The 144,179-nt window shown below is 41.0% G+C and overlaps 1 protein-coding gene across 1 annotated transcript; it reads right to left on the reverse strand.

The window, feature by feature from the left end:
- Positions 1 to 14,209: 14,209 nt before the first annotated feature.
- LOC149238316 (uncharacterized) lies at positions 14,210 to 99,998 on the reverse strand. Its single transcript, XM_089369528.1, has 7 exons — positions 99,964 to 99,998; positions 99,691 to 99,824; positions 99,424 to 99,560; positions 99,232 to 99,333; positions 22,648 to 22,944; positions 14,916 to 15,038; positions 14,210 to 14,717 (listed from the first exon to the last, which is right to left on the reverse strand). The coding sequence occupies exons 1-7, from the start codon at positions 99,996 to 99,998 to the stop codon at positions 14,298 to 14,300; spliced, it is 1,248 nt and encodes a 415-aa protein (XP_089225654.1). The 3' UTR covers positions 14,210 to 14,297.
- Between the last annotated feature and the right edge of the window lie 44,181 nt (positions 99,999 to 144,179).

Below are 144,179 nucleotides of genomic sequence, written 5' to 3' on the forward strand. Positions count from 1 at the left end.
CGAGGGTGAAGTTAAAGCAGAGAATATTATCAGAATAGTGTAGTGGAAGTTTCTGATGGCCTACCTAAAGATCACTTCATTGGGAAGTTCGAATCGAAGGGTGGAAGGAAAGGCGAATGCCTAGCAATAAGTTCGGCCATTATGCGGAGGAGTGTCTGAATGGCAAAGACACATCTCTTGATGAAGATAAAAATCATTCTTGGGACATCTTCAAATTATCATAGGAATGATAGGTAATGCAGGTCATCAAAAAAATTGTCGACTCTTCAAAGAAAGCAAGGAACCCCAGTGCCTCAAGGGACTTCATCAAATAGATGGGTGCACTCTATAATTTGGTAGAGATGGAAACAATCATGGGATTATACTTGGAGCCAATGCCACCTATACCGAAAAGGGTGTAGGGAATGTTACCCCTAAATTGAATGATGGTAACTCGATTCATATACAGAATCTCTTTCATGTACCTGATCACAAAAAGAACCTGGTACCCATTTTGGCAATGAAAGACAAAGGTTATAGGGTGGCACTCATCAATGGAAAGGTATGTGTTTAAAAATAGAATTTTCAAATATGTTTTTTTGAGTTCAGGATTGTATCAAGTTGCAGAAAGTCCACTGGGGACCATGTCTATTGATACATAGCACCGAAGGTTTGTGAATCAGATGGTAATAGGGATGCCTGAATTCAAAAGAAGCATGAAAGTACATGTCTGAGATGTACTGAAGGAAAATCTTACAAGGGGACTATTCCCCTCATGTAGCAGGTCCTTAGGTTTGGAACAACCTGAGGAGTTTGAGATTCATGATCAGGAATCTCATGTATATAGGTGGAAGAAATCCCTCTATGGCTTGAAGCAAAACTCCCCGGGCATAGTATGAGAGGATTAATAGCTGTCGGATGAAGCTGAGATTCACTAGGAGTGAAACTGATCCAAACCATTACCCGAAGGTTGTGGATGATAGACCTCTCATACGGGCACCTTATGAGGATGACCTATTTCTGATAGGTACAGACCCTCTCATTTGCAGAAGTAAGAGGGAGTTGGATTCCAGATGTAGAATGATAAACTGCAAGCCTGTAACTACCTCAAGGATATTAACTTTCAGAAATTATATGGTAGTAATGTCAGACCAGATTTAAGAAATGCCTCTGAGTTTCATAAGCTCATCCGTGTTGATGTTGTTGGTGAACTTTCGTCCGGACATATGTTCTGTAGTTAGCATGGTGAGCTCATATTTGGTTTAGCCTCACTGAATTGGTGTCAAGAATCTTCAAAGATATCTTCGGGGCACAATCTCTCATGGATTGAGATACACTGCCGGAAATTGCATGATTATTCAAATGCTTACTGGACAGGTAGTGTGGAGGAACACTAGAGCACTTCTCAGTGCTAGTTCTCTTTGGATTTTGCTTCGATATCATGAATGATCAGGAAGCATAAGTCAGTCGAGTATGATCTCGTATGAAGCTACCTGGTTGAGGAAGCTCTTTAGTGAGCCGTTTGCACACATGATGAATACCACTGTGATTCTCTGTGACAACCAGAGGTGGGAAACGATTAATGAGGAATCCCATATTAGATGATTTCTCCAGCAGATAGACATCAGATACTGCCTTATCTGGGATATGGTAAGTCGATGAGCAAGGAGGCTCCATCGCATTGAGATGATGTACAGATCACTACACTTTGTCAGAGCCCCGGGGAAAGATCAAATTTGTGATTTTCCCGAACGACTTGGAGTTGTCGAGAGACCCTTGTAAAAGGGTCCTGCATGTTGCATACAATGAGCTCTGGGAGCTCTGGGGGCTTGTGGTTCTTACTGGAGCAACATATGGCCACAGGGTGACTCACCCTCCCCTGGTGGTGCGCACTAGACAAGATGATTCGCTCTCCTGTGGACAAGATGATTCGCTCCCTTGTGTAGCAGGATGATTAGTTCTCCTGTGAGGTCTGAATGATGTGTTCTCCATGATGATTGTGTAGCAAGATGATTAGTTCTCCTGTGAGGTCTGGATGATGTGTTCTCCATGACGATTGTGTAGCAGGATGATTAGTTCTCATGTGAGGCCTGGATGATGTGTTCTCCATGGCGATTGTGGAACAGGATGATTCGCTCTCCTGTGGGCCAGGATGATTAGTTCTCTGTGGCATCCACTAGACAGGATGATTCGCTCTCCTGTGAACAGGATGATTAGTTCTCCTGTCAAGGCATCCTACCCATGCAGTCCGGGACTCATGGGAAGTACCTATCATCTGATCAATGAGCAGGAAAATGAGGATAGGGACAATAGTAGTACTAATGGACACATCGTTTTATCTACCATACTCCCTATGCTAGGATGACCTTCATTGATCTGGGATCAATGAGTACTGGTCTGGGACCAGTGGTAGGAGTTGTATCTACTATGACACTGACTTCGGGTCGGTTGAGGATTGGTCTGGGACCAGTGGTACATACTCTAAGACTGACTTTGAGTTAGTAGAGTACTGATCTGGGACCAGTGATAGGAGTTGTACCTACTATGACATTGACTTCGGGTGGTTGAGGACTGGTCCGGGACCAGTGGTACACACTCTGAGACTAACTTCGGGTCAGTGGAGAATGGTATGACACATTCTCGATCAATTCTTCTTCTTCATGGTTCAGCAGAGCTAAGCAAAGCAGAGCAGAACCAGCAGAGCTAAGTAGAGCAGAGCAGAGCCATCAGAGCTGAGTTGAGCAGAGCAGAGCAGAGTCGAGCCAGTAGAGCTGAGCAACGCTGAGCAGAGCAGAGTAGAGCCAACAGAGCAGAGCAGAGCCAGCAGAGCTGAGCAGAGTAGAGAAGAGCCAGCATAGTTGAGCTTAGCAGAGCAGAGCCAACAGAGTTGAGCAAAGCCAGCAGAGCTAGCAAAGCTAAGCAGAGCTGAGAAGAGTTGTGCAGAGCAGTGCAGGGCACTGATGGCAGAGATAGTACAGTCGGACATATGGATCAGCAGATGGAGTTCTCCCTAGTTGAGAGGGAGTGTTAAAATTGGCAACTAGGGCCAAACTCCATGTGGGTCATCTTATTTATGGTAGTTGATATTTTTATTGGATCCCTCTCATCGAAAGGTGTAAGATTGATCTAAAGATCATCCAATTCTGATAAGTATTCATGGAGTTATGAATTTATTTATGTTATAAAACAAATTGTCAAGTCGGCCAGCAACTTGAGTAGGCTCAGAAGCCCAATAGTCATGTCTATTCATCATCTACGTTTTTAGTATAAATATAGAGGACTTGAAATCATTTGGAACACACATACTCTTCAAGTGATCTCCTCCTCTCTACATTTTGGGTTTTTGGTGAAGGAGAGACACAAAAAGAGTAAGCTACGCTAAGTGTATGATGCCCTAGCCGCAGGTCATAAAGATTCTTATACACAGATAATGGAGACCTTATACGTTGTACGAATACGTTGTTCATAGTGGATCATATATGTTGTTCATAGTGGATGATATACGCTGTTATCAGAGGATGTTATACGTTGGTCATAGAAACACTTTAACGCAATCAATGAGAGGAGCAGATACGCAGTCAATGATGACACCTTAACGCAGTCACAAAGACTCTTATACGCTGGTATGAGGGACACTAATATGCATATCATGGAGACGGTAATACGCAATTCATGAATATTCTTATGCACAGGTCATGGAGATCCTTATACGTAGATCATGAAGACTCTAATACGCAGATCGTGGAGACTCTTTATACGCAGTCCATGGAATCATTTATAAGCAGGTCATAACGACATTTAATCACAGTTCATGGAAACATTTAGTCACAGGTCATAAAGACAATAGCAGTCTCAACATAATGACTAGTAGTGGTTTGGAGTAGTAGGGCTACATTCTCAGCATAACTAGAACAGTATAGAAGATCACAACGATTTGATCAATGTGTGATCTCCGTGATATACTTACAGTCTTATGGCATTTATAGGATCATGTTCTTGATCTCAATATAACTCTCATATCTCTGTGAAGGATGGTATAAAAGATGATTTCTCCAACTTGATCTCAACGGCACTAATGTGAATGTACAACAATGATGATCTCAGTGAAAGGAGCAGCATGATGATGAATAGGGTTGCATGATGATGAAAGATGCAGCATAATGGGCATGTTGAGTAAGAAACTGCATGATGATGAATAAGGTTGTATGATGATAGAAGATGCAGCAAAATGAGTAACATGATGATGAGAGCAGATGAGAGCAGCTCAGTAATATAGGTTCAACATTGTGATGGTACAACATGGTGCTACACGGTAAGGTGGAGCAAATGGACGAGATGCAGCACTAAGATAGGTGAATGAGTCACATTAGAGAATCAGTTGAAGCAATATGTCTTCAACTAATCTCATGCGATATCAAAAGTCAAGTATGGGCTTATATTGTAAATGTACTATCTCTCTCACTTTCTCTGTTGAACTATGAAGAACATAAAAGAAGAATTGATCAAGGGTTTCCCCACATTGTGGGGTTTGTCCCTGGGTAGCACCACATCGTGTGTCCTCTTGTCTTGGCTTGTCTTCTGCGATTTATGTTTATGTTCTATTTGCAGTTTACTTTAATGCTGATGTGATTGCTAATCGGGAAAAGATATTGAGCTAACTGTGAAAATTTAAATAAATTACTCTAGCATAGAACATACCTAAATTAACAGCTTGTCATTGTCATATCATCTTGTCCTCAGTAACATGCATGTGCACAAACACAAAAGTCATTTCATGTGTTTCCTCTACATGTCTTGCTTCCTTTTCACTTGTTTGACCAACTGTCATCTTCGACATGTTGATTGTTATGTCATCCTTGCGACCTTGTTTTGGCGATGTTGAAGGTTTGTGTATGAGTTGTGTTTGCTATGTAAACATCTATCGCACTCACACACGATGTTGTAAGCATTGTCACGCAAGTGTCGTCACAGTCGTCCAAAGGTCTATCTGAAGTGTCGCACTTGTCTCTTCATCATTAGACAGTCCCACAATCAGTCACACTGAGCATATGTTGTCTTGTTGGTTCGAGATGTCTTGTTGTCAAGTCATGTTGAGTGTGTGTTCACAAGGTCATGTATACACGATTTCACTCACTCACACACTTAACCATTTTGTCGAAGATCTTTCAACCAGACCACCCTCCATTAGCTAGACCTCCCCTGAGCTGCAATGCGCAGTCTCAACTCTCAATGACCAAGTACTGTTGCCATAATGGCGCAGAGCTTAAGGCTGCCTCCCAAGGAGTATGTACTGCGCAATCTTGGAATCGACCTAGCTGACTGTCACCCAAAACAGCGCAGAAGTTTCCCAAGAAGCAATCTCAATCTGCACTGCCTGCAAGCTAATATATCAAGCCAGAGAATTTGACCGGGCAGTGCCCCGAGCTTCACTCCTCCCAAAAATTGCACAAAAGTTGTCAGTATGCCCACCTCTGCTGACTGAAGAAATTGCACAGACAAGAGGGACAAGCACCTGATGTTTGTCACTGCACTATCTCTAAAAATTGCGCAGTTCTATTAGTCAATGCCCCTGTTAGCCATCCTGCTGCTCCTCCTGAAAATTGCGCAGTTTTCCTGGACTGTCCACCAGCTGCCCGACACCCCGCTCAGCCCGGAAACTATGCAGACATGTTCAGCATGATTGCCTCCCAGTTCTACACAGTTTTGGCCAACAAGCTCCTACAACCCACTCCCAGCCTCCCCTGAGAATCTGTGTAGTTTTCACTGCCAATGTCCTCCCTACTGCCCGCACTGCCTCATTGAAAAAATTGCACAGTTCTGCCTCCCAGCTGAACCAGAACCCGTAGAATGTCATTGTTGTTTCAGACTGCTCATCCCAGACTCCCAATTACCTCTGCGCAATTTTTCTTGACAGTGCCTCGAAGCCTCGCATCCTAGCCTGACATGTGCTTTGCGTTGTTTCAAAGCCTTGTCCTCTCTCCTGGTCACCTGTACAAGGAAACGAAAGACAGTGCATCATGGTAAACTAGGGGATTTCTAAATTTGATGTCGTCACGTCATGAGTGATTGCAGAAACATGTACATGGATGAGACATGGCGCGACGACAATTGGGATGAACAGGGAGCGCATGCTAGAAGACTTGCTCGCAGTTGGATGAACACACAAAGCATACCAAGTAGCAACCGAAGGAGGCACATGTGCATGCATGAACTATCAAGCAAACACCAATACCATTGAAGACTATGCACACTCTGCCATGCAGAGGTGAAGCTATGGTACACCACTGGCACACTCATCACTCAACAACACAGCAACTCGACACAAACAGTACAGCCAGCATGTGCATACCTGCAGTGTCATGTCAAGTTGTGTCATGAGTCGCCTCAGCCACATCACTACTTTAGGTCATAATTGTGTAATCAATGTAATGTAACATTAAAGTCGAAGAGACTCACGAATGAAGTTAAAGAGTCGTGTAAGTCGAAGAGTCATGTATGTCAAACAGACATGAGGGAAGTTGAACAATCACAAGGGTCAGTTTCACCCTTGGTTATATATACCCCTCAATTGTACATGCAACAGACTTTTCACCTTAGCTCCTCCCACGTAACCTTGAGAGTCTGTAATATTTTCTTTGAGGAGCGAATAGTGGCTCCAACGCCCCGCAATCGGAGTTAGTGATGTAATGGTGTACGAATGTGCCTTGGAACTTTCACTTAATTCAGAAACATGTTAACAGGCCAGCACGTTTTCACACATGTATTATATTCGTTTGTAAAACTATTATTTGGATGTTTGTAATGCATGTTACTTTAACCTGTATTAAGATAGTTGAACTATTTCTGTTTTTTTAGTACATATGTTGTTGGAAATGTGTTGTATCAGTTGTTAACGATGTCTCACCTGTGTGGACTATTCCGCCGGACACTCGACAAGTTCATTCTTGTAAACTTGTTATAACGATTGGCGCAATCGTGTAGACTATTCCATCAGGTGTTGTACATGCTATATACCCACCTTGTGTTTGTGACTTCCGCATCTGTGTGGATTACTCTACCAGAAGTTGCGCATGTCCTACTGTGTTGTGTGGCTCTAACAGAGTTGGGAGTTAATATCTCCTGATCTATTTAGAATCTGCCCAAACCCTTTCTCGATATTGGAGATCTCATGTGCCCCAACCTCTCCACCAAATTTCGTGGCTAGAGCACATCCGATGCTACCACAAATCAACATTCCCCCTTAGCGAGGACTGTGCTCTAGCAATACTCCTCACTGAATATTACTCTAATCATATTTTTAATGGAGTCCGTAAGTCTAAAGTTAGGGAAAATAAAATATTAATGTGTATTAATATGAACCTGTGTTAGAATGGTCCAAAAGACATGGATCAAGCCAGATCTAATTTTAAATGTTGATTAGGGACTTAATCTCGGTCGTTGAGATGTCAACATGAAAAGTATAAGAGGAGGCTTGACGATCAATTGGAGGGGACACCAAATGATTAGTCATTCTATTCTCTAAAGTGGGGTTTGCTAAGAGAGATAGAATCAGTGATCGGGAAAGCAGCTGAGGGGCATTGAGTACAGAGAAACAGAGAAGGCAGAGATTGTGTCGAGAGAGCAGCGCAGCAGCCAAGGAGAGTGACGCAGAGCAAGCAAGGGCCCACGCAAAGGTAGCCAAGTGCTGCGCAGAGCACCAGAGAGGCCAACATGTCTGACGTAGAGGCCTAGAAAGCTGACGTAGGGCCTTCTGGGGCTGACGTAAGGCCTCCTGGAACTAACACAGGGCCTCTTGGGGCTGACACAGTCTAAGAAAGGCTGACGCGGGGCCAGCATGAGACAGAGAGGCGCTAACGCAGTCCAGATTGGGCAAACACTGGGGCTGCAAAGCAGTTTTGTGCTAAGGAGCTGCCGAAAGGATTTTCCAAGGTTTCAGCCAAGAGATTTCTCTCAAACTGTGAAGTATAGCTGCTAAGGAAATTCTCTGTTGGGTAGGCCAATTTCGGCACCCAAATTGTACTCTGATATTGCTTAATAAGAAAACCCTCAGATAGTTGCACCGATTTTCCCACATTGGGTTTTTCCGGGGACATTGGTCCAAAAATAATGGTGTCATGTGGTGTGTTTCTTCTTGTTTCTTTTAGTTGCTGATCTGTAATATGTTGAGCATGCACTAGTGTTTTTTTCAATATTTACTTTGTAAATAACTTGTTAAAGAAAAATAACAAGTAGGTAGGAATAAATCAGAAAAAGTGCATGAAGGATTTCTAAACTAAGTAAACTTAGAAACTTCAACATGGTATCAGAGCGTGATTGTAGATCACAAGAGGACTAAAAGACATCAGCCGTGCGGAGCAATAGCAGCAGAAAATAGTTGTCCCAAGGTGACAAAAGTTGTTTCTAGTAGCACAGAAGCCAAAAAGTGTGACGCAGAGCCAGCCAGAGCCACGCAGAAAAAGCTGGGAGCTGCGCAGAGCCTCAAAGAGGCCAGTGTTGCTGACGTAGAGAGCTGACGCAGACCTATCTGGGGTGACGCAGAGCTAGTGTAAAGCAGAGAGGTGCTGACGCAATTCACAGAGAGGCAGTTGTTGGAGTCTAGAACTCTGCGAAACTATTGCAAAATGGAGCTGGTGAGGTACTATAGTCAAAATAGTACCTGACAGAGCAGGGCCAGAGGAGTTGTTATCGAGGGTTTCTAGCCAAGGAACCTAGATCAGGGATGCAGTTGCACAATACGATCAGAGTAGGGGGCATCTCGACAAGCAGTAGAAGGATTTCCAGGAGGGAAATCAAGACTCAGAGGGAATCCAGAAGAGAACTTCTAGACGGGAAGTAGAGACTCAGAGGAATAGAATAAAGAACTTCCATGAGGGAAGTAGAGGAGCATCATGGCACTACACGGGGTAAGAGACCAGGACAGACTAGGCAGAGCATCGAACTTCGCAGTCTAGAAGGCCAGAATCTTATCAATTTTTCACAGGAATCGTGTCAAGAACTTCGCCTTGAAGGTTATAGCTATCCCAGTCGACCCCAATGATAACGACAAGTACAAAGAGGCGATGGCGAGGGCCAAGTGCATTATCCTTGATGGGGTCAAGGATCATGTGGTACCACATATAGCTAAGAAGGAAACGACAGTTGAGATGTGGGAGGCTCTCAAGAACCTAAACCATCATACTTCTGTGCAGAGAAGAATGTTGCTCGAGAACCAGATGAGGTCATATCAAAGGAAGAAGGGTTAATCGATTGACACCTTCCTCGGAGGACTGAATGAGATACAAGACCAGTTGACTGTTATAGGAGCGACATCGGATCAGGAGCTTATGGTGAGGACAACGCTGAATGTTGTCTCAGAAGATTGGGAAGTGTTTGTCCAGAGTATCATTGGTAGAGGGACTCTCCCACCTTGGGACGAGATGTGGGCAGCTCTTTGCCAGGAAGAGATCAGACGCAGTCGAAGACAAGTAGCAGCAGCAAAGGGATCAAGGTCAAGCAGGAGGAGGAGGATGTGGCCCTAGCATTTGAGGGAAAGCAAGAGAAGCAGAAGAAGAAAGATCTCTCCAAGATCAAGTACTTCCACTGTAGGGAGATGGGTCATTATGCAACCCAGTGCCCAAGGAAGAAGAGTATGGGAGAGTCTGTCGAGACTAAGGCAGCGCCAGCACGGGCAGATAAGGAAGTTTTGATAGAAAACGACTGTGCCATGAGTGCACATGCGCCACTTGAGCGGAAGACATCGAGATGTAGTCAAGTGGACTACAGGCAATGAGGGGCAAGATCCTTGAGGTACCCAACCTCTTGGATTAGACCTTGCTACGAGAGCCCAAACGAGGAGTAGCAGGACTGGCTGAGTGGGTAAAGACGGATGTGGATGGAGCGACAGAGAGAGCTATAGTGCAGAAGTCCCGAGACAGCGCAGAGCTAGCAGGCTGCAGCAGTGCGAGAGGCACAGGAGCAGGCTGCAGCAGTGCAAAAGGCACAGGAGTGTTGCACCAGTGCAAGATGGCACAGAGAGGTGTGCAACGGTGCGAGATGCAGGGAGTTGTTGCAGCAGCGTAGAGGTGAGAGAGGGATCACTTGTCAGCGGCAAAGGGTGCTTCAGCATTAGTGGGTGTCTCTAGCCCAACAGGGAGGTCAGTTGGGAGATCAGTTACTTACTTCTTAGTAACTGAGTTGCAGTGCAGCAGTGGGCAGCACGATGCAACATGATGAGAGGAGGTGCAGTGCGGATGTAGTGCTGGGAGAACGGACCAGTAGCGACACGGATGCAGAGGGAATTGTCGTACAGATGCAACAGTGGCAATGGCAAAACCATGGGCAGTAGTATAGGAGGCAGCAGTGCAGAGGATGTTGGGCAAGAAAGCCAAGCATCGGCACAGGTACTGATGCCAGATGATCAGAGTAATACTCAGTGAGTATTACTAGAGCACAGTCCTCGCTAAGAGGGAGAGTTGATTTGGGGTAGCATCGGATGTGCTCTAGCCACGAAATTTGGTAGAGAGGTTGGGGCACATGAGATCTCCAATACCCAGAAAGGGTTTGGGCATATTCTAAACAAATCAGGAGATATTAAAATAATTAATATTTTTAATGGAGTCTCTAAGTCTAAACTTAGGGAAAATAAAATATTAATGTGTATTAATATGAATCTATGTTAGAATGGTCCAAAAGACATGGATCAAGCCAAATCTAATCTTAGCCATTGATTAGAGACTTAATCTCGACCGTTGAGATGTCAACAGGAAAAGTATAAGAGGAGGCTTGAGGATCACTTGGAGGGGACACCAGATGATCAATCATTCTATTCTCTAGAGCGGGGTTTGCTAAGATAGATAGAATCAGTGATTGCGAGAGCAGCTGAGGGGCATTGAGTACAGAGAAACAGAGAAGGCAGAGATTGTGCCGGGAGAGCAGTGTAGCAGCCAAGGAGAGTGACGTAGAGCCAGCAAGGGCTCACACAGGGCCACGCAAAGGCAGCCAACTATTGCGCAGAGCACCAGAGAGGCCAGCGTATCTAATGCAGAGGCCTAGAAAGCTAACGCAAGGCCTCCTGGGACTGATGTAGGGCCAACGTGAGACAGAGAGGGGCTAACACAGTCCAGATTCGGCAAACACTGGGGTTGCAGAGTTGTTTTGTGCTAAAGAGCTGCCGGAAGGTTTTCCGGGGTTTCAGCCAAGAGATTTCTCCCAAACTATGAAGTATAGCTGCTAAGGAAATTCTCTGTTGGGTAGGCCAGTTTTGGCAGCCAGATTGTACTTTGATATTACTTAATAAGAAAACCCTCAAATAGTTGCACCAGTTTTCCCACATTGGGTTTTTCTGGGGACATTGGTCCATAAATAATGGTGTCATGTGGTGTGTTTGTTCTTATTTCTTTTAGTTGCTTATTTGTAATATGTTGAGCATGCACTAGTGTTTATTTTCAGTGTTTACTTTGTAAATAACTTGTTAAAGAAAAATAACAAGTAGGTAGGAATAAATCAGAAAAAGTGCATGAAGGGTTTCTAAACTAACTAAACTTAGAAATTTCAACAATGTTCACCTTGTGTTTGTGACTGCGCATCCGTGTGGATTACTCTGTCGTACGTTGCGCATGTCTTGTTGTGTTGTGTGGCTCTAACAGAGTTGGGACTATTCCCTTTCGACTTGAGACGCACTCTCACCCTCTCCCTCTACAGTGAAATAACCTTGACACAAGCGACACTAAGAACTCACCAGGCACACGAACTTCGTTGTTTGAAGACTAAGTAAACTACTCTCATGCGCTGACAAGCAAGAGCTAAAGCATATCATTAAGATAATGGCAACTAGGTCATCGTACTGGATGGGCCTCCTATAGCAAACATTGTGAAGTCTAGTTGGGACTTCATACCGGGGAGATCCCTTGAATGTTGGAGGGTCCAGCACCGTCAACAAATGGATTGCCCAAATTACTTCTATTGCATATAGGGGATTTCGTTGATTTCAAGTGCTTTAAGTTTTACAATATGCTGAAAATTTGTTTATATATATGAACAAGTTCCATTTACCATTAACATTTCTACAAATACATTCAACTAACTCATTAGGGAAATTTTGAGATCTAAAATAGGTCTCAAGAAAATAATAAAATAATAGTTAAACTAATAAAATAAGATATGAATTTCTAAATGAAAATAAAGAAAAATATTTAGGTTTTACAATCTGTTGAAAATTTGTTTATATTTATGAGCAGGTTTCATTCACCATTAACATTTCTAGACATACATTCAACCCACTCACCAAGAAAATTTTGAGATCTATAACGTGTCTACTTAGGAAAATAATAATTAAATTAATAAAATAATAGATGAATTTTTAAATGAAAATAAAGAAAAAAAAAATTTCTAATTGTACTTTTGACTTGTCTCCTTCTAAGTTTACTCAAATGTTAAGTGTAAACATCCATTGAATGTTGAATTAAATTCTGCACCCAATGAGTGTCCACTCTAAATATTTTTTTAGTAGAGCCACACCAAAAAATTGAAAATACATTACACATTTTTCCATGTATTTTCAATTTTTTTGATGTGGTTCTACTCAAAAATATGCAGAGTGGGCACTTGTGAGATGCTGAATTTAATTCCACATCCAACAAATGCCTACACTTGACATGAGTCTTATAAAGAGATAAGCCAAATATACAATTAAAAAAAATAGTTCTTTTTTTCCCTGCAAAAATATCTACACCGTGGAATGACATCGTCATCTTAAATCTTCACATTATCATCTTGAATCTTATTGAATCCTTTTAAAGTTCATTTTGTTAGTGCGTTTTCTGTTTTGGAGTCCATATTTTACCTCAAAATTCTTTTAATGTGTATTTGTTCATCCTTTCACACTCTCAATTTCAAAACATCAAATTCTCTCAATGTGTATTTGTTCTTCCTTTCACACTGGCAATTTCAAAACATCCAACAAAAATTGGCACATTCCTGGTCTTCACCAGATCTTTGCAGGCAGTGAAATTATAGAGAATTTCAGCTACAGAGCCAGATTTCCAACAATATATAGAGAATAAACCACAACATATTAAACCTGCCCAATTGCCAATAGAATTTTTGTAGACAATAAAGTTATTTCCGAATGCTTGTATTACAAGAAAGACCACAGCGTTTAAGCTTGTTTCTCTTACTACAAGTTACATACATATGCATAGTTTTTTTTGGGGATTAGAACCCCAACAGTCCTAGAAGTTGGATAGCAACCACCAAGGTTATTTGGCTTCCTGTGATGACATTGTGGTTCATGTTCTGCAGTGATCTTCTAGCCTTTATAACATTGGATTTCTCTGACATCAGGATCAGGTTCAAAAAGGATGAAGAACTTTCAAATTATTTGTGAAACGCTTCGGCAACTTTCCTTTCAAAAGGAGATTGCCAGGATACAGGCACTGCAGGTTTGGATGGGGCTGAAGCAGGAATAGAACCATTCAACTATATATTTGCAGAACTCTGATTTCTCAAGGTGTAGTGAATCCAAACCCCTGATCCCCCTACATGTTCAGATGAAGCTCTTGTGATTCCCGTAACATTATACTCACCTCCCCAACACCAGTCATGAACTTACTCTTCCTTATCACTCGATTGTGATCTCAGTCAACTCTACAACATTGCATTGTTGATCATCAACTATTCCCAAAACATTGTCGTGTCCACAACCACACGACCTTGCACTTGCAGCCTCAATCAGCTGCGCAACCTTACATTGTAGACTCCCATCTGCACCACAACTTTATATTCTAATATTTCTTGGCACTGCAATTTGACCTTGTGATCTTTAGTGGCACTGCAGCATCAGAAAAATGTATACTTCCATGGGTCATTGCGGTCATGCAATCAAACTTTAACTCCTCAACCCAAATCAGACAAGGTGGATGAATTTTTAGTAAGATTCGTCTCATTTTAATATACATGGATGTGTTCAGTGAGTGAAAAAAATAAGAATTTATTCGTTACAAAGCCTATTGCAGTTGGAGGACATTATAATTCCCCAATTAGATGCAGTAAGACGCTAGCAAAAAAGCAAGAAGAATTATCAGTCAGAAATGTCAAATAACATTATGCTTTGGTGAAAAACTACACTCTAAATCGTAAGCTTAGTTGCATTATGGAAGAAACAAGCCCAATATTTACGATTTTTCATCTGGCATTCCAGATAATTCAAATAGATTCGCAAAAAATAAAACAAATATGACATGTACATTGCATGTAATATAACAAGCACTGAGCAGTAGTATCTCTCATTCAATAGTTAAGAACAAATTTCCAACCATGCCTGTGCCCAACTAGAGGACAGATCACAGCAGGACACCAGATACATTAGCAAGGGCCTTTTTGACAACCTTAATTTTATTAATAATTAATGTAGTCTCAGTAGCGCCAATCTGAGTACCTGTGAGATCATTTTTTGTTAAATGTTGATGGATAAATAGTTCTAGCCCATTTCGTAAATTCTCCAGCTCAGGAGGACTAGCAATACGTGCAAAAATGTTCCAAATATCATTATCTGAATGCTGCATGAATAAGATTTCAAATAGTATATGAAAGTGCATCATGACTTTGGAGGTCAATACGGCAGAATCAGTGAAATCCACTGCTTTCAGGACAGCAAGAGATAGGGAAAATGACCCAATCAAATCAGCAAGGAACCGGGCAAGATTGGCCAATCTCCGCATTTCCATTGAATCAAGTTGCTTAAAATGGTCCCATAAGCAATACTACAAGAGAGACAATTGAAAAGATCAATCTCTTCCAAAGACACAAACCACAAAACATGTACATCTAAGTAGGGTGCCATTTTAAACCACGGATTTGTAATTTTGTACTAATAAATTTACCTAGGCCAACCAAGCAACTTGAGCACAGATCCACATTACAATACTGTAACTATTAATTTCACACGCAAGTGGACATACCTGTAATGTGAACTTATGGTTCTTGTCATGGTGACAAAGCTTAGCTGCAAGAAGAGAATAGTATTTATTAAAGACCTTCTCTTGCAAGCAGCATTCCACAAGGACTCGCACAATTTCTCTATCCTGCAGCCATCTCAGCATACCAATGAAGTATTTTATTCAATAATAAGTTCGATATAAAAACTACATTTATTCGAATTAGGTTGTTGATGAAAAAGAGGTCTTAGCCTTGGAAGGCGATGGCGAACGGAGCTGCGAGGGCATCTTTAGGGTTTTGACAGAACCCTGCAGGCGGCAGGCCTGTCGAGCCAGGTACCTGTGGTAGCCACAGGAGAGGCAGCGTGCAGTTGGACGGAACATACGGACCGACGCTATGGTTCCCCCCCAGGGGGAGGGCCATGAGCCTCCCCCTTCTCCGGACGCGAGAACACGGCACGCAGAGGATTGGGAAAATCCAAATGGCGACAGCAGCGGTACCATGAACAACCACCAGCAGAAGAATCAGGACTCTGAGACAGAGAACAGGAAAAAAGTAAGCTCCTCAACTTGCAAACCTGTTGCTACTAAAAGACCAAAGGTGTTCTTTCCAAGTGAACGAATCAATGCCCGAATACAGTACATGCGGGATCATGCATTGATCGGCAAGTTTATAGGGATCTGGCCAACAGAACGAGCTCTGAGAGCTTGGATCAGTACTGTATGGCGTCCAAAAGGAGACATATCTCTGCATCTGGGAGCAAAGGGCTTCTTCACCGCTGTTTTCAACTGTCTGGAGGATCGAACCAGAATCCTGGAGGGAGGACCATATTTCTTTAACTCGGCGGGCCTGTTTCTCAAGGGTTGGGTGGAAAGATTCAACCCAGACAAGGAAGATCTGAGCTATGCGCCAGTGTGGATAAGGCTTTACTCATTGCCTTGGGAATATTGGGAAGAAACATCGCTGAAGGAAATAGGAAACGCTATTGGTGAATTTGTAAGGGTAGCAGAGGAAACAAGACTCTGCAAACATACTTCATACGCCCGGCTTTGTGTTTACATGGACCTCAAACAACCATTGCCAGACACGGTAAGCTTCTTTCACGAAGATTCTGAATGGGTTCAAGTCATAGATTATGAACAGGTTCCATTTAGATGCAGGAGATGCCATGACATAGGACATCTTTATAGAGACTGCCCTCTAAATAAGACACCCTCCTCTCCGGACAAACCCAATACTCAGTCCACTGATGGATTCACAAAGGTCGTCAACAGAAGAAGAGGAAACAAAAAAGCTACCAATAATCCCAAGGCAAATCCTAGCAATAAGGCAACAACAAGCAACAGATTCGAAGCTCTAAACAAAACTGATGAGAGGGGTTCGGAAGAAGACCAGGAGAATGACGAAGCAGTCCAGCACCAGCAAACGGGGGAAACATCAATGCAAGGAGGACAAAAAAACACAAATCCAGAGCACCGGATAGCACCAAACAAAAATATGTCAAAGCAAATCGAAAAAATGGATATGGAGTTCTCTCAGCCAAGCGGAAAGGCCTTGATTGAAACTGAGGACATTCTTCAATCACCCCAAGTCATGGATGAAGACCAGGGGCCCCTGGATATAGGGGAGCTGGACATCTTAGGTTTGGAGGAGGCATGTCGCACAAAAAACTTTGAACAAATCCCGGAACAGCAGGTTGACAACCTAGTAGAAGTGCTAGGCAGAGCACAGAAAAAATACTCTCTAGGAGTCCAGATTGGCAGCCCATGGGATGGAAAATTCATCACCAAAGACAGCAAAAAGAGGGGAAGGAAAACCACCCTAGAAAGAACAATCAAGATAGGAGAAATACTGGTGGAGTCAGGGCAATATGCCAAACTGTCTAAGTACTTCGCCAAAAACCCCCACCCTTCTCAATGAAGTTAATATCCTGGAATATTAGAGGGCTTAATAGCCCCAGGAAAGGAAGAATCTTAAAAAACATGTTGAAGCAAGAAAAACCCAGTATCCTCTTTCTGCAGGAGACGAAATGCAGCTCCACAGTTTTGGAAAAAATAGCTACAAAAGCTTGGCCAGGAGGGCTAGTCACAGCAGTAGATGCACAAGGCGCCTCGGGAGGCTTGGCAATTCTTTGGGACGCCCGGATCATCAATCTCAGCAATATTCAAGCCAATAAAAATTTCCTCCAGGCCACATTCCACCTCTCAGGTACGAATGCCCATGGGTTGCTAACAAATGTGTATTTCCCACAGGAAACAGCTCAAAAAAATCAACTCCTAAATACTCTGTCAGACCTCAACAGAGACAGACCTCTTCCCCTATGGATATCTGGTGGAGATTATAACATGATAGCCAATATGGATGAAAAGAGAGGAGGCAGAAGCACTGCAAACACTGATGACGGCCTACTAAAGGACTTCATCAACAGCAACTGGTTAATGGACGTCCCAACGAGCAACGGCATCTTCACCTGGACAAATAAGAGAGTAGGTGTGCATCAAATCGCCTCCCGCCTTGATCGTTTTCTAATCTCAGACAATGCAACCCATGTTGGTGGAGAATTCACGGCCTCCATCCTCCCTTACTCCGGATCGGATCATTGGCCCATAGAACTCCAATGGAACAGGCCAGGTCACAATCTCAGGCGCCCTTTCCGCTTTGAAGAATTTTGGTTTGCTCACCCAGATTTTGAACAGCTGGTCAGATCAAGTTGGACAAACTTCAATGTGACCGAGGGAACCAGAATGGCCAGATTCCAACAAAAACTCAAAAATCTCAAAAAGGCCATCAAACAATGGAACCACAGGACATTTGGCAACATCTTTGCCGATCAAGCTCTTCTTAATACTGAAATGAAGAAAATACAACAATCCATCATCATTGACGGCCGAACAGAGGAACTCTCCAAACAGGAACAAGACATAGAATCAAAAATACTGGAAAGAGCCAAGCAGGAGGAAATCTTATGGAGGCAGAAATCCCGAATACGATGGCTCAAAAGCGGAGAAAAGAACACGAAATTCTTTCATAAAACTACTGTTCAAAGAAGAATGATAAATCAAATAACTCATGTAAACAATGAGCAGGGAGAGAAGATTGAAACGCATGAGGGCATAGAAAAGGAATTTATCAGCTACTTCAAAAAAGCCCTCCAAGAGCCCGATCTCAATAGAATGCCAGCCATCAATCAACTCACACAAAACATACCCAAAGTCATAACGGAGGAACACAACAGTCTACTGATCAAACCCATCACTCTACAGGAAGTGGAAGAGGCAGTGAAGCAAATGAAGGAAGGAAAAGCGCCTGGACCGGACGGCTTTACCGCAAACTTCTTTCACAAATTCTGGGACCTGATAAGAAACGAAGTTTGGCAGGTTGTGGAGGAATCCAGAGAGCTCAGGTGGATGTACCCAGGACTAAATGCTACTTTCATTGCTCTAGTGCCTAAGGGAGAAGACTCCAATACCCCGGACAAATACAGGCCCATAGCACTTTGCAACATGATATACAAAATAACTTCAAAGGTCATTGCTAACAGGCTCAAACCGCTCCTTCCTCTCATCATCTCACCTGAACAATCAGGATATGTTGAAGGACGCCAAATAACAGATGGCATTATTCTCACTCATGAGCTGATTCACTCCCTAAAGGTGACCAAAAAACCAGGTATGTTGCTTAAACTGGATCTATCCAAAGCTTTTGACAGCCTCAGTTGGGCCTACATACATAAAATTCTAACTGCTTTTGGCTTTGCTCCCTCCTGGGTTAGATGGATCTACAGTTTAATATCCTCTGCTTTCTTCTCAGTATTAATCAATGGCATCCCTTCAGCCACTTTTCGACCCTCTAGAGGTATTAGGCAGGGGGACCCCTTATCCCCCTTTCTTTTCGTCATCATGGCTGAGGGCTTGGGTAGAAGCATTACAGCAGCTAAGCTCAATAGGAGATTAAAAGGGCTCTCATTTCACAACTCCCCGGTTCATACCCACCAGCAATTTGTCGATGACAACATGCTATTCGCTCATCCTTCTGTCCAAGAAGCTCGTCACATAAAATCTCTCCTCTCCACTTTCTCTGAAGCTTCTGGTGCCCTCATCAACCGCGTCAAGTCCCAAATTTTCTTCTTCAATACCCCTGTCACTACTCAAAGAGCCATTGAGCGCATACTGGGCTTCACCTCTGCCTCCCTGCCCTCCAAATACCTAGGTGCCCCGCTTATGAGTTCTGCTCTTAAACATTCCTCCTGGAAGCAACTTTTAGAAAAGCTAGAAGCTCGTCTGTTCCTATGGACCAATCGATCCCTGAATATGGCAGGCAGAATAATTCTTATAAAAGCGGTGCTTCAATCTATGCCTTTGTACCTCTTCTCCATTCTAGCTGCCCCCAAATGGGTCCTTAAAGAAATCAAGAACCTTCAGCGGAGATTTCTGTGGGGAGGATCAGGTCAGAACCGAAAATGGGCTCTACTCAAGTGGGAGAAAGTGTGTCTTCCCAAGTACGCAGGAGGCATAGGCCTTAGAGATCCTGAACACAGTAACAAGGCGATGGGAGCTAAAATCTGGTGGCGGTGGTTGGCTTACCCTAGCACTCCATGGGCTTCCCTTTGGACAGCCAAGTATGCAAGCAACTATCCAATGGAGGAAAGACTGCGCATGACTGAAACAAGCTCGGGATCCGCAATCTGGAACGCAGCCATACAACATAGATCTCTTATACAAGAACACTGTTTTTGGGAAATCAAAAATGGGAGTGTAGCACGATTCTGGGAAGACTCCTGGCAGCAAATGCCAAAAATCAAAGACATTCTTCAGGATCTTCCAGCCAATGCGAGAGGAATAAACCAGCTAGCCAGGGTTAATCATTGCTGGACCTCCGATGCTCCTCAGGACTACCGAAAATGGAAAGACATGCATCTGCTCCTCCCGAACAGTACAGAACCAATACAACATCTACTAGAAACAGAGTTACAAAAAAGGCAGATAAGAGTCTCGGATGAACCGGACATCCTCAGATGGGGCCACGGAGAAAAAGGAATTTTTACCACCAAGGAGGCTTATAACATAATCATACAGGAACAAATACACAAAGACAGCTTATGGGAAAAAGTATGGCACAAATCTAACTGGCCGAAAGTGTCCACATTTCTTTGGCTTCTCTGTCATAACAGAATCCTAACGTGGGACAATCTCAGAAAGAGGAGTTTCTCAGGACCTTCCATATGTCACATGTGCCGACAGGAGGAAGAAACAGCACTTCATCTTATGCAGAACTGTCTAGTGGGAAAGAAATTATGGGAGAGGGTTGCTTTCCGCTGTCAAAGAGAAAGAAGAGAACAAGACGACCTCAAAGGCACCATCAATAAAGGAAGTCAAGCTCCATTTCAAAGTCCTATTCTTAATGCGTTATGGCTACTCCTTCCCGGTCTCCTGATGTGGAATCTTTGGAAAGAGCGCAACAGGAGGATATTCAAAGACCAAACGCTGCCATTGGAAAAACTGTGGAACATCTTCCATCAAAACGTAATGGAAACTCTTTCCCTCAAAGATTGGAATCCCGAAGACTTTCCCACTCTACCTCAAGAAAAAGTTGTTTGGGATAACTGGCAAATGAGCATAAACCGCATCTCAATCAATGGTAGAAATCCCATCAAGCACAGACAGGAAACTAGCTTTTGGAACCCACCCCCAGCAGGCATGATCCAACTCAACTTTGATGGGGCCTCTAAGGGAAACCCAGGACAAGCAGGTTATGGAGGCGTTTTCAGGGATCACAATGGAAATCCTTTAGGCATCTTCATGGGGTCGATAGGCTGGGACACTAACAACTCAGCAGAATTGGAAGGTCTATGGCGAGGACTCAAAATTGCGCACATAAGAAACTTCTTTCCCCTTATTATAGAAGGAGACTCGCAGATCATAATCCGAATGGTCACAAAGCTTCAGAATGGATCTCCAGTTCATAAGATAAGCAGCAGCTGGAGAATGTCCCAGAGGCTTGAATTGATCAATCACTGGCTCTCACAGCATCAAGCTATCACTTTCAAGCACACTAGGCGAGAAGGAAACAAATTGGCTGATCTTCTAGCCAACCTTGGAGTGGAGGCAAAAGAAATCCACTTCGAAGGCGCCATAGATAGCCTACCTTCCAGAGAACAGGTGGACACGCTGAATGCAATGGTCTCTCAGGAAATCTCTTTGATTGAGAACTCGCACCCGGATGCGGGTGCCTCCACCAGTCATTAAGATGGCACACGCCATGCCACATGGGAGCAGGACGGACCGCCAGCCCTGGTACGCGGAGGAAGGTAGAATGTTTGAGGATTTAATGCACAAGGGCAGTGCATTTAGTTCGTGGCAGAGCAGAAGGGACGCCGTTCTCAGTTGGTTGCAGTGGAGACGGGACGCCGCATTCATGCCAAGCATGTCTGCTCAGCATTCAAGGCAGAACAGGAGAAGAGCCCAAGGCCCTCCCCCCGTGGTAAATATGGAGGCTACGCATTATTTTGAAATCCACATTTCCATTCTCGCTCAGAACAGGCATATTGTTGCTCTGTGCATTCGACGAAAGGTCACCCCGGCTTCCAATTTTCGAAGGCGTAACAAGGGCTTGGGATCTCTGGTCATTAGCGCCATGCCGCGCAGCAGAGGTATCCCTAGGCGCGGGGGAAGATCTGGGATCCGGGTTCGCTCTGAAATGGAAGACGTGCAGCCAATTTCGCCCATCAACGCGGCGCCACCCTCCTCAGAGATGGAAGATTCAGAGCAGGAATGCCTGCTCCCACAAGGAACCTACCAGTCTTTCCGCTTCAGGTTCCCCAGCCGCCTGGTTAGGCCAGAGGTTGTGGTCAATTTCACTGTTTTCATTACGGAGGAAGATCCTGGTGTGCACAATTCCGGTTCCCCCGCAAGTGTTCATGACAGCGATATCTTCTTAGGCGACATGACCGGCTTGGTATACAGAACCCACCGTTTCGAGGCAGCTCCAGCCCAAAACGCCCTGGGCCAGCATGCACCGCCTCAGGAAGTCTCGGGTAATGACGTCTCTGTGCAAGAAATTCTGCAATTGCCCAATTTGAATATGGAAACGGAGGCCCTCAGCGTTCAGGCTCAGCCAGATCCAGGAGAGTTGCTTCGGGACGAGGATGGGATGGTCATCTGGCTCGACTCGCCCAGCCAGGACAATGATGTGCAGACGGCCTCGACCAGCCAGCCAGCCTAGTTATCATCGGGTGCTCTGTCTTGTCTTTTTGTAATAATGTCATTACATTTGGTGTCGTTTTCTTATGTCCATTTCAGTTCAAAGTCTCAATATAGCTACTGATGTAAGTCTCAGGCTTCAGCAGTATGCTCTTTTTGTCTCAGTGTCTATGATGTAAACTGGCTCTGTCCTGCCAGTAGCCATGAGGTCTTTGTTAGATGGAGTCCAGGTTATATGCTGTCCAGAAACCATGACTATGGACTATGTTTTGAGACTAGGTTAAAGCAGATAGACAGAATTGTCAAGCTTCTTCAGCTTGAGGACTGGCCTCAGCCTCCTCGCGAGATCTAAACTCTGTACATATTTTCTTTTCTTTAATATAGCAGTAGCCTTTACTTAGAAAAAAAAAAAAAAAACTATATTTATTCAAACATGCATTCTTACCTGAGCTCTGAAGAAAAGGAAAATTTAAGTACAACAGTAAATTATAGTGTATCTATATGGAAGAGGCAAATATTGTAGAATTAGCAAAATATGCAAATATGTGATACTAACCTGTTTGCCAGGTAAATTCAATCTAAGAATCTTCTCAAAGGCATCAAGGTAATCTTCCCCACTTATAATGACGCAAAAAATGGCCCGGCGAGCTTGTGTGTTCATCCTCTGTGCAGCTGCTAGATGAATCATTTTTTGTGCTTCTGCGACTTCTGCATCAATCACATCAGCAATCTCAGCAGTACTGTCTTTGACAATAGTCTCTATATCTCCAGAATGCCACCACTGCCCTTTTTTATTAGGATCTAATAATTTGTCCCATTTTATTCCACAAAGTTGAACCTCCTCCACTCTAAGCTGCAGTTGTTACAGTAATATTTCAGTCAAACTTAACCATAAAGCCATCTCTATGAAGACAATAGTATCAAACAGTTCCAGATCTAGTATGATATATGCATGCGCTCCTACAGGGTAAAACACACCAATGAGGAAAACAGAAAATAAAGTGGCTCTACGAGAGTTTAGAACATCATTTTATATTAATATGAAAAATCCATCATACATCGAAATCAGCAAAAACACACCCCAAGATTAAGTGAAGGCAAACTCGAGAGCAAAGAAAATTACTATATGAATTACCATATACGGTTAACCTGCATGCAAAAGCATAGTAACATAATGTAGAAAAGACATGTTTGGCAACCCCAAAGCAAGGTACAAACAGACCATTAAGAAGTATCGCAATGCCTACCTGAAAACATCCACGTGAGATTTACAGACACATATTTAAAGGTATCCATTTAAAAGGGGAAAGTGATCTCCTTTCCTTTTCTTTATACTAGTTCCTTTGATTTAGACTAAAACTATCTCTGCGAGAGAAAAACCCAGCTACTGTCAGTGATACTAACGTTGAGGCAATCAGTTTGGAGAATAACTTGCTTGCATATGGAAAGTCCACATTACGAGCATTCCCAAGAAGGAAGGATGTCAAAGCAAAAGACGAAACCACAGCAGTCAAATATACTGATGACGCAGAATCAAGTTCTGGTAAGGTGGATAAGCTAGTTGAACAATCGGAAAAGAGGTCTGGTGCTTCACAGCCTATTACTAATAACTTAATAAGATGGTTAGAATCGAAAGGAATCAGTACCCCCGATTTTCAGTTAATTGTGCTTTGCAGCAGAGGAAATCTAACTTGCAGGATAGGGGGTTAGAAAGGAAGATGTACAGTCTCCTTCAGTACATTTCAAAACTACTTTTAATGCTCTTACTTCTTCTATTTCCTTGTGTAGAGCTTGCAGTGCTCCTCATAGAGAGGAGGGATGTATTGTTTTTTGTGCATGTAGCACATACATTTTACTACCCAGCAGAGGAAGAGAGCCAGCATGAAGTTGTTACTGTCTTTAGGGTGGAACAAGAAAAGAGCAGAGATAATGATGATCAAATGATGGTAACTGATTACTTGGGCAAAAGGTAATATCCGTACCCCATAATTACATGAAGAAAGTCAAGGAAGGTATTGTTAAAAGATCAGAATTGTTAAATCAGAAAGCTATCGCACCATCAAAGAAGAGAATACAGGTTCTTTAAGATGTGATGGTTGCAGAGTTTCGAAAGGTTTATAGCAGGAAGAGCAACTTAGCACACACTGCCCACGAAAACCCTACAAAATTAGAAGCAAACAGAAACAGTTTTCAGATGCAAAACATCAGCAGCAAACAGTAAAAGGTAGCAACTGTACCAATCAGTGAGACTCAAGAGAATGCAGCAATTATAAATTAAATCAGCAAGGTGAAGCAACAAATGGACACAAACAACAGCAAGGTGAGGAACAAATGCAGATTGTTTTACCTTTATCTTCTTTTAAGTATGATTTGTCTCAAGAATTGGTTAAAGATAAGATTCCTTTTGCACACATTTTGTCAAAATTCCAAGCAAACAGTGGTGCCAATTTTTTTCAAAAGATCCAGATCATCATCCAACCACTTTTTGAGTCATTGTAAACCCATTCTGCAAATTTGTAATGTAAATGAAGCTAATAAGACCGTGTATGTATGTAACAACCTAGGTAAACTTATTATTTTGGCAAAGAATTTCATCCTATGAGGTTTTTCGTCTCACTGATTATTTGTGTTTCTAGATGATCGGCAGATTTTTTCCCTCTAGCCTCGCCCCAAAGCTAGAGTGGGATTTATTGTCAAAGTCTTAGATGAGTACTAGTGTTTTAGTTCAGTCTTCTATAAAAGTGATTTGGAAATAATTTAAGCTATTTGATTACAAGTCACTTCGTCTACTAGATCATATTGTATCACAAAATTGGGTGTATTTGATGAAGGTCTATAACAAATGGGCATTCCCCCTTTGAGGGTTGAATTATCGTAAAATCTTATGTAAAAAATATTTGAATGCATAGTCCCTCATACTTAGACACCATGGCTAAAATATTCCAGAGTGGAAAAATAATTAATTCCATCATGAGTCAATTAATTTTTTTGGCAAAAAAAATTAAAATCTAAGCCAAAAAATTAATTAATTTAGAGTCAAAATTAACATGTTAGATAAATTAATTTCTCCAAGTGGAAAAATCCGTGGGTCTAGAAGAAGTCAAATTTTGGAGGTCCCCCACCAAAGGAATATTGGAAGTTTCAAAAAAATTTGGACTCTTGAACCTTGGTGGTTGAGTCAAAGCAATGTTACTTGGGAGCGGGAGCGGAAGCGGGAGCGGGAGCGACCATTTTCAGAAGCTCCCGGTTTGGGAGCGAATCCCGGAGCGATTTTTTAAAAATATATATATTTTTTATATTTTTTAATTTTTGATACATATATGTCAACAAAAACATGTAGAATGATGAATTAGATATAAAAAACATAAAAAAGCATAGATTGAACCATATAACAACAATCATCTAGAAGTTATAATCTTCATCAACCACGTCCGCAAGTTAGTAACATAGTAACATACAACATATTGAGTCTCATGATTCATCAATCTTAAAGTTTCAAGCTTTCAAAATTCAATATATAACATTTATCATCATTGATCACCAAAGTTGTACTTGTAAGCTAAGTGTAACCATTACAACAAATAATATCTAACATGAAATGAAATGTTATAAAATGAAATGAAATGAAACAACTTTCAACTTTCATGAAGCATCATATTCATAATTCATTACTAATGAGTTATAATTGCCAACTTCAAACTTAAATTGTCATATATTGTTTAAAAAAATATCATAATAAATATGAAAGAGTCAATAGTTATAAAAGCTACTAGAAACTAGAAAAGAGAAGTAAATCTATTATCTATTTCTTATGCTTGGGCCTCTTGCCACCACGAGAAATGTCTAATTTTTTAATCTTGTTGCAAAATCAGGATCTTTGTCATTAATATCTCCCTCCAAGCATTAATATCCAGAGGTATCTTTGTCATTACCTTTGTATCTGTATAGGGATCTTTGTCATTAATATCACCCTCTAAGCATTAACATAAGATAGAAAAAGCATAGCATGTCAAGTCAAGATTTTGTTTGAGTGATGCGTACATTTTTAGAAGGGTCATGATAGAGGAGTTCGACAACCAATGTCACTAACATCAAGGTACATAGAGGGATTGGTACTCTTGATTAAATATGAGTTCCATACCCTAATACATGACAAAATTCAATGGAAACATTGCAATCCCCCAATCCTGAAATCCTGAAAAAACTGATAAGTCTGCTGGATTTTGAATGAAATCTAAAATTCTACTTTCTCCATATGAAATCCAATGAGGACGAAACCACTCTCAAACATCCTGAGTCATTTCATGGTAATGTTAAAAATTTAAGTAAAAGGATGAAAATGAAAATTAAAGAAAATGTCACTTTTACTTTAAGAATTTAACATTACCATGAATAGCATATCAATACTAGGGCCTAGACTTGATCATTAAGTTGCCCCACTCAAAAACTATTTGTTTCTTTCAAAAAAAATTGCATTTCGAACATTACTACAAAAAAAAAAATGCAAAAAAGGCAAAACGCTCCCGAAAAGGCAGGGAGCGAAATTTTTTTTAGGGAGCGCGCTCCCGAAATCGCTCCCTTTTCGGGAGCGCGCTCCCGACCCGCTCCCGAGTCGCTCCCGCCCGGAGCGCGGATCGGGAGCGGGAGCGAGGGGGGGGGGGGCGCTCCCCCGCAACACTGAGTCAAAGTCAATTTTTTAAAGAAATTAGCTCAAAATAATTATTTTTGAGCTAATAAAAAATGGTTTTGATGAGAAATTCGAAAATTCTTCAAAAATAATTATTTTCGACGACAAAGATTTATCAACAGTCGAGATTATTTTGACGGGGATTAAGCAAACTAGCCATTATTTTCCACTTGGAGGAATTTCTCTATAAATAGAGGGCATTTTGCCTCTATGGATAATCGGGATCTTGAACTCTAGTCTGATGTAACTTTGTAAGCGCTGGTGTAACGACACCGTCTCGCTGGGAACGTTTTGATCATCATAATAAAAGACTTTGGGGTGCAGTTCATGGTGTCTTTGTTCGTTGATTTGTGATATGTGTTGAGTATGTGCATTCATATATTGTGCTTAAAATATTAATTAAATCGTTATTTCATTGTAGATGATAGGAACATTATATTGGTAAGCTCTGGGCTTATCTTAGGTGATCTGATTCATTGTATGTTCTAATGGTTTCTTTTTGAGAAAGTATATAGAGTTTGCAGGTTCCCCGGCCCTTGGGCTCAAATTTCACAAACTGTGGGCACAGGTTGACTATGTTTGAATTCTGAATATTTATGTGATTTTTTAACTTCGCTAAGGCTGTGGTTTAACATTTATTTTTCGAAATACATCTAGCCATTGTCAAGGTTTATAAAAATTCTATTCTTCAAAATCTTTCTAAGCATTGTACATTTGTATATTTTGTATAATAAATTTTTGTACTTATATATTGGGGTTTTGGGTACTTATAGATTCATTTGTGTAGGTGAGATCCAAGGAAGTTTCCTAGATTAGAGCTAAATCTAGGCCCTTGAGGATAAGATCTAGCCTCTAAAAAAAAATTGTATATGTTTTTTTAACATTTTAGCGAAGTTAGAAGGTTGCGTTTTAACATTTATTTTTCGAAATACATCTAGCCATTGTCAAGGTTTATAAAAATTATATTCTTCAAAATCTTTCTAAGCATTGTACATTTGTATATTTTGTATAATAAATTTTTGTAAATTTTAATTTTTAACCATTGTTTTGCAGCTAGGGTTTGGGGTTTTTGGTATTTAATTTTCAATTTTGTATATATTGGGGTTTTGGGTACTTATAAATTCATTTGTGTAGGTGAGATCCAAGGAAGTTTGCTAGATTAGAGCTAGATCTAGGTCCTTGAGGATAAGATCTAGCCTCTAAAAAAATTTGTATATATTTTTTTAACATTTTAGCGAAGTTAGAAGGCTGTGGTTTAACATTTATTTTTCGAAATACATCTAGCCATTGTCAAGGTTTATAAAAATTCTATTCTTCAAAATCTTTCTAAGCATTGTACATTTGTATATTTTGTATAATAATTTTTTGTAAATTTTAATTTCTAACCCTTGTTTTGCAGCTAGGTTTTGGGGTTTTTGGGATTCAATTTTCAATTTTGTAAATATTGGGGTTTTGGGTACTTATAAATTCATTTGTGTAGGTGAGATCCAAGGAAGTTTGCTAGATTAGAGCTAGATCTAGGCCCTTGATGATAAGATCTAGCCTCTAAAAAATTTTGTGAGACCAACAATTGAAGAATTATGTAGTGAAATTGAAAATTTGAAGCAAATTTGAATTTTGGGCGATGGTTTCAAATTTTCTAGGGCTTCTAGGCCCAACGTCCTCCTCCTAGCCTAGCCATAGGCCAATTCTGGCCTCCACTCCCTTGTCGTGGGCCCCATTTAGCCTTGTCGTCAAGCCCTAGGGGTTGTTCTCCTTAACCGCAGACCCATTGGGCCTTGCGGCAACTCTGCCTTGGCCCTTTATGCCTAGCCACAAGCCTTACAGCCTCCTCCCTGCCCCTTCGTGGCCTCCTCCCTACCTTCACTAACCCCATGAGCCCTCATACTCCCTTTCTCCCTCTCGACAGCCTTGTCATAGGCTTGCCCTTCCTCCTCCTTCCTCTACTTCCCCTCCCTCTTCCTCCTTTCCTTCTCTCCTGCCCTTCGTTAACCCCTCTACCCCTGTCGTGGGCCACAACAGGTCTCTCGACCCTCCCTCAAGCCAAGCGACAACCCTCTTGGGCCTGTCCTGAGCCCCTTAGCGCTCCTTCCCTTGTGTCGCAGGCCTGTCTATGCCTTTGGCCTTAGCTGCAGCCTGTCCTTGGCCAAATTTTGGCCTTAATCCCTCTCTTTGGACTCTCTCCTTTCTTCCATAGCCCTCTTTTCCTCACTATGGTTTATCATTCAAGTTCTGAAGCTAATATTGGTGTTTTTCAATGAAATTTTCAAGCTAACTTTGGTGTTTTCGCGTACCAAGTCATTGGACAAGTTGGGAAAGTATTTTCAAAGGGCTTGGGCCTCAAGGGTTTGCTATCTAAATTCTATTTCCCTCATTGTTTCCTACAACAGTCATATATTTTCTTAACAGTGTTGAAAAATGCATATAAGTGGCATAGAAATCATATCTAATATATCTCACATGTTGATAAGTCATTTGTGCATATTGGCCAATAATAATTTGGCATGAATCTATGAGTTTGTGTCACTGACATCTATGCATAATAAATCTGATATAATAGTGGAAAATCACATCTTAAGAAGACTAACACATCTAAAATCTTGTGTGGGCAAGTTTAATTTGGCATTTGGTTTCTATTGCTTGCATTGGACATCTCACTTTGCATCCAATAGTGCTCTAATAGCAATAATCTCATTGTTGTCATAGATCTATCTTAATACTAGAAAACAAGTTAAATCAGTGCTTTCACTGTGTTAAACTCTAAATGTTACTTGCTTTATAGTGCTATTGTGAAGAAGATTGCTAGGATTGGTTATTTGGAATCTAACACTTGCTTGTCTCTTGTGAAGCTCATTCATAATCTCTAAAAGATCATTAACTTTGCGCTAATTTCACTCATATAAGCACTTAACCAAGAATTGAATATCATTGAATGCCTCTTTTTTATGAATTTGGCTAATTAAAAATCTAAGTGTTTGAAATCTAATTGCATATCTTGATATCATAAAAGAGGCTAATTGTTGAAGAATATTGGTTAGGAATATTTGCAATCTCATTGTCTCTTTCTAGATAAACATCATTGGCATCCATCTTGTTGAGCTACCTTGGAAGTTTATGATCGAGTAAAGGCATTGATAATCTTGTGATAATAACTATGTTGCAGGAAACCTTGCCCAGAGGTCAATTTCCGGCCGGAAACGAAACAGAAACAAGGAAACTCATACCGTACGGCCTAGAAACGAGTTTCCCATTGCACTGGCACATTTCACGCTGGGGACACGTGGCCAGTTTGGCCGGAAACAAGTTTCCAAGCCGTACAGCGGAGTTTCCACTCAATAATTGCGGTTTTCTTTTATTTTTATTTTTATTTTTTCGCTTCTAATTTCTTATTGGGCGACTAAAATATCTTTTGGATGCTTCTAGATGCCTCTCTCAAGTTATAAAAAAGACTCTTGCCTCATTCTCTCATCACACAATTGAGCAAGTCGTTTCTCTTGGAGACAGACTGTTTTAGCAAAGGAGAAAAGAGGAAGAGAGCAGTGGTTTCAGCTAGGGCATTTTCAACATTGAGCAAAGGAGATTTCAACAGCAAGTGAAAGAGATTTCAACAAAATATTTGGAGTGGAGAGTTTCCGGCTACGGCATTCTTGGCTTTTGGCTCAGCTATAGCCATATTTCTCGTCTTTTCTAGCATTTTGGGGTAGCTTCAGCTACAGAAAATTAATTTGGGTAAGAAGCATTCATTTTCTTAGTTTTTTCCTACTATTTCTTCAATTTTTCAAGGGTTTATGCTTCCAAATATATGAAAAACGTTTTTTCTTTACAGATTTGTTTTTTTTTTATTTTTTTTTGCGACAATGGCTTCCAACCAAGGTGCAGCTGCAAGTTCAAGCCCCAAGTCCAACCCAAGGGCTGAATATTATCCTCTTTGGAGGCATGTTCAAAAGCTTCAAAAATGTGGAGGTGGTGGCTCATGGGAATGGCGATGTAATCTTTGCAGTAATTCGTACAAGGGCTCCTACCCAAGAGTGAAGGCACATCTTTTGCATGGAGGAGGACAGGGGATTGCAGGTTGCACAAAAACAACAGACCCATTGGCAAGGAGGGCATATCAAAGAGAGAAAGATTAGGGAAATGGAATTAAGAGAAGGCATGATGATCTTAGTCAATCTACTCCTCAAGCTCCATCTAGCATTGAGCCAAGGATTGTAGTTGAAGCAAGGAAGAGTAGAGCCAATGCCACTCAACAACATGAACAACCAGCGTCCAAAAATACCAGAGGGGCATCCCCTTCAGTTCAGGATAGCAGAATTGCTAAATTGGTGAATGTGCAAGTGTGAGAAGAAATTGATTCCAGAGTGGCTAGGTGCATCTATGCATGTGGTATCCTATTCAATGTTGTTCGCTCTCCTTATTGGCAAGATATGATAATGGAAATTAACAAACCTCCTCAAGGGTACAAGGGGCCCAACTATGAGAAAGTCAAAACTCAGCTTCTCAAAAATGAGAAGGAGCTTGTGGAGGATATCTTATCACCAATTCGTTCTTCCTGGAGTAGCTCTGGGGTTACCATAGTCTCAGATGGATGGACAGATACAAGGCTCAAACCATTGATAAATATCATTGCTACTTCCCCCAAAAGAGCAATGTTTATAAAGGTGGAACACTGCTCAGGAGAGGTAAAAGATGCACAGTTCATCGCTGATGTTATTATAAAATCTATTGAACAAATAGGGCCTAACAGGGTGGTGCAAGTTATCACGGATAATGCACCAATTTGCAAAGTTGCAGGTTTAATTATTGAGGGGAGGTATGACCATATCTTTTCGGCACCCTACATTGTCCATAATCTGAAACTGATCTTAGAGGAGATTGACAACAAAGTTCCATGGATAAAGGAAATCACAAGGGAAACAAGGGAGATTGTTAAATTCATCACCAACCACCACCAATCTCAGGCAATATTTTGAGAGTACTCCAAATTGGAGTTGTTAAAAGTTGTTGAGACAAGATATGCCTCAAATTTCCTGATGTTGCGCCACCTTGTTGAGGTTAAGCATGCATTAGTTTCTATGGTGATGAGTCAACTTTGGGTTGAGTGGAGACAAGCAGATTTAGAGTGGGGATATATGGTGCGTAGATTGTACCTTGATGAGGATTGGTGGACCAAGATAGATTTCTTGCTAAAGTTCACAACCCCTGCATTTGAGCTTCTTTAGAATGTTGACGTTGGCCAACCTTTCTTAGGAGAGGTATATGATGGCATGGATTCCATAGCTAAGAAAACTATGGAAAACATTTCACAAGAGTCTCCACAACTTTTGTTTGTTGATGATCATTTTGCTAATTTAGTCAAGAAAATCATTGTTGATAACTTGATAAGTGGAACAATTTTAACGCTCCATTGCACACTTTAGCACATGCCATGAACCCCAAATTTTATGATGAGGAGCTTATTGCTCAAAGCAATGGGAAGAGGAAGGCACTCCATAAGGATGGAGAGGTGGCTAATGGGGTGAAAAAATCCCTTATGAGAATATTTTCATCTCATCTACACAGGGAGGTAAAGGAAGAATTTGCCAGTTTTGCTACAGGATTAGATGATTATGCAGATATATCAGCTTTGGTGGAGAGAAGCACCATGAATCCAATTAGGTGGTGGAATTTTCATGTAGCAAATGGTGTACATTTGCAAAACCGTGCCATTCGTGTTCTTTCACAAGTGGCAAGCTCTTCATCAGCAGAAAGGAATTGGAGCACCTATAGTTTTATTCATTTTGTGAAGTGCAATAGGTTGGGCTCACAGAAGGCAAAGGATCTTGTTTATGTGCACTCCAACCGTCGCCTTGCATCTCGTAGAGGTCCAAAATACAACAGTGGTCCTTCTAAAGAATGGGATGTGGATCTAGAAAGTCCTGATTTGGATCTCTCTCTTGCTGCCCTAAATATTGAGGTCCAGCCTAGAAGTGGAATTGGCCCATCATCTTCTTCAGCACCACCATTCACTGTTGAGCATGCTTTTGCTTCTATTTTTTATGAGGATTATGATGATGAGGATTAGTCTTTTGTCTTTATAGTTCTTGCAGCCTCATAGTCTTTATTGTACTTGCAACCTCATATATATAATAAAGGTTGATTTTGAGATTTGGATATATAATAAAGGTTGATTTTGGATATTCCGATATTGCTATTTTTATTATGTGATCATTCATGAGTAAATGTGATGTAAATTTAATCATAATGTTAAACTTTAAATGTAATAGATTATAATGTATCATGTATACTTTATGATTGCACATAATTTACCTAAATTCTAATATCTATATATATTGTGTTTCCCTGTTTCCAAAATTTGAGGGGGGGGTTCACATTTCGTACCCGTGCCCGTTTCGGAAACTCGTACCCGTTTCCCTATTTTGTGCAACTTAGGATAATAATCATTGGTATTTTGTTAAACATTGGTTAAATTATTCTAAGTGCTTCAATTATCATTGAATAAGTTATTACAGGATTTTGGCACATCTCATAATTGTTGAATAATTGTATATTGTGGGTATCTATTGTATCTTATTGGCACTTGGTAACTTGGCACACTTTCTTGTGGTTAAGATTGTATCCATTGATAAGTGTTTGTTGATATAACTTAAGATCAAATCATAACTAAGTACTTAAGCAACTTAAACAATCTTACCTTAAGAATCACTCAATCCATCTTGCATTGCATTCTAAGTCTAGTTGCATTAATAACTTACCTCCAAGCATAAGCTTGGTTGATAGACTTTTAGGACCACCCTTTCTCGATTTCACTTGAGGAATTTAGCCTCTCTTTAATAGTTAACATGGTGATCTTGGAGTCATCAGAGCCATAGTCTCTGCAGTGCCGAAGGCATTGGGTGGTTGGAACACAGGGGGAGGTATCATTAATCAAGCCTTCGCTTGCTTTCCATTGGCTTCCATCCCACAAACTACTCTAGAGACTAGTTCCAAAACAGATAAGTGAAAGGTTATACTTAGAATAGGCATATAATTAAAAGTAACCAAGATTCTGCATCACACCTAGGTCTTAGGATTTGCATAGCATATAGGTTAGTGAAGTATCCAAGCAGCGATTGTTCATCCAGTTACTTGGCATCTAATTAATAAAAAGAAAGAAGTTGACTCCATAAGGCACTGGTCTCACATTCAAATCTAATCTAATATTTAAATCTTGTTAAAATTAGCCAAGTAGCTAGGCCATTCAATCGTGTCTCCCGAGTCTTTTGTCTTCACATTTTGATAGAGACTACCCCCCATAGCCTATTGTTGGGAGACAGCTAGAACAAAATGGGCAGGGATCAGAGTGACAGCCCCCTCCTTGAGTCGTTGTCGCAGTGCCTGTACAATCTAAGCGACAACATTTTTGGGCGTCATTGTCGATGATAGATTTTTCTATCCGTGTTCCTCATGACATTTTTTCCATCTTTCATCTTCATCCTGTGAAAAATCGATGACCCGATTCCTTTTGCAACAAACTGATGATATTTCTCCTATTTGTTAATTCACTTTAAACAAATTACTTGCAGTTTTCTACGGCAAATATTGAAATACATACATTGTAGCCTACGCAAAACAAAATATTGCGGAAACTAAATACTGCACTGGAGGGAAATAAACACATACACAATTACACTGTTGTTTCTGGACAAACATCCCCAGAAAAACCCAATGTGGGAAAACCGATGCAGCAGATGAGGGTTTTATTATTATGCAGTAGTTTCTGATTACAAATCGTTGGATCCCAAACTGGCTATCTGATACAAAGAAAAACTGGCAAAGAGTTAGTGAGAAATATCACACATTGATTCAAGAGATCCAACACTAATTAGAGACAGGTTGACTGGCCCCACGTTGCCTCTGCGCAGCTTCTGTGTCAATCCTATGCAGCTTTGCGTCACACTTGTTGGGCTCGTGTCACCTCCTCTTTTGATCGCCTGTTGTCTGGAAATTCGACCCTCTGACCCTCCGGTCTCACACCCCGACTTTTGGCACTAGATCTCGACTCTTCCAGCTAATCTTCAAACTCCCTTTGAAGCTCTGTGTTGCCTCACTGAATTGCTCTATGCCTTCCCTACTTTGCACTCTCCAGATCTAGAAAACTCTCCTCCGGACTACTATCCCTGTCCCTTACTGCAAGAAGATCACTCGATCTTACTCCGACAACTCAATGTTGCTACTCTTCAGAAATTCGATCCTCTGATCTCTCTCAATCAATGTGTTCTCCAAGTGCCCATCAATCTCCTTATAATCTCTTGTCGGAGTTCCGACGGCCAAGATTAAAACATAATCAACGGCTAAGATTAGCTGGGAGTTGACCCTTGTCTTCTTCTAGAAGATTCACACCTGATTTAATTAATACCCTTTAATTAACTATATTTCCTAAGTTTAGACTTAGGGAACCATTTAAAAAATTTAATTATTTTAATTAAACCATCTCTAGGTGGAATTTTCCAGATATTGGAGAATGCATGTGTCTTAGCCTCTCTGCAAAATCTCGAGGCAAGAGCACATCTGATGCTACAGAAATCAACACTCCCTCTTAGCAAGGAATGTGCTCTAGTGCCGCAATCCTGCTGAAGAATCACTTTGTCTCTGCATCATCTCTTGTTGCGTTGTTGATGTCTGGCTCTACTGCCCACCAACCATTGTGCAACTCTGATATGAGTTGCATGTGTGTTACTGCTAACCCTGTTGAACTGCTGTCAACTACTACATCTGCACTGCAACCCTCTCTCCATCTATTGTTGCTGCAATTGCAACATCTACAACAGAAAAGCATCCAAAATATTGAACCAACTGTGTTCAGTATGATGCATCCATCGTCCGAGTTCTGACTACTGCTAGTCTTTGCGCTGTCACTGAAGCCTCTACGTTGCTGCTGACTTTGCTCTATGCCAACTAAACTGCTACCAACTCTGCGTTGCGCTACTCAAAGTCTGACTGCTACTAGCTACTGCATCTGTCACTCTGGCACCTTACTGCACCAACTGACACTGATCCATCCTACTACTGCTGACTATGGGCTCCCATAGCAAGGTACTGATTCATGAGGTGGACCTCCTCAAGAATCCTACCCATCATGTAGCTCCCTAAGGCTACAACTCCAGATCACCCCACCTCACCCCTGGAGGCATCTCGGCAATCATGGCAAACTCTTCCTCCCGTCTAGAGGACAGCCTGTCGATCTCTGCGGATGCAACTTGTTGATCCTGCATCTCCTCCTTGTCCTTCTTTCTAAGAGGACACTGAGTGTTGTAGTGGCCCAGCTCGCCACACCTAAAGCACTTTATCTTCGAAATATCCTTCTTTCTTTTGCGTTGCTCTTGATGGCCCTTTGATGCAAGGGCCACGTCCTCCTCTTCCTTCACTTGCTTCGTCCCATTGCTGTTGCTGCCACTGATGGTGCCCCTTCACCAGATCACGCCTCATCTCCTCCTACTGCAAATCAACCCACACAGGTTCTCAATTTGGCAGTTTATCTCTGCCCAGGATACTCTGGACGAAAACTTGCCAATCTTCAGAAGCGTTGTTCAACGCTAATCAAACAAACTCTGTAGGTTGGGGCGTTGATCCTACTGAAGCCAACTGGTCCTGGACATTCTAAAGCCTCGTAAGTAAGTAGCATACACGCTCCTCTTTCTACATCCTCGTGCATCTCAGCTTCTCCTCTAAGTACATCTTTTGTTGCTCAGAAGATCCTTCCTACAGCGTAGCTAAGGCTTCCCACATCTGTCGGGTAGTATCCTTGCCTGCTATATGGGATAGTATATGATCTCGAACCCCGTCGAGAACGATCATCTTAGTCTTTGCCATCTCAAGCTTGTACTTCTTGAGCGGATCTGCATCGGCAGGTACAACTACCACACTATCGACATAAGTTTTGAAATCATGCTCATCTAGAAGGCAGAGATCCCAGCCTTCCAGATCACTAGTTGGAGGCTCCTTCCAACCGATCTTGATCTCTCAACCTAGTTGATGCCATCTCTCCTGAAAAAGTCAAACTACTTCCTCTTCTCTTCTGCGTCGTTGTTGCCCAGCTATTCGCATTCCCTTCTGGAGTGAGAAATCCTGCACACAGCTACCGCTGCTCTGCTAAGAAAATTTGAACTTCTGCCTAGAAGCCCTCTGAGGAAGGAATTCCCTCAATATGTGTTCTTCTCTCCCTCTGATGCTATTATAACAGCAACTACTACAAAATATTTGCGTCCCAACTGAAGATCTGCATTGTAAGGAAAAAATGCGTTGCTCCCTTCTGCCTCTAGAAAGCTTCGATCTGGAAATCGAATTTCTCTGTCGACTCACTCAGAGAAATCGGTCTTCCCTCAAAACTTCGACCACCTTGGCCCAAGGACCTGGAAAAGGTGCAAAGTCTGTTGCCGGGAAGCTGAAGTGAATGTGAGTTTGGGGAATTCTAAGGAGACAAGGAAAATCGAAATTTTGGTCTCTCTCTCTCTGTTTTGTGTCCTGGATTGGGAGATCAAATTCTTCCAAGTCTCACTATTGTCAGAAGCTGCCAATTGCCGTAAGTTGCTGCATAGTTGAAGTTGTTGGGAAAAGGTCGAAATTCTGGGAGGCTGACTTGGTGTGGAGGGAAGGTATGGTCTTGGTCTAGGGTGAAGAGTCTCAAAGAATACTATTGAAAGGAAGAATTATCTTGACTGGGTTTTCCCCTCGAGGGGGATTTTTCCCTGGCATGTGCCTACATCTAGTGTCTATTGTTTTATGTGATGTTGCTTTTGGTAATTGCTTGATGAACTAAAGAAAGAAGATATAAAGAATCGTAATAATAAGAAACATCACAAGTAATTATCAAGATCAAGAAAATCTTTACTGCCTCTCTAATTTTCTAACATGGAATCAAAGCCTTGATGAAAAAGGAAAGAAAAAGCCATCTCAAGCACTTGATCCATTCATAGGTACTATCTCAGGAAAGGAGTCTATTATATTCAAGAGGATGTCTAATTCAATCAAGGGTGAGAACAAACTTGAAGGAGCATCTAACTTTAGATCCTGGAAGAAGGGGATTGACCTAATCCTCGAGAAGAATAGGGTGCTAGATTTGGTAAAAGGAAATGTAAAGAAGCCTATAGAAGACGTTGGTGATGCCGACAAAGCGAAGTTCAAGGATTTAGAATTGGTGGCTATGATTTTGATGGTAGAAGGGATAAAAGACAATCTTGTCCCATTCATAGCTAACATCGATCATGCTCAGGAGATCTATGAAGCCTTGTCGAAGTTGTTCAGCATTAAGAACATTGGTCAAGTAGCAAGTTTGAAGAATGAGTTGAGGACTACAAAGATGACTAAAGAGGATATTGTGGCAACCTTCTTTGTGAAGATAGCGAGACTCGGGAATGATCTCTTGGCCATCGATGAGATTGTTCTGGACAAAGAACTTGTGATCACTGCCCTATTAGGATTGCCACCCTCTTGGGGTGCATTTGTTGCAAGTCTCAACAGTTGGAAGGTAGCTCCCACCTTTGAAGAATTATGGATCGCCTGTAGTCAAGAAGAATTGAGGATCTCAATGGTTGCCAATCCTGAAGGAGTATCAAATGCTTATGTTTCTCATCATAAAGGAAAGAGATCGAAGGGGCCAAGGAAGAAAGTTGACATGTCCAACATAGAATGCCATCAATGTCATAAGAAGGGTCACTACAAAAGTGACTATCCTGAGAATCCAAAGAATAAGAAGAGAGGAAGGGATCAAGCCAACCTTGTTGTAGAAGGAGACTCAAAGAAAGTCAAGCCCAAAGAACCCGACATTAGGGACTTACACTATTAAGTCCTTTGCTTATAGCTATACATATCTTGTTTTATATGTTTTAGAATTTATAGGTTTTTAACATATTTTGGAAAGACATTTTTGTATTGTTTTTTAAGTTTGTAGGTTTCCCTCAAGCTTTGGAGAGAGTCCCCAACAACTCCCAAAGATAAGTATCTCATGTCTTTTCAATTTTGGGTTCATGTATTCATTTAGTTTTGATTATATTAAAATACTAATCACCTTACTTCTTATGTTTTATTCATTAGGGAAAACATCTGCAAGAAGGAGGATCTCTCAAGCAAGGTTAGGCAAGAATCAAAGGTATGCTTTCAATACATTGATTGAAAGGACTATTCATTTGATGATCTATTACTAACTTTGTTATGATTGACTGTATTGAATCCTAGCGATTCTTGTTTGGGTGATTCATCTCTTGATAAATCTACCCACCCCACTCATGTTCTTGATTGACTATATAGAATCCTAGATAGGTTCTGGAAAACCCTAACCAAAGGGTATGTTGTTGTGAATGTCTGAAACCCTAAGTTGATTAAGGATAGTATGAAATGCTAGTTGAAGTTTTATTGATGATGGAAAATTGTTTGGGATTTTGGTATGACCGAGAAATCCTAACTTGTTAGGGTTGAATGATAAGGTCTAAAATCCTGGAACCTTTGAAGTTTTGGTAATATTGGGTTTGCTATGTTTCTACATTGGAACCCTAGCTTATTAGGGTTTGGTGGAATGTATGAGAAAAACCCTTATATTGTCTTAGAATTGATTTATTTTGTATGTGTATGTTTGTCATATCAAACCCTGGTGTAATCTAAATGGTTGTGTGTCTAACTCTTATTGATATTTATGAAGTTAGGTTTGACTAACACATGATATGAAATGTATTTTCATGATGATGAAATCTAGGCATATATATAGATATGTCCTTTTGGTTGAAGTTGGTCTAGGTCAGATGTATTTACATTGTTGGACATATGATATGCTTATGAATGATTATGAATTCCTAGATATGTGTGTTGACCTAGTTATTGATGGTCATAAGTCTTAGGATTTAATGGAAATCCTTGTCTGAGATTCTAGGATGATGATAGTTGGAAATCTAGGGTTTTGTAGCTAAACCCTAATGAAGTTAAAATTGTCTAGTATGTGTAAGATAACAATCTGAAATCTATTAAATGATTGTTGAAAATGAAAATCTAGGGTTTGGCAGTTAAATCCTAGTTGTGACATTGTCTAGTATGAAATATAACAATAGAAAAGGAGATCTATATATTTAATGATTGTTGAGATTGTGGAATTCTATGGTTTTGGAGTTAAACCTTAGTCAAAGTAAAAACTATGAAATATGGTGACTATATGATAATTTAAGACTTGTGTAAGATTGTTGAGATTATGAAATTGGAATTCTAGGGTTTCGGAGTTAAACCTTAGTCGAAGTAGAAATCTCTGATATACAGCGACTATATGATAGTTTGAGATTTGTTGAAATTTGAGTTTAGGATTGATTTGATGATTGATTGGAAATATAGGGTTTGCAACTAAGCCTGGTAGTAGTTTGTCATATTAGTGACTGATTAATGGTTGATTGAAAATCTAGAGGTTGGAACTAACCCGAGTGGAAGCTACTCAAGTTAATGACTATGTTGCCGTTGACTTTGATTTATTCTTTTGTATGAAATCTAGGATCTGTATGAATCCCTAGTGAGAAGTCTAACATATGTATTTTGAAAGGTTGTTAGATGCTTTGTAGATCTACATTCGTGTGAATTGTTTCTAGGGTTTGCTATATGTTGAAGTAAGGTATGTCATACCTTTGGAAGACACATTGAAACCCTAGATGGAATGAATGTTGCCATGAAGTAGTCTAGGGTGTATAACAAAGTCCCCAGCAAGATGTTGAAGAGTATATGTCTCTTGTTTGTAATTGAGTTTGGATATCTGATACACATAAATATGAAATGCTTCCGTGATTCTGATATGGCTAACATCATGCTTCTATAGATTTGGTTGTACTTGCTATTTAAGTTGTGCAGGTAAACAATCCTCAACTTGGTGAAGATGCTCGTTGATGTGATAAGCATGATGAGGTTGATAATAACTCTGATGAAATGGTTGGAAGCCACAAAAGATTCTCCGATGGTGAAAAGGAAGAAGCTGATCTCCCGGAGGAAACATGAATAGAAGAGATCTCCCCAAGATTAGGAGGGAGTCCAGATATAGAGATGCTTCCTGGTTGAGAGGGAGGGCATAGCTTGGTGTTAATTGAAGAATGAATTTCAGAGGATATGTTGTTGCATGAGTAGGAAAGAAAACATATGATTGATGAATCTTCTGTCAAAGATTCAGTTGATAGTCCTACTATGAAAAGTTGAGAAGCAACATCAAGTTGTCAGAAAGAACCCAGAGGTTTGTATTTGATTATGCACATGTGAAAGTATATTATTGATTGGGGTTGTGTTTGTATAGTTGAATCTCTCAAAGTTTTTGATAGCATGTTGGTTACCAATCAGTTTGATTGGGAGAGATTGGTCATTCTTGATCTGTTGCATCAAGGGGTGTTGAGGCTTTGTGAGTGAAGCATTGCCTGGGAGGACATATGGTTGGCATTTTGTGCTAATGCCTGGGTCTCGAAGTTGGAAAGGTGGTGTTGATTATTGAGCAATGTTTTGGATACACACCTTGATTTCTGGGTTGATGGTTAGAAAGTAAGCCTGACGGTACCTAAAGGGGTTGAAAGCTTGAGTCCATCTTAGTCCCACCTAGATAGATTGCCTTGGTCAGGAATCTAGTCCATGGCATTGCGGTGCCTAAACTGTTGAGTGACTAGTTAGATAGATTGCCCTGGTCAGGAATCTAGTCCATGGCATTGTGGTGCCTAAAGTTCTTCATGGTTCATATAGTTTGAGATCTTCCATTGTATTTGTACATTATGAATACCTCCCTAGTTAAGAGGGAGTGTTGGAAAATGTAACTATGTTCGGTCTTCAATAATGTACTTGAGTCATCATGTAATGTACTTGTCAAAAGAATAAAGAAAAAGAATTTTTATTATTATTATTGTGACTTATTAAAGCATGGGCTTCATGCTTGGGTCACCATGTTTTAGGTCAAAGTCCCATTGAGAACTTCTAGGATTTATTTTGAGTCTATAGAGTTATTGTACATTTAAAGAGACCCTTCTTGGGCTTTTGAATCATGTAAAAAGGTTAAGTATTGAGTCAAATATGAATTATGTAACCTCCACACCATGTCGGCCTAGAGGAAGATCAAATCGGCCTAAGGACCCTATTCGACCCCACAAGAAGCCTATAAAAGGAAGCACATCGAATTCATTTGGAGCATCATTCTCTCATCAAGTTCGAATTCTCTTGTAGCTAGGAAGAAGTGCAAAAATCTCTTGTTATCGGGCAGAAGTGTGAAGTTCTCTTGTAGCTGGGAAAAGGTGCAAACCCTGTTGCCGGGAAGCCGAAGTGAATGCGAGTTTGGGGAAGTCTAAGGAGACAAGGAAAATCGAAATTTTGGTGTCTCTCTCTCTCTTTGTTTCATGTCCTGGATTGGGAGATCAAAGTCTTCCAAGTTTCACTGTTGTCAGAAGCTGCCAGTTGTCATAATTTTCTGCATAGTCGAAGTCGCTGGGAAGAGGTTGAAATCCCGAGAGGCTGACTTGGTGTGGAGGGAAGGCCTGGTCTTGGTCTAGGGTGAAGAGTCTCAAAGAATACTATTGAAAGGAAGAATTATCTTGACTGGGTTTTCCCCTCGAGGGGGGTTTTGCCCTGCCATGTGCCTACATCTAGTGTCTATTGTTTTATGTGTTGCTGCTTTTGGTAATTGCTTGATGAACTAAAGAAAGAAGATATAAAGAATCGTAATAATAAGAAACATCACAAATAATTATCAAGATCAAGAAAATCTTTACTGTCTTTCTGATTTTCTAACAAAAAGTATGCGAGTTGAGTATCGAAATCAATTCACTACTATGAACAATCACCTAGCTGATTTGGAGAAGGGTCAGGAAAATGCGTCACATCAAAGCATGTCATATTGCAGACCTTGTGACCACTTTCATGATGAATCCACTTGTGTCATTGCAATCATAATCCAAGATAGTGGAAAGAAAGGAACAAGTAATCAAGGGGATCTTATCAAGGAATTAACTCAAAGGCTTAGAGACATGCAATGCGGTCAAGCTCAATTGATAAAAACTAGGAGCTTTATCAAGAGAAATTGGTAGCAGATCACGCCAAGAAAATGAAATCCCTGCACATCAGGTGAATGGCTATTGAGGAAAAACATGTGGAAGAGCTAAGCTACATAAAGGAAAATCATAAGAAAGAAATAAGCTCTATTCAGGACAAGGAAGTCAGGCTTCAAAACATATTATTAGCCATAGAAGAACAGCATGCTTAGGGGTTGAAAACCATGGAAATTAATCATTCTAATCAGATGGCCACAATGCAGGGTTATTTGATCAACATGGAAGCAAATTGTAATATCCCTAATGGAAAATTTAACAGTAGATACCATAAATGAACTCGAACAACAGAATAATTGCAAATAAACACACAACTAGCAAATTGATACACAAATAGATGCTAATAAAATCACTGAGTCATTTTATTAATCCACTAGAAAGAGTACATCAACATGAGGAATAGTGGAACCTGAGCTTGCCAAGCAAGCGGAGCAAACCTAGAAAAATATCTCTGACCCAAATGATGAATGACCCTGGAAATGATGTAGATGGCTCGGCGAGAAGACTACTGCAAAACTACTCTCTCCAAAACTCCAATGAAGCACTATGAGATTTCTGAGTGAAATCTCCTCCAGAGTGTTGGGTTTTCGTCCAACACCCACTAGCACACCCGAGGGTTTCCGTCCTGGGGTTTTAGAAGTTGGGAAATAGGTTCTCCAAACCTCATCAATAGAAAATAGCAATAATCCAAGATGTCCTCCAATGGCCTCTCCTCTTCTTTTATAGATCTGATGGACCCCTCTAGAACCTCCTATTTTATTATTATTTTAATCATTGAGCACATTTCCCTCTTTTTAATTCAATTAAAATATCTTTTTAATGTGGGAAATTGGTAAATTGGCCACCATGCCTCCTCAGGCCACTGAAACTCACTTCTAACCATCTCATCCTGTAGATCTTTTCGTTCTGGTTCCAACGAGCTATTACACCAAGGTGTTTTGTCAAGTATTCCTCCCGAAATGCCACCTTAAGCATAATTAATTAAGTCAGGCCCACTAATAACTCTATTTTTTTAAGTTGTCGAAATGCACCAAAACGAAAGGTAAATTGTCTGGATGATGGAATATACAAAGTGAATGCCATCGAACCTCATCGAAACTCCTCAAAACCCCTCCAAGAGCCCTTGGGCCTGCTGATAGAGTAAACTAGCTCCTATGACCTAGCAGCCTCCTACCCTCGAAGTCCATCCTGACCATGTTGTAAGGGAAACCAGAAAAAGGAACATGACAAATCCTCCTACCCCAAGATTACTTACCCTCAAGCAATCCAAACCTGTGGACCAGTCTGGTGGCCCAATGCAACTGAGACCCAACGCCGGGATCCCATACAAACCACCAGGTGATGCTATGCCTCTGTGTCAACCCATCATCAACGGACCCTTGAATGCTCGAAACCTATACCAATCTCTGGTTGAACCTATCGTCAACAAATCCTCCTGGATCCCAATGCCACCAAGAACAAGCATCAATGCTCCATGGCTCCAGCTATGAATGTTGCTCCATCAACTGTGTACCAACTCATTACCTCTCTTCAGTCCAACCCTTGGCATAGGCCAAGATCAATCCCACTATGTTGAAGTAGGCCTGAAATGTTGGCAAGTTGTTGGCCTATCTCCCATTGCCAACTGGAGGATGTAGTACTCCTCATGTCTAAGGGTCCCTGTTGCACTAAGCTCTCGACTAAGAATATCATGCTACCAACAAGATACCAACTCATGATCTCCCGCCAATCCAACCTGTGGGAAGGATTGGATGCATGTGCCCCTATATAGGGTATGAGTCCATTGGCTTTACCATGCTCAACTCATGCAACTCTGCCCATCCAATCAACCAGATATGTCTAGGAATCCCTGCCTCTCTCCCTATAAGTGGTTAACCCGTGCTGCACGCTTTGTCTATGTACTCCTAAAGAGGGTTGCTACCTAGAAAACATTACAGCTTTGCTAGCTACCACCACATCTACCTGCACCTCATCAATGGGTAGACCCAAAGATGGATGCATCACTATCACCAAAAGGGCCTCCCTCATCTAACTGAAAACCCCATGCTCTATCTGTCCACTCATTACATGCAAAACTGTCCTGTTAGATCCCAACGCCTCTTGATGACCAATGTCTAAAAATACTACCTCCTTGCTGATAGCTTGTACATCTGCCTGCTCCTCATCAATGGTCAGCCCCAAGGATGTTTGTTCATCCTCCTCCATCATGGGCTCAACATGAGCCACCAGCTGACTCTCCAAAGATGGCCTATCATGCGCACTATGCTCCATTATGTGTTGCTCATGTCAAATGAGAACAAGTTGTTTTTCATCAATCTCCTCTACCAAACATGGTTGCATCTCTGAGTTGTTGTCTACTCCCCCTAACTTTTCATGCTCCTCAAAGGTGTCCATGGACTCAACTATAGAAGAAAAATCCTCATCCTGAAAGTCAGAAGGAATCTCCTCCTGATCTACCCCTGTGATCTCCTCGATGTCACTAATTCACGAGTGGTTAGGTCCCCAAGGTTCCTTGCAAATGAAGTAAAGACCTTTCCTCCTCAACTCATTCTTGTTGCATGGTTGGTCACTAATGAGCCCCAAAAATGGACAATTATTTGGGCTCATTCAACCTCCTAATTTGACTTAATCCACCATTCTCATTAGTTTATTGCATGTTTTTTATTATATTTATGTTAATAGAGTGAATTTGGTTAGTCATTATGCCAACAAGTCTAATGGGTGCTTTGTCTAGCCTTTTTGGTCAACTTGGAGACAAAATTGAAGGTCTTAATGAGCACTTGGCAGCCAAATTCGTGGGAGAACAAGCTAGAGGATTTGTAGGAAGGTGTCCCCTTCATTTATGGGCCCTTACCTCGAATTCTCCACCATCAGCTCGGAGTTCAAGGGCCACCGAATCAATCAGCACAAGGGCAGTCAAGCAAGTCAAGTAGGACTGTTGTTAACTCCAAGTTTTGGGCAGCCGAGTCCCTAAAGTTTAGGAGGACTGTTGGGTCCTCAATTTGTATAAATAAGAAGGCTTAGGGCCTCATTTTGGGGTTAGCCAGTGTAGCCAGTGGATGTTAGCTAGTTAGCCAGTAGATAGTAGCTAGTAGTTAGTCATTTCATAGCCTTGTTGTAGTCATTTTGTAATTCGATTTGTAGGCAATGGATTAGCTTTGCTTTCAGCTCATTCTCAAGCTCTCCTTGTAGACAGTTTTGATGTAACTCTTCATTCTTGATTAATAAAGATGAATCCAGCTTTGCACTAGCTCTAAATCTCTCTTGGGAGGCTGTAGCCCTTGGGGTTGGGCCCATCTCAAGCGCCCAGTACCTCCCCTATTTATCTTTATGTGTGTTTGCTGCGTTCTTAAAATAAAATCTGCTCTTTAGATCTTGCTTTGTTATTTTGGTTGTTTTTGTTGGTTAAAGTAGCTTTTTATGTTTGGGAATCGATTGGTAGGAGTTTGTCATGCATTTAGATCTTTCGGAATGTTCTTGCTCACGTGATGTACATGGTTCTCTTTCCAAACGAGGCTGTTGTTTATTCATTTCATTGACGGTTAGATTAAGTTAGCTAGGACTTAGTTTGTTTGCAAGAATTCATTGATTCGGTTGAATGTGCATTGTGCAGGGCATCTCTATCACTCACTCACATGGTCAAGCTTCATCAGCGCCATCTGATTCATCCCATATCTAGGCTTCTCGCTTCACACCCATCCTCTTGCCCACGTAACCCTACCTTCTTCTCCATTGTTGTCTCAACTACCTTAAAGCCAAATCAACCTTCCACATATCATCTCACCACTCCATCCATCAGTTCCTGGGTCACTTCAGACCCCCATCCTACCTCCATAACCATCCATGCATCTTCCATCAATCACCCATCCTCAAAAATCCCATTTCGAAACATCCTGTAGAAGAATTACAGAACATCCTGTAGAAACCCCTGCAGATTTCCTGTAGAAGTTCATAAACACGGTTGCATGGAATCCTGACTTTGTGAAACTCTCTGAAAGGATGATAGGGATCCCTTAGACCCTCTCCGAGTCTTCCCAACCTTTTCCAAGCATTTCTCCTCCTTGATCCACCCCTGCACAGTGAAAAGCCAGTTAAAAGCACATGCATGATAATTCTAATAACTTAATCAAAAATACAAAAAGATGTTTTCTTCAGATAGTGATAACTTAGACACATGCATTTTACCTTCCTAGAAGTAATGGCATCTCTTCTTGTAGTTTGCATTCTCATTTTTGCATCAGTAGGACTAGTTGGTAGAATTAGGGTTTGCGTTTGTTTTTGGCTTTCAGTTTCTTTTTGCAATTAGGTTATCTTCCTTCGAGTTAGCTTTCATCCATCAATTAAAAAGCTTCTTCTAAGAGCTCATAGAAGTTGGCTTAAGCTCCTAGCGGACTTGTGCCAGCTGACCAAGTGACAGCTGCGGCAAGAGCTAGTACTTGTGCATACAGCACCGTCGCTTCCAAGTTTGTTACGAACTACCGGGTTGATAAAATTAAAGAAGGGAGTTCCAGGAGTTGTAGCATTATTGCTACAATACTGGGGCCCACCATCTTTTTGGCGCCGTTGCCGGGGAAGCGTCAGAGTATTGGTGATTGTCACTTTTCTTCTATTTTCTACTACAATCTTCTGCTAAGTAGTTTATTTCATTTCCATTATGCAATTTCGTTTATGCAAAAGTAGATTAGCATTTCCCGCTTTCATAGATTAGCATTTCTCGCTTTCATAGATTAGCATTTCAATTCTGCAATTTCATTTCTGCAAGCGTAGATTAGCATTTCAATTCCGCAAGCGTAGACTAGCATTTCATTCCTGCAATTTCATTTGAGCAAAATAGATTAGTCCTTTCCTGCTTTCATTTCAATTCCGCATTTTCATTTTAGCAAGATAGTTAGTTGCAGTTCAATCTATTTCAGTTTTGCAAGTAGAAGTAGAAAAAACAAAAATCAACCAAAAAGATTTCATTTCATGCCTTGTAGGAGTAGAGATAAGTTAGAAAAATGATTGCACAACACCCCCACTGCTTCACACAGCCAAGATTCTCTCTTCTTCGATGGCTGTGATTGAAGGACCCCTGGGTGGACATCAAGGCATATTTAAAGAACCTCTAGGGGAGAAGAAGAAGAAAACATTCCTCTAAGCGAATGGCTACAAGCAGAAATGTTGGGAGCAACATCTTGTCCAAAGATGAATTTGAAAATCACATCAAAGATTTCAAGAGTGATATGAGGCAGTTTCTTGCCATGCAACTGGATACCTTGCGGATCCAACAGAAGCAAGAGGAAGCCAAGAGGGCTTTGGTCATTTTTTGTCCTAGGTGCACTAGAAAGCATCCTAGGAACGAATGTCCATTGTACTCCATAGAAGTGTGTTTTGTCTGTGAAGAATACCATCCTACAGATCAGTGCCCTTCCTTACCCAGATTCAAAGCTGCATATCAGAGAGCCAAAGGAGCCACTGAATCACTCTATTACATGAACCAAAGTTGGCCCCATGGACCTAGATCTTACCAGCAGGAACTGCAAGGGACACCCGAGACCTATTATGACCCCTATCAAGCCACTTTCATGCCTTCTTGGGGTCCCCCTGCTCATCCTTCCTGGTCTACACCTCCTCCTTGGTCATATTCTCCTTGTTCCTTCACAGATCCATATTATGCCCAACCAGTTGCTCATTCATTTCACTCTTATGCTCAGCCACAGCCTTAGTGGAATGCACCTTATCAGGGGTGGAGGCCCCAATACAACACTCCTCTCGCTTCTTTTCCTCCACCACCTGCTCATCCACAACCATCGCCTCCTCCTCCACCAAGGCAACCCCAAATGTCTACCCAACCACAATGCCATCCATCTCCATCTCAATTTCACACCTCCACTCAACTACCCGTACCATTTCCAAAGCCATACAATGGGGTAGCTCAACCCAATTGCAAAGCTAAGGCACAACATGTGCAAATGACTCCTCTTGAGCTCAATGATGTTCACCAAAGCTCAGGAAGAGTGTTGCAAAACAGAGATTATATTGACAACATTGAAGGACCAAAGGAAAAAGAAGATTCCAAAGAGGAGATCAAAGAACCATGGGCTGCACTTGATGAAGAGAAGACATCAGAAGCAGAGATAAAGAAAGATCCCTCATGGTTACCATCAAATCTTCCATGTATTCAAGAGAAAGATCAGCAAAAAGAGGAAGATGAGAAAGTCATGTTAGAAGGTGACATGAAGAATGATCCAGGTCAGCAAAAGGACCAAGGATATCAAAGCTATATTGAGACATGGTTCCAAACAGTCACTAAGTTGCAGCAGTACTCTCTTCCTCAGTTATGTTTGATCCCTTTAAAGCCAGATCATTTGGTCTCTGAGATCCGGATACCTGTCAAAGCATGCATTTCGAGCCTCCACATCATTCTGTCTCTAATCTCGATGTGCACATGGCTCCATTGGAAGTATTCTTATACTTGAGAACGATGTTGTTTTTCAAGTAGGGTAGGGTAGAAAAAAGAAAAAAAAAAAGAAAAAAAGAGAAAAAAGATAAAAGAAAAAAAATGAAAAAAGAGGAAAATAGAAATCTAAGGTGAAAACCTCCTCGAGGCGCCTTAGATTGGCTCATTGATTGAAAATCTCCATGAGGCGGTCAATGGGTTGAAAAAAAAAAGAAGAGAAAAGAGAATAAGATCTTTGGGTGAAAACCTCCCTTGGAGGCGCCCAAGGCAGGCAATTAGGGTGAAAACCTCCATGAGGCGCCCTAGTTGTTTTTCAAAAAAAAAAAAGAGAAAAAGAAAAAGGAAAAATAAAACTAATTGCATTGGCTAATTGCAGGTTGCAAGAAGGACGTTTCATGACAGGAGGAGCACTCAAATCAAGATCAAAGGAATTTTTCTTGTGCCTTCTACAGGAAGTTCTGTATTTCTACAGGAAACATCCTGTAGAACCTTTGGGCGAGCCAAATCCAATTTCAAAAGTGAATCTAATGGTGGGAATCTGTTGATTAGGCCTACAAGCACTTGTGTGTCCATCCCTTGCCTTCATCCATCATTTTTTCCACCTCCTCGTGCTTCTCATTGTGCTTCTACAGGAACTTCCTGTAGAAATTGTGGGAAACTAGACATGGATTTCAAAAAGTGGTTTGGCGAGCATTGTAGCTTCCTCAAGGGTTCAGAAGCCCTCATGCAATCTTCCAACTCCTCCTCCATCATCTCCATACCTGCATCACAGCCCAAGCTCAGTTTTCCCTTCCATGCAAACACATGCAAAGTGCCTTGAAGCAAAAATACCTAGAACAAAATTTGTTTTTGTCATAACTTGAAAACCATGCATCCATTTGACAACCGTTTTATGGGGAATTGTACAAGGTTGATGACAACATGCATGAGCAGTTTCATGCAATTCCAGTGCACGGTTTCCAAGAAATCAGCCTCCATCACCATCAGCCATTTTTGCATTTTCTCCATATCCGTGCATCCGTTTCAAAACCTGTTCCATGGGGATATGCATGTGAGTGATGGTAACCTACCCAAGCAATTTCAGCCGATTCCGATGCACGGTTTCCAAGAAATCGACCTCTGAAATCTTCAGCCATTTTCCCTTTTTCTCGAAATCCGTGCATCCATTGATCACGATTTTGCTATGGGAGATGCATAATGATGATAGGAACATGCTCACCGAGTTTCAGATCAATCCGGTTTACCGTTTGAGAGCAATGGCGAAAACAAGTTCTGGTTTTGTGACCATGCAGCAGCAGCAGCTTGAAGGTGCAGATCTGAACGTGGAAACAATTGCATGCAGCTCAGATCCGGCCAGAGGACACCTGCATAAGAAAAAAACAATCAAAGATTAGCAGCCAAGCCACATGCAATCAGAAAAACCAATGCATGCAGCAATGACAGGCCACAGCAGCTCACGGCAGCCATTCAACTTCGAGGTATGTGACTGAAACTCATTCTTCTATTACATAAATTTAATTTAAAAACTGCACGAATTAATGGAATGGTGGGATTAAGCCACGAATTATCAAGGTTAAGCTGATTGTCTTCTCTAGAACTCAGCCGGCAGTCACGCAGTACATGTGGACAGGTGACTCACGTGAAAATTAAAAAAAAACAGTTAGTGTCAGCTGCTTGAACTCCAGTGCAGCGGATCAAGAAGAAAGCATACAGTTAATAAGTAGAACATGCAGTTCATGATACCACTGCAGTTCATGGGCCAGCACACGTTTTGCCACCTCACTCCACCAAAAATCACGCAGAATTAATGAGCGCTCAGCTGAAATTCATAAACTGTTAGTCAACTTGCACTTGCATCATGTTAAACTGAAGTATACATCCTCTGCTTCCACAATCGGCTTAACCTATCGTCCTCCGCTGAGTTTCCTACCTGTTCTCGAATTTCACTCGTGCATCAGGCTCACTCAAAGGCAGAATCACATTCTACAGGAAACGGGTGGGGTCTTCTACAGGAAAGTGCAGCAGAGTCTTCCAGAGCAGAGAAGCCTAAGGTTCTTCATCCAGTTTGGAGCCTGAAGAAAGCTCTGATATCCGACACCATTGTGGAATAAATCCAGTAGCAATAGCAGGCCATGGAGTCAGAACGAAAACTCCAGAGTTCACTGGTGGTCAGGAGATTGCAACTTTTCTTGTCTCATATGGACTACTGCCCAAGGTTTGGGAAGAGTCTCTTCATGCAAGCAATTCAGAGGGCTTTACTGTGAATGAGCATGAAGATTTCGTATGTGTCGCTTTCGCTTCAAAGAGTAGAAGATTTCATTGTCAACCAGAGTAAACGTGGAGAGGACAATATAACAACTGTTCAAAAGGTCTCCTCTGAATGCCTCAAGGGTGATGATGGTGAACCAGCCTTCATTCATCCAGGAGCTCTTATGTTGTTTCTCCATATAATCGAGAAAACAGAATTCCAAGCAAAGTTGCAGATTTACACGGACTTCAAACAAAAGGAACTCAATCCCATCATATTTGTGGGTCACTCCATAGGAGGGGCAGTTGCAACCTTGGCCACATTATGGGTTCTGGGAAAAGGCTAAGGCAAAGCTCTCCCTTTTGCATCACGTTTGGTTGCCCTCTGGTCGGACATGGAAGGCTTGTTGAAGCAGTTGGCCGTGAGAACTGGGGAGGAAACTTTTGTCACGTGGTTTCCAAGCATGATATTGTTCCTCGGATGCTCCTTGCACTGATTGAGTCCATTGCTAACTTCTTGACTACCATTTTTCCTTATTGGCAGGGCACAAATGTGCCTGATTCTTTAATTCAAGATGCTTGTAGGACTCTTCTGAAACAGATCTTTGTTTCTCCAAGCAACCCATATAGACCTTTTGGCACTTACATGCTTTGCTCAGGCAATGGTGTAGCTTGTATTCAAAACGCTCAGACGGTTTTGGAAATGCTTAGTTTGACTATCCGAAGCCAACAAACTTCTTTTGATGAGATTGTACAGGCCTGTCTTTCAGAGCACATAAGGTATGATCCTGTTTTGGAGGAGGTTTTGCAAAACTCCATAAAAGGGATACGATCAATAGAGAATTCCAATTCAGAATCCCCTTACGAGATGGGTATTTTATTGCAGCTTGAAGCTATTGACGTTGGAGCTCAGAATGATCATGCACAGCTGGCCCTACGAAAAGCTGGCGAAACTGGAAAAAGGGTATAACACAAATGTTGATAAGCTAGCTATTGAATTAAGCGTAAAACAAAGTAGCATGGCAGAGCTTGAATGGTATAAAGAGAGATGGAAGAAGGTTCAGTTGCATGGCGAACATATCATAGTCCAAGGCCTCAAGTACCAGCCTCTACACCACCACCAATTTGTTTCTCAGCATATCCATCAGGCCTATCAGCATATTGATGAGCCTCGTCATTGAGTTTTTGGGAGAAAATCATGGCAATTTTGGCTAATTAAGAGCAGAAACTTGAATGAGACAAGGAGGAGAGATTATAGGAGATAGATCCTCCTCATTAAATCCTCACTCATTCAAATATTACTTAATCAAATCACACTAGCTCAGAGTTGCAAGCAGCAGGCAGTGAGGAAGAAGAGCAGAAAGGAGGAGAAGATGAAGGCTGCCACAGCCCAGCTGGCAAGATACAGTGGTGTTGTTTGTTTCTACAGGAAGACAGAGGATTGTTTCTACAGGAAACCAGCGAACTGTTTCTACAGGAAGTTTGAAAAGAGGGAAGCCAAAGGAGGAATCGGCCGAGATGTTAGCCAAAGAAGCCACCAGGGCCATCAAAGATGAGGAGAGAGATTGGTTGCTCAGAGGATGAGCAACACTTTCAGTAGGGGGGTGATGATGAGCCCCAAAAATGGACAATTATTTGGGCTCATTCAACCTCCTAATTTGACTTAATCCACCATTCTCATTAGTTTATTGCATGTTTTTTATTATATTTATGTTAATAGAGTGAATTTGGTTAGTCATTATGCCAACAAGTCTAATGGGTGCTTTGTCTAGCCTTTTTGGTCAACTTGGAGACAAAATTGAAGGTCTTAATGAGCACTTGGCAGCCAAATTCGTGGGAGAACAAGCTAGAGGATTTGTAGGAAGGTGTCCCCTTCATTTATGGGCCCTTACCTCGAATTCTCCACCATCAGCTCGGAGTTCAAGGGCCACCGAATCAATCAGCACAAAGGCAGCCAAGCAAGTCAAGTAGGACTGTTGTTAACTCCAAGTTTTGGGCAGCCGAGTCCCTAAAGTTTAGGAGGACTGTTGGGTCCTCAATTTGTATAAATAAGAAGGCTTAGGGCCTCATTTTGGGGTTAGCCAGTGTAGCCAGTGGATGTTAGCTAGTTAGCCAGTAGATAGTAGCTAGTAGTTAGTCATTTCATAGCCTTGTTGTAGTCATTTTGTAATTCGATTTGTAGGCAATGGATTAGCTTTGCTTTCAGCTCATTCTCAAGCTCTCGTTGTGGACAGTTTTGATGTAACTCTTCATTCTTGATTAATAAAGATGAATCCAGCTTTGCACCAGCTCTAAATCTCTCTTGGGAGGCTGTAGCCCTTGGGGTTGGGCCCATCTCAAGCGCCCAGTACCTCCCCTGTTTATCTTTATGTGTGTTTGCTGCGTTCTTAAAATAAAATCTGCTCTTTAGATCTTGCTTTGTTATTTTGGTTGTTTTTGTTGGTTAAAGTAGCTTTTTATGTTTGGGAATCGATTGGTAGGAGTTTGTCATGCATTTAGATCTTTCGGAATGTTCTTGCTCACGTGATGTACATGGTTCTCTTTCCAAACGAGGCTGTTGTTTATTCATTTCATTGACGGTTAGATTAAGTTAGCTAGGACTTAGTTTGTTTGCAAGAATTCATTGATTCGGTTGAATGTGCATTGTGCAGGGCATCTCTATCACTCACTCACATGGTCAAGCTTCATCAGAGCCATCTGATTCATCCCATATCTAGGCTTCTCGCTTCACACCCATCCTCTTGCCCACGTAACCCTACCTTCTTCTCCATTGTTGTCTCAACTACCTTAAAGCCAAATCAACCTTCCACATATCATCTCACCACTCCATCCATCAGTTCCTGGGTCACTTCAGACCCCCATCCTACCTCCATAACCATCCATGCATCTTCCATCAATCACCCATCCTCAAAAATCCCATTTCGAAACATCCTGTAGAAGAATTACAGAACATCCTGTAGAAACCCCTGCAGACTTCCTGTAGAAGTTCATAAACACGGTTGCATGGAATCCTGACTTTGTGAAACTCTCTGAAAGGATGATAGGGATCCCTTAGACCCTCTCCGAGTCTTCTCAACCTTTTCCAAGCATTTCTCCTCCTTGATCCACCCCTGCACAGTGAAAAGCCAGTTAAAAGCACATGCATGATAATTCTAATAACTTAATCAAAAATACAAAAAGATGTTTTCTTCAGATAGTGATAACTTAGACACATGCATTTTACCTTCCTAGAAGTAATGGCATCTCTTCTCGTAGTTTGCATTCTCATTTTTGCATCAGTAGGACTAGTTGGTAGAATTAGGGTTTGCTAGGGTTTGCGTTTGTTTTTGGCTTTCAGTTTCTTTTTGCAATTAGGTTATCTTCCTTCAAGTTAGCTTTCATCCATCAATTAAAAAGCTTCTTCTAAGAGCTCATAGAAGTTGGCTTAAGCTCCTAGCGGACTTGTGCCAGCTGACCAAGTGACAGCTGCGGCAAGAGCTAGTACTTGTGCATACAGCACCGTCGCTTCCAAGTTTGTTACGAACTACCGGGTTGATAAAATTAAAGAAGGGAGTTCCAGGAGTTGTAGCATTATTGCTACAATACTGGGGCCCACCAGTCACCCCAAATCTTCTGCAACTTCTTCTGGGTTAGTTTCCTTCTGAAGAAACTCATGTTTTTCCCAACCACCCCTTTGGCTAACTCATAGGCAGCTGTTGGTGAGACAACCTGTATCTTCACCCAAATGGCTAACAATTTGCTCTGCAACTATTTGCGAATGATGTCACCTTCAACTAAGATAAGATATCTCGCATGTTAGCTTTTACCTCCTCAGAGTGATGTTCTCTAATGCTGGTGAAGAAGGATCGACACATCTGGAGGATCAAATCTGTGAAAATTCCACAAACTGGAATCCCTACTATGGCAACTGATTAAACTTCTCCTATTTGTTAATTACTGAAACAAATTATTTACTGCTTCCTACAGCAAATATCGAAGCTAATACACTGCAGCCTACACCAATTAAATAATATGCCCAAAACAAGAACAAAACAATAGAGAAAGATACAACACAAATGACAGTATTTTTTGGACAAATGTCCCTGGAAAAACCCAATGCGGGAAAACCGGTGCAACAGATCTGAGGGTTTTTATTATTATGCAGTAGTTTTCTAAATACAACTCTGGATGCCCTCCTGGCAATCCAGTTACAGAGAAATAAACTGGCAGAAGAAATTTGTGAGATTACCTCACTCTACTCGGCAAGTTTCGGTTGATCCGGCAGCTAAACCAACGTGTCCCCAGTGATTTTTGTGTTACCTCTGTGTAAGCCCAGCGTCAACCTCTAAGGCTCTGCGTCAACTCAACTGGGAATCGATTTTCCTTCTGGAGCAGTTTCCAGCCCTCCCGGCTCAGAAATGTCAGCTCCCTCAGCAAATTCAGACTTCTGCTTAGAGAACTGCGCTGCTTCTGCGTGAGCCCTTTTGGCTCAGCGTCAACCTCTCCGTGAGCCCTTTTGGCTCAACATCAACCCCTCCTGGGTCTTGCACTTCCTCCTTCTGGTGTCTCTTTGCCTCTCTACTGTGTATCCTAAGCTCTGGAGAAGATACTCCAACCCAACTATCCTTGCCCCTCACTGCATAAGCTCACTATCAATATTCTCCCAGCAGCTGCTCTGCTTCAGAAAATCAAACTTTTGAACTCTCTATGTGTTTTTCCAAATGACCCTCAAGCCTCCTTAAATAATCTCCTCGTTGACATTCAACAGCCCAATTTAGAAGTTAATTAATGGCTAAGATCATTTATGCTTAATCCTCGTCTTCTTCTAGAAGTTACACCCATAGTTTAGATTAATACCCATTAATTATTTTAAATTCCTAAGTTTAGACTTAGTGTCCCATTAAAAATAATTAATTATTTTAATAAAACTGTTTCTGGGTGGAATTTCCCAAAACGCTTTCTGGGTTCTTTGGAATACATGTGCCCAAACCTCCCTGCAAAATTTGAGACTTAGAGCACATCCGATGTTACCAGAAATCAACACTCCCTCTTAGCGAGGAATGTGCTCTAGCAATGTATCCTACTGAAGCATCACCCTGTTCTATAACATCTCCCTCTGTGTTGCTGATGTTTGACATGTTGTCCACCAACCACTACGCAAATGTCACATTTGTACTGTTGATGACCCTGCCACTGTCAACACTGCATCCATACTACAACTCCCTCTGAAATTTTGCGTCCGTGTTGTTGTTGGCACTGCCCCTGCACTGCAAATTGTTGTTGTTACTGCATCAACAACGGAAAAACATCCCGGATTATTGAACTAACTATGTTCAGTATGATTCCATGTGAATGCTGGAACTTGACTGCTACTAGTCTCTGCGCTAACCCTCTGAATCTTTTGTGTTGTTGTTGACCTCTGCTCTGTGCCATCTGCACTGTTGCCAATGCTGCTCTGCGTTGTTCAATCTCTGGCACTCCTAGCCACTACAACTATCTCTTCGACACTCCTCGGCACCATCCGACACTAGTCCATCTTGCTATCTCAAAACTGGGTTCCCATAGCAAGGTAATGATCCAAGAGGTGGGCTCCTTAAGGATCTTACCCATCTATAGCTCCTTCAACTAAAACTCCAAATCAACCCACCTCCCTGTTGGAGGTATCTCTGTTGTCATGGCGACGACTCCTCGATCTTTGCGAGTGCAGCGTTCGGATCATGCTTCTCATCTTTGTCCTTATTTTTGAGAGGACCCTGTGTTGCGCAGTGACCCATTTCACCACACCTAAAGCATTTGATCTTCGAGACGTCCTTCTTCCGCCTCCGTTGCCCCTGATGGCCCTTCGATGCAAGGCTGGCATTCTCATCCTCCTCCTTGGGCTTCGAACCAATGTTGTTGTTTCTGTCAGGTTTACACTTGACCAAGTCTCTCCTCAGCTCCTCTTGCTTGAGAGTTTCCCACATCTCACCCCAATTTGGCAAAGTCGCCCTGCCCAGGATACTCTAGAAAAAGACTTGCCATTTATCTGAGACAGAATTGAGGGCTAATCTAACCAACTCGAAATCTTGAGGTGTAGACCCCACAACTGATAACTCATCTCGAGTCTCCTGAAGCTTCGTGAGGAATGGATCCACACGCTCCCCCTTTTGCATCTGAGCAGATCTCAGTTTCTGCTCAAGGTACATCTTCCACTGCTCGAAAGATCCTTGATACAGCGTAGACAAAGCATCCCCCATCTCCGTAGCAACCCCTCTGCTGGCAATGTGACAGACAGCATGATCCTTCACTCCGTCGAGGATCATTCTCTTTGCCTTCACCATTTCTACCTTGTACTTCTTCAACGGATCTGCATTTGTAGGCACAGCCACCACGTTGTCAACATATATCTTGATAGCATGCTCATCTAGAAGGAATGACATTCTCGCCTTCCAATTGACGTAGTTGGATGCTCTGTCCAATCTATCCTGATCCCTCAAGCCACTAGTTGCCATCTCTGCCACGAAAAATCTGTCGAACTGCTCCTCTTTGCTTCTTACTGCTATTGCTCAGCCAATAAGAGAACAGACTTCTCGGCAAGAAGTCTACTAAGGAAAAGTTCCCTCACTATGCTTCTCTTCTCTTCTGACGTATTTCCGCCCAGCAAAATGGCCTACAGAAAAACTGCGTCCCACTAACTCCTCATGCTAAGGCTTCAGTGTTGCTCCCTCTTCCATGGCAAGAATTTGATCTGGAAGCCCTTCTCTCTGTCAACTCACTCAGAGAGACATTGCCTCGAAATTATGCCCTCCCGGCTTGGACTGCGCAAACCCTCTGGGGTTTCGAACTGCTGCCTCCTGCAGTTATTTCGATCTCCCTCTTCTGCTCAGCGCTGGGTTCTTTGGCACTGTTCTTCTTGCTTCACCTACACTAGCTCTGATACCATGTGAAAATTTCGTAAACCAGAATCCCTACTATAGCAACTGATTAAACTTCTCCTATTTGTTAATTACTGAAACAAATTATTTACTGCTTCCTACAACAAATATCGAAGCTAATACACTGCAGCCTACACTAATTAAATAATATGCCCAAAAAAAGAACAGAACAATAGAGAAAGATACAACACAAATGACACAGTATTTTTTGGACAAATGTCCTCGGAAAAACCCAATGCAGGAAAACTGATGCAGTAGATCTAAGGGATTTTATTATTATGCAGTAGTTTTCTGAATACAACTTTGGATGCCCTCCTGACAATGAAAATCCAATTACAGAGAAATAAACTTGCAAAAGAAATTTGTGAGATTATCTCACTCTACCCGACAAGTTTCAGCTGATCCGGCAGCTAAACCAACGTGTCTCCGGTTATTTCTGCGTTGCCTCTGCGTAGGCCCAGCATCAGCGTCTAAGGCTCTACGTCAGCTCAACTGGGAACCGATTTCCCTTCTGGAGCAGTTTCCAGCCCTCCCGGCTCAGAAATGTCAACTCCCTCAACAAATTTGGACTTCTGCTTGGAGAATTGCGCTGCTTCTGCGTGAGCCCTTCTGGCTCAATGTCAACCCCTCTTGGGTCCTGTGATGCCTCCTTCTGGTGTCTCTTTGCCTCTCTGTTGTGTATCCTGGGCTCTGGAGAAGATACTCCAACCCAACTATCCCTACCCCTCACTGCACAAGCTCACTGTCGATATTCTCCCGACAACTACTCTGCTTCAGAAAATCGAACTTCTGAACTCTCTATGTGCTTTTCCAAATGACCCTCAAGCCTCCTTAAATAATCTCCTTGTTGACATTCAACGGCCCATATTAGAAGCTTATCAATGGCTAAAATCATTTATGCTTGATCCTCGTGTTCTTCTAGAAGTTACACCCACAATTTAGATTAATACCCATTAATTATTTTAATTTCCTAAGTTTAGACTTAGGGTCCCATTAAAAATAATTAATTATTTTAATAAAATTGTCTCTAGGTGGAATTTCTTAAAACGCTTTCTGGGTTCTTTGGAATACATGTGCCCAAGCCTCCCTGCAAAATTTGACTTAGAGCACATTCAATGCTACCAAAAATTAACAAAATCATCTCTCTAAATCAAGCATGATTACGTAGGATCTGCTTTTGGCCATGGTGTCTAGGATTACAAGCCTTCTATCAAAGTTTGAGCTTTGGGTATCATGCAATCCTGAATAGCATTCTACAATCAATTGAAATACCCTCTTCATGATGTCATCATTGTAGGGAGGATAAGGTGCTACTATCCTCAGAATATTGTTGAAACAAGATGCGATGATAAGCTTGGTTTTTTCTCCCGAATGCTCCAAGAATTTGGCTTGTACCAATGCAAGCATAGCCAGTTCCAGAGCCCAATTTAAACTCCAATCAGATTGACCCACCTTGGAAAGACAAGATTCCCGATCTTCCAATGTGAGGTCATCTCCCGATCTTCCAACCTTTAAATCTGACCCAAGAATGAAAATCCAATTTCCCACTTCTTTTTCCTTTTGTAACTCCCTCAGATGCCTCTGTTGGAGAAAATTATGTACCTTCCTGGAGAAGGGTCTGTTGTTCTGTTTGGGTGCATGGTGTTTCACGGAACTAACTTTTGCATTGTTCAATCTCTTCAATTTGTTTAGGAGTTCCACCATGGTTTAGCCCAACAATGACAAGAACACCTGTGATAATGAGGCTTAGTGATGTATTTAATCAAACAGTTTGGTTCCCCTCTGTTGTAGGTGTTATCACACAGATATAGTTCCAAACTTCAACAGTGATAACAGCCAAATTTGCCTTCCACTGAGTTTCATAGATTTTATAGTGAAATACAAGCTCAGATAGTGATGAAAATCATTAACTTAATATCACAAAGATTGGGATGAGGGAACCAGGTTTGTTTACAGCACAGTTATCCCACTTGAACCAGCCTAAAATCTGCTCTTTATTAGCAGGAGCACCTAACTTTCACACCCAGAACTCTTCCTTCAAGAAACAACCTCCAGTAATTACAAGCTTGGCCCAAAATGACTGCATAGCATGGAATCGAAACCACTGTAGCTTCAGGTGACTATTGCGCTCTCCACAATATCAGAGGATCAAGTACCTTAGGCATCAGGCTGTAAAATTTTACTTGGAAAACCTTCAAATTACTCAAAAATATTTCGGGACTTTGCTATTAAGAATTCAGAGGCAACTTTCATCAAACAGTTCAGAGGTGCACTGTTGTAGGTTTTTTCTCAAACATTTAACTTCAACAAATGTACATAGTTGACAGTAGGCATTTCAAAATAACTTTCAGTGATTCACTAATACATTTGATGATTCAGAAAATTCACACAAAGTTAATACATGAATTTCACCACAATAAAAACAACAAGAACAATAACCTTTTCCTTTCTCTATGCAGATATATTTGAAATATAATGGATTAGAGAAACCTGTGTTTTAGATCCAACAGGATGGCCTTCAGTTTATTAGTCCTTCCTGTGGGAAAACAGTGTTCACATCAGCTTCTTTATTTGACAAACCCAGCAAGATCTTTCCCGTTCAACATGTACCAGTCACATGGAGATGGCACTAGCAACTCTTATAATCAGCCAACAGGAGAAATGGATTGATATTTGGTATGTTCTAGCGCAAAAACTCAGTCTCTGGCATTTCACATCTGGTAGCTATTCATTTTGACCACGATCCAAGCGCTCAACCATCAACAATAAGCAGCTACGGTGTACGCTCCACTAGTACCAACACTGATCAAAATATTATTGCACTTAGCCTCTACAAAAGATTATGTCGATTTTCCAGCATTTGAAAAAGTGTACAGTCACCACAAGAAAGAATATAGTTGTCCTTTATAACTTAGAATCAGCACCCGACAACTAATTTCGCTGCAATGAACGATATCATTGCGGCCAATATAATATCACGGTCCAGAATCACTGTAGATAATGAATCGGTTCCTCATGGCGAATGGTATTGTGTCATATCACTGTTATATAGTGGAAATCTGCTCAGAGAATGCAGATTTCTCTCTGTAATACGGAACTTTGATAATCACTGATCAATTCCTCTGAAGCAGCCATGGCCCCATTAAAAAAAATCGATCCTCCCAAAAACAATTCGAGCCACTGGAAACAAGTTTAGCTCGGACCACTGATCAAAAGATGTCCCTTGTGGAGATAATACTCTCGGCCTTAGAGATTTTAAGGATCATGGCCTATCATACATAGAACAATATGGCCAGGATATAAAATCTCATCCTATTGGATGAAGCAGAGTCTTTCCAATGAGAGGAAGTACACCCATGTATGAGGAATTTGCCCTGACGATAGAGAAAGATTTCGCGTAGAAAAGTGATTCCCTCGTCTCCTTTGAAATTAGTAGATGGCTTTTAAAATTTGATCTGTTAATTTAATGTGGTCTGCAATTCGTTCCTCCAAGCGTCCAAACTCGGCTGCTGATTAATTTTACTCTGTGGCCTTCTAAAAATTTGATAAATAATTCCACAGCCCTTTGTAAAATAAATAATCCCGACCCGACAAATAATATTTGGCACTTTATTGAAATTTAGTGTTGGCCATTTAAAAATATTTGATGACCATTTAAAATAACTTTATAAAATTTGCCCCTGGTTTTCACCATGGTTTTGTGCATAGTTCGGCCTTCACATGTTTGGTTGGGTTCGAAGCCCAAATAAAAAATATTAAATCAACCTCAAAATCAGATATGAAGTTGGGCCTACACTTTGAGAAATCTTCCATGGCCTCTCGTAATTTCGACTTTCAAATTTGTGGAATGATTATTAAGCCGTCAACAAAATCAAGGAGATTTAGCGAGCACATTGAACAAAAAAATTTGTAGAATATATAATGCCTTGGACAATTTTTCCTACAACAAAATGATGGTTTTGGCACCTTCAAAATAGACCTTCAACAATCTGCAATTAAAAACTTCAGGTTTGCAAGAACACCACTCTGATACCACTGTAATATCCCTAATGGAAAATTTAACAGTGTATACCACAAATGAACTTGAACAGCAAAATAATCGCAAATAAACACACAGCCAGCTAATTGACACACAATAGATGTCAATAAAATCACTAAGTCATTTTATTAATCCACTGGAAAGAGTACATCAGCATGAGGAATAATGGAACCTGAGCTTGCCAAGCAAGCGGAGCAAACCCAGAAAAAAATCTCTGACCCAAATGATGAATGACCCTAGCAATGATGTAGATGGCCAGCAAGAAGACTGCTGCAAATCTACCACTGCAAAATTGCTCTCTCCAAAACTCCAATGAAGCACTGTGAGATTTCTGAGTGAAATCTCCTCTAGTGTGTTGGGTTTTTGTCCAACACCCACACTAGCACACCCGAGGGTTTCTGTCCTGGGACTTTAAAAGTTGGGAACTAGTTTCTCCAAATATCATCAATCGAAAATAGCAATAATCCAAGATGCCCTCCAATGGCCTCCTCCTCCTCTTTATAGATCTAATGGACCCCTCTAGAACCTCCTATTTTATTATTATTTTAATCAATAAGCACATTTCCCTTTTTTAATTCAATTAAAATATCTTTTCAAAATGGGAAAATGGTAAATTGGCCACCATTCATCCTCAGTGCACTGAAACTCACTTCCAACCATCCCATCCCGTAGATCTTCTCATTCTGGTTCAAATGAGCTATTACACTAAGGTGTTTTGTCAAGTATACCTCCCAAAATACCACCTTAAGCGTAACTAATTGAGTCAGACCCATTAATAACTCTGTTTTTTGAAAGTTGTCAAAGTGCACCGGAACGAAAAGCAAATTGTGCGGATGATGGAGTATACCAAGTGAATGCCATCGAACCTCATCGAAACTCCTGAAAACCCCTCCAAAAGCCCTTAGGCCCACTGATAGAATAAGCCAACTCCTATGACCTAGCAACCTCCAACCCTGGAAGTCCATCATGACCATGATGTAAAGGAAACCAGAAAAAGGATCATGACAGAAATCATAAGGAAGAAAAGAATTATATTCAAGTAAATCATGATAAAGTGATAAAGGACATGGAAATCGGTTTTCTGAGCAAGTTGTCAGTTATAGAAGAAAAACATGATGAGGAGCTAAAGATCACGAAAATTAATCACTCCAATCAGATGGACACCATAGAGGAAAAGTGTGCTAAAGAGATGGAGGATTTGATGTCCAATATGCAGAATCATTTGATTGCCATAAAAGCAGATAATGACAAAGTAATAAAAGATATGGAAGTTGGTCAGATACGTCTTCATAATAAGTTGTTGACCATGGAGGAAAACCATGCCAAAGAGATTAACGTTAATGGATTGTAGATTTCTGTGGTGTGGTTTTTTGGAATCTGAATTCGGATATTCCACAGTTTTCATTTTTGCTTTGTCGACGTTTCGAGTCTAGACCAAGACTCATCATCAGGACTTGATTTACAAAGAAGAGAGACAGTAGTGATAAATATGGTTATGGTTGTGTGAGATGTCAATCATGTGAGCCGACTAACCTATGGTTTGAATGAACTAGATTTTTACTATTTACTATATTCTTATAATTTTTCTGATTTATTATAAAGTTCTTTTATAATTAATTGTAATTTATAATTAATTGTGATTTATAATTAATTATTTGTAATTTATAATTTATTGTAATTTTTAATAAATTGTAATTTATGATTAATTGCAATTTTTCTGATATATTATAAAGTTCTTTTATAATTAAAGATCTTTATAACTAATTGTAATTTTTAATTAATTAATTAATTGCTTGAACATATTGTTTATATTTGTTTTAGTGTTAGTTATAATTTATAATTGTTTGTGATTTATAATTAATTATTTTTAATTTTTAATTTATTGTAATTTATAATTAATTGTAATTTTATAAAGTTATTTTATAATTAAAGATCTTTATAATTAACTGTAATTTACAAGTAATTCTAAGCAGATGGATGCCATGAGAATTGAAAAGATCACTCTTCATAATAAGCTGCAAATAATGGAAAAGATACAGGTACAGGAATTTCAGCATAAATCAAAGGATAAAAAAAACAAAGAGTCTTCGATAGATCACAAGTCTCCCAGTCCGCCAAAGCAGTTCTCATCTCATTGCGAGAAGGTCACTTGCCTCATTCAAGACAAGTCAGCTGGAAGTGCCATGGTTGAAAAGGAAAATTAAAAAGATCAATCTTATGTGTCTCCATTGACAAAATATATCCAGAATAAAATTGGGCATGCCTCAAATTTTTCATTTGAGGAGTTTTGAGATCAAGACAGAAAATCTATGTCGGTCCCATTATTAGCGTCACTACCTGCCGAAAATAAAAATAAAAGCAGAAAAGAAGAAGGAAGAGGTTGGATGCATCTGATGGCCAAGGGAAACTCTATATTCAGATAAGTGAAAGTCCTAGCATTTTCAGGATTCAGCATGGCACATCCGAGAAGCAACACAAAGATCTGCCTGAAAGTCAGCAGATGCTCAGTATGCACTATGTTGAAGAAATCTGATGCCATGGGCATCTTTTGTATAGTATATCTAACCCTGCTCTTTTTCATTAATGTCATTAGTTAATTTTATTTTATGCACTTATATTTCAGTTTGTTAGAGTAGAATTTTTTTTATTCCAGCAAATTACTATATATGCATGATGATTTAGATTTTGAATGGATACCTATTTGATGGATGTTGTCACTTGGATTGTACAGGCACCGCGACTACTCAAGGTAGGGGTTGTCACTCTGATCCCCACCCACTCTGTTCTAGTTGTCTCCCAACAGCAGGCTATGGGGGGGTGGTCCCCATGGAAATGAGGTGAAGGAAAACAAGTTGGGAACCAACTTGTTTGGGAGACACAAATGACTGGCCTAGATACTCAATAGAATTTAGCAAGATTAATGATTAGATTAGATTTTAAGATGAGACCAGTGCCTTATGGAGTCACAATTTTTGCTTATCATAAATTGAAACCAAGTAACCGAATGGACACCCGCTACTTAATATGATAGACTATCCTATATGATATGCAATTCCCAAGAGTTAGGTGTGATGCAAGGGTGTTCGTTATTTTTAGCTTAAATGCCCAGTCTAAGGTGAACCTCTCCCTTAACTGTTTTGAGAAACAGCCTTCACAGTAGGTTGATACCGTGGGTTCAAAAAATACCCAGCTGCATGTATAGGGCAATGGAGTTGATTGTTCCATCTTTCATCAATGATTGCCCAAATGGGCCCATACTTAGCCACTTTATCCTTGTATGCCCTCTTTATTTGCTCCTTTTCTTGATACATAGCCTCATAAATAAAGCCCATAGCCAATCTTTCCCCATCCACCAACCGCAACACCTTAACCAGTGGCTCAGCAAGCTTCACAATCTCTGCTACCTTTCTCCAAAATATTTCTTCATTAACTTTCTTTTTCAATTATTTGCCTTCCAGTTTGTGAGACCACTGGCTTTGATTCCATTCTTCATTGAAAAAAATCTTTTGCAAGTTTCTATGTTGTGAAAGCATAGATTGCAATGTCAAAAAATGAGTAGCAAATCTAGTGATGGCGGGCCTGATAATATCCCTGCCCCATGTGTGTTTCCTCATGAGGCTCAAAATCCATGAATGATTGTAGATAAATTTTGTTATGTTTTTGGCATGATCTACAGTGTTTTTGACCCAATCTAATTTGCCACTATCCTCAAGCATGAGGTCTATGCAATGTGCAGTACATGGGGTCCAAAAGATGGTTCTGTGTTTTTCCTCTAACAGTTTACCAGCAAGAACATAGTTAGAGGCATTATGTAATATCCCTAACCCGGAATATTCCTCAAACCCCAGCAAAACTCCAACCAAATACGTGCAACTAATATAATAACCCAAAAATGACAAAATAACAGTGGTACAGCATATAATAATGTAAACAGGAAATATAAGCAGATACTCAAGAAATGCAGCATGAAATGCTAAGCCATTTTATTATACTGAGCAATAAAATGAGTACAGGAGGTGATCAGAAATATGGCACTTCGACTTGCACAAGGCAAGTGAAGGAATACTCTCAGAATAACAAAAAATGGCCCCTGTGTGGATGCTGCTGGAGAACTGCCATGCTGCTGCTGCTGCTAGAAAACAAATGATGATTTGGGGCTACTCCCCTCCTCGGAAAATGTTGAAACTCTGGAATCGGGCTCTACTCAAGAAACCCAGAAAAACCCAGAAAGCTTTCTTGGAATAGCCGACCCCCGAAAATCACCCCCTTGGAGATCTGCGCAGTTCCTCAATGCTCTGCGCTGCCACTGAAGAAACCCCTCCAGAACTCTGCCAAAAATCCTCCAATATGCAAGGGTTGGTCCCCTGCTCAATCACCCAGCATAAATCCTCCTGCAAAAACCCCAATCCAACACTACTGCCAGAAAGAACTGCATCCCTCTCTCAGTGCTGCGCAGTCCTCCAAAACGCTGATGAAAGTGCTGCTGAAATGTTGATAAAACTACTGTCGAAATGCAAATGGAAATACCTTGCCCGAGTAGGCACTCTTAGTCCCCCGGGGCTAAGGGTGAGATCTCCGAACGGAGACACTCAATGCACTAAACAGTGTTGCAGACCAGCTAAACAGCCAGCATGCTCAGAAGTCGAAACGACTAGCTCAAAATGCACATAACTGAATGATCAAAATGAGGGGGCTCCTCTCTCTTTTATAGCCTTCGCCTCTCTCAATCCCAAGGCTCACCTCTTCCTACGTGGTTCCCCTCTTGCCACGTGTTCCTTCCCTCCTACGCAATCTCTCCATGTGTCTGCATGGGCTCCATTTCTGTGTCCCACTTCTGGCCCCCTTGGCTCCCCTTTAAGTCACAATGTTGTGCTACTAGGAAGTGAACTTTTATTCTAAAAGTGAGTTATGTCCCCCGTCCTCACTTTTCTTATTTACAAATAACTATAGAAGGCAAAAATTGAACAAAATCGAATATTCCAATTAGCCATGGCTAATTAGGAATATTACAGTCTCCCCCGGCAAAATGTTGCTTGTCCTCAAGCAACTGAAGTGATGGATGCTGCAAGATCTTCTCACTCTCCCAAGTGGCATCCTCATCCAGCAAATTCTTCCACCTCACCAAGAATTCCCGAACCGTCCTGCTCTGCAGTTACCTCTCCCTGGTATCAATGATAGCCTCCGGCTGCAATACCAAATGCCCCTCGTCATCCATGGGTGGTAGCTCATCTGTCACTGTCACCTGCTGCCCCAATGCCTTTTTTAGTCATGATACATGAAAAGCGTTATGAATCTTGCTGCCTTGGGGCAGCTCCAACTCACATGCAACCTGTCCAACCCTGCGCATCACCTTGTACGGCCCATAAAAGCAAGGCTTGAGCTTCTCAGCCCGCTTCTGCTTTAGTGACGACTGTCGGTATGGCTATAATCGTAGGTAGACCATGTCCCCCACCTCGAACTATCTCTCCACGCGACCCTTGTCGGCATACAGCTTCTGTTGGTTCTGCGTTGTAGCCATGTTATCCTTGAGAGCTCAGAGAATATCCTGACTCTCTTGGACCCCAATCTTGGTTCTAGGAGCCTTTCTATCACCAAACATCACGTCAGCAAAAGATAAAGGATGATACCCATATAAGACATAGAATGGTGACATACCGATGGACATGTGATGTGAAGTATTCTAGCAGTACTCCCCTAGATGTAGCCACCTCAACCATGCTCGTTGCTGCCCACTGACATAGTTACGCAAGTAGCCCTCTAGCCACTTGTTAACTACCTCTGTCTGCCCATCCGTCTGTGGGTGATAACTGGTACTCGGTGTCAACTCCGTCCCCACCAACTGGAAAATCTCCTGCCAAAACCCGCCCATGAAACGGTTGTCCCTATCACTGACGATGGTCTTAGGAAGACCATGTAGCCTGAAGATCTCTCTGAAGAACAGCTCGGCCACCTGTGCTGTTGTATAGTGTGTGGATATGGCAAAAAAGTGTGTGTACTTCGTCAGTCGATCAACGACGACAAAGATACAATCCTTGCCCTGTACCATGGGCAACCCTGTGATGAAGTCCATTGAAATACTCTCCCATTTCCCCTTCGGAATGGGAAGAGGCTACAATAATCCCACAGGATGGCTCATCTCTCCCTTGTTCCTCTGGCAAACATCGCACTCCCGGATGTGCTGGAGTACGTCCTCCTTGAGGCCCTTCCATGAGAACCTCTCCCTAATGGCCCTGTAGGTTTTGGTAAACCCCTGATGTCCTACCAATGGTGAATCATGTGATGCCTGGAGTATCTTCTTCTTGAGCTGAGACCCCTCAGTCAAGAAGATCCGGTCCCTGTAATAGATGATCTCATCGACCACCCTGTACCTGTCATCTGCCACCTGCCCATCCAGAACCTCACATGCAAACCTGTCCTTGGAGTACTCTACTAAGAGTCGAGCCCTCCAGTCTGTATCCAAGCTCATAAGAGACAACGTGGCTGGTCTACGTGAAAGGGCATCTGCTACCACGTTGTTCTTACCCTTGACATACTCAATGTCAAAGTCATATGCTTGGATCTTGCTGATCCACTTCTGTTGCCTCTCCTGTAGCTGCTTCTGCTCCAAAAAGAACTTGAGGTTGTTGTGATCAATCCTCACCCTAAACCTGTTACCCACCAAATACTTCCGGTACATAGCCAATGCATGCATGATGGCCACCATCTCCTTGTCGTATATAGAATACAACCTCTCGTGCAGAAGGAACTTCCGGCTCTCAAAGGCTATAGGGTGACCTCCCTGCATCAACACTGTGTCGATCCCCTCTCCCGACGCATGACACTCCAAAACAAATGGCTGCGAAAATCTGGCAACGCAAACACTGGGTAGCTGCTCATAACCTCCTTGAGCCTGTCAAAGGCTCGCTGCGCTGTATCTGACCAACTGAATGCCCCCTTCCTCGTCAAATCTGTCAGGGATGCAGCAAGCTGCAAGAAACCTTTGATGAACTTCCATTAGTAAGTACAAATGCCAATGAATCCTCGAAGTTCCGTCACATTTCTCGGCTCCAGCCATTCTCTGATGGCCCTGATCTTTTCCTCATGGACTCTCATTCCGTCCACCCCTATGATGTGTCCCAGATACAACATCTCCGTCAACCCAAACTCACACTTAGAGAGTTTGGCATAGAACTGCTGCTCCTGTAAGATACGCAATACCATCTCAATGTGCTGGAGATGCTCCTCCCAAGTCCTGCTGTAAATGAGAATGTCATCAAAGAATACCAACACAAACTTCCTCAAGTGACTACGGAAGATGTGATTCATGCAGGACTGAAATGTAGCAGGGGCGTTGGTTAGCCCAAAAGGCATCACCAAGAACTCAAAGTGCCCATAGTGACACCTGAAGGCGGTCTTGGGAATGTCCTGCTCCCTCACGCAAATCTAATGGTACCCAGATCTCAAATCAATCTTTGAGAAGAATCGTGCTCCCCTCAACTCGTCCATCAACTCATCGATCCTGGGTATGGAGTACCTGTTCTTTAGGGTCTTCTTGTTCAGGGCCCTGTATTCAATGCACATCCTCAATGTACCGTCCTTCTTCTTCACCAACACCACAGAAGAAGCAAAAGGACTCATGCTCGGTTGAATGTGCCCAAGAGCTAGCAACTCCTGGATAGCCCACTCAATCTCATCCCGATAGGCCTTGGGGTGCCTATAGGGGGTGGTGATCATTACTTGTATGCCCTGCTCAAGCTCGATGGTGTGCTCAAACCCCCGATCCGGTGATTGTCCTGGTGGAATCTCCCCAAACACTATGGCATACCGATCAAGGATGGACTATATCTCTGGATGTACCGTCTGCCCTGTAGTCCCTGCCTCTGATGCATGCAACTCCACTGCCCACTCTATGTCTCCCTTCCGGAAGACTACCTCCATCCGATGAGCCGACATAGTCTAAGACGGATATGTGTGATGTCCCCATATCTTCTCATGCCTCCCTGTCTTCTCATCATCCCACTCCATCTCTAGGGTCTTCCAATCCGTCGTGACCTTCCCTAGAGTGATAAGCCACTGAACACCCAGTGTTATGTTGGTGTCCGGGATATCGACCACAAAAAAGTGGTCAGACAATGTGTAGGTGCCCATCGTCACTGAAAGCTCTGGAACATAACGAGCACACGTCATGGTCTGATCTCCTGGGACCAAGGCTGAAAACCCATCGAAGCTCTTTGTCTGAATACCTCTCTACTCAACCATCTGTGCATCGATGAAGTTGTGGGTCGCCCCACTGTCAACCAAAACTGAGTCTCGCTGGCCACGTACTATCCCTCATACGAGTAGCGTCAGATACTAGGGAACTCCTCGCAATGCTGCAAGCCCCTTCGGTAGGTGCAAAAGATGCACCACCTGTCGCTGACGGTGGATGTGGCAAAGGTCCCTGTATGGCATGGGCATCTCCTGCCTCCACATCATCCTCGTCATCCTCTTCTCCACTACTCTCGGAGAAGACCTCAACAAAATGTGCTTTACCAGCATCACATCTATGTCCTGGTGCCCACGGCTCCTAACATGTGAAGCACAACCACTTCTTCTTCAGCTCCCTCTTGACATCGTATTCAATCTGTACTTGTCCTGGATTCCCCTTTGGTGGTGGAATCCTCACATCCTTCCCCTTAGACTGAAAAGGCTATCTCTTGGGGGTAAGGTGTCCGGGTCTGGGTAAGACATCTTGTAAGTCCTGCATCTTGCTAATAGTGTCCAGGAGTGTGGCTGGTCTAATGGATCGGACTAAACCCCGGAGTGGCTCTGCTAACCCCTCAACATACATATAGATCCTCCATGCCGTGGATAGATTTGGCAACATCACTGAGACCCTCAAGAAATTTGCAATGTAGGTCTCTGGGCTCCCTGTCTGTTTGAGCCTCGTCAACTCAACAAAATGCTACTCTAGATCCCTCCGATCAAATCGCTCCATCAATCTCCTGGTGAACTCGACATATGTCGTCACTGTAGAGTGTCCGAGTGTAACCATCCCATGAAACCACCAATCCTGAGCCTCACCATCCAAATGCAATGTTGCCACCTCGATGGCCTCTATCTCCGACATCTGGCTAAGCTGGAAATAGATGTCCAGCTTCTCCACCCCAGACTTTGCCAAACTGTTTGATGAACCATCAAACGTAGGCAAGTGGAATCTACTCGCTGCACGGTGGGTGTCACCATCATGGTAATGTCGGTACTCTCTATGACAGTCGCGGGGTCTACTATCCCGCTGGAGCTGAACAAAGTCTCTGAATGAAAGAGCTTCCCTGAACTCGTGCCCATAGGCCTGGTACTCTACAAAATAATCGCCCATATGTCCGGGCTCTGCCTCCTGCTGGGCTACGGCCCCCGTGTCTGCTCCTAAGAAAGTCGGCATGGTAGAGCATGTAGGGGCATGTGAGGCCACCTGTTGCGCAGTATCACGCTGCGCTAGAAATGGTGGGATGCGCCCGATCCCTCACCCACCTAAAAAACCCGTGGGCTCTCACGCTGTCTAGCCTCTACTGCCGTGAATCTCTGCCCCATCACCTCAATCTGCCTCGACAGATCCTGTACTGATTTGAGGAGCATATCAGCAAATCTCTTCCCGTCCTCGTCTACCATCTAATCCTTCTGTTCTACGCCCACCACAGGCTCTTCCTGTTCTGCGTCCACCACCGGAACACAGTCTCCCTCTCCGTAGGTGTTCTCCAACCTACGCCCAGTGTCTCTGTATCTCCTACCTCTGTAACAAATGTAGGGATTTTCCCCCGGTGTCATAGATTGCTAGCCCCACAGGCTGAGCCAGATCTATGCTCTGATACCACTGTAATATCCCTAACCCGGAATATTCCTCAAACCTAGCAAAACTCCAAACAAACACGTGCAAATGATATAATAACCCAAAAATGACAAAATAACAGTGGTACAGCATATAATAATGTAAACAGGAAATATAAGCAGATACTCAAGAAATGCAGCATGAAATGCTAAGCCATTTTATTACACTGAGCAATAAAATGAATACAGGAGGTGATCAGAAAGATGGCACCTCAACTTGCACAAGGCAAGTGAAGGAATACTCTCAGAATAACAAAGAATGGCCTCTCTGCGTGGATGTTGCTGGAGAACTGTCGTGTTGTTGTTGCTGCTAGAAAACAAATGATGATTTGGGGTTGTTCCCCTCCTCGGAAAATGCTGAAACTCTGGAATCGGACTCTACTCAAGAAACCCAGTAAAACCCAGAAAGCTTTCCTGGAATAGCCAACCCCCGAAAATCACCCCCTTGGGGATCTGCGCAGTTCCTCAATGCTCTGCGCTGCCACTGAAGAAACCCCTCCAGAACTCTGCCTGAAACTCTGCCAAAAATCCTCCAATATGCAAGGGCTGGTCCCCTGCTCAATCACCCAACATAAATCCTCCTGCAAAAACCCCAATCCAACACTACTGCCAAAAAGAATTGCATCCCTCTCTCAGTGCTGCGTAGTCCTCCAAAACGCTGATGAAATTGTTGCTGAAATGCTGATAAAACTACTGTTGAAATGCCAATGGAAATACCTTGCCCGAGCAGGCACTCGAAGTCCCCCGAGGCTAAGGATGAGATCTCCAAACGGAGACATTCAATGCACTAAACAGTGCTGCGGACCAGATAAACAGCTAGCGTGTTCAGAAGTCTAAACCACTGGCTCAAAATGCACATAACTGAATGATCAAAATGAGGGGGCTCCTCTCTCTTTTATAGCCTTCGCCTCTCTCAATCCCAAGGCTCACCTCTTCCTACGTGGTTCCCCTCTTGCCACATGTTCCTTCCCTCCTGCACAGTCTCTCCATGTGTCTGCGTGGGCTCCATTTCTGCGTCCCCCTTTTGGCCCCCTTGGCTCCCCTTTAAGTCACAACATTGTACTACTAGGAAGTGACTTTTTATTCTAAAAGTGAGTTATGTCCCCCGTCCTCACTTTTTTTATTTACAAATAACTATAGAAGGCAAAAATTGAACAAAATCGAATATTCCAATTAGCCATGGCTAATTAGGAATATTACACATTATATGTGATGACTTGAACAACATTAGCCACCCCCACCTCCTCAACAACCTCATCCAATAGCTGAAACAACAATTGTCCATCTTTTACCTTATCATATGCATCAACTGATTTTAGAAACATGGTTCCCTGTGGGCAAAAGATAAGAAAGTTTATGATGGTACAGTTTCTTTGATCAATCCATCCATCTAACATGATGGTACATCCTGTTCTTGCCAATGAGTCCTTGAAATCTTTCAAATACTCATTAATGGAGACAATTTCTTTTTGCAAACGATACCCCCTTAGCTCATGCATAGTAGGGCTTTTGAAGCCTTTTCCAGCAGCATGTATGGCATCAAACATAGGCTCATAATATGGTGAACAAGGAGCATTGAAGGGGATATCAGCATCATACCACCATCTACATATGTAATCACAAGCAATCTCCCTCAATTCTTTCTTCCAATGGTCATCTAAAGTGGGTTGCATATGACTTATACTAGCTTGAGGACCATGTGCATCTGATGGGGAGGTGGGTGTGACAGTGAAATAACTTTTGATATTGATATCACCCTTTTTCATTTTACCCTTACCCTTTTCTTGAATAGACTCAAAAGAGGGAGGAACATATCGAAAGGGGTTGGATGCATCAGTACAAGGGATAGAGGAAGAACCCTCAAAATCAAAATGGGGGTTGGTAGCCAGCATTTTTTGTATATTCCTCTTCCTCCCAATTTCAGCCTCTAACTCTTTTTGTCTAGCCTTATCTTCTTTAAACTTCTCAAAGTTGGCTAACAAATCCTTCCTAATCTTCCCAATTTTTGGTGAGGTACATGGAGGAATTTTGGCCTCTAATCCCTGCCAAGTGTTGTTTCAGCCTATTAATGCCCCCAGGACCATCCTTATTTTTCTATGACAAAATTTGTAATGCATTTGACTATCAACCATTCAACATATGCCCAAACAGCATCTTTCACTCTAGGTACCATTTTTTGACTTGGAAATAAAAGCAAAAGATCTAAAAATGAAAACAAAAAAAATAGCATTGATTCAATGTTCATTTCTTTCACAAAAAACACTCTTTTCAATTTCCAGATTTGCACATAAAATTTAATAAGCAAAAACAGATTTTTACAAGTGAAAAAAATGCCTCCAGGCACAAACTGCCTCCTCAATGCTGCTCCAAATGGCTGCCCAAGAAGCTCCTCACTCCAACTACAATGCTTGCCCAAGACTCGTCACTGTTGCTCCAAAAACAAACTCAACAACTCCTCACAAACTCTCACTAAAATTCTCGCTCAAATGCATGAGATGGTTGTGAGGAAATGCGAGGGGTTGGGTGGGTTAAATAGGGTTTAGGAGAGGGGAATGGACACCAAATACACAAAAGACTAACTATAAACCTATTTGGAGTCCCCCAAAAGAAATATTTAAAAGAAAAAAATTGTTGTTTTATGGGTTAATGGGTCGCAATTTCCAACCCGACCGAGTAAGCTCAGACTTGGCCGAGCCGGCCGGCTCGATATTAACCCAGACAGCCGAACCATTTCCTAGGCTGGATCACAAATGGAGGGTCTGGCTTGGACCAACTCAACCAAGTCGATTCCAAACCGACCGTTTCTGAAAACATTGATTAGCACAACATAGGAAAGCTCATAGTCGGTACATACCACAAATCAATGAACATGGACACCTCGAGTTGCACCCCAAAGTCTTTATTATGATAGAAAAATAGTTCCAAATGGGACAATAGTTTAAACTTTACACAAATGCTTCAACAGTGATTTCTTAGCCAGAAATCAGATGGCTAGAGACTCAAATGACTCTCTAATTTATAGATAAATCTTCCAAGTGAAAAATGACGACTAGTTTCCTTGATCCTTGTCAAAATAATCTCAGTCGTCGAAAAATAATTGATCATCTTTTAATTTTGAGCCGTTGAATATTTTTTTTTTTGATCAATTTTCGAATTTATTATTTAATTCCATTTTAATTACCTCAAAATTAATTATTTTGAGCTAATTTGCTCAAAACTTTGACTTTGACTTAACCACCAAAAAGCCCAAGGGTCCAATTTTTCTTAACATATTCAATATTCCCTTGGTGGAAGACCTCCAAAAATTAATTATTTTAAGACCCACGAATTTTTCTCTTGGAGAATTTACTTTTCCTAAGACATTTAAATTTGACTTTAATTAATTAAATTTATGACTTAGGATTTTAATTTAATTTTGCGAGAAAAATTAATTAATTGACAAATGACGAGATTAATTATATTTTCCACCCTCTAATATTTTAACCATGGTATCTAAGAATGAGGGACCATGCATAAAAATATTGTTTACATAAGATTTACAATTTCAACCCTCAAAAGGGGAATACCCCTTCGGCTTAGACCCTCAAAATACATACCCAATTTTGTGACACAATATGATCTAGTAAACCAAGGATTTGTAATAAAATAATTTAGCCAATTAGCTTAAATTATTCCCAAATCACTTTTACGTAAGACTCGACTAAAACACTAGGACTCACCTAAGACTTTGACGAAGAATTTCACCCTAGCTTTGGGGTGAAGATGGATAAAAAAACTCTGTTGACCATCCGTGTTTTGAAACACAAATGAATCAGTGAGACGAAAAATTGTCTAGGATGAAACTCTCGCAAAAATAATAGGCTTACCTAGGTTGTTGTTACATACATTAACGGTCTTACTAGCATCATTTACACTACATAACTTGCAAAATGGGTTTATGATGACATATGAACTGCTGATAAATGATTTGATCTTGTTGAAAACATTTGGTACTTCCGCTTCCTTGGAAATTTGACAAAATGTGTGCAACATCTGGCTCCATATGGGGACTCATTGATTCCATGAAGTAATGTGAGAATCCCAAAATTTTGCATACAAGAAAACAGAAATTCATCAAATAGATATCCATTCAAAATCGAAATTATCATGCATATATAGAAAATATCGGTGGAATAGAAAAATCTATTCTAACAAACTAAAATATAAAAGATATAATAAAAAGCATGAAATAAAACTATCTAATGACATGAAATAAAAGGGATAGGGTTAGAGATACTATACAAAATGATGCTCTATGGCATCAAATGTCATCGATGAGTCACAATCTTGGGCATCTGTCTGTTAACTAGTAGATCAATGGGCTACTTTTCAGATGCCCCTTGTTGAAATTTGACCCTCTTCGGTCAGTGCAACTGCTCCTCATTGTGCTGCATATCTCTGTCAAACTGGAATTTGTTTCTCTTTTTGCTTGGAGGAGGGGGATCGGCGGTGGAATGAAGACAAGTGGCAAACTGGTTGAACAAACTCTGACTCGAAATGAGGCGGATGCTCCTATAGCACAACCTATTCACTGTTTTCTAATCCCTTTCAAACTTCCACATGATACCTTCTCTCCACTTCTCTGTATAATTTGACCATGCCACCTATTGCTGCTGGAATAGAGTCATAAGATAGATCCATCTGAATATAACAACCACCTAGATTGGCTGCAAACATTCTAGACAAAAGCACCCCCCATACATCTAGTGCATCAATCACTACTATGTCCATGGTGATGATCTTGTATGGGTAATCAGCCAATGAGATCTGTAGATCTTTAACCACACCAAGGACTTCAACTTTTCTAGAATCCATTAAGCAAATGATATGATAAGGTCTAGAGATTCTTAAGTTTAACCGTCCCATAACTTTCTTAATCATAACATTTGTAGATACACCAGAATCAAGCATGCAATTGTGGAGCAAACGATCATTTATGTCTAATGTCAAGAAGAAAGGTTGACAGTCTTCATTAGTCATATAGCAATTCAAGTTCTTTAATATGATTTCCTCATCTTTAGGCTGAGTATCAAGTCTTTCTTGTTGAGCAATGCCTAAGGCTTTAAAGAATGAGGCCCTCTGTGATGGAATCTTCAGCAACTCTAAGACTGAAATTGACATCTTGATGTCATTGATCCTTGCTACCCAATCTACTTTTAGTCCCAACTTATACCTTTCAGCAGGAACCTGTCTGTCACTCTGATCTTTACCTCTCCTTGTGTAGCCTTTACTCTTTGCAAGCTCTAGAATCTTCTCTTGAGATGGCTTTTCACCATATGCCTGAGTAATGGGGTCTTTTTCTTCATTAAAAGTATTGATGGCAAAAGTTGAAGAGATCATATCGGCACATCAACTTTTCTTGGAATTATCTTGATTTACGTTATGATCTTGTTGGTTTCTACTTTCCTCCAAGATTCTTCTAGCAAAAGCACATGTATTTTCCTCATGGAAACTCTCACAAGGTCTGCAGAAAGGAAAAGGCTCATCAATCACATTGGAAAACTCAAGTGGTGTAGGAGGGCTTTATTAATTTGGTGGATTTCTTCTTGGCCATGGATTATTGTTGTTACCCTTGTTGTTATTATTATTTCTAGGCAACATACTCTGCATTATGGACCTTTCCATTTGTATTAATTGATTTTGCATTTCAATTATCTGTCTGTCGTGTCCAATCTTCATTTCTTTCATAAATCGGGTCGATTCTTTAACGGTCTCAGATTATTCTTCTTTAACTTCTATTCCCTTAGACTTAATTTGGATTCTTTCAAAACCAGGGATTTATGACTTTCCTGAGGCCTTGTTATCTTTTTCCAATTCCTCAACTATGCTTTGGGCAATAGCTAAAGTGTTGGGATGAGCACATCTTATCTCATACTGCATCTCTGCAGGATAAGCCTCAAGATATTGTTTCAGAATTGTCTTGTCAAGAGGTGGTTTGTAATCTTGAGTCATATCCTTTAATAGTTTATTAAATCTTTGGTTAAATTCTTCAACTGTTTCATTTTCTCTTTTCTTGATAGTGTTGAATTCCTTAACCAAATATTTCCCTTCCCTCTTATCTCCATACTTGTCTCTGAATGCATCAAGAAGAGATCTCAAAGAGTCGAAGGCATTGTCAGCTTTATCTTGAAACCAATCCAAAGCATCATCTTCTAGAGAAAGCACAAATAACTTCATTCGAACATCTTTGTGATTATAATCAGCGGCATGAGCGTATCTCTGGATAAAGCAGTTGAACTTCTTTATGTGACTTTCAACATTAATAGCATTGTTCCCTTGGAAAAGAGGCAGCTTGCTCATAGTAGATTCATTTGGCAAATCATGTGGATACCCCTGAATGTTGGTGAAGTTGCAAGGCTTGTAAAAGTCACCCATGATGTCTTGATTTATAGGATGGTTGATGAAAAGCAAATGGAGATCAAGGAGAGCTTCCTGTCCGAGAAAATTTAAACGATCTCTAGAATGTAATTTGTTTAACCGGGCTCTTAGAACCTTTTCAGGGTCGGGAGCAGGGTTAACCAAGCTACCAGGATTTCTTCTAGAGTACGTTCTTGTGAATGGATGAAAAAGTGGAGTCGCCACCCAAACAGGAAACCAACCTAAATGTCCAGGTGCTAATGGTGTGAATGAACAAGATGAGAAGATTAGTGAGAGAATAAGAGATAAGGTGATGAGAAGATGAAGAATGATGCAAGAAAGGTGCCAAAAAGTGTGGCGTTGATGGGACAATGAATGAAGAATGAAGGATCACAAGGTGATAAGATAAAAGAGGATGTCGTGAGTGTTAAGAAATCTAGGGCATCAAAATTAGGTGATTTCTCTATTAATGATAACTGCTTGTGAATGTATTTTTTTTACTTCAATAGACTAGGATCTTCTTTTTAGTTGGATTATTATAGTGTTCTTCTTCGTCAAACAGCTATCAATGCATAACCCATAAAGAGACAAGAGACACCAAATGTAGGCGGTCAGTGAGGGCCAAAACCTCTCCTACGTGGGAGGAAAACCCAAACGAATTCTTCTTCTTATAGAGACTTCAATTGACGAATACCAAGACCAAGAACCTTGACCTATTTGCCTCTCCAAGACCAAGCCACAAACCTTCCTTGATGAGATCCTTCTTGAATCAAACTTATTTCTCTTTCCTCCTTCTTTGGTCAATGCAAGTCAAACTGTCTACACTTTTGAAATTTCGATCCTTTCCACAGATCTGCAGACCGTACTTTTGTAGTTCACATGTGTGAGGAGTGAGAACGAACTCGGAGATGACTTCCTTCCTTCACTATTCTTGAGGACTCTTCTAGGTGAATTCGGCTAGTAGTGGAGCTAATGAGGAGACCCTTTTGGTGCCTTTTTCTTGGACTGATATACTAATGCAGAAACCCTAGTTTTTTTCCACACATGTGAAGATATTAGCCCAAAGATAATGCCAAATAACTTGATCTTCCTTTCCTTCTTCTCGTTGGTTATATGGTTGCTTTCCTTGTGAACTTCGCACTTCTTTTCTCACTTCAGAACTTGACCGAAATTCTTTCTTCCAAAATGAGGCCGAGTTGCCTATTCATAGTGGTTGTCCATGAAAATAAGCCGACATGAGTTGTATGTGAGTCGACATGTCTTTTGATTTAGATCCTTTACTCCATCTTGAAGCCAACTTGATGGAGGTGTTTGAGCTTGGTCTTAGAGGGCCTTTTTATACTTTTAATGACTCATACGAATTTGTAACATGCCCAAGAAGGGTCATACATGACATTGACTCAATTTGACTTTATGACCAATCGTAAGGGCTCACAATGGCAGCCTTACCTAAAAATAAAACTCCTTGCTCATGAAACCCATGAGACAAGCATTACAATACTATTTTTTTTCTTCTTCGCATCAATTACATAAAATCACAATTACACATGTCATTATGAAGACCGAACCTAGTTACACTTTTCAACACTCCCTCTTAACTAGGGAGGTATTCATAATCTATATAAGGTACTTGCACATTCTTAATCTGAAGAATTCTCATAAGAAGAATCAGATTGGTAACCCATCTGTATAACATCATATCAACCAACATTGTCACACAGCAAGGCCTTGACTAACAACTCTATCTCTCCACAAGATCTGAGCTCAATGCTGGCGAGATTAATGATGTATAGACATCCTCATGAGCTCATAGCTCCTCAAGTGGAGATGATGGGACAACCAGTTGCTTGAAGAACTCCTCCTTACGATGTCATGAACTTCTTTACTTTATTCAGGAGTCTTCATGTTTTGGAACTTCTTCGTAGGGCACAAACCATCCAACACTTTCATTCATAAGTCAGTCATGTCATTATTCCATTCATCGGAAAGTGATCCATCAGTTCATATCTAGCCTGCCTTCATGCCATGTTGCCTTCTTCATGTCATGTTTCCTTTAGGATCTTTCATCCTACTACATGGACATCATGGGTGGAAGATATCCATAGATCTTCCCTCAGCAGCCCTGCCTAAGCCCATCCAGATATCATTCAAAAATAAAAGAATGAACACTAAATCAAAGTTACCTTCATGATGGTCTATTATCATGACACCTTCTAGTTTGCATCAGCATCCTGCATACATATTGACACATCACCAAAAGATATACACTGTCAAGGGTCTCTTTCTTCATCAGAGTCTTCATATCTTTCATGGAGATATCTTAGTCAAATCTCTCAGTCCTCAGATGTTTATTGCCTTCTTCATAGTTGCATATTCCACGATCTCTTTCCATCTTTCTTCACACATTTTCTTCCCAGGAACCTTTAATCAGAGTTCCTCCAATCACCTCATATTTCATATGAGGACATATTATGTTGATTTCATCTAGACAATGTGTGACCCATGCCTTCTTGCATACTTTCAAGGGAGGAGATCCTTTCTTTGGATCATGCTCACTGATCCATGTTACCTGCAACCATGTGACATGACTCTACATTATCGAATACAAGCATACATACTTCATTTTCCTTTAGGTCATCTTAGACTTCCTTTCAGCGGCTTCTTTGAATGAAAGAACTCCAATCCCTTGATCTACTTCATCTCTTTTGTCATCATACCATTTTCCCATGAATTCCATAAGTTGGAATTCTTGATGAAACCCTTGCTTCCTTTTGATTGGTGAACCTTCTGACAAAGATTCCATCAAACAATCTTGAGGATCTTGAGTATCCCCATCCAGTAGATGTTTCCATTTGACTGATGTACGATGAGCCTTGTCCTGGATGACTTTTTCCCTTTTCCCACAAGTGCCACTTATGCTTTTAATGAGGTTACCAAGAGCTACATACTTCCATAGACCTAATTCAACTATCATTCATGCTTCCCTATGATGATGTCACGAGCTCTTGCTTCTAATGCCTTTATGATGCCATGATGCATCCTATCATGCTCTTCTAATGATCCCTATCATGATAGTTATACTTTGCAACTGAAAAGAAAACAGAAACTTGAAAAGAACTAGATGAGGAAGAAAATTATGAGTCAAATTAGAGTCAAGACTCAAAAGACCCTCCAAGACCATGTCAAACATGCAAGTATCAAGTCAGCCTCATGGAGCAACCAGTCGGCCTAAGGACATGTCAAGTCGGCCTAATAGGAGGCTCAAGGAAGCCTATATATATGGCAGTCGGCCTCATTTGGAGATACTTCACTCTCACTCACGAGTTCAATCATAAGGACAAGAAGAAGTGCGAAGAAGAGGAAGACAAAGTTACAAGGGAAAGTCAGGCTATTTTGGATTTGTTTTTGGGCTACTTCTCTCCACACGTAAAAAGGAATTAGGGTAGATATTGCTACAGTAAAGTCGAGTTGCAGAAGTGAAGTTAGGTCATCAAGAAGAGTTGTTTTGGAAGTCGAGTTCTCTAGGAGAGAGAATATACTCAAGCAAAGAAGAAAAGTTGCAGTTTATGGGCAAGTCGAAGTTGCAGTTTCTGGGCAAGTCAAAGTTGCAGTTCCTAAGCAAGTTGAAGTTGTACTTGCAGTTTCTGAAATTGCAGTTGTTGACTAGGTCAAAGTTGCTGGAAGGAGAAGCTATTCAGAGAGGAAGAATTGACTTGGTCTTGGAGGGCTTCTTGGTCAAGGGTCTAGGTCTTCGAATTCATCAATTGAAGATTCTATAAGAAAAAGAATTTTGGTGGGTTTTCCTCTCAAGTTGGAGAGGTTTTGGCCCTGGCTGGTCGCCTACATCTTGTGTCCTATTGTCTCATTGTTTTTTATGTTTTTGGGAGCTGTTTGATGATAGAGAACACTAATTATAATAAAGGAAAGAAGTAAATCAAGAAAAGTAAAAATACATCACAAGCAGTTATCAATAAGAAGAGAAATCTCCTACACTTGTTGCCCCTAGATTTCTCAACATGGTATTAGAGCTAAGGTGACAAATCAAGGAAGGGCAACTCAATAAGGGACACTCAAGCACTCAAGGACCGAAGTTCTAGAAGGGTATCAAGGGCATCAAAGCATCAAGAATACTCTCTCATCTCCAAGGCATCTCAAAGACAAGGATCACATCATCATCTTGAAGAAAGTCAAAATCCTAGTTCGATCAAAAAAGGCGTCTACTCTTGAAACATTCTTGGGATCCGCACTCAATCATCACCTCAAGGAAGGAGACCTCAAAGACCCTATCTCTACTCAAGAAAGGAATGACTTCGATTTAAAGCATCTTGAAGACTACTCATCCAAGGGAAGCTAGATCAAAGGTGTTGCCATCATCAAAGATATCAAGGCAATCTCCCTCTCATTGAAGTAAGGATTTCATCTCAAAAGAAAATCCTTATCCTTGAAGAAGGTCATCCAAGAAGCATCAAGGCATCATCAAGAAGTCATCATCAATCATCATCAACAAAGGCATCAAATTGAAGAGTTCATCTTCACTTGATAAGCAAGTATTTTTATTTCTATAACTAAATCTAGTAAAATGACTTCATTTTGCAAGGAGAACAACAAGTTGGTTGGGTCATCGAACTTCCTTGCATGGAAAAGGAGGATAGACTTAATCCTCAAGGAAAATGAAGTTATTGATCATGTCAATGGCCAAGTCTCAAAACCATCTGAAGGGCAAGCACTATCTAAATATATGAAAAAGGATCTAAAGGCTCAAAGGATTCTTATAGAGTCCATCAAGGATTCCCTCATACCCTATATAGTAGAGTAGGAGACATCAAAAGGGATATATGATAAGCTAGTAGAACTATTTTCTAAAAGCAGGACAGGAAAAATCATATCACTAAGATCTGAACTATACAAATTGAAAGCATTAAAGGAAGAAGGGATATCTACATGTCGCACAAAAGCATCTCAAATAAGGAATCAACTTCAATATCTAGGAGAGATGATATCTGATAAAGAAATGATGACCATTGTTCTAAATGCACTAACTCATATCACATGCCTATGAGGAGAAGAAAGTTATCTTATTCAATAATTTGTGGTCTCTATGCAAGATAAAAGAAAACAAGTTGAAGACAAAAAAGTGATGAAGGATCAAATGAGTAGGTTCAAAGATTCATTGCCATGACTAGAAGGAAAGGGAAGTTTGGGAAGCTTAGTCCTCAGAAAAAGAAGAACATGTCAAAGGTTCAATGCTATGGTTGTCATGTATATGGGCACTACAAGAGAGATTGTCCAAAACTCAAGAAGGACAATAACAAAAGAGGAAGGGAAGAATCCCGTATCACTGAAGAAGTGGAGGAAGTTGAAAAGAAGAAATCCAAGAAAGAGGAAGTAAAAAATCTCTACTATGATTGAGATAGTATTTCTCACCTAGTTCTTTTCAAGTTTATGTTTTCAAATTTTCTATTGTAAAGTATAGCTATCATGATAAGAATCATTAGAAGCATGATACGATGCATCATGTTAGGAGATGGCATCATAGAAGCATACAATTGAAAGCAAGAACTCATGACATCATCATATAGAAGCATGAAAGATGGCTGAAATAGAAGTTTACGGCAGTCACCTATAGAAGGATGTAGCTCTTGGTAATGTCATTAAAAGCATAAGTAGTACTTATGGAAGAAGAAAGTCATCTAGTATGGAGCACATCATACATCATTCAAGAGGAGCATTTGCTGGATGAGGATGATCAAGATCCTCCATTGAAATCTTCATTGGAAGGTTCACCTACTGAAAGAAGAAAGTGTTTCGTCGAGAATTCCACCTTGTATGGAATTCATGGAATGATGGTATGATGTCATAAGAAGTGAAGCAAGTCAAGGTGATTGAAGTTCTTTCAATCAATGAAGTCGTTGAAGGAAGTATCACCTAAAGGAAGAAAATGAGGCATGTATGCTTGTATTTGATAAAATAGAGTCATGTCATATAGTTGCAGATAGCATGGATAAATGCTCTAACTCATGAGCATAATCAAAAGAAAGAGATCTACTCCTTTGAAAGAATGCATGGATCACATATTGACTAGATGAAATCAACATAATAAGTCCTATAGAATATGAGTTGGTTGATAAAATAAAGGAACTCTGGATGAAAGTTTCTCAGAAGCAATATGTGAAGAAAGCAAGGAGAGATCATGAAAGGTGCAACTATGGTCATCAACATCTCTTGACTAGAGGATTGACTGTGACATCTTCATGGAAAAGGTATGTAGGCTCTGATGTAGTCTGGAATAGAAGGATACCCTTGACATTTAATATATGTTTGGAGATGTGTCAAGATGTATGCAAACAAGGAGATGTCATGATAAAAGACCATCACAAAGGTAATTTTGATTTAATGTTCATTTTTTTATTTTTAAACAATATCTGGATGGGAAAATGCAGGGCTACCAAAGGAAGAGTGTTATATGTCATCTACAATTGATACTCATGTGGTAGTGTAAAAGATCCTGAAGGAAACATGATGTTAAGAAGGCAGCAAGGTATGAAGGAAGGCCAGATATGTACAAAAGGATCACTTTCCGATGAAAGGAAGGATGACATGACTGAAATAATTCATAAATGAAAGTGATGGATGGTTTGTTCCCTACAAAGAAGTCCCAAAGGAAGAAGGCTCCATGACAAAGAAGATGAAATTCATGACATCGAAAGAAGGAGCTCTTCAAGCAGCTGGTCATCCCATAATCTCCACCTAGAGAGTTGCTGGAAGTAAGTCCCTGGTTAAGGAGTTTGGTCAAGTCCCTAGTTAGAAGGAGCTTGGGTACATTCCTTTTATGGAATGGGTTGGTCATCCCTGGTGAAGAGGGAGTGACAGATATGGTTCTCTACTTCATGTGTCATGCACTAGACTAGGATTAACAGTAATAAGTCTTAATGAAGGCCATGAGGAGAGATGGACACATCATTCTTGTCTTCACTTTGGAAGACAGAATGGAGGATTAGGTAAGCATCTTGCATTAGATACTCTTTGAGGATGCGGTAGCACATCAAGGATAAGGGTAGTCATAGAGTGCTGAAAGGTGTAACTAGGTTCAGTCTTCATAATGACATGTGTAATTGTGATTTTATGTAATTGATGAAAAGAAGAAAAATAAAATTATAATTGTAATGCTTGTCTCATGGATTTCATGAGCAAGGAATATTATTTTTAGTAGTGGCTCCCATTGTGAGCCTTTAGGTTTTGTCATCTAAGTCATAAAAGTCAAATTGAGTCAATGTCATGTCTGAAGGACCCTTCTTAGGCATGTTACATCTTGCATGAGTCATTAAAAAAGTATGAAATCCCTCCAAGACAATCACAAGACCTCTCCTTCAAGTCAGCTTAAAAATAGAATAAATTATCTCCTCCAAATGATGCGTCGGCTCACCCTCCAAGAAGTTGGCTTACTTGATGAAGAAACAACTATAAATAGGGCAGCTTGGCCCCATTTCAGGATCGGATTTTCAGTCAAGCAATTCTGAAATCTAGAAGTGTGAGGATCACTTAGAAGTTAGAAGGAAGCCTGAACATTAGCGAAGGGAGAAGGAAGTAGAGCGAAGTTCTTAGCTTCATTTTTGGATCTGTTTTCGGGTGTTTTGTTGTCACACATGTGAGGAAGAAGGAGATCATCTATTGGAGTAAGGCCGAAAAAGTTACAATCATCCAAGCTAACCAAATTGGGATAAGTACAAGTCAAAAGAGGAGGTCGAGACAAGCTAGAAGTAGAGCTTATCCAAAGCAAAGGAAATCAAGGCATAAGAAAAGGTCTTATTCATAAGTTAGGGTTTCTGAATTAACGTCAAGGATTGCAGACATAATTCAGGGAGGTCGAAAGTCTGAAGCAGAAGCAAGTCGAAGTTGAAGAGGAGCCAAGAAGAAGGAAGGAGCATAAGGTTGACTAACCTTGACTAAGTATCTCATCAAGGGAACTTGTGTCTTGGTCTTGGAGTGGAAAATAGGTCAAGGGTCTTGGTCTTGGTATTCGTCAGTTGGAATCTCTATAAGAAGAAGAATTTGTTCGGATTTTCCTCTCAAGTGTGAGAAGTTTTGGCCCTGGCTAATAGCCTATATTTTGTGTCTCTTGTCTCTTTTTGGTTTATGCTTAGTAGCTATTTGATGAAGAATAACATTATGATAACACAAGTAAAAGAAGATCCTAATCAAGAAGTAAAATGCATTCACAAGCAGTTATCTATCTAAGAGAAATCACTTAATCTCGATGCCCTAGATTTCCCAACATAGAGGACCGATATTCTTTGAGGACTAAGAATCCAAGATAAGAATAGTCCTAGTGGAACATACTCTGAGAGAACTCAGGTGGGGTATGTTCCGAGAGAGACAATAATAATGGTGTTTATAAATCACCGGTCTCGCTAGCATTGTGCTATGAGCGGTTAGTCAAGGCCTTGCTATGTGACAATGCTGGATGACATGATGCCAAACAGATGGGTTACCAATCTGACTCTTCTTATGAGAATTCTTCAGATTGAGAATGTCCAAGTACCTTGTGTGGATTATGAATACCTCCCTAGTTAAGAGGGAGTGTTGAAATATGTAACTAGGTTCGATCTTCATAATGACATGTGTAATGTTAATTTTATGTATTCAATGAAAAGAGAAAAATAAATGTATTATTAGTGTTCTTGAGGCATGGGTTTCATGCTCAAGGGAAATTTGTTTTAGGTCAAGCTCCCATTGAGAGCTTCAAGGATGTCATTGAGTCTATAAGGTCAAAAGAGTCATTGTCATGTATGAATAATGCTTCTTATGCATGTTACATATTATAAGAAAATTATTTGAGTCAAATTAGAGTCTAAAGACCCTCCAAGGCCATGTCAAACATGCAAGCATCAAGTCGACCTCGTGGAGCAACCAATTGACCTAAGGACATGTCAAGTCGGCCTAATAGGAGGCTCAAGGAAACCTATATATAGGGCACTTAGCCTCATTTGGAGACACTTCATTCTCACTCACAAGTTCGATCATAAGGACAGAAGAAGTGTGAAGAAGAAGACAAAGGAAGGAGGAAAAGTCGAGCTATTTTGGATTTGTTTTTGGGCTACTTCTCTCCACACGTGCGGAGGAATTAGGGAATATATTGTTGTAGTAAAGTCGAGTTGCAGAAGTGAAGTTAGGTCATCAAGAAGAGTTGTTTTGGAAGTCGAGTTCTCTAGGAAAGAGAATCTACTCAAGCGAAGAAGATAAGTTACAATTTCTGGGCAAGTTGAAGTTGTAGTTTATGGGCAAGTCGAAGTTGTAGTTGCACTCTCTGAAATTGCAGTTGCTGAGTAGGTTGAAGTCGCTGGAAGGAGAAGCTATTCAAAGAGGAAGCATTGACTTGGTCTTGGAGGGGTTTTTGGTCATGGGTCTAGGCCTTAGAATTCGCCAATTGAAGATTCTATAAGAAGAAAAAAATCTAGTGGGTTTTCCTCTCAAGTTGGAGAGGTTTTGGCCCTAGATGATCGCCTGCATCTAGTGTCCTATTGTCTCATTTTTATTTATGTTTTCGGTAGTTGTTTGCTGATAGAGAACACTAATTATAAAAAAGGAAAGAATAAGTAAATCAAGAAAAGAAAAAATACATCACAAGCAGTTATCAATAAGAAGAGAAATCTTCTACACTTGTTGCCCCTAGATTACTCAACACATGGAAGGTCGACAGAGAAATTAGACTTTTCCTCAAAACTCAATCCTCTTGTCCCAAGGACTACGCTGCCTCTGGGGTTTCAAATTTCTACCTACGCAGAAATTCGAACCTCCTTCTCCTCTACTGCTCTGAGCTCTCCGGCTTACAATCTGTGCTCCGATACCATGTGAAAATTCGATGACCCCGAATCCTACTGCAGCAACTAATAATGTTTCTTCTATTTGTTAAATTAATCAAACAAATTATTTGTAGTTTCCAATGTACACCCCTTGCATGTGTCAATCTACTCCAGTGTACCCTTGGGAAGACCGGTAGAAATTTGTTGCATGATTTTCAAAGCGCCATGATGCAAGTGATCCAATCCCCTATGCCACAACTCCACAATGTCTCGACTTTGAACCTTCTCTGCTTTCGTGCTCAAGGCAGCACAATCTTCTACCTCCAACTTGTAGAGATTCTTCACTCGAACCCCTATCCTCTTCACCTGTCCCATGGCTATGTGATAAAGGAACACCTTTCCCTTATTAAAGATCACATCATAGCCTCTATCCTCCAACATGGCAACAGATACCAAGTTCTTCTTCAAACCAGGAACATACATAACATCTCACAAAGTGAGGGGAGAACCCGACTCCCTCTGAAAGGTAATTGTACCAAGCCTGGTAGCACTATACCTCCCATCATCACCCATCTCGATATGCATCTAGAGATCCTTCTCCTCCAAGTTACTGAAGAGATCTTTGTTACCAGTCATGTGGAAAGAAGATCCACTGTCCATGTACCATACACTACCCATCATCGATGACACCATACATGCGATGAGGGTAAAGTCCTTTTCAAATTGTGAGGCAAGAGCCTCCCCTGCCGCTTCTCCTGAGGGCTTCTTACCGGCCTTCTTGAGTGAACACTTTGTAGCAAAATGTCCCAGCTTGTGACAATGAAAGCACTTGACTTTCACCATGTCCTTCTTCTTGTCGCCATGACAAGTATCTGATTTGGAACGGGATGACTTCCCCTTCCCTTTCTTTGCCTTACCCGCTAAGGCACAATTCTCCTCATCATGAGTTTTTGATGAGGATCCGTCTCTAGTGTTCCTCTTAATCTCTTCCTGTACCAAATCCAACCACAGTCGCTCCCAATCTGGTAGCTTCTCCCTCCCATTAACAGAGTCCTGGTAACTATGCCAACTCTTGGGAAGTCCTAGAAGAGCTAGGCTCACCATATCATCTTCGGCAACAGTAATCCTGACACTTCCAAGCTCATCCCGACAATGGGTGAACTTGGTCAAGTACTTCGGAATTGAGTTGCCCTTCTCCATCTTGATCTTTTTGAGTTTGTCCTTCAGTGCCAACTTCCTATGGTCACTGCTATTTTGAAACAGGTTTGTCAATGCCTTCCACATTGAGTATGGAGTATCCTTACCATGGAGACTCGAGACAATGTGGTCTCAAACTCCTTCTAGGATAATTCTTCTCGCTTTTGCCACACACTTTCTCCATTCAGCTAGATCTTTAGCATCCGATGTTGGAGGCTTAGAAATGTCAGGATCAATGAATTCCTTGAGGCCATTATCTTCCAGCACTGCCTCCATCTTGTCTTTCCAAGCTATGTAATTCGAGTTGCCCTCCAAGGCATACTCAAGTCGCAAACCATAGAATGACATATTGTTGCTCTGAAGTATGAACTTGCAAATTCGATTTTCACCTGCACAACAAACTCGAATTCTCCTCTTCTATACTATCTCCAGCTTCGATACCATGTAGATTTTTATTATAGATTCAACAGCTTATGTGATATGCTAAAACACAAGACAAGAATCTACTCTACTCTTCAACGAAAACCAAAATTGATCGATGAAAACAATACGCTGAAAATGAAGAATATCAATCGCACATAACACAATATTTCTCTAGGGAAAGCAACTGCTAAAAACCTCGACTATCTATATTGCATTAACCAGAAGATCTGAGAATAAAATACAATGCTTGTTCAACCCAAACAATTCATGCACAAGTACAATCTAACTCTTGCTTCCTAGGTTGACTCTAGCCAACACTTAGCCAATTTACTAACCTTCCAAGCCCCTACTTCCTTACACAATCCCTAAGGGAATTAGCCCATATTTAATTGGGAAATCCACTCTCCATAACTGCGCAATCCAAACATAGGTCCTCAACTGATTGCATGCACCATCTGTACAACTAGGAAAATTATACAGTTGATAGTACATTATCCCTGAACTTTAATCTCAACTGGGTCTTCCTATGGACTAACATGCATGAGTTCTTTATGAGTGAATCTTCAGTTAACTGGTGTGGTACTGGTGATGCACTAGTGCACTACTCCACTACTAAATCTCTACTAGTTCCTCCAACAGTTAGAACTAGTTTAACTGACTATAACTCAGTTAGACTGAGTTATCTAATTACAACTCAAAAGAACTCAACTTGGGCCTCTTAAATTTAGGGATCACTCTACACGACTCTAGATAGACTTCCAACTCGAATTTTCTAAGTCAATTAAGTCTCTTTTACTTAATTAACAATTACAAGTTGCTATGAGAATACAATTTCGATTTAATTCACAATTTAATTCAAGGGAAAATTAAATTGGAATTCCTTGTTGCTAATTTTAACACAAAGGATAAGGCATATCTTTAGGTTTAGGAGGCCCACCTTCAAACATACGATCATGGCAGATGGGTGAGGGACCACATGGCTGGCTCAGGTGGCGTAGAAATGTCATAACAAGCTAGTTGCTGGCTGCAAGGGGCTGCTGGCTGTCGCCTGAGGACCATCTTGGAGAAAAAAATTATCCTCGGGATATCACCCACATAATGGTGGGTAACAGGTCTATAACGAACGGGTGTTCCCCCTTCATGTATTTAATTGTAATATCTTGATGTAAAAAATATTTTAGTAAATGATCCCTCATATTTAGACACCATGGTTAAATTATTTGAGGGTGGAAAAATTATTAATCCCCTCATGAGTCAAGTAATTAAATTTTCTGGCAAAAATAAATTAAAAATTATGAACCAGAAATTTAATTAATTTTAAGTCCTAAGAAAAAATAATCCTCCAAATTAACAAATTCGTGAGTTCTAGAAGAGATAATTTTTGGAGGTCCCCAGCCAAGGGAATATTGAAAATTTCAAGAGATTTTGGACCCTTGGACCTTGATAGTGAAGTCAAAATCAATGTTTTGAGGAAATCAAATCAAAATAATTAATTTTGAGTTGATTAAAATTCAATTAAATGAAAAATTTGAGTTTCCTCAACAAATAAAATAATTTCGACGAAAGAGATTAAAAGATTATTAAATCTTTTTTAACGGTCGAGATTACTTTGAGGATCAAACCAACTAGTCGTTGGAGAATTAATCTATAAATTAGAGGTCATTTGTGTTGCAAAATTAGAAAAGCAGTAAAGATTTTCTTGATCTTGATAATTACTTGTGATGTTTCTTATTATTACGATTCTTTATATCTTCTTTCTTTAGTTCATCAAGTAATTACCAAAAACAGTAGCACATAAAACAATGAACACAAGATGTAGGCACATGCCAGGGTAAAACCCCACTCGAGAGGAAAACTCAGTCAAAGTAATTCTTCCTTTTAATAGTATTCTTTGAAACTCTTCACCCTAAACTAAGACCAGACCTTCCCTCCACACCAAGTTAACCTCCAGAAGATTGACCTTTTCCCAACAACTTCGACTATGCAGCAACTTGTAGTAGCAAATAGCTTTCGGCAACAATCCAACTTGGAAGACTTCAATATCCCAATCCAGGGCACGAAATAGAGAGAGACCACCACCAAAATTTCAATTTTCCTTGACTCCTTAGACTCACCCAAACTCGCATTCAATTCGACTCCCAACAACAAACTTTCCCAGCTACCCACTTCGCGCTTTTGCCTAGCAACAAGATTTTCGCACTTCTGCTCAGTAGAGAGAATTCGAACTTAATGAGAAGAGATGCTACAAATGAATTCGATGTCCTTCCTTTTATAGGCTTCTTGTGGGGTCAAATAGGGTCTTAGGCCAACTTGATCTTCCCTTGGGCCAACATGGTGTGGAGGTTCCATAATTCATATTTGACTCAATACTTAACCTTTTTACATGATTCAAAAGCCCAAGAAGGGTCTCTTTAAATGTACAATAATTCTATAGACTCAGAATAAGCCCTAGAAGTCCTTTATGGCGACTTTGACCTAAAACATGGTGACCCAAGCATGAAACCCATGCTTTAATAAGTCACAATAATAATAATAATAATAAATTCTTTTATTTATTATTTTGACAAGTACAATACATAATGACTTAAGTACATTATTGAAGACCAAACATAGTTACTTTTTCCAACAATTTGTCTTCTGAAAGGATTCGATCATTCAATCGTGTACTAGCTCTTGAAGCTCTTGTAAACTTTTTCTGGAATAATACAACGCAAAGTCTTTGAGTGATCCAGGTGGATATTGGTGGCCACCTGCCAAGTCCACCTGGACCCCCACCATTGTTTTTCTCAGCATTTTCAGTTTCCTTAATTGTAGCACAATTTACTATTTTTAGCAGTTTTTCGGGTCCTGAACTTCCGGAGCCATTTTGAGGCCCTAAACGATGTTTTTTGGGGAATCTGGGGGCAACATGGGTCCATGGAAATGTTGCCCGTTCCAACAATGGTAGTGCTCGGATAGATCTTTCTAACGAGCTATTGTATGCGTCAAACGGAGATCATATGCCAAAGTTACGACCCCGGGAAGTTGATGTACCAATTTACCCCAAACGGGGCCCACAGTTTGGCGTTTCATCCCCTAGGGTTAGGTTTTGGAATGTTAATGGTTTTCCATTGTTTCTCAACAATAAATAGGCCTTCGAGCCTCATTGTAACACAGTTCAGAGGCATGTAGCCATCACATCTCTTCTCAGAGATAAGCTACCATCGCCCTAGCTGGTTTATTTCCATTTCTGGTTGTAAGCATATTTCAGTATTTTCCATTAATGAAATGAAGTATTATTTCCGCTGCATCTTTGTGTATATGGTTATCTCTGTAATTTGTTGTGTTCCTGTTTAAATCCGGATCATTGGGGTTGGGGTTTTACTTAATGGCAGTGTTCCTCTCCAGTATTTTATGGTAACTTGTATTTAAGGTTTTGTTGATCTTATTTATAAGTTGTTGGTTAATAGTTCTTGTAGATCAATCCATTGCACAGGTACCTTGCTTAGGTTGTTGGGTTTTAAGATAGCATTAAGATTTTTAATTCATTAGTAGGTATCTCTAATCTTTAACGATTTAATAGTTCTTTCATACCTCTATTAGTTTAACGACTTATTTTATAAGTGTGCAAAAATCATTTGATTCAAAAATTTTGCGGGTTTGGGGAAGTTTTTGGTTGAACCAACCGACTCCCAAAACTAAGATCTAGAGAGCCTTCCGGATTAAAATTCCTAGATTATCTAACGAATTATATCTTGCAAGGGTGTCCTAGGCTAGTACCTAAAACTTAAAAAAAATATTTTTCAAAATATTGTGCTAAATTGTTAGAGCTTACTAGAAAGGGTCTCAAATCTACAAATCTAGAAGCAGAGTTGGACTCATACTCCTCACATGTGATAAATCTGTAATATAAGTGTATAAATTTGAAAAATTAAAAGTTTTATTTTTTGTTTTTTGTTTTCTAACTTGGGATTTGGGTTTAATTTTAGATTTTTGTATATATGTGGGATCTGGGGTTTTATTTTTGTTTTGTGCAAGTTTAGATCTGAAGTTTGTTAAGGAAAATTTGGGGTTTTAAGGCAGATCTAGGCCTTAGAGGGCAAGATCTAGACTCAAACTCTTGTGTGCAAGGATCAAACGACGAAATCATTTGTTTAAAGGTTCAAATCTAAGGTTTTCATAGTAAATTCTAAGAATAATTTGAAGCAAAAATACATCATCTTGAAATAAAAAATAAAAATAAAAAATCTAAGAATTTTTTGTAGGGCCCTTGGGCTACCATTTTTTCCTCATATCCATTGCCTTGAGGCTCCTCATTTTTGCGTAATCTTCGTTCCCTGCTCAACTCCCTAACCCATAGGTCCAATTCTTTGCTCCCTCGTTTCCTGCTCCCTCCTCTTCGAAATCCTCTTCAAATTAGCTGCTAGATCCCTACCCTTTGTTTTCCTAGCCCGCAACTCCTTTTCTTTATCTCCCTCAGCTTCCTAATTCCAAACGCAACCCTGTTATTCTTCCTCCCGTGACCCTAAACCCTCAGCACTCAGTCCTGCACGTCACATTTCCTCCCTACATCATGCTCCCTCTTTGCTCCTCCCTTGTTCCCTTCAACCAGTGTCACTCATCCTCCTCAGTGCCAACTCCTTCGCCTATCCTCCTTGTTGCCCACAGCACCCTCGCTACTAACGCCTCCCTCTCCTCTTCGTTGCTCGGCCCTCTTCCCTTGCTGCCTGCTAGCCCTTTCCTCTTGGAAACTCTTCCACTGCATCAGATCTTCGATTCCTCAACCCCGAACGTGAGTTCCTCTCCCTCAACCTACATACGTCGTTTTCTTTTTTCGACCTGGCCATTTCGATTTAATTCATTTGTATGACCTTGGCCCATTACAAAAAAAAAAAAATTATTTAACTATTCCATAAACAATACATCAAAGAGATATAGAACAGTCGGTGAAGGAGCGCGCTGTTAAGGCGCTCCGTATGCAAAGGTCACCGGTTCTAGTCTCGCCGATACCAAAAAATCCAGCATGGTTTCCGCTAGTGCGGCTCAGGCCGGGTGCGATCCCCGGGTGATTTTGACGGCTTAGATGCCCCTGAGTCGTGGCCTCTCAGCCACAGGGTAAGAGTGATTTTCAGGATTCACCCACTTATCATCAAAAAAAAAATACAAAAATTTATTTTTTTTAAGTGCCCTTTGGCCCTTTAAAAAATAAAAATTTAATTTTTTATTTTCCACATTTAAATCATTTGATTCATTGGCCCTCTAAAATTTTAAATTTCCATTTTCAAACATTATCACATTAAATTTAATAAAAGTATGACATAATTTTTTGAACTTAGGTTCTTTTTTTTGAATTTTTTGTGATAAGTGTTTTTATTTTTTGGGCCTATAATCTTTAAAATCTTTGTGGGGTAAAAATTTAAATTTTTCTACATTCAAGGCAAATAAATTTTTTTTCTAAGTTTGACTATAGAAGAAAAATATATTTTATGGATTGGAGTTATTTAAGAAAATCATTTAATTCCATAATTGCTTGAAGAAGTATTTATTTTATTAGCATTTAAATTTCATGGTTTTTACTGGTAAATTGGTAATTAATTTTCGAAATTTTAGTGTTTAAGCCTTTTGCATGCTTCAGCTAAGTTTCATATCTATTGAGATCGCTCATTGTTTAATTAACTCTAAGTGTGGGTTTATTTACTTGAACTATTGGATATTTCCTGCATATTTAGTTTGGAAATTTTCAGGTAATTGTCATCAGAATTTTTATCGAATACTTTATCATGGACTTGTGGAAAATTGTATATCTTTCATTTCCTAAATTGAGTATTTTGAGCATTTGCATAATTGGGATTTTCATTGAAATTTTCATTTAAGTACTTAGCGTTTAGCTCAGAGTAAATCGTAACCTAAGTGCTTAAGTCTTTAACATCTCATTTCATCTTGCATTTCATATAAGTTAGTCGATCATCCATCTAAAGCAGCGTTTGTCATCTTGTTACTTGGTGAATCATTTATCTTGCAAGTCTTTTCTTTCTAAGCATTGTATTTAAAGGCACTGGTCTCATAACTTTAAATCTGGTTTGTCTAAATTTAATTGAATATCTTAAACATTGCTCAATTAATCTTGCTTGCATCTAATTTAAGTCAAGTTAATAAGATAGCTTTCAGTGCATCTCCTAGAACTTGTTGGTTCCCAACATTTTTTCCTTCATCATCCATCTTTCACCTCTTAGGGACTACCCCCCTTAGCTTGCCTAGGAGATAGCTAGAACAGAGTGGACAAAGTTTAAACTTTACAGTGACAGCCTTTGTTCGGAGCATTGTGGCCCTTGGTGTACATTTTGGATGACAACAGGGCCATTCTTTTTCATTGCACCCAAGAGACCAGTTATTGCAATTATTTTCCAATTATTGCATTTGAAAAAAAATATCCTGTAGCAACATTGGTTATGTTGTGGACGCGATTTTTACTTCTAAGTATATGAGATAGAGAACCATGGGATATGGTAGCAATGTTTACATCTAAGTATATGAAACAGAGAACTATCATTTATTGAAGAAATGATCCAATGTCAAAGCTACAATGGCTTCTCATTTAGGCAACAACAATCTCTTAATGACATTTTTAGATTCAATTTTCAAATGTAACTTACCACTCAATCTGCCAACTGGTCCTACTCCTCCAAAGCCACCACCACCACTGGAACAATCTACCTACCTTCCTTCCCTTAGATATGGGCAACCACTACCAGTAGACTAGCATCTCCAGCAGTTTGAAATTGCTTGCCTTAAACAGAGTCTTCAACCACACCTTTCTTCATGGTCCTTCTCTGTTGCCTTAATGTTGGATGAGCAGAGTGGAATGGCGCCCTCAAAAAACCTAGGCCTTGAGTTCTCCCTGCCCTTTCCTCATGGCAAGCCTACAGCCTACCAGAGATTCCAATAGACACCCAAAGGAGATCGAAAACATCTCATTCCACAATGCCCTGCTACTCGTCCTCTTATGTTGCTCCATCCTGAATCAACTCAAGCTTGTGGCACTAAAGCAATCCAGCGGTGTCCATGCCACTACTAATATGGGTGGGTCCTTCATCATCCACCATTCCAATACTGTAACTTATCCCTTCATTTCTCTGCACCTCAATCTCTAATATATTTAGCTTCTAATGGTTCAATAATGGTTTCAATAATGAATCCATTGTGAAATTTCTGACATTTTAGCTTCTAATTGTTCAATAATGAATCCATTGTGCATTGTTCCAATTGTAGAAAATTCCAGCCCTAAGTGATTCTTTCCCTTATGATCTCAATCAAACAAATCAATTATTGAATTTAATTAATGTAGAAATTAATTTTGGACCATAGCAACAATCATACAATAGCTGGAAAAGTAAATAGAAAGCATAAAACAGTTTTCGCATACACAGGTAATTTCTCTTTCAGAATCAGCTTCTAATTCCTTATTCAAAGCCTACAATAAAACCTCCACAATCTACCAATCTAGCAGCTCCACAATTAATCAAACTCACCTCAGAAACAGATCTGCACAAAAACCGAGAAGAAACAACCTACAAGGAAAACTGTATAGCCTGCTATATGGTCTGTTGTAGTACAACATACTGCTGTACAGATCTGTACAACTATACAAATTGCTATTGTATGGCCTCTTCCTTCCCTCTGCTCTGGCTCATCTCCTGCTTCTCAGCTTTGCTCAACTGGTTCCTATCCCTATCCAACAAAAAATTGTGTCTGAACATTCTATCTTGACATGTCTTTATACGTTTAGTTGAACCCCTAATCTCTCAGTAAGTTACTTTTCAAAATACCTCGAACCACCTCGAGCACATTCACACTAAACCTGTGTGGAAGTTCCTCACCGAGCTATATTTCTCAACACCAATAAAACTGTATCCCTTCTTTTCTTGAACACAATCACACCAAAATTGCATATCCAATGGCTCTTCTCCATACTGAGATTCAAACTTATTGATGCCTCATTGGATTAATCCGTACATTCTTTCTACAAAGGCAATGATCACTAAATTGAGAATTTATATCAACACAACAATGTGTCGCAAGTAGACATTTTTCCACAGGGATCAGTTTGTGTAAAATGGATCTTAACATGTCAATTAAGGTTCTTGCACCTTTTTCCACAAAACATAGGCATTCATCACTACATTGAGAATTAATTTCAACACAACAATGTGTCACCAGTAGATATTTTTTCCACAAGGGGAAATTTGTGTAAAATGGATCTTAACATGTCATTTAAGGCTTTTGCACCTTTTAACACAAAACATTTTATTGTCCCCTTAAAAGGATTCTGCAAAGATTGGGCTGCTTTTTGAGGTCTCTATTATATTTTGGAATGGCTCTTTACTTGAAAGATTGGATTTTGTATTAAGCATATTCAAACACATTTCATCCAGCTCCTCCAGTATCCAAACCTGATTTCCTTCAGCATTTCCTTCCCCAGTTTTAGGGCTGTGCTATTAACAAACAGACCACTGAAGAGAGGATAGTATATCCTTTTCAATGATTTGAGCACGAGTATATAATCGTCAAATTATTTAACTTTTGTGTTGATATTCAACAGAATGGTCTGTTGCAGATATGCTCCCTCATGTTGATGATATCCTAAAGTCATTTAAAACATGTTCAAACATTCATCTGTACAAGTTAGAAGTGGTGAATATGTTGTATTCTAGGAAGTTTTGAAAGCTGAATTTCACTATTCCTAAGACATCCTTTCTCTATACTTTCTCCTATTAACAAAGAAGCCATGAACTTCAGATTCCAAGATGATCTTGATTCCAAAGAATGATAACGAAATCAGAAAGCAAAACTGGAAAACATATTGGGGTTGATAATAGGGGAAAAATCAATATTAAATATAACGATTGCCAGAACATAATGAAACATGTATTTTAATGTCCAATACTAGTACAGATGCTAAGTAAAAAGGTGACTTGCAGGAGCATATAATATGACAGCAATAGACTAGTCATGAATGACTTTCTTTGTGCCATAAAATACTTCATCCATATGGATTTTAATGCCACAAAAAATTACAATTAAAGCACTGAAAAGCAAATCTTGGGTCCTCTATCTAAAAGAAAAGCACCTTTTGTAGCCATTTCTTTAGGCGAGTGTGAGGTGTAGACTCCTCTTTTGGCCTCTTCTTATTATTTTTTATCTCACAGATAGTTTCTAGCATAAACTCCATCTGTCAAAAATGCAAAACAAAAACTTAGGGCTAGTTAATTTCACTTGTTTGAACAACCATACAGTGTTACTATGTAACTCAGCACCATACCCTCTTTCCACTATTTTTTGGCTTTCCATCTTGTGTCCCTGCAGGTGGATTTTTCAATTTCTGCACCTGCTGTTGAACACCAACAACAAAATCTTTCATAGCAGCTGGATCATCACGCCTTAAGCCCATGCCACAACCTGCTCAAATCACCCAAAAATGTTAGTGTCCTATTTGACATGTGCCAAATGATTTCAGAAGTCATAACATTGTGTGTGTACTACACAAAAAAGATGTAAAAGAGAAAACATCAGGCAAAAAACTGCATACATTGTAAGATTGTCAATATTGTAGAAACATCCAATTCTTCCAAGCGTTGACTTAACCGAGTAAGAAGGTCGTAAATTAAGTCACTGCAAACAACCCAGCAAAGCCACAGATAGTCATCAGCATTGTTAGGATAACTAAATAATAACGTCTACAGATATCTAAAAAGCATAAAGGATGGGATCATTTCCTTTCCAGGGAGATGTAAAGTATAGAATACATGGCAATCTCCAGGGAACCAAAAGGCGAGTTTAGTAAGCTACAGTTTATAATTACAGGGTCAGAATTGTTGTTTGGCTAAAAGAGTCCATACGTTCTCAAATAACAAATCCATTTATTATCACATTCCGAGCTCCGATATGGACGTATTAGCACCTGAGACCATCATTGCAATTGGATCAACGGTGACCAAGGTAAAATCTTATCATTGCAATTGGGTCAACAGTGACCATGGTAAAATCCACTTTCACTAAGAAAATGCATAAAAACACCAAAAATCATGTGTTATGACCACGGAACTACAAATAGCCATGACTGTCAAAAAGCATTAAATTAGATGTCACAAGATTAAAGCTAAAGACAAGACAGAGAAGGATACTAATATGGACTGGAATTTCAACAAAGGGATATACCGTTTTGGCAACATACCCTATAACATCACATAGGTAACAACCAAAGGCTGAAGATGGTCCATGAGGCATGACATTAAAGCCGCCAGAAATGATGGCACTGCACAAAGGAAGGAGGCTATCGCATCAACCCAGGAACTTGCACTCCAAAGCCAGCTTCCGATTGGTAAAGCTTTCTGTGCAAGCAATGCCTTATGAACCGTCTCAAAATTGTTATGTATGTGTGAATATTCACAACACAGACACCCAACAGCAATGTTAACATGCACACAATAATCCCAAAATAGGGATATACCGTTTTAGCAACATACCCTATAACATCACATAGGTAACAACCAAAGGCTGAAGATGGTCCATGAGGCATGACATTAAAGCCGCCAGAAATGATGGCACTGCACAAAGGAAGGAGGCTATCGCATCAACCCAGGAACTTGCACTCCAAAGCCAGCTTGCGATTGGTAAAGCTTTCTGTGCAAGCAATGCCTTATGATACTATGAAAGATGGCCCATGTGGCATGACACTGAAACAATTGACAATTTTAGCAACAAAGTGAGAAAGGATACTATGACATAAGCAAGGGACTTGCACACCAAAACCAGTTTCTGGCTTGGTAAATCTTTTTTTGACGGCTGATATGTTATAAACCATATACATTTCACACTTTACATATGTGGGAATATTCACAATACTACCAGCGTGAGGGAGGTTGATATCCCATTAAACTAGGGACTTAGATTGGTAAAGCTTTTGGCGTGGGCGATGCCTTAAAAATCATCTTCATCTCACAACTGTTATCTATGTTTGATTATTCACAACATACAATACCCTAACAAAGGTAAAAAGCATGGTGCATTAGCAACAACCACCTCTCTCCCAAGCGATTAAAACATAGTGTTTTAATAAGAAAAGAGGAACTAAATTATTCAAGTCTGAGCTTGACTAATGGGCGGAGGAGATTCTAAGGAATTTAAAATTTTACATCAATCGTATTGTAATAAACGATGTTGCATGACTCGTACTCGAATAAGACTCGTCACGGCATCGACTGGTTTAAGACTCGGTAACGACTTTTATAAGATTTGTAATAAAAAAAAAAAAAAAAAACTAAACTTAAAATGTGGTTAATTTTAAGCGCAAAAAAAGAAACTAGTGACAATTACAATCCTTATAAGTTATAAAAATCACAATATATGCAATAATTCATAACATCATCTCATATCTATAAAAGTAAAACATAACATATTCGATTTTTGTAAGCAAAACATTTAGATATTGAATAAGAAAAGGACTCATGATTCCATAATTAAAATCAAAAATGTCTGCAAGTTCAAAATTCAAATACATGTCATAAATTATAAATGATTGTCTCATAACAATCTTGAGTCTCATCACTCATGGACGACCACGCCTAAAATAAGCCCTCGTGGAACTAGTGGTAACATCGAAAGACTGAAGCAACTATGAGGCAAGTGTATTTGGAGTCTCCATTTGAGATGGCAAACTAGAGAGATCCTCAGTCTCTTCATCAAGCCAACTCAAATCAAGGGCCTCCTCCTCCACAACCCAATCAAACTCTAAATCAATAGTATCCAATAAAATTGGATCTGTATCCTTTGGTTGCACTTGTTTTGTGAGAATTTGAAGGTTGTAGTAGATGAAAACCAACTTCTCCAACCTCTCATGCTCCAACTTGTTTCTCCTTTTGTTGTGGATGTGCTCAAACATTGAACAATTGCACTCACAAGAAGAAGTGTTGCAAGGTTGACTCATAACTTTGATGGTGAATTCTTGTAATTGTGGTGCCTCAGCGCCACAATCTATCCACCAATGAGCTGTAAAAAAATAACAACAAAGATTATCAATTTGCAATGCCAAACATATAAAAGAGAACTAGCAAAATTACAAGCTAAGTTCTAGCAATTTGAACTTACAAGGCATTTTCTTGTCCTTGAGACGTTGGCTTGAGCTGAATCCAAACATGCCAGATGCTTCCTTGTACATATCTCGTTGTAAGTTGATTTTGTGATGAATATCTACATCCGAGAACATCTTCTCAATGCATATCATAACACCTCTCATCACCTCGAGATCTCTTTGAATGCTAGACCGCTCATTATAGAATAAGCTCGGATTGAGATATGCTCTTGCTGCATGCAATGGTGAATGTAGTTGCTTGTCCCACCTAGAATCAATAATTTGCCATATAGGGAGATATTTAGATTCATTTCCCTTATAGAAAGTCTTGATGGCCTCTTTGGCCCTGTCCATGCCCTCATAAATATATCCCATTGCAGGTTTCTCTCCATCCATCAATCTCAAGACTTTCACAAGGGGCTCAGTGAAGCTGACAATCTCAGTCACTTTGTCCCACAAACTATCAGCAAAGACAGATGTTTTCACAGACATTGCTTCCGGTTTTGTGCTATCTTTCCAGAATACCCATTGCTGGCTACAAAACATTCTTATCAAAGCTTAGTACTCATACAAATGGCTTTGGAGGGAAAGAAAGTTTGTAGCAAACTTGTGACAGCTGGGCGACTAAAATCACCCTGTGTGAATTCCCTCATAAGCTTCAACACCCAAGCATGATTATAAATATACTTGGTAATATGCTTGCATTATTGCACAACGTCTTGCACCCACTCCAACTTCCCAATGTCCTCTAGCATCAAATCTATGCAATGGGTAGGGCATGGAGCCCAAAAAATGGTGGGATGTTTAGCACAAAGCAACCTTCCAGCTGCCACATAATTTGTCGCATTGTTCGTGATTACTTGGACAACATTTGTAACCCCAACTTCCTCCACCACATCAGCCAACAATGAAAAAACCAAATGTGCATCTTTTACATTTGCAAATGCATCAATGGATTTTAGGAACATGGTTCCTTTAGGGCCAGCTACAACAAAATTTATTATTGTTCTACCCCTCTGATCTATCCACCCATCAGACATAAGTTTACAACCTGTAAATTTCCATGAGCTTTTAATTCTCTCCAATTGTTCCTTGACACACTCAAGCTCCTCATCTAGCTCTTTCCCCGTAAGTGCATTATAAGATGGGGCTTTGTATCCAGGGCCAGCGCATGCAATGGCATCCACCATGCGCTAATAAAAATAAGACTTTGCATAGTTGAATGAAAGACTGTTATGGTACCAAAACCTCCTCACTGCCATATCTGCCTCCTTCCTCTTCTTATCATTGAAATTGTCCAAGGTTGGTTGAGATCCTGGAGTTATACGAGGACTGAAGAAAGAAGAGGTTATACTCCTGTTTTCCATAGCAGTTGAAGAGGAGTTACAAATACCTGGACTTTGAAACTGTGTTTTACTCTGAGATGAAGATGTACCTACCCCAACAATCTCATCCTTCCTTCTTGCCCTCTTAGAACTTGCTTCTTTAATGGATTCCAAAGCAGCTACCATTTCAGTAGTGACTTCGTCAGGGCAACTTTGACAACATCCCACACCATGCCCAGGAATTCTAGCTAGGTGGTATTTCAGCATGTTTGTGCATGCATGCATTGTGGCATTGCAATAATTGCACTTGATATTGTGGTCATTACCAAGAATGATTCGTTGACCATGTGCCCATGCCAGATCACAAGACCGTCTAAAACCTTTTGGTGGCATGGTAACAAAATTTGGAAGAAAAACAATAAATTTAAATTTTTTTTGTTTTAATTTTTTTTTTGGTTTTGAATTTTTTTTAATTTTCAATTTTTTTTGGTTGTGTGGCTAAGAAACTCAGCCACATGCATTCCCAAACAAACAAAAAATTTGCAAACATAAAAAAAATAGTCCCACGAGAGAGAGAGAGAGAGAGAGAGAGAGGTATAAGCATCTTGGAAAAAAATTTCAATGTATTGCCTTTCTGTGACATAACAAAGTAAGGAAGAGAGCACTTGCCTTTAAGGATGGTTAACCCATAGGAAAATTCCTCGGGAACCCTAGAAAAAGTTGTATTGATCTTGAAGGACAGTTTAAACCCCAAGAAGCCCTAAAAATAGGTGTTGGCCTTGAAGTAGAGGTTAACACTAAGAAAAAACCTAGGGAGCCCTAAAGGGAAGTTGGTCCCCTAGGAGGGCCTAAAAGGAGAAGTTGGCATTGAAAGAGGGTTTAAACCTATGATACACAAGGACCCATTCCCAACCAAAAAAAAAATTAATGCACCCTGTGTTCCTACATTCTAAGGACTTGTGGACTCCTAGGAAATGTACCCAAATTGCCAAGGACTTGAGGACTTGTTGGTCATCCCCAAAACATTCAAGGCAAATTTTAAGGACGTTCCAGACATATTTCAGGTATTTTCTAAGCAAATTTCAGGGATAATATGGGCAGATTTCATGGATAATCTAGGCATATATTTGCAGTTTTGACAATCATAGACATTGATGATTGGAGAATATGACCATTTTCCCACCCATTAGTTTTGTCTTGCACTAAATCTAAATTTGTTATATAAGTTGCAGCTCAAAACATGGGTTTTGTATGATGGGTTTCAATTTGGGATTTTGGTGATATACATATTATATTTTCAAGCGACAAAGTGCAAGCAAAGTCTCCATGTGAAGGAAAGAATAAATGCAACATTTTAAAGGTTGATCCTTGTAGTTATTTCCCTTGTTCTTCTCATTTTTCAATTCATCTCAGCTTTTAAATATTGTACATGGGTTTCTAGGAGTCATTTAAGTCTAGTGGTTCCACCACCTCGATCTCAAGCATTGTGAAAATTTTAAACAATCAAACAGTAGTGACTTGGACTAGGTACTAAATGTTTGAATAAATTCTTATTCCATCACCTTCTTCATCTAAAATATGAATCTAATCTCTTTACAGAACCAAGGTATTTTATAGTGGTTTTTAACATAGCTATAAAATTCTACAAAACCTATTGAGAAGGGAATGTCTTTTACATTTTAACATAATCATAAGTAACAAGTAATATGAGGAAGACAAACTGCTACAGAGATGGTTCTCTGTCTCATAGACCCAAAGTCACCAGGTTCGTGTTTGTATTCGAATTAAGTGACCTTGAAATTCAAATAAAGTTCCTGTTAAAATTGGCAACCAGCGAAAAACTTCATGTGGGTCATCTTATTCATGGTTGATAATATTTTTATTAGATTCCTCTCGTCGAGAGGTGTAGGATTGATATAAAGATCATCCGATTTCGATAAGTATTCATGGAGATATGAATTTATTTTGATTATGGAATTATTATCAAGCCGACCTACAACTCATGTAGGCTTAGAAGCCCAACAGTCGCATCTATTCACCCACCAACGTTGTGTATAAATATAAGAGGACTTTTCCTCATTTGGACTCACTCATATCATCACATCTCTCTCTCTGTCTACTGCGCAGAAATGAGTCTCTTCTCTACTGCGCTAAAATGAGTCTCTCTCTCACACATGTGAAGCCGGAAGCTGTTGAATTTGAAGCTGCAACTGCAGAAGTAAAGATTGACTTGCGTGGCCTAGAAGATCTTCTCTTTGGAACTGTGTTGTAGGTTCATCTGAACCTCCTCTAAAAGCCGCAACTTTTGGTGGTGGAATGAAGTCAATCTGATGAACAGTTTGCAAGATATCGACTGCCCTAGTTTGAAGCCGGAAACTGTTGAATTTGAAGTTGCAACTGCAGAAGTAAAGATTGACTTGCGTGGCCTAGAATATCTTCTCTTTGGAACTGCGTTGTAGGTTCATCTGAACCTCCTCTGAAAGCCGCAACTTTTTGTGGTGGAATGAAGTCAATCCGACGAACGGTTTGCAAGATATCGACTGCCCTAGTTTGAAGCTGGAAACTGTTGAAACTGAAGCTGCAACTGCAGAAGTAAAGATTGCCCTGTGTGGCCTAGAAGATCTCCTCATCTGAACCGCGTTGTAGGTTCATCTAAACCTCCTCAGGAAGCCGAAACTTTTGGTGGTGGAATGAAGTCAATCCGACGGTCAATTTGTGAGATATCATCTGCCCTAGTTTGATAATGAAGCCGCTAATGCTGACGCTGCCGATCTAGGGTTTGCTACTGCTGATATGAATCAGATTTATTGTACTATTTCTCTCTGTTGAATTATTGAAGATAAAAGAAGATTTGATCAAAGGGTTTCCCCACACATTGTGGGGTTTGTCCCTGGCTAGCCGCCACATCTTGTGTCTCTTGTCTTGGCTTGTTTTCTGTCGATCGTTTAATGTTCTATCTGCACTTTAATTTATGTATATGTGATTGCTAATCTGTGGAATATAATAAGAAAAAGAAGTAAACTGTTATAAGCATAGAACATACCATAACTTAACATGGAATCAGAGCTGAGGTGAAGACAAAGCCCGAGCAAGAGCAAGAGCAATCATCAAAGAGAAGATTGGCAAGGCTATCCTAAAAGAACTATGGGGTCCTCAACACTCTTTCCTACCGAAGACAAGCTCCATGAGAAAGTTGACTATCACGGATGGAAGATGTCTATCGATCTAACCCTAGAAGATCAAGGAGTGCTGGACCATGTAAGAGGAAATATTGTTGAGCCTCCATCAAATGCATCCGCTGCTGCCTGGAACAAATGGAAAAATGGAGAAGTCAAAATAGAAGATCATCTGGGACTCTATCGACAAGCACTTGGTGTCCTACATCTCTAAACTGGACACTTCCAAGGAAATCTACGATACACTAGGAAATGGCACTCACGACTCTTGGAGGATTACCATCCGAATGGTACGTGTTCAAGACTACTCTTCTGAACTATAATGTAATTCCTGGTTTCAAGGAATTAATGACTAGATGCATTCAAGAAGAAACAAGGGAAGAAGTGCAAGAAATTCCCATGCCTAAAGGTCCTCCTGTTGCCTTTTCTTCTCCTACTAAGAAAAGAAATAATTCCGGGACTAAATAAAAAGGAAAGGTTGGACCTAAGGCTAGAAGAAAATGACGATGTTACATTTGTGATAAAGCAAGTCACTGTGTATGGGATCATGAGCATCATGATGAATGAGATCATGGACATAAAGGGCAACATGAGATCATGGACATATAGGACAGGATGATGATGATGCACACTAGTTTGAGCAGCATTATGATGGATAAAATCATGGACATGGGCAGCATGATGATAATCATGATTAGAGCAGCATGGTACAATATGCAGTGGTGCAACTAGAAATCCCTCTGATGGCAATCAAAGGAATGACAAATTCAACAGCAAAGGTAAGAGGAGAGCTGGGAATCAAGGAAGAGGACAAGCATTCAAGAAGGCTAGAAATTCCAGGATGTATTAAATGCACCTGACCTCAAAAAGAACCTAGTGTCCATCTCGGCAACGGAAGACAAAGGCTACAAGGTAACCTTCAGCGATGGCAAGGTACGTATATGGAAAAATAATGTTAAAGATGCCTTTACTCTTGGGTTTAGTGTTGATTCATTATATCAGGTCAATGGAAGTCTGCTAGGTGTCATGTCTTATGACACATCTCTTCAGTCCGAACTTTGGCATTAGAGGTTTGCCCCCCTTCATTATAAAGCTATACTCGGTGTAAGACAAATGGTGACAGGGATGCCCGAATTCTGAGTAGAGAAAGAAGGTGTATGTCCAGGATGTGCCGAAGGAAAGCTCAAAAGGGGACCATTCCCCTCAAGCCAAAGCAAGACCTCTGATATATTACAATTGGTTCACTCAGGCATACCTGAGGTTGGCATTAAGAGGGAGACTACTACACCACATACTCCTGAGCGGAATGGTGTAGTGGGAAGGAAGAACTGCTCGATGATGGAAGTTGTCCGGGCCATGCTACATGATCAAAGACTTCCAAAGTTTCTATGGGTTGAAACTACAATCACTGTCGTATGTTATCACTCAAGTTGTCCTTAAAGCTCCTTAAAGGATACGGCCGAGGTAACCACAAACCAATCTTTGGACTGCAGGTCCTAGCCTACCTGCAATCAGAGAGGGCTCTCTCTTTATAATTTAGCTTTGTTTTGGGTTGATTTTAGGCTAGTTATGATTTTCTTGGGTTTTGTTTTGATTTTGGTGGGATGGAGGATTCTTTCAAACAGAGTTGGGATGTATAGTGTGAGAAGTTCAAACCATTGGGCATGGAGTCGTGGATTAGGCTTGTTGTTGTGTTTTCTTGGTCACAAGAAGAATACAGAGCAGGATAGCTACACATAAAACAATATCTAGCTGGAATAAGGATGGAATGAAGGTCAGTGAATGAAAGGCAACTAAGTAGCTCTCATTATGCTAACAGAGGGAAGGTGAATGAACATTTATATAGGAGCAGTCAAGGATTCCTAAACAACATTCATATATGAAGGAACTAGCGTAAATATGAGCAAATCTGTATTCATATTCAGGACTAATTCAGAGGAAAACATAGATAAATCACAGAAATTGAGAACAAAATACAACTAAGTGAGGTCTGAACCATTCTTTCTTTCTGCTATTTAGATAGTGAAACAATGATGGCATAAACACATATAAACTGTAAATAGAGATAAGAAACACTTATTGGGCTATGTAGAAGTGTTAGGATTCCATAGCCACTCTTCAGTGATTAAAACACAACAGCCAGTTCATCTCCCAAACATTCCAGCGATCTTTGATTATAGAGACTCTCAGAAAATACAATGCAAGTCTAGAGAGGAAGTTATAGACCAACCAACCCTTAAAACAGTGCAGAGGGTGGTTTAAATAGAAAATATTTACAAACATCAGATCTGGGATAGATCTCCTCAAATAAATGCCTTTAACCTAATTTGTACAGAAGTAAATGGCAGAAATATCTATCTAACAATTGCGCTGGGGTAACTGGCATCTCAAAATATCTATTATAGCAAATCTTAGGCAGATATGAGGAAAATGAGTGCTTTAATCTATTTTATCTTGAAGTAAATGCTTAAAACATTTATCTAAGTGTTGCGCTGGGGCAGCTGCCTCAAAAATGGATCAAAAGAGTTCCTTGAGCCACGCGTTGTCCTCTGTGTGATAACTGTGCATTTAAGGAAGCAGCGCTGCTCCAAAAATATGACTGGGAACAATGTCTCTGCAATAACTCTGCCTTGAAAGCCTTCATCTATGCCTTTAGGTGGCTTTAAAGCAACAAAAGAAGTGTTGGTGAGCCTTAATGGCCGAATGATGCTTTGTTGACTTTGTTGGGCTTGCTTTGCTTTCATCTGCTTTGAAAAACTGGACTGATACTCTTTGCCGCATCCTGATACACTTTGGCACTGAATCTGGGCCTTTTCTCACCGTTGATACTCTTTAGACTGTCCCATCGCCCACTTTCTGCCTTTTAATGCAAAAATAACTGTTGCTAATGTCCTCTGTGGCCTTTGGGTGCAATTGGCGCTTGGATGATCAAAACTAGCCTTAAACTTTTTGATCCCATAAGGATTTTGCATACCTTGTCCCCATGATTGAAAAGGATTTTTAGGTTGGGACCAAGGTTGTTGCCAAGGATTCCAATTTGGTGGGGGTTGAAAATTCATAGAGTTGCTAAACCCTTGATTTTGTTGCCCCTGCCAAGGTCTCCTTGCAACAAAACAGAGAGATTCGATTGTATTTGGATCTTCTTGAAAGACAGCTTTGAGCCCAGGAATTGAAGGACAATCCTTGGTCTCATGGTTCTCTGAACAAATTACACATGTTCTACAACATTTGCATCCAAGGGACATTCCCTTAGAGCATGTTTCTTCCTACACTTTGGGCAAAAGATGGCCAAAGCCTCAGCTTCTGCTTTCTGCTTATTGTGAATCTTAAGGGTGTCTAGTTGCTCACTAAGACTCCCTAAGGTATCAGTTTTGAATTCATCAAGCATGTTGCCAATCTCAGCCCTACTTACCGATCCAGTTGCAGATTTATTTGCTCTGATGAGAGAAGGATCTCTAGGCCCTTTTTGAGTTTTGGATTTCCCCCTTGAGAGATGGACACATAATTCTGCTATATCAGAAAGTGGAAGTTGAGATACATCTTCTTTTCCCATCATATTCAAAAGATCTATCCATTCATCTCTAATGGCTTTTAGTAAAAGGGCTTTCAAGGTCTCCTCATCCAAGTTACTCATTTTTGCTCTTTTCAGATTATATTGAAATCTTTCAAGTAACTCCTCCAAGTTTTCATCTTCTTTTTGCATCATTTTGAATACCTCATCCTTGTGATTGGTGGGCATACAATAGTCCAGGTACCTATCCAAAAATGCCTGTTTCATATCATTCCAAGACCTAATGGATTGAGTGAGTAATCCCATGAACCATTTCAAGGCTGTTCCTTTCAATGTTGAAGGAAACAGTTTGAGTTTTTGAGAGTCATCCAGATAATCATAAGTTCGACACACTACCTCAAACTCAAATAGAAATGTTTCAATGTCCTCATTCCTAAACCCATGGAAGTTTGGGAGGACAGATGGTGAGATGTTTTTCATTGTGGCTCGGGAGTCCTCATCAACTATAGGAAACCCGAATGAGTTATCCCCATCCCTATTTCCTCCAATGTTACCTCTACCTCCCCCATTGTTTCCTCCTCCTCCTCTACCTCTACCTCTACCAAATCCAGTTGCTCCTTCCTCTGTCATGGTAGTTTCCCTGGAGACTTCAGAGTCTTCTGGTTCTTCTACTAAGGGTGTACGAGAAGGAATTTCTCCCTCTTCTTCAGGTGATTCTACTTCTTCAATTACAATTTGTCTCTCTGTAGAAGGAAGGAAAGGATCTCTTTCTAATTCAGATTCGATGGAAGGTATGGGAGAGTCGACTCCTGCCTCTTGATTTCCAGGAATCCTAGGGCTAGGAGTGTAAGTTGGAGATGATGGAGGTGTCCCTTGTCTATTCCTTGAAGTAGATGGAGTTGTAAAAATCGAACTTTTGGCTCTAGCTAAAAACCTTCCCCTAGAATCTCTTGCTCTATGCATGTCATTTTTTTATTTTTCTTCAAGTCGGGCTAATAATTCTCTTTCTGATCTTCCAGGTCACTCTAGGTGCAAGAAGAGAGCATACTCAAGAAATTATTAAACCAATAACTTTCTCTTTTCTGATCCTCCAGATCACATTAAGTGCAAGAGGAGAGCATACTTTGAGATGTTATCAATTTCCTTCCTTGAAATTTTCTTGTTTTTTTTTTAAGAATTTGGCTACCTAATTTCACTTCCCCGGCAACAGCGCCAAAATGTTTGGTCAATTTAGTGATGTCTAAATTGCAACTTTTAAATGTCAACCCGGGGCTCGTAAGCTGATGAAGTGAGGTGTACTATATGTACTTAGATAACCGTTTTCTTAGTCTTTTGTCGTTTTTAGCTTTTTAAGTTTGTTTTCAATTGTATCTTTCCTACTGTGATATGGTGGAAGTAATAAAGCAAGTGAAATGTGGATGATTGTGGTGATCTCTAAATGATTTCTCAAAACTTAAAGAGTATTCTACAAGAAAGCTTGAACAACAACTGCAATGAAATCAACTCTTGAAGAAAAATAAAGACATCAAATAAAGGACTAATGACATCGGCCCAGTATCTCTGTTGCTGAATGAAAATGAAAATGAAATCTATATTAAATCCTACTAAAAGTAAGAACAACTATCTCACACTATTTCAACTCTTCAATCTTAATCTTCTCTATGAAAAGACATCATGAAATGTTAAGCAATGTGAAATCTAAGTGAAACTACATAAAAGAGACTAGTCACAACACTTTAACTTTCTCTTAACCTTTTGCCTTTCAGCTGAATTTATCATGTGAGAAACAATTATGAATAAGTCAAGTAATGTGAGTTCTAAAGTAAACTAAATCAAGTTATACTAAGTGATATTTTGGCTCCCAATAAAGTTATTTGATTATGAAAAAGGAACCATAAATAGATGAACAACTTGATATCTAAGAGCAGAAAGTAAATGTGCAAGTTAAAGAGATGACAGTAAGGAAAATCAAAACTGCAAAACAATGAATGTCAGCAACATAGACAAGACGATCACGCATGCCACTAGTTATGAAAAGAAAAGAAAGAAAACTGTCCCGGACTTGCCTAAGAAACCTGCATAACACACTGATCAGTCATGAACATAAAAGTGCAGAAATGTAAATCAATAGAATTCAAAGTTTATGTACAGCTAATATACATGTTGAAAACAAATAAAAATGCAGCAATTTTAAAAGACATCTGTACAGCTATTATACATGAAACAAGAAAAAGAAATGCTGGAAATTAAAAGTTATTGTATAGGGCTTCAGCAAACAGGGGCCCTCTGCCTACTTCAGCCGGTTTAAAGAGCAGTTATACGCTTAAATGCCAAACAGTCTTCTCATGTATTAACAGCAAATGTAAAGTATAGTGGGGAGCTCAAAATTACATACAAAATGATTATCCAATGACTAACTCTACAACGTTCAAGGACGCTTTATTTATAAGGAGAAAAAACAAACTACTTGAATGAAATCTATGCTATTCAACCAGCTGTTTAAAACACGTGAATCCTCTGCGTCCTCGGATCTAGGTAACTGTCATCGTGCTCATTCAATCCGGGGAATATGGCTGTTGGATTCGTGCTTCTAGATTGTCTCCGTGGCTGAGGACGATGCCACCTAGCTTCACGTGCCCAAAAACAGAGCAACGCAGAGCCGTGCCACCGCTGGACACTTCTGTTGACCGGTATTTGCCTCCTCGTTGACCGTGGGCTTTTATGGCTATTCTAGGTGATCTGGAGGGACACGTACCATGTCCTCGACCCCTGGAACTTGCCCATGTGGCTCATCTTCTCAGAGGACACCTGCAACATATCGTTTAATAAAACAGCTGCAGAATCCTGTGCGAGCTGCGGAAACTTGGATCAGCTGCGGAAACCTGTGTGGGCTGCGGAAACGCAGCACTCTGAACCAAAATTCTAAACCAAACAACAGTCACTTAACATAGTTAGAAAATCATGTAAAAGACCCTAAAATACAATGATTTAATCAGTTTGATGGATGAAATGAGTGGGAAAAGGAGGCTGAGAGGTGTATGGGAAGATACAGGTTCAAGGCTCTACAATAAGTATATAGGGGAGTTATAGAGATGGTTTTAGTAGGGGAAGGGAAAAGAGATAGGGAGTTACATAATAAAGTTAGTAGTTAATATGATAATGATGAGAAAAAGCGCTAAGAATGAAGTCTTAGGCTATCAATGGGGGAAAATGATTGATAGAAGAAGTGTGAACATTCATTTAGTGAAGCAGATCTTCACCAAGGCAGATGATATGGAACATGATGAATCTAAAAGGTATCAAGCAGATCTTGACCTCTTTAGGGGAAGTTAGTGAGTGACTTTGGGACAGAGGAGGAAGGGGAAGTCAGACATGCCTCGCTTGAAGTCCTTCAAATGGAAAACTGCCTCAAACTTGTGATATGAATAGATATGACACTTGAAAATCTGAAATGGATCACAAGTCATGATTCTGCAACCACAAAGCTACCTACCCGGCCTATTCACCTAGCATTTTCTCTTCTTTTTAGTTTGGGTGCACTTGAACTAGCATACCCAACTTTTTGTTCTTTTCTTCTTGCTGTCCTCCTATCTACAACTACACTTATTGCATCCAGGGGCTCAGACTAAGCTGTTGAGCACCCTTGTTTCTCTACCTATCTACAAATCTGCCAAGGTTAAGCTGTTTGGACAGATGTTCATTCTCTATATTCTACAACAGGAAATTGAAACCTAGGGAGGCCAAGATTAAGCTGTTTGGCCTACCCTTAACTGAAAACTGATCAAAATGGATTACTTATCAAAACTGGAACAAAGCAGTAGCATTAAAACTGGCACACCTTCATGGATACTTCTCTGGTCATCTGTAGCAAATATGGAGAATTGCAGCATGCATAGTACGACATATTTGGCATGTAAAAATGTCGATCATGAAAGATGATTAACCTACTGCAGCAGGAGGCTAACAATGGCTCCACTTGGGGATGGCTTTTCCTTGTGACAAGCCAAGAACAACAGGTCAGAATGCCTTGATCCTCTGTAGTTGTTGTTAATTGAAAATCTCGTCCGTGCTAATTGCTGAATGACTAGAACTTTAACTTCTGAATGCAACACTCCTCCTTGTCTGAAACACTATAAAAATAAAGCATCGTCTGCTTTCTTCTGCGTGCTTGATATTGCATACACTTATCACAAAAAGGGAATAAAACTGGAGCTCTTCTTTTCTTGTCTTTGAAAGGGTGCTGAAGTAAACTGAAAATCCTCCTTTCTTTTTTATACTGTTGACTTTAAGACCACAAGTTGCAACCAGCTTCTCTTTAACATAAATCACTGTGACATGACAGCGCTGCTCTTGCTGTTTTGCTGAGATTACTGCAGAGACAGAGATTAAAAATAGAGGACTTGCATCGGCTGTGTCTTCACAAACTTTGTTGCTGCTCCTCTAACAATCGGACTGTTTATACAAAATAAAAACAAAAGTGCTGATATATACAAATATTAATGTACAAAGAGATATTTACAAAGCTGCATTATGTTCAACAAAAGGGATCATGATAATGCTTCAGCATACGGCCATTTACAGGGCCTTCTTCAGCAGTGCTGCCCTCTACAGATTTGAGGAAATATGTGTTATTTCCCTGAACAGCAGAAACAACGAATGGCCCTCTCCAAAGGAAATCAAATTTTACATGTTTTCCCTTGTCTTCTCTTCGTGAGTCCCACCTTAGAACTTTGTTGCCAACACAGAAATTCTCAGCCTCAGTCCTCTTATCAAACATCCTTTTGAGCTTCTCTTGCATAATTCGAGCTCTGTCATAGACTTCCTCTCTTGTCTGCTGCAAATGAATTATTTGGTTTATCCTCCTTTGTATATCATTTGGATCAGCTTGAATCTCTTGCAGCAGCTTGATAATAGGAATGCCCAGTGCTGAAGGAAATCTGGCCTCCATGCCATATACTAGCTCATAAGGGCTCATCCCAATGGATTTCTTGGTTGACAATATGTCTGCCCATAGGGCATTTGTGAGCTTTCTATGCCAGTTCTTCTTGTTTTCTTCTAAGGTCTGCTTGATAATACTGATCAGGCTCTTGTTAGATGACTCGGCTAAGCCATTACCTTGAGGGTAATAGGTTGTGGAATGGCCTAAAGTGATATGGAATTTATGGCAAAAATTGATCATCTTTTTGGATTTGAAAGCAGCGACATTGTCAGTGATGATCTTCTCAGGGCAGCCAAATCTAGAAAGGATATTGCACTCAAGGAATTGGATAATGGTGGTGTCATTTGCCTGCCTGCATGGAATGGCTTCAATCCACTTGGTGAAATAGTCGGTGGCAGTTAGAATCCACTTATGCTGGCCTGAGGAAGAGGGATGGATTTCTCCAATGAAGTCAAGACCCCATTGTTGAAAAGGCTTTTCGGTTGAGATGGGCTTAAGAGGCAAGGGCAACAACTTTCTTTTGCCCTCAAAGATTTGGCATTTGTGACATGAGATAGCAAACGTTTTTACATCTGCAAACAAAGAGGGCCAATAGAAACCAACCCTTAAAATTTTATCAGCAGTGGACTTCCAATATAGATGTCCTCCACAGTCCCCTGCATGGAATTCTTTCATGACATTATTAGTTTCATTCATGGTCAAACAATTAAGCAATATGCCTTCATGATTCTTCCAAAATAAAGCACCATATAAGACACAAAATTTCACAGCCTTCATTCTTAAAAATCTCTTCTTGGTCCTGGACAATCCTGGGGGAGCATACAGGTTTAACAATACAAAGCAAATATCAGCATACCATGGGGATTGCAGAAAGGTGTCACTGATCTGTGGAGTCTCCAGCTCCCGTTCATTGTCCAGTTGGTTGATGTCTAAGGCTTGAAAGTTTGTATCGGACATCAGTTTGGCTAAACCTTGTCCCTTTATTAGCTTGGTTGGTTTTATTTCTATGTCATACTCAAGAATGTTAGCAATCCACTTGCCTCTTTTGCCTTCTAATCCTTCTTGGGTTAATATGTCTTTTACAACAGCATTTGGGACATAGGCAATCACGTGTGAATATAAAATGTAAATTCTGAAGTCTTTGATTGCTTTAACAAGGGCATAGGCCTGCTTCTCCATGATTTGGTACTTCAGGGGTGCATCTCTTAAGGCTCGGCTAAAAAAAGCAATTGGCTTTTCATTTCCTTGGTCATCCTTTTGCAATAGTACAACAACTATGGTATTATCATATGCAAATGAAAATATGATAAAGTCCCTATCAAATTGAGGACTTGTGACGACTGGGGCTTGAGTTAAGGCAACTTTGATACTCTCAAATGCTTGCTTGGTTTCAAGAGACCATTTTACCTTGGCATCCTTCTTTAACATGTTGCTATCAGCTCGGCTAGATTTGGGATAAATCTCCTTAGGAAATTGATCTTTCCTAGGAATGCTTGCAGCTCTTTTATGTTTCTTGGATATGCGATTTGGAGAATGGCTTGGATCCTTTGCGGATCAATTCTAATCTCGTCTTTTGAAATGATATGTCCAAGTAATTTGCCTTCTTCAAGGCCAAATAAAGACTTCTTGGGGTTCAAGGAAATGCCATATTTCCTACATGTTAGGAACACTTGTCTCAAATGTCTTAGGTGCTCTTGATCAGATTTGGAGAAAGGGGTAAGATCATCAAGATAGACAACCAAGAAATCATGGATTTCCTTGGCAAATGCAATGTCCATGGCTCTTTGAAAGGTGGCACCTGCGTTCTTTAGGCCGAAAGGCATTTTAACATACTTAAATGTTCCCCACGGTGTGGTAAAGGCTGTCTTGTCTTGGTCATCCGGGTGAACCAGTATTTGATTAAAACCTGAAAAGCCATCTAGCAAAGAGATTCTAGATGACCCCACTACTATTTGTAGGATGTGGTCCATTTTGGGCAATGGGTAGTGGTCTTTAAGGGAGACTTGGTTTAAGTTTCTCAAATCTACACAAAGCCTAATCTCACCTGTTTTCTTTCTTGTGGGAACAAGATTGGATACCCATTCAGAAAATCTAATGGGTGCTATGATACCTGCTTCAAACATTCTTTGCACTTCTGTCTCAATCAAAGGGAGAAGCACAAGATTGATTCTCCTCAGTTTCTGTTTGAAGGGCTTTTGATTTGGCTTTAAGGGAATGGTATGTTGAATAATTGAGGTGTCATAGGATTTCAAGTCCTCATTACTCCAAGAAAATACATCTTGGAATTCTTTGAACAAATCCACGTACTTGGGCTTTTGATCAGCTGGTAAATTTTTGAACAGTTTGATCATTTTCGGGTTCTCTGCTGTCCCAATATTATGTTCTTCTATCTCAGCGTTTATGGGTTGCAATTTTGGTTTTCTGGGGACATCATTTGCATCAAACATGTCTTCTAGTGGAGTGAGGCCAACCGGGAGAAAATTGTCCTTTAGATCAATGATTTCGGCCTCTGTTTTGGCTATTTCCTCCAAATGCATCTGTTTCAGCTCTTCTATGTTTTCTCCATCAAATATGGTTGGATGTAGCAATTTTCTAGTTGTTTCAGCTGTTACAGTTTGCTGGATTTGGTTTATTGCTTGCAGTGGATCATCCATAGCATCCATATCAATGTTTAGGCCTGAAAACTCATGCTGTAAGGTAAGAAAATTGTTGTTTGAGCATCATCCTCAAACACTTGCCAATATTTAACATTGTTAGGGACAGCAGGCCTGTGTTTTATCTCAGCAGTAAAGTGGTGATTGGGCTCAAAAGGAAGCTTGCAAGTGCTAGCAAAAGTAGCTAGGCTGTGAGCATGCATGTTATTGCTTCTAGAAATCTTAGCAAGTTTGGATTCAGTGAATGTATCAAGTATTGCAGTGGCAGCAGTCCTATAAGCTCTTAGCCTTCTATCATTGGTAACAAAGTTACCTTTTATTTGTTGGATTACTAGGTCTGAGTCACCTAGAATGGAAACTTTGGCAGCTCCTAAAGCTTTGAGCAGCTTAAGGCCTAAGAGGAGTGCCTCATACTCAGCCATGTTGTTGGTGCATTTGAAATTCAGTCTATAAGCATGACCCTCTGCATGGTTGTTATGTGTATTGTGAATCCATATTCCTGCCCCTGCTCCTAACTTGTTAACAGAGCCATCAAACTCTAAATACCATGTGATTTCTTGCTTGTGGTTAGTATTAAGAGTTTCAGTCATTTTAGGATTGGGCAGACCCGAGTCTTGTGTTTTGGGAGGTTTTCCTTGTGTGCTGGTTGCATTGGCTGTTGTGACAGTCTCATGGGTATGTGCAACCGATTCTTCATTGATGCATGTTTCTTGTTCTAGAGGCAAAGGCCTCTCATTAGTTGGAGAACTTGTTTCATCATTAAACAAAATAAAAGAGTCCATATCAGAATGGATTGAATAGATAGGGAAATTCTGGGGTTTTTCCTCACTACTTACCACATACTTCATCAGTGTTTCTCTATACAGTCTCTTTGGTTGCCCAAAGACTGAAATAGTGGCATAGGAGAGGTCTAATTGGAGAGATCCTTGGAGTTTTGCCCCCCAAGATCTTGACAACAACATGCCATACTTTGGTGGAATGTCAGCAACCACCACATCCATGAGGATTGTCTTGTTTGGGTATTGGACTAAGGAGACACACAAGTCTTTGATGAGGCCTAAACATTTGACTTGACTTGAGTCAAAGGAGAATAGATCTTTGTAAGGTCTTGTTACATCAAGGTTTAGCTTCTCCATTACAGCTTTGGGCATAAGGTTGTGTGAGGCACCTGAGTCAAACATCGCATTATGTAAAACTTTATCATGTATGTGCAAACTAACATAAAAGGGGAGAACAGCTCCATGGGCTGATTTGCCATCAACTTCTGGACCAAAAAGCAACTCAGGTGTATCATCTAAAATATTGACATCATCCCTATTCTCTGGCATTTGCAGTGATCTTTGAATTTGTTGCCTATACACATCATGTTTGGCAAGTTCTGAGAGGGGGATGGATATTTTAAGTTTTCCAATCTCTACTTCTAAGTTGAATGGTTTCTCCAATGGAATCTTTGTGTTGGCAATAGCAGATTTCCCCTTTTCAAGTGTATTTTCTGCGTTTTCCTCTTGATTATCATTGTTATGGTGAGTGATACCTTGCAGTATTTCTATTTTGGGAAGGCTTTTAAGAGTGTTGTTCAAGTTCTCTTTCGAGGAAGAAGGTGGCAGAGGCTGATCAACATAAGGTTGTATGTCTGTTATGTCCTCTACAGTCACTTGGTTTGGGTTTGGGACAGTTATATCAGCTGTTTCTGTTATAATAACCTTGCCTCTAATCTGGTTGGGTTGTTTGCCCTCCTTTGGTTTAACTTTTTCGGGCACATCTATGGTTCTTGTCCTTAGCTTATATTGTTTGTGGACTTCATAAATAGCTGAATCATAACCTTGTTTAAAGTCAAAAGACTCACCAGAATTAGTCTGAAATTGATTTATCTCATGGTCATCTTGGTCTTGTTGAGTTAGGAAAATTTGTTGCTCACCCTTCAAATCCACCAAGTTCATGTGAGTGTCTTCTATGGGTTCATTAGAAGTGGATGCCTCTGCGTAGTTTTCTTGAAAAGGAGGTCTTATATCATGGTCTGGGCTAGACCTACCAGCGTTTGGATTTTGATTTTTCCTTAAATTCGGGTTCCTAACAGTGTTAGCTTGCTGCCCGTCCCATGATGATTTCCTCTCAACACTCTCTACTCTGTCTCCGAGCCTGTGCATGCCATTGATAATAGCATCTAGCTTTTGATCTAAGGCTGAGGGCTCTTCCTTGAAGGTGGTTCTTCTCTCAGTTCTAGCTCTGTTTCTTTTGGCAATTAAATTTGCCTCCACAGTGACAGCCACGTTTTGCATGTCTGCAAGGCTGTTAGGGGCTCTTTCTTTTAATTGGTAGGCCATATCTGGGTCGAATCCATCAAGGAATTTATATAAGGCAAGGTTAGGTGGGGGCCTTAAGTTTTGTGGGATAGAATTATAAACGCTATTGAACCTTGCACAATAGTCCAAGACTGTTTCTTGTGGACCTCTTCTGATTGTATCGTATTCAGCTAGTATGTGCAAGGGATCTTTCTTTTTCTCCCATCTGTTGATAAATGACTGGTATAATGCTTCTGGGTCTGCTATGGAATTGGCTGGGAGTGCTCTAAACCAAGTCCTGACATCGCCTGTCAAACTTTGGACAAAAATCTTCATTCTCACACCATCATCGTCAATCTCATAGCTTTCAAAGTAATCTTGCATTTTCTTTGTATGCTGAAGGGCTGTGTAGGCACTTGTGCCATCAAAATATGTGATTTTAGTTTGGTAATCCTGAGGCATAGCCCCGGGATTTGCAGACAGCTGTAAAGGTGCATATCCGTTACCCATATTCACAGGGATAAGAGGGACAATAGGAACAACTGGGATAATAGGAGTAGTAGTGGTAGTATGTGCAGTGAATGGAGGTGTGGAAGGAGTGCTTTGAGACGTGGACGATGAACAAGGGGAACTAGGGGTTGAATGAAATAAAACTTTGACAGGGGTTGGGCCACAGCGTGGGTGAACTGCTTCAGGACTATTATCAGCAAAATCCTCTCTTCGCTCTAGCTTCCTGAGGTTCCTTGGGATTATATTGGGATTTTCAAAAGCTGCTGGGGGATTTGGGTCTGGATTTGACCTTGTATAACGTGAATTCTTTTTGGGAGCCAGCTTCTAGCTTGTTTTTTAGGGATTTTTCTAAGAATATAAGGGTTGGAAAGAAACTTTTGAAGGTCTGGTTCCTTCCTAGTGGAGCTTTCCACCTTGATTTGTGAAATTATATGAGGATGTTCCCCAGTGGAGCTTTCCACCTTGATTTGTGAAATTATCTGAGGATGTTCCCCAGTGGAGTCGCCATTATGTTATCACTAAGGTTGTCCTTAAAGCTCCTTAAAGGATACGGTCAAGGTAACCACAAACCAATCTTTGGACTGCAGGTCCTAGCCTACCTGCAATCAGAGAGGGCTCTCTCTTTATAATTTAGCTTTGTTTTGGGTTGATTTTAGGCTAGTTATGATTTTCTTGGGTTTTGTTTTGATTTTGGTGGGATGGAGGATTCTTTCAAACAGAGTTGGGATGTATAGTGTGAGAAGTTCAAACCTTTGGGCATGGAGTCGTGGATTAGTCTTGCTGTTGCGTTTTCTTGGTCACAAGAGGAATACAGAGCAGGATAGCTACACATAAAACAATATCTAGCTGGAATAAGGATGGAATGAAGGTCAGTGAATGAAAGGCAACTAAGTAGCTCTCATTATGCTAACAGAGGGAAGGTGAATGAATATTTATATAGGAGCAGTCAAGGATTCCTAAACAACATTCATATATGAAGGAACTAGCGTAAATATGAGCAAATCTGTATTCATATTCAGGACTAATTCAGAGGAAAACATAGATAAATCACAGAAATTGAGAACAGAATACAACTAAGTGAGGTCTGAACCATTCTTTCTTTCTGTTATTTAGATAGTGAAACAATGATGGCATAAACACATATAAATTGTAAACAGAGATAAGAAACACTTATTGGGCTATGTAGAAGCGTTAGGATTCCATAGTCACTCTTCAGTCATTAAAACACAACAGCCAGTTCATCTCCTAAACATTCCAGCAATCTTTGATTATAGAGACTCTCAGAAAATACAATGCAAGTCTAGAGAGGAAGTTATAGACCAACCAACCCTTAAAACAGTGCAGAGGGTGGTTTAAATAGAAAATATTTACAAACATCAGATCTGGGATAGATCTCCTCAAATAAATGCCTTTAACCTAATTTGTACAGAAGTAAATGGCAGAAATATCTATCTAACAGCTGCGCTGGGGTAACTAGCATCTCAAAATATCTATTACAGCAGATCTTAGGCAGATCTGAGGAAAATGAGTGCTTTAATCTATTTTATCTTGAAGTAAATGCTTAAAACATTTATCTAAGTGCTGCGCTGGGGCAGCTGCCTCAAAAATGGATCAAAAGAGTTCCTTGAGCCACGCGCTGTCCTCTATGTGATAACTGTGCATTTAAGGAAGCAGCGCTGCTCCAAAAATATGACTGGGAACAATGTCTCTACAATAACTCTGCCTTGAAAGCCTTCATCTATGCCTTTAGGTGGCATTAAAGCAACAAAAGAAGTGTTGGTGAGCCTTAATGGCCAAATGATGCTTTGTTGACTTTGCTAGGCTTGCTTTGCTTTCATCTACTTTGAAAAACTGGACTAATACTCTTTGCCGCATCCTGATACACTTTGGCACTGAATCTGGGCCTTTTCTCACCGCTAATACTCTTTAGACTGTCCCATCGCCCCCTTTCTGCCTTTTAATGCAAAAATAACTGTTTCTAATGTCCTATGTGGCCTTTGGGTGCAATCGGCGCTTGGCCGATCAAAACTAGCCTTAAACTTTTTGAAAAATGGTGCAAACAGGAGGAAAAAGTGTTGCCAACTGTGCCGAGGCCGAGACTGGCTATCTGAAGCAAAATTGGGCCTTGGAGCGATCTCAGAAAGCTTAGGGATGCATGAATTGCGCTATCGGGAGTCGGGCGCGGGCATCTATGTGAAAATATGAACAAATGTCGCCTTTTCTTTTACACAGAAAAAAGACCAATTTCTATGTAAAATTCGTGAAAAACATAGGCGGGAGCGGCACTGTAGCGGAGATTAAATCCTGGCCGTTGGATCGCGCGAAGGCAGATCCAACAGCTGGCGCTAACTCGCATCGGGGCGGACCATTGGTCCCAACACATAAAACCTCCGAATAGCGATGAACCTGGCGGACCCGAAATGCTTATATGCCCTTTCTTTATGGAGATCAGGTCTGGTCCGTCGGCGATTTCATATCGGCGGATTTTAACAAAATCAATATGCGGACCCGAAAACCTTTAAAACTACCCTTTAATATTTTTCGGCTCCGGGATATAGGAGCACACAGCGCGGACCCTTTCGGACCCGATATGCCTTTATGCCGCGCTTTATTACTTTTCGGCTCCTCTGGTTAGAGCCATATAGGAGTGATGCGATTAAATATGGGTCGTTGATCTCTGGGCCTGAATGGGCGGCTGAGATTAACTCGGCAATTCGCTATCGGCGGGGTCATGGGGTTGCCACATAGAAACGCCGAAACCCATCGGACCCGATAAGTTATACAGGCCCTCTTTATTTTATTTCGGGTCCGACCCATCGGCGGAAAGGGACTGGCTGTAAGCGGTTTTATCGGACCGCTTTTGGTACGGGCCCGGTTTGTGTCGGAAGCCGCCCGATCCAATAAGGAATTGACACGCGCCCCAGGCCCTACGTCACCCTCTGACACTTTTCGGGCGCTAAAGGACGGCGATCGGGGGTGGTCCGAAATCGCCGATGACCGTCGGATGGGAGGGCCCGGATCCGACGGATGACGGGACGCGGACATGGCAGAGCGATACAACGGGGTTATATATGATGTTTTAAACATATGATTGCCCCCTCCCGATAGCGATATCGCATCGGAGGGGGTCCAAATGAAACTTTATTATATCGGACCCATGTTTTTGTGAACTGCCAAGCCTTTTGGGAAATCGGAAGGGTTCCTTTATAGTTTGGCATGGATTCTAAGGCATCGGAAGGGGTCCGATAGCCAAAAAGGGAGGATTTTATCCTTTTTTGAAGGTTTTTCATGGTTTTTGCATGGTTTTTGTATTCTTATGCCTTGGAAGGAGTCCAAAGGCACTTAGGGGGAAAGTGATGTGGTTTTGAGAGGGGTTTAGTGGCCAAAGATGGTTTCATGCCCTATAAAGGCAAACCAAGGCCAAAGAGATGATTTTTATACATATGAAGGGAAACTATGCAAAGGAATGAGTCCTTATGCATTTGGAAGATGGTCAGAGGGGTCAATGAGGGTTCTTCCTGAGTTTCAGATAAACTTAGCAATTCCCAAGGATGTATATGGTTATTTTTCAACCAAGGGGAGGGGATAAGTATATAGGGGAGTTATAGAGATGGTTTTAGTAGGGGAAGGGAAAAGAGATAGGGAGTTACATAATAAAGTTAGTAGTTAATATGATAATGATGAGAAAAAGCGCTAAGAATGAAGTCTTAGGCTATCAATGGGGGAAAATGACTGATAGAAGAAGTGTGAACATTCCTTTAGTGAAGCAGATCTTCACCAAGGCAGATGATATGGAACATGATGAATCTAAAAGGTATCAAGCAGATCTTGACCTCTTTAGGGGAAGTTAGTGAGTGACTTTGGGACAGAGGAGGAAGGGGAAGTCAGACATGCCTCGCTTGAAGTCCTTCAAATGGAAAACTGCCTCAAACTTGTGATATGAATAGATATGACACTTGAAAATCTGAAATGGATCACAAGTCATGATTCTGCAACCACAAAGCTACCTACCCGGCCTATTCACCTAGCATTTTCTCTTCTTTTTGGTTTGGGTGCACTTGAACTAGCATACCCAGCTTTTTGTTCTTTTCTTCTTGCTGTCCTCCTATCTACAACTACACTTATTGCATCTAGGGGCTCAGATTAAGCTCTTGAGCACCCTTGTTTCTCTACCTATCTACAAATCTGCCAAGGTTAAGCTGTTTGGACAGATGTTCATTCTCTATATTCTACAACAGGAAATTGAAACCTAGGGAGGCCAAGATTAAGCTGTTTGGCCTACCCTTAACTGAAAACTGATCAAAATGGATTACTTATCAAAACTGGAACAAAGCAGTAGCATTAAAACTGGCACACCTTCATGGATACTTCTCTGGTCATCTGTAGCAAATATGGAGCATTGCAGCATGCATAGTACGACATATTTGGCATGTAAAAATGTCGATCATGAAAGATGATTAACCTACTGCAGCAGGAGGCTAACACCGTATATGTACAAAATCGATGCCCTCATCAAGCATTGGGTTCTAAGACTCCTGAAGAAAAGTTCACCACAAGGTGAACAATCTTCCAACTTTGAGGAGCTCTCAAGAAGCCGACACCAGGGAACCGAAATTAAAGGATGATGAATCAATGCCTGATGTAGAAGAACCCATGGATCTGATTGATTCTCATCCACATGAGCCTTCCTCTTTTAGGAAGAGGCCTTCATGGCTTAGGGGGATACTTGATGATGCTGAAGGACATGTTGCACCCTGAGGAACCTTCCATCAAAGTAAGAAACTTAACAGGTATCAGGGATACCTGACCATCATGAGCACGATCATACAAGATGAGCCTTCATCATTCTCAGATGTCGTCAAGCATTAACTATGGAAGGGTTCTATGACCATAGAATATGAGTCTATTATGGAGAATGATGTCTGGGAAGTAGTTCCCAGACCCTAGACAAGACAATTGTTACTTCAAAATGGCTTTACAAGATAAAGCATGCAACAAATGGAAGTATGGAAAAGTATAAGGTTCATTTTGTTGCTCGTGGTTTATCCCAAAAGGAAGGTATAGACTATGATATTTGCACCTGTTGCCAGATATACAACCATCCGCTTGATCATAGCCCTTGTGGCTTCACAAGGATGGAACCTACATCAGATGGATGTCAAGACCGCGTTCTTGCATGGTTCTATCAAAGAAGAGGTCTATGTGGAGCAACCTGAAGTATTTGAGATTTATGATTGAAAATCTCATGTATGCAGGTTGAAGAAGGCTCTCTATGGGCTGAAGCAAGCACCTCGAGCATGGTATGAGAGGATCGATAGCTACTTGATGAAGCTGGGATTCACTAGGAGTGAAGCCGATCCTAACCTTTACTTTAAGGTTTAAGATGACGAGCCTCTCATACTGGTGTTGTATGTGGATGACCTCTTTCTAACAGGTGCAAACCGTCTCATTCACAAATGTAAGAAGGAGTTGGCTTCTGAATTTGAAATGGACCAAGGACTTGAAGTGTGGCAGAAGCCAAGGGAAATTTTCCTATCTCAAGGAAAATATGTGGTAAACATATTGGAAAGATTCGGTATGATGGACTGCAAGCCTATGATGTTGGACCTCCATCCGAACATATGTTTTGCAGTTAGCATTGTGAGCTCATATTTGGTTGAGCCTCACTGGGTTGATGCCAAGAATCTTCTGAGATATCTTCGTGGTACAATGGGTTAAGATACACTACCGGAGATGTGAGACTACTTGGATATACTGATTGGGCAAGTAGTGTGGTGGACCGTAAGAGCACTTTCAGGTGTTGTTTCACCTTGGGATCTGCTTCGATATCCTGGATGAGCAGGAAGCAGAAGTCGGTGGCTTTGAGCACCGCCGAAGCAGAATATATTGTTGCTAGCATGACCTTGTGTGAGGCAGTCTGGTTGTGAAAGCTCTTCAGTGAGCTGTTTGGATTTACATTTGATACCATTGTGATTCTCTCTAACAACCCGAGGTGAGATTTGATTTTTGAGGAATCCCGTATTCGTCAATTGTTCAGCAGATAGACATCATCTGGGATATGGTAAGTCGATGAGCAAGGAGGCTCCATCGAATTAAGATGATGTACAGGTCGATACACCTTGTCAAAGCCCCAAGGAAAGATCTAATCTGTGATTTTCCCAAACGACTTGGAGTCATCAAGAAACCCTGCATGTTGCATACATTGAGCTCTGGGAGCTCTGAGGGCTTGTGGTTCTTACTGGAGCAACATACGACCACAGGGTGACTCACCCTCCCCTGGTGGTGCGCACTGGAAGAAGATGATTCGCTCTCTTGTGGAACATGATGATTCGCTCTCCTGTGTAGCAGGATGATTAGTTCTCCTATGAGGCCTGGATTGATGTGTTCTCCATGGCGATTGTAGCAGGATTGATGTGTTCTCCTGTGAGGCCTGGATTGATTTGTTCTCCATGGCGGCCTGAATTGATGTGTTCTCCATGGCGATTACAGCAGGATTGATGTGTTCTCCAGTGAGGACAGGATTGATTAGTTCTCCTGTCAAAGCATCCTACCCATGCAGTCTGGGACTCATGGGAAGTACCTCTCATCTGATCAATGAGCAGGGAAATGAAGTTAGGGACCATAGTAGTACCGATGGACGCATCGTTGTATCTACCTTACTCCCTACGCTAGGATGACCTCCATTGATCTGGGATCAATGATACTGGTCTGGGACCAGTGGTAGGAGTTGTACCATACTGTGACGCTGACTTCGGGTCGGTTGAGACTGGTCTGGGACCAGTGGTACATACTCTGAGACTGACTTCGTGCCAGTGCAGTACTAGTCTGGGACCAGTGAGAGTGGTACATGTTAGCGCTTGGAATTCACCTAGGCTGAGATAGACAAACTCTCAAGGCTACATCAAACCATTTCACCTCGTAGCTAGCCCTACGAGGTATGAGAAGGCTCTCTCGGGTCAGATTTGATAGATCTTTCAATAGGATTAGGCTGACCAATTAAGAATAAAGATTTTAGGCTAGTAAATTGATAAGGGGGTTGATTTAATGATTTTTGGGGTTTTTGGTGGCAATTGGTGGAAGTGCAATTCAAGGTGCGGGGATTGAGCACAGTTTTCACAGGGGGATCTAAGGGGCAAGGTAGGAATGAGTGCTGATGCCTTAATCTGAGATGGATGATCAGAGATGATAGAGGAGAAGCTAAAGAGGGCAAACACACAATTCGAATCCTCTCTAGACAGTAGAAAACATTAAAATTGAACAAACTAAAAAGCTGAGCATGTCAAAACATGAATTCAAACTTTACCACTTCATCTGTCCAATTTAGAAGCATAAGAGAGATGTGAAACACATAAACAAACTTACAAGAACATGTAGAGAACACACCATCAACAATCAGATCCACAAGAATCCTCAAAGATGTCTGTAAAACCCTGGCTTTCCTTGCCTTCAATTGCAGAAATAGATGCACAATATACAATAAAGCTTCCTTCCACAAGAGTCCAACCATCAAAATGAGAAAGAGAAGGCATAATATAGAAGGTCAAACCTCTTCCCCCACCTCTAGGGGTCGAGCTCAGCTTCCTAGGAGCTGTTACAACTAATTCTAAATCAGTCACTAGATAATAGGCCAGCACAACAACTTGCCTCTAAAAGTTACGAAGCCTATCCATGCATTAAATATTAACTATTTACATCAAAGAAGCTTCTAGAAGAGTAAAGAAAGATAAAGCCTATCAAAATGCCATGAAAATATTACATTCATCCATCATCTACAAGTAAAAATGGTCAACCATAGTCAAAACAGTGTTTTTTGACCGAAAATGGCAATTCTGGCAAATCTGGAAGTTCTGGTCGCGCCCCTGGAAGTTCTGGTCGCGCCCCTTTATAGCTGTTTTTGAGTGGGTTCCACTGGTCCAAATCAGGTGCAAGATGGCTCATTAGAAAGCTTGGCCTGTCTACTTTCCATCCCAAGTGGAATTTCTGAATTTGGTGTTGATTTGACCCCTCAAAAACCATTTCTCCCAAGGTCACTTTCTGCAACTCAAAAAGTGGGCAGAAAGTCATTTTTTAGGTGTATTTTGAGCTTTTGGAGGCTCAAAACTCAAAATCAGGCTTCTCCCAAGTATTGGTAATTTTTCTTTTTGAATGCCCTTTCCAAAAATGCCAAGTTTGCAAAATTCCGAGCAGCCCTTCAAACTGGTCTCACCCGGGGTGAGACCAGTTCTTGGGAAAAACCTGTAATTTTACCAAAAATTTTCAAAATGCTCAAAAATCTTCAAAATTTTCACATTTTGGTGCTGGATCAAGGCTGATCAGTACCATGATGAGTGAGGGAGGCTTCAGCCAAGATACGGAGCGGATTTGTCCTTTTCCTCCTCTTCCGGGCCTCCGATAGCTTTCTTTGGAGAATTTTCATTCTCGCCTTGCAAACATGTAATCTTGCCCAGTAGTGTGTCTTCATGTTCCGGAGCAGCTCTTTGTCACGGTTTGCCTTGTCTAACAATCCCTCCAAGCGCCAATTTGCTCGGATGAGCAATAACTCTCTATCCTTGGGCAGTGGGTCCCCAGGCCTCCTGCGGTTGATGACTCGGTCGAATCGAATCCTCCATAACTCATCCAACTCCTTCTCGGTCTCCAGCTGTTTGTTTCGCTGCTCTAAATAAGTGATAGTCCACTGAGCAATCTCAAGCTTCCACTGCAACACAAGGTTCTCTTCCTCTCTCTGCCTAATGAGCTCATAGAAATCTGAAGAGGAAGGAGAATGAGCATCACGACCAGTGAAATCATCATGTGCCTCGCCAACTGCCTCATCCTCAACCATGGGCTGCTTGCCCTCTCATACTGCCTGTGCCGATGAAGAAAGCGAGGCCCCTTCCACCTGGTGTGGAGATAACACTCGCTGCTCTGATGATGAAGACGAGACCCCTTCCACTGGCTGTGGAGAAAGTACTCGTCGGGCTGCTGCAAATAAGGTCCTGTGACCTCTCTGATATGTGATCCGAGGAGAAAAAGCCATATGTCTAGGAATGCTGATCTCAGGCTGATGTGATGGCCCTCCCTCCTCATGAACTGCCTCCGGCCCTGAATGTGGCTGTGTGAAAACATCTCGGGAGATGAAATCCGCCCAAGGGATGCCCTGCTGGCTCAGCTGATGGGAAACTACTAGCTGAATAAGACCATGATGGCATAGGCTCCGAAGCTGCTGTACTGGGGTCTGTCTCCGAAAGGTAGTGGCCATCCTCTGAATGTCGTGAAATAAGTATGCCGAGATGTTCATCATCCTCACTCTGGTGAAGTGCATCATCATGCGGATATGACAAGAAAATACTCGTGAGAATCTCCCCTCGCATGTGAAGTAGTGCATAATGAGTCTCATGGTGTCTATATACTCTGCTCGGAGGAACTTGATAGGAAAGTTCCTTGACAAGTGATGCACATAGGCAGGCCTAACATATGGCTCATAGTATACCAGGTCCAGCCACTTGCGCCTTGGCCATACCTCACCCACATTGGGTATCCCGGTAGCATCTGTGATAGCCTCTGGAGAAAATACAAAATTCACCCCTGCAAGGGTGACCTGCCTGTCATGGAGATGGAGGACAAACAACCGGGCCAAGTCCCTGTGATGCTGGATGTGTGACAGCCTCTCACAAAACTGAAAACAAGCCATATGCTGAAAGCAAGATAGTGCCAACGGGCAAGCCTGCAACTCTGTCAATGATATAGGCTCCTCCCTCTTGTGGTGACCACCCTTGCCTCCCCTACGAGGCCTCTGCTGTGTATGAATCTCAGAAGATGATGATCGGTCATCACCTTGCTCATTAGTCTCAGTGGTTGACATGGTGTTATTGAGCAAGGTGGAAAAAACAAGTCAAATTGACCGCTGCCCTGCCTGCAAAATGCTGTGAAGTATGTTGTTTTCAAGGGGAAACATCATGAGGGATATGTTAGGGGAGGGAATTTACATGTAGGAAAGGGAAAAATATATACACAAACAGGGAATTCTGAAGGAAAACATCACATAATGCTAAACATGTCATTCCATCTTTCAACATTTGCAAATTAATACCTTATTTAGGGAAACTGTGATTTTTTAGCACCAAGGGAAAGGACAATAAAAATCATCATGATGGAGGGGAGGATGTCATAAGCATAGGGGAATAAGGCAGCATCATCTATGTACAAGTAACAGGCAGCTCATTTCAATTTGTTTTGAATGTCATTGAGGAGCATACTCTGTTTTTCATAATTTCAAAATGACCATTTGATGCTTTGGGAAACAGGGATTTAGGGTTTCTGATTGTAAGAGGAAGGGAAGGGGTTGTTGTGATCATTTTACAGTGGAAGGGAGAGGGGATTGTATCTTGGGAATGAGGGAAAATAGAGGATATTAGGGACTAGGTTTAGGGGGACAACGGAACCCTCAACAAAGTCTGCTGCCAATCAATTTTTGTAACAGCAATTCATTTAAAACAGAGGCAGCCTTATTTTTTGATTTGCCATGAGTAATTAAGGTTTCACTGTGTGATTTGATCATAGGGAGGGATATTCAATTGCCTAGGGAGTTTAACTGAAGGGACAAGCAATTGAATTAAGGTTTACATAGGGAATTAGGTAGGGGAAAAAACAGAGTTTTGAGGAGGGGAAAAAGATACCATGTTACTGCAAACCCTAACCACAGCAAGTCTGATTTCTTTGATGACTATGCAAATGAAATTTTGTCATGACCTTATTTGAGCTTTGAAGTCTTTGACATATACACAAGATGACATTTTCCTTTATTTTTCTAAGGCTATGCAAAATGGCAAATTTCACTGTTTTTACAATTTTTTGAGTGCATGCCTTGTCATCACTTTTTTTTTTATTTGTTTTTTATAATGTTTCTTTTCATTCTTTTGCTGTACATTTACATAGGCATTTTGCTGTGTTACTAGTGCTTAGGGTTTGATCATTATACATGGGGAAAAGGTAGGGTTTATAGGGTTTGAAAGGACTAGGGTTTGCAAATGATTTAGGGGTAGGATTTGTATAAGATTGGGGGTAGGGTTTGAGTATTGTTTGCAAATGAGATTAATGATAATGACATTTTAACACCTGTGATTAATCATGGGAAAATGAATGGAAGGGAATAAGGAATAAAACACCTTGAATAACAAACAAAACTACCAAAGCATATGCTTGCAAAAACCTCAAGCCAATTTAACCTATTCTTACATTGACTTCTTGCATGAATTTTATGACCATAATCCACCTTTGAAATCATGACACATTTCAAAACGATGTGATGGAGGCATACCTTCAAACCCACGAGCAAAATTTGGTGAAATTCGGGAGTTTGGGTGAGTTTCTGGGCAGACAGAAGTTCTGGTCGCGCGCACCTTCAGACTGGTCGCGCCAGTGTATTTTTAACACTGTGCGTTGGGCTGTAACTGGTCGCGCGCACCCAGATGGTCGCGCACCTCCTCAGAATGGTCGCGCACCACTCCAAGTGCTGGAACTTGCAGAAAATTGCCACGAATTGCCTCCTTTGCCTCTAGCACGAAATTTTGACTTTCATTTGCATAATAAGAGTGATTTGAGAGGGAAATTAGCTTTTTATAGGGTCACTTAAAAAAAAAAAATTTAACTTTAGAACCCACTTTCTAATGTTTCCAACTTGCTTTGCTTTTTTTAACACTGTTTAGAGTCTTTTTGTCCTGAAATGAGCTCTCTTGATGCGTTTGACTCCATTCTTTTTGCAGTTTGACCGCCTGATGAACTGTAGCGAAGGAACCAGGGTTATTGCCGGCAATTTTACAAATTTTTGAGAATTTCTTTATTTTTTCAAATTTCCACATGGCCTTGGACTTAAAAACAGGGTTTTTAAACCCAAGGCATAAAATGAGCTATAGCTGAAGAAAATGATAATGAAACGTATGTACAAGACTCCTTCCGGCTTGCTGGGCACCTACTGACCATGACTCATGACCTTGAAATGATTTTGACTCAAAACCCTAGACCTAAGACCATGGGACCTCAAGACAAAAACAAGAACAAGCCTGACTCAATTACATTGTTGTATGACCTGATCCAGCAAAGCCAAGAAGGGAACAAAGACCAGCTCCTCCATTCAGTGTTATGGCATGCCTAGCGGGATGCAAAACTGACACTGATGAGACACCTATAAATGCATATGCAAAGAGTTATTGATCACTAATGGAGGGCTCAAGACCGACACTAACAGTACATACTATGACGCTGACTTCCGGTCGGTTGAGACTGGTCTGGGACCAGTGGTACACTCTCTGAGACTATGATACTGGTCTGGGACCAGTGGTAGGAGTTGTACCATACTATGACGCTGACTTCGAGTCGGTTGAGACTGGTCTGGGACCAGTGAGAGTGGTACATACTATGACACTGACTTCGGGTCAGTTGAGACTGGACTGGGACCAGTGGTACACTCTCTGAGACTGCAATACTAGTCTGGGACCAGTGGTACGCACTCTGAGACTGACTTTGAGTCAGTGGAGGATGATATTGCTCTAGGACCAGTGGAGTTGTACTCACTATGACGCTGGCTTCGGGTTGGTTGAGACTGGTCTACGACCAGTGGTACATACTCTGAGACTGACTTTTGAGTTAGTATGATACATCCTCGATCATTTCTTCTTCTTCATAATTTGGAAAAAAGCAGAGCAGAACATGAAAAATGCAAGAGCAGAGCAGAACAGAGCAAAACAGTATCGATCAGTACAGGGCAGAACAAGACAAAGCAGAACAGGCAGAATAGAGTAGATCAGGGCAAGGGTCAGGCTATACAAGGCAGTGCATTTGATGGATGAATAGTAACGACCGATAGACAGATTGCAGATGAAGTTCTCCCTGGTTGAGAGGGAGTGTTAAAATTGGCAACCAGGGAAAAACTTCATGTGGGTCATCTTATTCATGGCTGATAATATTTTTATTAGATTCCTCTCGTCGAGAGGTGTAGGATTGATATAAATATCATCCGATTCCAATAAGTATTCATGGAGATATGAATTTATTTTTATTATGGAATTATTATCAAGCCGGCCTACAAATCATGTAGGCTCAGAATCCCAATAGTCGCATCTATTCACCCACCAACGTTGTGTATAAATATAAGAGGACTTTTCCTCATTTGGACTCACTCATCTCATCACATCTCTCTCTCTCTCTACTGCGCAGAAATGAGTCTCTTCTCTACTGCGCTGAAATGGGTCTCTCTCTCACACATGTGAAGCCGGAAGCTGTTGAATTTGAAGCTGCAACTGCAGAAGTAAATATTGACTTGCATGGCATAGAATATCTTCTCTTTGGAACTGTGTTGTAGGTTCATCTGAACCTCCTCTGAAAGCCACAACTTTTAGTGTTGGAATGAAGTCAATCCGATGAACGGTTTGCAAGATATCGACTGCCATAGTTTGAAGCCGGAAATTGTTGAATTTGAAGCTGCAACTGCAGAAGTAATGATTGACTTGCGTGGCCTAGAAGATATTCTCTTTGGAACTGCGCTGTAGGTTCATTTGAACCTCCTCTGAAAGCCGCAACTTTTGGTGGTGGAATGAAGTCAATCCGACGAACAGTTTGCAAGATATCGACTGCCCTAGTTTGAAGCCGGAAACTGCTGAAACTGAAGCTGCGACTGCAGAAGTAAAGATTGACCTGCGTGGCCTAGAAGATCTCCTCATCTGAACTGCGTTGTAGGTTCATCTGAACCTCCTCTGGAAGCCGAAACTTTTGGTGGTGGAATGAAGTCAATCCGACGGTCGGTTTGTGAGATATCATCTGCCCTAGTTTGATAATGAAGCCGCTAATGCTGACACTGCTGATCTAGGGTTTGCTACTGCTGATATGAATTAGATTTATTGTACTATTTCTCTCTACTGAATTATTGAAGATAAAATAAGATTTGATCAAAGGGTTTCCCCACACATTGTGGGGTTTGTCCCTGGCTAGCCGCCACATCTTGTGTCTCTTGTCTTGGCTTGTTTTTTGTCGATCGTTTAATGTTCTATCTGCACTTTACTTTATGTATATGTGATTGCTAATCTGTGGAATATAATAAGAAAAAGTAGTAAAGTGTTATAAGCATAGAACATACTATAACTTAACAGTTCCCCACCTGAAATTTTACCAAGAAAATTCGGCATAAAATTCGACATATATATATATATATATATATATATATATATACAATTTAAGTTTAAGTAGGCTGAAAAACACATAGTCACAATTCTTCACAAATAAAGCATTTATATTACCCCATAAAAAGCAAAAAATCACCATTAACTCTCACTAAATCCATACAAACAATTACAAATTATTCTGCTGGCGATACATCACAATGGAATTATATCCCAACTAACAAAAATATAAATTGACAAAAAATAATTGTTGTTTTAGTTAGTGAATTCTATTAACTAAATTGGACAAAACTTCATTATTCATCCCCATGATTCAACCCTCTTAATGGGTTGGTTGACAGAAACATTACCTGAAGAATATTGATTATCGTTCCTATTAGAAAAGTCTATCAATCTAATCAGAAACCTTTCTCGTTTTTCAATGATTCCAAATGCCCCATTGGCCTAGTTATCTAACTTCCTGGTGGCTCAGTTATCTAGCTCCCAAAGGCTCGATTATCTCACCGGCTGGCGGTGGAATGAGCGAGTATGACTATGAGTGAAGTAGATTTTTGTGTGATGCCAAGTTTTAGCCTCAAATTCATTAGGGTTACCAAACTTACCATTTTAATTTTTAATTTTTATTTTATATAAGATGGAAAAATGTTAAACCACAAAACCCTGAAATGAACTTCAACAAATATTTGGTGAATTTCATCGAATTTGTTCATGTTTGTGTTTGGCATAAAGTTTGTGTTCGTGTTCAACATAAAGTTCGGCAAACAGAAACGAATTTGTTCGAATTATTTTGAGCTTTAATGAATTTCGAATCCGAAGGATTAAATTCGTGGACTGTAATGACTTAGCATAGACCTTTCATGGACCCTACTGCAAATTGAAAATAGTTACAGTTAAGTTTCCCAAAGCTAAATTGCATTTTTCTCATGTTTAGTGGCCAATAACGGAATGTTATTCAATCCCTTTTTAAGTTGATTGAGACTTCTTAGAACTGGAAAGTGTAAGGGCTAGATGTGCATAACTATATAATATAGCTTGTTTTGCTTACAAGCTTGAAGCAAATAATGTTAATAGAGAATTCTAAATTTTCAATATTCTTTTTATATATATGTATATATATACAATTGTTGTCCCCAACCTACCATCCCCTCAAAATTTGGGCGTGAGCTCTATTTGTCCTGGGACGCATCCCCACTGTTTCCCCATCCCAAGAATCAAGTCAACATAAATTTACACTTTAGGAACCCCTAGAGAAAGACTGATCCAAGACACCCTAATTCCACAATTGTAACCCTTGAGTGGTGCCACTAGCCAAATATTTTTTAGAGTAGCTGCTAAATGAGTGGGATTCACACCCACTCTAATATGACATAAAGATTCACAAGAAATAGTGAGCAAATTGAACAAAAACTATACAAGACCAAACTATACAATAATGATAAGAACAAACCAACACGTAGCACAACAATAGAAGAGAAATCAGCCAAGAGAAGTGCAACACTAGAGAGAAAGTGAACCCAAGAACAAGTGCGCTAGGGAGAGAAATGAATCCAAGCACAAGAGAGTTGTAATGTCCCAATTTAGGAAAAACAGTGATATGCTAAGCAGACAATAAAAACAACACCATGAAATTGAAACATTCAGTGCAAACCCATAGAAAGTCCAAAATAACCATCAACTGAGTCATTTTATTATATTCTAGGAGCAAAGTACAATGATGTGAAGTAGATGCACCTGGGCTCGCCTCAATGGTAAGCGTGATCAAGCCCAGGTGATAATATGTCAAGTCCAGATGGCAGAAATGGTTGTTGCAATGATGCCCTACACTGCCCTTGTGAAACTATGTTGTTTGCTACAAAGATGTTGTTGAAAGTCTCTCCTCCGTTGCTTAGAAAATTATGTAAAATTAGCCTCCAGCTCCTCTCAATAAACCCACCAAAACCCAAGAAGGGTTTGGCCCAATTCTGACCTATGAAAATTGGCCCCAAATACCACGTCCTCCTCAAACTACCTAGAAAATACGACCTGTCTGGAAATGTTTTGAAGCAGCCTTCCAATTCCCCCAAAAATGTTGAACTCCACTCCCCGGATGATCTCCTCAAACTCCTCACACATCCCAGCTCCTAAACTCCTTTCCTCAACCTTCCACGTGTGCCCAGAAGTTAGCATATGCGTTGGCCCAGTAATTGTGCCACTGCTGCTATCTAAAAGTGGTTAGAGTCCCTTGCTGGAATGCCAAGATTAGCCTGAAATTGTTGTTGTAACCTCCTCTTAATTTTCCCCACATGACCCAAAAAGGAATTGGTCCCAATCCTCCAAACTAGAAAACCCAAAAAAGGGAGTAAATTACCAACAGTGGTTGGCTGGGAAGAAACACCTGTTTAAGCCCTCTAGAGTGCTCAGAAAATTCAGCCAAATTAACCTTGGCCTCTCCTCAACAAACCCAGAAAAACCCAAAAAGGTTGGGCCTAATTCCAACCTTCCAAAATTGACCCCAAATAATGTGAGCACCCTCTACAGCTGGGTAAATTGTTTTGCCTGAAGAATCGTTTCCATAGCCCTCCAAAATTAGCTAAAAATACTTCCAAGAATTATCCTTATGCACCTGGTAGATCTACAGCCCCAACTCTGGTTCAAGCCTCCACAATCAACGTGCTCCTCTAATGACTGCGCAAGCCCAGCCAAACCCCTTCTATGTTGGCCTAGGAAGAGGAATTTCGACCTGTATGTAATCCACTCAGCCAACCCTTCAAGCCACTGCAAAATCATTGCTAAGTGCCAAGAGAATATGCCTCTAAATTCCCAGAACCCACGTTGTCATGAAGCTCACTCCCCACAAGAGTGTGTGGTCCCTTACTGCGCCCAGCCTGCTCCTCAATAGCTCGAATCTCCCTGTGAAATCCCTTCGGAACAACTCCAAGAATGTAGTAAAGCTCCCCTAGGGTGGCACTCGAATTCCACTGAAGAAGGAATTGAGATTTCCCATAGGAAATCTTGTGTCCTAAACAACGCTCTGTTGACCCAGCGATTAGCTTGAGAAAACAACGATTCAAATATCAAATGCGCAAAAGATCCCCAAAATGAGGCCCTCGACCTCTATTTATCTTGTTGCCTCCTCTCTTCCTTCATGTGGCCCCCACAGTTCGAATTCTCTCTCATCTTTCTTCCCACAAGTTCAAACTCTCCTAAGGGGTATGAATTCCCTCTGAAGTGGCCCCCACATTCCACTTGCACTTTGATTTATTACCTTTTCTATTGTTTGGAAGCCTTCTTTTCCTAAAAGGCCAAGCGTGGTCCTCCTAATCCACCTTTCCTAAGTTCTAATGCCAAAATATCTCTCGATGATCAAAATTGTAAAAATAGAATTTCTTCTTAACCATATTAATTAATTGGGAACATTACAGTCCTCCCCACCAAAAATTGCTTGTCCTCAAGCAATGGTCGAACAAGCACCCCCTCTATTAGTCGACCCAGAAAGGCACTACAAACAATACTGAGGTCCCAATTGTGCCACCGAGTCATCTCTGATCTTTGCCCTTCCCTGCCAGGATCCAAAGCCACCCTGATCAGCATGAAGCATCCCTTGCTCCACTCGTTGCCCAGGTCATGATAGGCTCTCGGCACCCTCTACATGCCGCCACTAAGTAGAGCATCATGGTAGTATAAGATCCTGATCATCTCCTCATGAAACTGCTCTATCGAATAGTCTCTCTCGTGCACCTCAAGGGTGGACTCCTGAAGATGCAATCCAATCCTAGTGGGATTGAACTCTCATATGCCCAAGCCTCCCTTTCTCTCCTCCTGCCGATCACCTTGTCGCACTAGTGAAGTTCCCCACACCATCAACAAATCAATAAAACCAAATGGAAAATTTGGATGACCCTCCCCTATAGAAACCAACTCACCTCTACGGGTAGTTGAACTACTCAGCCCTGCTATGCCAGAATCCCTTGCACATCGCAAAAGGAACTTATCCTACTGCCTTCGTGACACCTCAGTCATGTCTGACCGCTCAACATGCTCATACCGGACCCTCCTCTCCGGTAATGCTCAACCACTATCTCTGTCACGATCAACACTATGACCAACCTGTCAGGGAAACTCTGCAATGCTCGAGTCCACCACTCCCTCGCTAGTCTCGATCTTAAGCAACAACAAGGAATACCCGCCTCGCCATGTGGAGAAAAACTAAGTGATCTCCAATGTGTTGACCCAAGAATGAGCTAGATCTCTCTCTGATAGTGTCCTACCCATCTCGAAGTGGAGTGATCCACTCGTCAACTAAAACCTTGGATCCCAAGTTTACGGCGACATAATTCTGACCGTTGTTGTGATCCATTTGTGCCTCACCTCTGATCCCTGCGGGTATACGCTCCATATATAAAGGTACAATCTGGTGTATACCCCACGACCCTGCTCCTGCCTGGCCACACAACAAACTCTATCATCATGTCTTCGGATGGTGTACCCAAAAACTACTAGAAGCCTACATGCCCTCCTATAGAACAAGTTTGTCATTCCCTGTGCTGCATGCCCCTGTAATGCTTCCAAATGCCCTACCGAAGGTGTGTCATACATATACTCCATAATCATACCCTCAAGGAGGGACCTCGGGGGCAAAGCATATGCTACCTCTGCAACATACCATGTCATCCCTACGCCTCCACATGCATAGTCTATCTACCAATATACAAAACAACTCCACCCTGCAAGCGTTGCACCCTGTGCAAGCCATGTTGTCTCATCTCATTGCCCTGGTGAACATATACGATCTGTCTAGGTAACTCAGCGACTCTACCTCCAATGTGCAGAGGTAACCTAACAATACTGCAGGCCCCCTCTATGTAAGCCTGAAGAGAGCTATTGACTGGAAGTATTGTAACTCTGCTAATGGTCTATGCATTTCTCTGCTCTAAATCAGTGGTTGACCCAAAAGACGACTGCTCATCCTCCTCCCTCATGGGCTCAACATAAATCACGGACTAGCCCTCCATGACTAGCTCATGTCCCTCTATGTGTTCCCCATGTTGTTGTACTTGTAGGTGGCTTCCGTTTGGGAACTCAATCATGGCTTCAGGTAGCTCTGTGTCTCCTGGAACCCCAACTAGGAACGACACCTCATCAACGGGTGGCTCTATGCGTGTATGCTCTACTCTCTCATCCAAGGTGTCAACCAGTGCTATCAAAGAGGTCTCCAACAATGGTGACTCCTGTGTTATATTGGGTATATCAATGTGCTTCCCACACTCCTATGTTTCCTCTACCCCATACTCAACCTCCTCCTTAGGCTCCTTATATCTAAAGCCAGGTCTCCACCAGCAAAATTGCCTCCTAGTCTCACCCTCTAACTATCCATGTCTTGCTTACTCCCTTTGAGGAGATTTGGTGCCCTGAGTCAGTGGACTTTCCCCACATGGTGTAGATGGTTGCACCCCCATGACCTGTGCACCTCTAGTGTCTGTGCTGTAAAGATGAGGATAGGTCAGATCTGTCACCCTCCTCAACTGGACCAACCTCTCATCATTCCAACGAATTCCATCCTAGAATTCCTACACATTGAATCTCCCTTGAGCCACGGATTTGTTTATAGTTTCACCCATCACTATGCATACATACCCAAACCTTCCATGATCTTGCTCGCTACCCACAACTGGGCCAAGATCAAGGCTCTGATACCACTATAATGTCCCAATTTAGGAAAAAAAGTGATATGCTAAGCAAATAACAAAAAAACTCCATAAAATTGAAACATTCAGTGCACACCCATAGAAAATCCAGAAATAACCATCAACTGAGCCATTTTATTATAATCTAGGAGCGACGTGAAATAGATGCACCTGGGCTTGCCTCAATGGAAAGTGTGATCAAGCCCAGGTGATAATATGTCAAGTCCAAATGGCAGAAATAGTTGTTGCAATGATGCCCTGCACTGCCCTTGTGTAACTATGTTGTCTGCTGCAAAGATGCTACTAAAAGTCCCACCTCCGATGCTCAGAAAATTCTGCAAAAATAGCCTCGAGCTCCTCTCAATAAACCCACCAAAACCCAAGAAGGGTTTTGCCAAATTGATGTTGCATTTTCTAAGTCCATCCGTTAGAAAATTAATCTGTATTCTGCTGGTTTATTTCTTCTACTTATTTAAATTCAAACAAGTTATTTAAAACATTTAAATATCGAAATAAACACAATACAGTCACAACATCTATAGGTCATCAACTGAAAGAAAACAAGCACACAAGTGACACTGTTATTTTTGGACAAATGTCCTCGGAAAAAACCCAATGAGGAAAAACTAGTGCAGCTATTATGAGGGTTATATTATTATGCAGTCTTTCTGAGTACAACTAGGTGTGTAACTAGCTCACCCGACAGAGAAAAATACATGGCAACAATACCTCTACCTTCGGAAACGAGTATTCAGAAAACCTGTCCCACGAAACCCTCTTGGCACAACTAAAGCCCAGTGTTGGCCCTTTTGGCCTCCGCATCAGCCTTCTGCTGACCTACGTCAACCCTAGGACCCTTTTCGTTAACCCTCTGAAGCACTGCGTAGCTTCTGGGACCCTTTGCATCACTCTAGTAGCCTCTGCATGGATGACGTAATCCCTCTGGTCTTTGTGTTGTCTCTATTGGGCTCTGCTTAACCTAGACTGGTTGTTGCTCTCGCTCTCTCTACTTCTGTGCTGGTCTCTCAGTACTGTATCTGCCTCTCTGCCTCGTACTCACTGCCCCTCGTTGTTGATCACTGATTCAACTTTGCTTAGCAACCCCGCTCTAGCAAAATGAATCATTGATCACTTTGGTGTGTTCTCCAACTTACCCTCAAACCTCTTCTTATACTTTTCTTGTCGGTCCTCCAATGGCCAAGATTAAATCTCTAATCAATGGCTAAGATTAGATTTGGCTCGAGCCATGACTTTTGGAACCTTCTAAGCCAGTTTTATATTAATACCCATTAATATATTATTTTTCCTAAGTTTAGACTTAGGAACTCCAATAAAAGTATTAATTATTTTAATATCTCCAAAATCGGGTACAATCCGTCCAAACCATTTTTGAGCCTTGGAGATCTCATGTGCTTTAGCCTCTCCACCAATTTTCATGGCTAGAGCACATTCGATGCTACCCCAAATCAACACTCCCTCTTAGCAAGGATGGTGCTCTAGTAATACTCCGCACTGAGCATTACCCTGATTATCCGGCACCAGTACCTGTGTTGATGCTAGGCCTCCCCGCCCAACATCCTCTGCACTGCCGCATCCTGTACTGCTGCACATGGCCCTGCCACTACCACTATTGCATCTGTACGGTAGCTCCCTTTGCATCCGTGTTGTTGCTAGTCCATCCTCCCAACACTGCATCCCCCTCTCATCATGTTGTATCGTGCTACTGCACTACAACTCAATTACTGAGAAGTAAGTAACTGATCCACCCAACTTTTGACATCCCTGTCAGGCTAGAAACACTCTCGATGTCAAAGCCCTCTTTGCCGATAACCTTTTCCTTCTTGCAACAACTCCCTGCATCTCGCATTGTTGCACACCTCTCTGCGCCATCCTGCATCGTTGCAACACTTCGTGCCTCTCACACTGTTGCAGCCTGCTAGCCTCACGCTGCCTGGGGACTCCTGCACTGTAGCATTCTCTGTTGCTTCATCCACATCCGTCTTTACCGACATCTGTCAGTCCTGCTACTAATCTTTGGGCCTCCCATAGGAAGGTATAATCCAAGAGGTTAGGTATCTCAAGGATCCTGCCCCTCATCACTTGTAATCCTCCGAACTACAGCTTGATGTCTCCCCACTTCTTCTCAAGTGGCAGATGAGCACTCGTGGCACAATCATCATCAACGGCCATCTCCGCTCTTCTTGTCGACTCCTCCAAGTCTCTCTACTTCCCGCCTGGAAGTTCTTGGTTCGACTCCTGCTGAGTCTCTCTACTTCCCGTCTAGAAGTTCTCGGTTCGACTCCTCCGAGTCTCTCTACTTCCCGTTTGAAATTTCTCTTCTAGACTCCCCCTGAGTCTCAATTTCCCCCCTGGAAATCCTTCTGCCAACTGTCAAGTTGCTCCTCTCCAATCGTCTGCGCAACTGCAACACTGATCCAGATTCCTTGGCTAGAAATCCACCTCAGCAACAACTCCCTCTACCTTGGTCTTGCCCTGTTAGGTACTGTTCTAACCACAATACCCCATCAGTGTCCCTCCCGCAAAATGCCCACAACTTCCTTTGCCCCAGCCACTGAAGGATTGAGCCTCTTGGCTCTACGCAATCTCGGTACCGGCAAAACATCCCCTCTACGTGGCTATGCGCAATCTCGACACTGGCAAAACATCTCCCTCTACGTGGCTCTGCGTGAGCCTCTCTCTGCCCTCCTCAGCCTCTACGCTGGCCTCTCTCTCGCCCAGACTGATGACACAGTCCCTCTGCATCAAACCATCCTTTGTTGCCTCTGCAAGGATCAACTACTGTCACTCGGGACAGTTGATTCTGCTGCAACTGCTCTGCTCAGCTAATGCCTTTAGTTTTCCTTTGATCTACAACCACGCTCTGATACCATGTTGAATTTTCTAAGTCTATCTGTTAGAAAATTAATCTGTATTCTGCTGGTTTATTTCTTATACTTATTTAAATTCGAACAAGTTATTTAAAACATTTAAATACCGAAATAAACACAATACAGTCACAACATCTACAGATCATCGACTGAAAGAAAACAAGCACATAACCGACACTGTTATTTTTGGACAAATGTCCTCGAATAAAACCCAAGGCGGGAAAAACGGTGCAGTTATTCTGAGGGTTATATTATTATTCAGTCTTTCTGAGTACAACTGGGTGCCTAACCGGCTCACCCAACAGAGAAAAATACACGGCAGCAATACATCTACCTTCATAAACAAGTATTTAGAAAAACTATCCCACAAAACCCTCTCCGGCACAACTAAAGCTTAGCGCTGGCCCTTCTAGCCTCTGCGTCAGCCTCCTGTTGACCTGTGTCAACCCTAGAACCCTCTACATCAGCCCTCTGAGGCATTGCGCAACCTCTGGGACCCTCTGCATCACTCCAACAGCCTCTGCGTGGATGACGCAGTCCCTCTGGCCTCTGTGTTGTCTCAACTGGGCTCTGCGTAGCCTGGATTGGCTGCTGCTCTCGCTCTCTCTACTTCTGTGTTGGTCTCTTAGTACTGTCTCTGCCTCTCTGCCTCGTACTCACTTCCCCTCGCTGCTAATCACTGATTCAACTTTGCGTAGCAACCCCGCTCTAGCAAAATAAATGGTTTATCACTCTGGTGTGTTCTCCAACTGACCCTCAAGCCTCTTCTTATACATTTCTCGTTGGTCCTCCAACGGCCGAGATTAAATCGCTAATCAATGGCTAAAATCAGATTTGGCTTGATCCATGA

The sequence above is a fragment of the Pinus tabuliformis genome, chromosome 8, assembly GCF_031772625.1.
Source record: "Pinus tabuliformis cultivar Carrire ecotype Pingquan chromosome 8, CPIR1, whole genome shotgun sequence".
Taxonomy (NCBI): Eukaryota; Viridiplantae; Streptophyta; class Pinopsida; order Pinales; family Pinaceae; genus Pinus; species Pinus tabuliformis.

Bases quoted from the DNA above. Each gene is read 5' to 3' on its own strand.
- LOC149238316 (XM_089369528.1), bottom strand. From the start codon at position 99,998: ATGGACTCTTTTAGCCAAACAACAATTCTGACCCT. The intron at 99,561-99,690 runs GTATGCAGTTTT...TGATTTGAGCAG, and splicing joins AATATTGACAATCTTACAAT to GTTGTGGCATGGGCTTAAGG. The intron at 14,718-14,915 runs GTATGTCCACTT...TCTCTCTTGTAG, and splicing joins ACCATAAGTTCACATTACAG to TATTGCTTATGGGACCATTT.